This window comes from Magnolia sinica, chromosome 17 (assembly GCF_029962835.1).
Source record: "Magnolia sinica isolate HGM2019 chromosome 17, MsV1, whole genome shotgun sequence".
NCBI lineage: Eukaryota > Viridiplantae > Streptophyta > Magnoliopsida > Magnoliales > Magnoliaceae > Magnolia > Magnolia sinica.
The window spans coordinates 46,158,080-46,284,275 of record NC_080589.1 but is presented as its reverse complement, the minus strand read 5'-3'; the positions used below and the strand labels follow the sequence as shown (position 1 = coordinate 46,284,275).

Here is a 126,196-nt window from a genome sequence, read left to right as displayed (position 1 = left end):
AATAATATGAAATAAAATAAGAAGGGATGGACGACTTTGATAAAACACATGCATCACAGTTGGGACCCATGTGGATATGGCCCACAGCTCTGGAATAAGCTGATATTTGTGTCTTACCCTCTAGCAGCGCATGTTGCTGGACGGTCTGGATAACTCAATATCAGGGTGGGCCCGTGATCTGGTAAAACGGATGGACGTTTGGATGTATCACATACATCAGCAGGACCCACAGGAGGCTGACATCAATACAACATCTATATAATTGGTGTGCGGCAGGCCAGTCAATCCACTTCCCACCATCCAGTCCCTGGACGGTGCAAATACGTACATCGATATGAGGTGGGCCCCACACGCTGCCATGGTAGGGGTCCACGTCCAAATAGATGGACGGCTTGGATACAATTCAAACATCATGGGTGGGCCGTTGCTCATAGAGAAAGAGAGAGAGGGAGAGAAAAAGAAAAGGAAAGAGAGGTATCGGCGGTGATGGAGGGGCCTCGCCACTATAGGCCCCTCATTGATACAAAATATATATCAAGTGGGTCCATTACAAGTGGGCCCTAAATCAAAACCAAGACGATGAACACCCACTTAGATCTCTTCATTCTTCCGCCAATGCATGCTAGAGCTCTAAATGAACAATTTCAACGGTCGGGATCAAACTTAGATGGTGGAGATGGGAGATAGAAGTGAGCCACACAAAGCTTCTCCCATGGAGAGCCATGGACGTTGGTTGCTTGGGAGAAAAATGAGAGAGAGAGATGAGAGAGAAAGGTGTAAGAGAGAGAGAGATGAGTGTGATGGGTGAAAAGGTGAGTGATGGGTGTACTTTGTGTAAGAGGGTGTTGACTTTAAGGGTTGCTTGGGGATGGGGTGATGCGTACTTGACATGAGGTGTGATTGGTGAGATTGATGGGACATGATTTGAAATCTTTTTTTTAGGTTTGCAAATGCGCGGTGTTTTCTCAAACTGAACGCGAGCCCACATCTTGTGGCCTGGGTATCGCCTCGACGCGCGAGACGCGGCATCGGAACCGCGGCGACGGCGCGGTCGCTAGGGTATAAGTCTCAGGTTGAGCCGACTCCGGTTTGCAGGACTCAACTTACGATCGCACGCAAACGTCGGATAAGGGTCGAAGGTTGCCGGAATTCGATCGAGAGGATCGCGGGAACCTACGGAACCGTACGGAGTAGGATACGGGCCTTACATCCTCCTCCTCCTCCTCCTCTCTCTCTCTCTCTCTCTCTCTCTCTCTCTCCCTCCCTCCCTCCTCTTTCAAACCCAGCAACCACCTACCACCATCACCATCCTCCTCCTCCTCCTCCTCCTCCTCCTCCTCTCTCTCTCCTCTCCACTCCCTCCCTCCCTCATCTCTCGATCTAAATCGGTGACAACTCGAACCGACTCGGTACTTTTGACCGGGTTGGACTCAGTCCGGGTTAGTCCAGGCCAGACCCGGATTGGTTTAAGCATGCAGGACTTGGTACCAAGTCAAGTCGAGTTCAAGTCAGGCCTATTTCAAAACCGGATCGAGTCGAGTCAGCCTTAACTTGGTCTGACTCGACTCAATGCTCGGCTCTAATGATATGTTAGATATGAGGGTGCATAATTATTTTTTAAATTAAATTTAAGGAGTGGCTACCATCATATTCAGGTACGACCGGGTGATGAGTGGAAGACGACTTTTAAGACCAAGGAAGGGTTGTATGAATGGATGATCATGCCCTTCGATCTTTCGAACGCGCCTAATACATTTATGAGGTTGATGAACCAAGTTCTGAAGCCATTCATTGGGCGGTTCATTATTGTCTACTTTGATGACATCTTGATATACAGTCAGGACGAAGCAAGCCATATGGAACACCTTAGGCATGCCCTTCAAGTGCTCACTGAAAGCAAATTGTATTTCAATTTTAAAAAGTGTAGCTTTTTAACTAATAGCCTTTTGTTTTTGGGTTTTGTGGTGACGGCCACGGGCATTTGAGTGGACGATGAAAAAGTAAAAGCCATTAGGGAATGGTCGGTTCCAATAAACATCCATGAGGTATGGAGTTTTCACATATTTGTGACATTCTATCATCGGTTTGTGAAGAATTTTAGCACCATCGTGTCACCAATCACGGATTGCATAAAAAAAATGGGCCATTTCAGTAGACCAATGAGGCTGACAAGAACTTTGCTGAAATTAAGTATCGGTTGTCCATAAAACCAGTCTTGGTTTTTCCTAGCTTCGACAAGCTGTTTGAGGCTGAGTGTGATGTCTTATATGTCAGAATTTGAGGAGTATTATCACAGGAAATCAGACTGGTAGCCTTTTACAGCAAGAAGATCAGCGAAGCCCGAAAGAAGTGGTTGACATATAAGCTTGAATTGTACGTAATTACATTGACGACATTATTTAATTCAAAGAGAGTTTGTTTTGTACACTGACCATCACGCATTAAAATTTATTATTAGTTAAGTTAACGTGAATTGTACATATGCTAGATTAGTTTTATTTTTATTGGAATTCAAGTTCGTTCTGAAGTACAAGTCAGGGCAACAGAACAAGGTGACTGATGCACTTAGCCACCATGCATCACTACTTGTTACAATGAGCAATAAGGTGGTCGACTTCGCCTGTCTTAAGGAGTTGTATGCTGATGACAAAGACTTTAAAAATGCATGGTTGAAGTGCCAAGAAGGTCATCCCAATGACCTACACATGCAATACGACTTCCTCTTCAAAGGGAATTGATTGTGCATCCAAGAAAGTTTTCTAAGGGAGTAGATTATTTAAGATCTATATGGAGATGGCCTTGGCCGACACCCTATGCAAGACAAGCCGCGAGCTCTCATGAAGGAGAGGTATTACTGGCCACAATTGGTATATGATGTGGAAAAAGTAGTGCAACGTTGTCATTTTTGTTAGACCTCCAAGGGACAGTCTCAGAATACGTGCATTTATACATCATTACCTGTGCCTAACAGCCCTTGGGAGGATTTATCTATGAACTTCGTGCTTGGTCTCCTACAAACACAATGGGGCATGGATTTGGTATTCATGGTGGTAGATCGTTTTTCAAAGATGGCACACTTTATTCCATACAAGAAAACCCTCGATGCAACCCGTGATGAGTCTATTATTCAGAGATATCATGCAGTTGCATAGGGTTCTTAAGACTATCACTTTTGACTATGACACGAAGTTCATTAGCCATTTTTAGTCGACTATGTGAACTCAATTTGATACACAACTTCAGTTCAGTAATGCCTACCACCCACAGATTGATGGGCAGATCGAAATTGTAAATCGCACATTGGGAAACCTCCTTCAATAGATTTCAAATGAAAAACCGAAACAATAAGATTTAGCCTTGTCTCAAGCAGAGTTTGCATTCAACAACATGGTAAACCGCTTGATAGGGAAGTCTTCATTCTAGGTTATTTATAGTCGAGTACCTCACCACACACTTGACTTGGTCCATAAATAAAGCGGTTCACCATGTTGTTGCAGCAGAACATATGGTAGACAGGATCATGGGCATTCATGTGGAAATGTACATCAAGCTACATGCCTCGAACAAAAGTACAAGGAGCAAGCAGAGGAGCATTGATGACAAAAGGTGTTCGATGTGGGCAACCACGCTATGGTCCATCTACGCAAGGAGAGATTTCCAACCGGGACGTACAACAAATTGAAGAATATGAAGATTGGACTGGTACTGATGCTCCGAAAGATCAATGACAATGCTTACGTTATTGATCTTTCAGATGATATGGCGATCGCATGTACTTTCAATGTCATGTACCTAACCAAGTATTATGAACCAAAACAGGACGAGTTCTTTTTAAATGGAAGGGACTGATGTAGAGTGGGTTGTGGACAGTTTCATGACTAAGATGGACCAAAAAAGGCCCGATCAGAGATGGAGGTGATCCGAACCATCAGAACTTAAAATGGACGTATCTCACAAACCAGAATGAGTTATCGGACGTACCATATATGATTTTGGGGTAGGACAAGCTACTTTAGCCACCTAACCTATCATATTCAGGTTAAGATGAGCTACTTTAGCCACCTAACTTGTCATATCCGGGTTATGCACGCCAAATTTGTGAAATACCATCAGATTGATGGTTGAATTTCAGTTTTAATTTTGTTTTTACTATTTATAATAAGTTTTAGTTTGATTATAACTCTTCATCCGTTGGGCTTTATGAGTTGCCCCTAACATGAAAAGTGCTTAGAATAATTAGGATAACAGCATGGTGAAGCCAAATAGGACACCACTAGTAGGAATCACAATCGTCTGTAAGTCGTGTTTTCTAGGAGTTTTAGTTGTAGTTTAATTCTGAAACTTCTTCCATGGCTTAGTATTCCTATTTAAAGGGTTGTAAACTCGTTTAATCATTCATCAATCAATTTACAAATCTTTTAGAATATTATTTCTATTTTCTTATTTTCTTCTCGTGGATTTGAGATGTCTCTGTGAGGAGTCCAGAGAAGCTTCATGGATTCGAAGTAGTTATCCTTGAGGAAGATGATGATCAACCTCATCACGTTCATCCCTGCGTCAACTACTCAGTGATTTTTTACCGAGTATAGAGATGTTTGGCTATATACTCGATCAAAATTACAAGGTACTCGGTGAATTTCATCAGGTACAGAGATGTTTGAACGAGTACTTAGTCAAAATTTCAATGTAGTGAATTTCCACCAAGTAAAGAGATATTTTACCTAGTACTCGGTCAAATTTTCGATGTACCTGGTGAATTTTCACCAAATACAAGGATGTTTAACTGAGCACTCCGTTAAAATTTAAATGTACTCGGTGAATTTTCACCCAATACATAGATGTTTGACCAAGTTATTGGTCAAAATTTTAACGTAATTGGTGAATTTTTATCGAGTACAGAATGTTTGATCGAGTACTCAGTCAAAATTATAAGGTACTCAGTGAATTTTCACCGAACATAAAGATGTTTGACCGAGTACTTGGTCAAAATTTCAACATACTCGATGAATTTTCCCGGAGCACAAATGTTTGATTGAGTAATTGGTTAAAATTTCAATATACTCGGTGAATTAACTAAGTTCACTAATCGACATTTATAATTTAAAGACTGAGTGCTCGATGAATCGTAACCAAGTGAAGACCATTCGAAATCACCATTCCCATTCACCATCCGCCAAACCCTAATCACCATTCAACATTACAAATCACTTTCCCATTCGCCATTCGAAATTCCCATTCACCATTCACCATTTGGAAAAAAAAAAAATTTATATCTGTGCATGGCTTCTTAGGTGGAGGAGCCCTCTTCTCCCTATTCTTCCTCTTCAAAACCATTCATCATTGGAGAGATAGGTAGAGTAGAAACTCTTGAGCTTGAGCATATTTTTGTCCAAAAAAAAAAAAAAAAACGGTTTGTATGTGTGGAGTTCAGCAGTGGAAAGTAGGATATTCAAGTTTTACTTTTGGGTAGTAAGGTAAAGGTGAAGTCTTAAGTCTGAAATTCCTCCAACTTCTTTACAAGTCTCTGGGTCGAAACTTCAATATTTTGGTAAACTGTGTAGCTTCTTGCATGGACATACATTTATAAATGATTCATGAGGCACATATACAACTCAAAAACTAAACCGTCCAAATCGTGGGCTCCATCATATCCGGATGATAAGAATTAAAATTGAACTAAACTGATGTCATACCTGGCAGGTTGTTAGGCATCCAACAGACAGTTGAAATAATAAATAGTTAACAGTTCAAGTTCCATTAATAAATGTCCATTGATCGGGACAGGATCATCTAATCAGTAACCAATCACAACGTAACCCATCATTTTCAACGGTTTGATTTGAGCTACATCCCCGCCGCACTTAACTGAGAAAACCTTTGATCTCTGGCACGGTATGAAGGTTGATGTACATGCACCCAGAAATTATGTGGGGTTGGGATAGAGGCGGGAGTGGATTGCCTGTGACCCCAGGCACTGAGATATCTCTTTGCCCGGGGCTGGTGGGTCCACACATGTCTTTGATAAATTCAATACGTTCATCTGTTTTGAAAGATCACAATAGGATAAGATTCTAAAAGTCAGGAAAATCCAAAACTTAGGTGGGTCACACCAACAAAGCAGTGGGAACAACAACTATATATATAGTTGAAACATTTTCAGAGCTAAACTTTAAGAACAAATATGATCCTTATACAAAACTTTTGTCAACTATATAGGGCCCACAAAGACATCAGAGACAAATCCATTTTGCCCATATATTTTGCAAGACCATTACAGGACTAGAATCTAAAAATAGGCCCATACAAAACTCATTCAAGGTATACCACACGAAATGGTGGGGATTGAACAGCTCGGGTGTGAAAGAAGTTTTGCATAGGATGATATTTGTGCCTATAGTTGAGCTGAGGAAAAGATCCCGGACAGCTTTAGTTAAATATCAACGGTGAACGTTTCTGTTCCTGTGTGGCACACCTAAGTTTGGGATATGCGAATTTTAGATTCCTATTCTATTATTATCTTTCACGATGGAGTGATCTGTCATTGACATCTCTTTGGCCTTGGGTAGCGGATTGGCCGGTGTACTGCACACCACTGACCTGGCTGGTTAGGTTAGTGCTCCCATAAATTCCTGTGGGACAATGATCATAATGAGATCAAAGTTACATGGCCCCAAAATGATGTATTTATTATATTCACACCGTTCATCTATTTTGTGAGATCATCTTAAAGCATGATACCAAAAATGATTCGTATCCAAAGCTTAAGTGAAGCACAAGAGAAATAGCAGTGGGGAACCATGATTCTCACCGTTAAAGCATAGGCAGGGCCCACCACAGTGTTTATTTTCCATCTACTCTGTTCATAAGGTCACACAGACCTGGATGAAGAGGAAAAACAAATATTATATTTATTCAAAACTTCTGTGACCCCCAGAAGGGTTTCAGTGGTAGACGTTCAACCCCTCACAACTTTTTGCAGTGTGGTCCACTTGATATTTGGATCTGTCTAATTTTTCAGTTCAAGACTTGGACGAATTCTAAAAATGAAAGGACGGTTGGGATATAACACATACCTCATGATGGGACCCACAGAACTTGGTGACATTAACAGACCAGCCAAATCGGTGGTGTGTGGTACACCAGCCAATCCGCTTCCTTGGACCTCACACAGCCCTGACACAGGGATATCCGCTTCCGGATAGGGTATCTTAAATTAAGGGTGAGTTATATGATACTCCAGCCGCTTATGGCGCCTGATATGTATTCACTCAGAAATTGTGCATGTATTAGAAATAAACTCAAATTAAACCTATTAAATTATGTGATCCACTGTTGTTGACTCTGAGTGCCAAAATCAATTTTATTAAACAATCTCGATCTCTGTTCATGGACACTTGTTTGTAAAAATATGACCATCGGATATTCTTAATTTTAGCTATCCAATAACTGTCCACTAATTAAATGATTAACCATAGTTTAGTTCAATTTAGTAGCATGGATTTTCAAAATCTTAAATTCATAAATTGTATCTTTGGAAAACATTAATTTTAACTCTTAAATTTTTTTATATTATTTTGTGATATATTTACTAGATAATGAATGTGATGAATTAAACTTTGTCAAGTTTTCTAAACATAAGATACATATCCAACATAAGACAGTCATTACACTAAATTCATTGTAATACGGCCTTGACAAAAAAGAAAAAAAAAACTGTAATTTCAAAGTTTTGGTGGTCTATAAAAGAGTGAGCTCGCTAATTTTATGTTTGAAATTAAATATTATATTTCTTTTCATGTGGTAATCAATTTTTTTAATGATATGATTAACATAATGACTCAACAAGCTTAGTTTTGTAGCATTTCTATTATCATGCCCAGAATGATAATACTCAATGGTGTGATAAATATGAATACCTTAAGAAAGGAAGAGAGCATGGTTATGTTGGTGGAGTTATGGAAATTTTGCATTTTTCAATGTAGGAGTCTCCACGAAATTGAAAATTGGTGAAAATTCGGAATTTTAAATTACTATAGAATTAAAACCTAAGATGGCTAAGAGTGCCAAATTACCCTACTACTATAAATCCATTAATTTCATATTTGAAACAAAATGTTATACTTTTTTGGACAAGTACTATTTTTTTTTAACGATATGGCCCACGTAATGATTGCATAGGTTTGATTTTTGTAGCTGTCGTATCAATTCAATCAAACACGAGGTCACATGTATGATCGATGGCCCATATTTGGATTTTGCGTGTAATGATGATTTGCGGGCGTGTCAGAGTCTACTCGACTCAATGTTTAATTGAACTATTGGTGTCCCTCGTGTTGAGTCAAGCTGATTAGAGACTGGACGCATTATCTAGTTATCATCTCAATCACCAATTGTGATCAACAATCAGTTGATTTGTGAAAAGGGTATGGGTTCCTCATTTTGATTGGATTATTTTTTAGTCGTGTCTATGGACTTAATGACTTGTTATTTTAACAGTAATTTAGTTTTATATTTCAAAAGAAAAAGAAAAAGATGAACAAATGAATAAAAATGAAGGCTTAAATAATGCCCTTTTTATCAATATTTAAGTATATGGCCTATTACAATCGTTAAAATATCAAACAACAAAATAAATAAATAAACAAGATAATTAGCTGATCTGTTTATTGGAACAAATAATCGAAGCGAATGGTTAGTAGGATGTGACCGGATAGGTGTGATCGCCTAAGTAAGAACTCAATTGATCATGATCCAATAACTTAGGGTTTCAAATATTTAATATAATCCCACAGTATTGTAGCGGTGGCCACTAGGTAGTAGCAATTCATGCTAGAGCTAGGCTAGGCAATATTAAGATAAAAGATGATAAATGAAAGGTAAATTGAAAAGTAGATAAATGTGTTTGGCATGAGATTTCAAGCTCGTCTTTGTGTGCTCCTTTTATACCTCGTTGAGGCAGAAAAAACCCTCACTAGGTTTCCTTGCTAATCCTAGATCCCTCGTGTTTATGATTTTCATTATGAATAATAAAATTTTCTAGACAGATCCAGAATTGCTGGCTTCTAGAACATTCTTCTCATATATGATCCTTTTGATAGGAGATGTCCGTGGCCCACTAATTTAATCATGGCTACTCATCCGGCAGCTCACCTCCTGAATCTGCTCTCATTCTTTAATGGTTTGTAGTGTTGGAGGAGATAGATGGACTAGAGTCACCTAATACTGATCTGTTGCCGAATATGTCTGATTAGCTCTCTAAATCCTTTAATTTTGATTAATGTATTATTTAGGACATGATCTGGCCGATGTCCATTTTCTCCTAATTTGAGTCAAAACTATAACTGTATTTGCTCGGATAAGGGTCCAATCTTCGAATATTTAGGACTTCTTCGAACATCGCAAACCTTTTGAAAGTCTATGCGAAGATCTCTTATTTTGGAAGGACCGTGAGATATGGTCTCACTAAGTATATTATATCTAGATTGTGATAAAATATGTTTTGTTTATAAACAAGCTACGTATACTGCCTTATTAATTGTCATGTTAATCTGTAGACACAGGACATGCAACGATTTATTCTCATAAAGGTATGCATAAGGTCCATGCTTCCACATTAATAATAGAATACATAACGCCAAAAAAAGATCTATGGAAAATACTGCCCTATGCAAGTAGGATTTCTACCAATATCAAACACATATGATCAACTCATGGCAACATTTCATTAGTCCACGTCAGGTACTGAAAAATGGATATAAACATTAGCATCCCATTGTTATTGTGTGAATGCAAGTAAAAACATTCAATGATATGAATAAATGTAAATACCTAAGAAATGTAGAGACAAGTTACAAAATTTAGAAACAATCTTTAAATTTTGAATTTTACACCTTAGCCTATGTGGTTTTCCAATTACAATGGTAAATACTTATAAATAGACAATAATTATTTAATCTTATAATTGTGTCGTGACACTATTTATATTTGATTGCATTGATTATTTTGTTATATCATTTGTTTCACCCAAAACCAAGACAAAAATTAAAATTTTATAATGTAAAAAATGTAATAATTTTAATTTATTTTGCCTAATTTCTTTATAAATATATCTGACTCTTTGTTAACAAGCCATAATTCTTGCTTAAAGAAGCGCCTATGGCTCCTTCACACTGCATTCTAGGGAAGTTTAGAAAACCAAACAGAGTTTCCTTTGAAACAAAAAGAAAGTTGAAATTCAAGATTTTCAGGTCGCCAAACGACCTCGCTTTTACAAATCCTACAGTTCAATCGCCAATTGTCCTACTGCGTTACAAAACAACCACTTAGTACATCTTTAATCAATCAAAATATTGTACTATGAAATCTGTAAATGGATTCGAGAAACTGGAGCGCCTATTTTCAGCGAAGGAATGCCACGCGTAGAATCGCTATTAGTGATTGCGTATCAACCATCATTCTCCGCCAGAGCATCAACTAAATCCGCCGCATAAAATATCTGATTGCATGTGTATGGACGAGGACTCCACGAACACTCTTAAATAATAACCTCCCTTGCTTTCTGCGCAGGTTGCTTTCTAAATCACCTGCTATCTTTTTCTTTCTTTCTTTCACAGGGAGAGAGATTCTTCTAAATTGCCGAAATGTATTGCATTCAGAATCTACCAAGGTAATCAGATTCCCTTTTTGCTTTTTTTTTTTTAATTTCTTTCTTTCGTCTTCGATTGCAGGAAGAGATCTCCTTTTCATCCAGAGAACGTTCCTTTGACTTTTTTGCTTCTTTTCTTTCAGATCCTTCACTGTTTTGCCTTTACAGGGCCTTCAAAGAAGCCATGAAAGAAAGCCTTCAAGCTTTTTCCTGATGGTACTTACTCCAACAATCCCTTTTTTATTTTCTTTCTTTATTCATTTGAAGCAATTCTGTCTCTGAAACTGGTGCTTCTTCCTTGGACTTTTTTTAGATGAAGGGTGTGGTGAGAGCTGATCTCCGTCGCGATGTTGCCATGAAGGTGAGTATGTTTTCTTTCAAGGATGAATGAAATAGGAAGGTTGTGTCAGGTTGGCAGCTGGCGTCAAACTTCCATCATGAATCCGAACAATATGAATCTCCAAACAGAACATGATTCATGTAGCCGACCTCAATTGGTTGGGATTAAGGCTCAGATGACGATGGATTTATTGCAGAAAGTTTATCTATAAATAATGGGAGTGTCTGCAAACAAGAGTTGGTATAATTAGTGGCTCCTACTTGTTTTAATGGATTTTTTTTTGATGAATTCTAGCTTGTGAGTTTCAGGAGTTCTCGTAGGATTAGTTTTCTATTTATTTCTTTGAAAATGGAAGTTTCTAAAGGCAGTTTTCTCTCTTTGATTTGTAGGAATTTCACCTAGTTTATGCTTGTCATGCTTGTTTGCAATTCGGTAATGAATTTGATATATGGACTTGCAAGTGCTGGTTTCAATTAAGCCTTGCACATTATTCATTATTTAATTGTGGAATGCCAAGGAAGAATCCTATTAGTTAATTAATGCTGAAACTAAGGATAAATTCCTATTGGCTCATGCAAGCCTTCCTGTAAAGAAAGATCCTAAAAAATAACTATCAAAGAATCAAAATCCAAATAAAAAAACCATAGAAGTTGAAAGAAAGATTCCTAAACCAATCACATCTCCCTTCACATCAACTGTATGATCTCTTCAAGGGCTGCATACACCGCATAGTTTGAATAGAACTTTCAAAACAGGGAACTGGTTGACATATATGGGCTAGCATCATCATTTGGATGGTAATCACCATGCGGTTTGTTTGATCCTGTGGGCCGCATGGGTCACTTGGACTGTGGAAATGCCACCTAATTGCATCTTTGGGTCTTAAGGCCCCATTGGACTATATATCTGTCATCTGACCATGGATTGGATCCAGATCACCAATCAGACAAATGGACTATTGATCTGATTCAGAACCTAAATTTGAACAGTTGGATTCATAAGATCTTTGATTAGTACCCCATAGATGGGCCTGGTCCCAATTGGTCAGCTTGCGGGACCATTTGGGACTCAGTTGATGGATTTGTGGCATGGGCCTGGCTTGAAAAGAAATCATCAAGTTGATAGCCATTGTCAATCCATTATCCATCTGTACTGCTCCTTTGCCAACTTTGGTACGAGATGGTGGAAACTTCCTTGGACTCTGGATTAGAGTGTGTTGCTCTTGTGTCTCCTTCTTCTACCCCGTCAATGTCTCCCAATTATCCATGAACCTTCGACTTGGGTGGTATGTGAGTAACACTACTATCTCAACCTTAACACACTTACAATTTTTTTTTCCCTTGCCCATTCAGATGCTGATCACTTTCTCGTCAATCTATCCTACGACTATGGGTCATCTTCAGGTCCATCCCATTCATTTGATGTCACATCGATATGTTCATCCATAATCAATAAAAAAAGTTCATCCATGGATCTGTCAGTTGATTCATCAGGGAGTTCCTTAGTTGATCCATCTGTTGAATGATCATTCGAACCATCTGTGGATCCATCATTCAATCCATTGGTGGATTGATCTTTGATCGTGGTGCTTTGTTCAGTACTGTCTTTCTTTGGACTATTAGATAATATGTGCAGAGATCCAAAGTGGCCTGTCTTTCGATGCTGTTTTTTTGCTCTACCTAACATGATGCAGGGGAGGGTCTGCCTTTTAGTAATGTAAGACATTGATCTGATGGGCTCCATTAGGGGATCATCCGTTCCCTAACATCTCCATATCTGAATGTTGTTGGCATTTAATGAAAATGGACTCTTACAACCAATGACCACATTTAACTGGGCCTGTTAGGACGATTTGGATAATTTGATGGGGGGGATTTCATAGGTGTCTTCCATCCACCATCAGGCCTATTATATGAATGATTTGGATCACTAATATGTGGACCCACATGTACCGTTTATTAGGCTGACCAGATTCTAGCTCAGACATTGCATATTTACTCTTTTTAACTACATGGATTTTGCATTTCTTCATTGCTTCTAGACCATCTATTATTGTCATTTTTTTCCTGGTTAGTATGCTCTTTATGGAAAAACAAGAAAGCTTTGGAAGCAACCATGATGGTGGTTTTGGTAGCAAAATTGGCATTGAGCTTTCTGACTTCACTTGTAAGACTTGGTTACTCCTTAAGGGACCAAGCTCTGAGCATTGCAATATCCTGATGCAAATCAGTATGCAAAAGCTCATCACTCAATATTGCAATTTGGTTCAAGTGCCAAATAACGTCAAAACAGTAGGACTTGTGGGCTTATTATCTGGCTTGTTTCCTTTTGTTATGCATGTTTTGAGATTGGTAAGCCATATTTTTTCATGAGAAATTCATTTGGTTCCATTCATGACAAGAATGTGTTTTATGCGTGAAAAAAATGTTTTACACATGCTTTCTTGTAGTCAGCTCTTCAGAAGTGGCTAAATATGCGAAACTGGTAATTTAAGCTTTAAATTACCATATTGCTCTGATTGTTTGATTATATTTCTACAAAGATGTTAACAACTTCTTTTCCAGGCATTATCTGGTTCCTCGTCCAGCATCAAGATGGGCAGTGCTGGAGTAGAGGAGGAAAAGTCTGAGATATATAGTACTAATATGACAGAAGCTATGGGTGCTGGTAAGTTCAGTCATGTTCCATTAGCTGGGTGTTTACCGATCAACATTCTCTGATGATTATCTATTATAAGACCAACTTTCTTTGAAGGGATCTTCTTCAAGATGGTCTCTTCTTGGTTATGATTGTCATATGGTGCATAAGGTTTTCTCTAACTCTTCTTATTAATTGTTGTACAGTGTTGACATATAGGCATGAACTAGGAATGAACTACAACTTCATTCGTCCAGACTTGATTGTGGGGTCATGCCTCCAAGTGATCCTCATATCCACACTTCTAAATTGATGAATAATTTTCTCATGTTAGTTTGATCTTCTGACTTCTATGTATTCAATCCAGACCCCAGAAGATGTTGACAAGCTTCGCAACATCGGAGTGAAAACCATTTTTTGCTTACAGCAAAATTCAGACCTCGAGTATCCTAAGTGGTTATTTTTAAGCTTCATTTGATGCTCTTTAATGAATTTGCTTTTTTGCTCATTTTAAACCTTTTGTTAGATGTTATTGGTCAACATTCAATGGTAAAGCTATCATGATTAGCTTTAATAGAGAGGCAATACCGTTTTCAAACTGTAAATTCCTTTACTAGTGTTTCCAGGTATTTTGGGGTTGACATCAGTGCCATACAAGAATATGCCAACCAATGCGATGACATTGAGCACTGCCGTGCTGAGATAAGGTGAGTTACTCTTGTGGATGCCGGTTAGTTTCCAGCTTACCTATAGAACAAAAAGTAAATATGTCATATGCCAGTGCAGCAATCATTCTAAATGAACATCACTGCTTTCTTCTTGGATTCTTTCAAAATATCAAGGTATATGGGCCTTTTCTTTGAGGGGTGCATGAACTCAACAGTCCACTTTGGATTGATTCAGTAATTTGCTTTCATATGTTCAATTCTAAAAAGTTGATGATTCTTTTAAATTTTCAACCAAATGATATTGATCTCGTTTCATCTATGTTTTAAGCAATTTTAAATTTTGTATCATTGGCTGTCTTCTTTATGCATGGCTAGAGGTTACAATAGTTCCGTCACTAAACTTAATGTACAAAAACGTAAAGCTGAGTAACTTCTTTGATAGGATGGTTTCCGCAATTTTACATTTCTATGTTTCCAATTTAATCGAATAAAAACTTGATGACCTATGGTCTAACTGAAGTTATGGCTCTTGATAGAGTGGAATGGCTGAAAAGGATTCATGTAGCCAACCCCAATTACTTGGGATAAGGCATAGATGATGCCGAATTGCCGATGATTCCCGATTTAATTGAATGCCTTTACTAGTACTTGAAAAGTCACAGCCGTCTTATAGTAAATGTATGTGACCATATCATCACATTCAAACTCATGGATTTATAACTTTATTATATATATTCGATTACTAAAGGTTAAATGATCTCAATTTACTTGGACCGGTTATGCTTTGCTCGTTATAAACGTGCATTCATTTCTCTGCCATAGGATCTAACATTCGATTACAAGTTGTATCCATCATGGACACACGTATTTATAACAACTAGTTCATAACCATAGGAACTAATATTGGTTGTATGAGTGCATATTTCCGATTCATTGCATGTCTTTCATACTCCTAACGCAAAGAGATTCACACAGAATAATGGTATTCACAACTATTCACTTAACATCTATGGAGATATCTGCAAACTGATTTTTCAAAGATGCATGCATTGGCATTGTCTATTAATCAGCATTCTTAAAAATAAAATGATAATCTACATCATTATCCTTGACCCTAGCATGAAAAATGGGCTTTCCCTATGTAGAAATCCAATTTTCCTTTGTTTTTTTGTTTTTTTTTTTTGTGTTTTTTTGTGTGTTTTTTTTTTTGTTTGTTTGTTTTTGGATCAATAACATTAATATGTTGTCTTGTTATCACACCAAAGACATGCATGATGTGCCATATGGAAACCAATGTTACCAAGAAGAAATCCAGCCTAGGTAAACTTCGGTGATCGCAGTAGTTCGATAGTCAGCAGTGTTGAGCTTACTGTCCCCTGTTTCTTTTTTGTTTGAAGATTTACTGTCCTCTATTTCTTTCTACCTGAAGAGATACAATTAGGCCCCACATAAAAACACTAGGTGATGGTTGAACATCTATCGCTCTCTAGGCATTCCATAACGGCAACGGCAGCTGTAACGGCCGCCGCCGTTATCTTTAAGTTATGGGCTGTAATGGCCGTTACTTACAGTCTCCTTTTTTAAAATTTTAAATTATTAAAAATAAACCTGAAAAATTGTATCGGCCCCATAATGGACTGTTACGGCCTTTATGTGTAACAGTCAACGGCCATTATAACCCCATAATGTGTGACGGACCATTACCTTTATGTAACGGCCATTACGGCATACCATGATTGCCCGAAGATACTGCCCAATCAGCACCTATAGTTATGGGAGAGTCGAAAGTGTAACATAAACCGTTAGAAACAGTGGCTTCAATATCAAGAAGGATGTGTTTACTTGCTACGCGTATAAGTGGCAAATTTATTCATTGCAAAAGCATTGTTAGACCTATTACAGGTAATGATACTCTAAACTCCTAGCCAGTTGCCAATAAGCAAAAGGATCAAAGGGAAGTAGAGCATCATGTTTGAACAACTTACTGTTGAAGAAAAATGGTCTGGAAATTGGCTTGCAATCCTGCACTTCAAATTTCTGTAGAACATCCATAGCATGCTTATGATGCGTAATGAGCATTCACAATCTATATGAGGAAACTTCGAGGTCCAGGAGTCAGGACATAGGATAGAGCTTACTTGCACGAACCTTCTACCCTTGTGCAGTCATACTTGACAAGAAAAGAAACTCTTTCTCTCTCTCGTGAATCCATGAATATGAGCATGAGTAGGTTACTGTCCATTTCATGGTGCTTTTTTTTTAAAAAAAAAAAAGAAAAGAAAATTAAAACAACCAAGACCTCTACCATGGGCATGGCTTTGAGGAATTGATGCATTTGGGCAACAGACCACCATCAGATGTGTTCTGGATGATCCCACTACCTGGCCGATCGAGCATCCGGCCCTCAAATTGCATATCATGCTCTGATCGGTCCCATCCAATGTTCTCGATCTAGGGTGTGGACAATCCAACCTGTATTGAAGATCTATACCTTATGGAGAGTCCAGAATAATCTGATTGATGATCAGGATCAGATATATGATCTGATTGTCTCATGTCATTTCATGGTCAGTTGAGGGTTCGGATTGATAATTCTTGATCTAGTAGGTGGATTAGATTCATCCAAAAATTTCAGTTTCCTGCAATTATGTGGTTTATGGTTTTGCTGCGTCAGGGATTCATCATCTAATGCTGACTTTCAATATCTTGGGTTGATAAATTGAGGAATTTTCCCATAGAATTCAAGCTGGGTGGAAGAAATGGAGATGGGCCTTTGGGGTTTTATGTGATCACCATGTACCACTCAAATTGAAAGGAAATTTTTTTCAGGATACCTATAAGACCAGCCATGCATTATGGATAAAATGTTAGGTAGTTATGGAACAAGTTCAGAGGGTGAATGTAGCTGAAATGAGGATGTTGAGATGGATGAATGGCAAGATGAGGAGGGATAGAATTAGAAATGAATGCATTTGAGGGAACTAAGGAGTAGCACGAATAGGTAATAAGATGAGGGTGAGTAGACTTGGATTGTCTGTCATTTGCAACGGAGACCAAGAATTTTGCTGTAAGGAGTGAGTTGATATTAGTTGAAGGCTCTAAAAGGGCAAGGGGAAAGCCCAAAAGGAAGTGGGTGGAGGTAGTAAGAAAAGACTTGATGACCAATGGTCTAACTGAAGTTATGGCCTTGATAGAGTGGAATGTGGAAATGTCCAAGCCCAATTAATTGGTATAAGGGTTAGATGATGATGATGAGGGCAGTGTTTTAGATAATGAATAGCGTGTAGCATAGCGTTCACCCCTTTGAAGCGGGAGGTGTTAGTTATATAGATTTTTAATCAAGGTGCTTGGTTGCACCAATGTCATGATATTATATACGAGAGTAGACTGATTAATAATGAAATTTAACAAAATTTCATGATATTTGGTGCAACAAAATGCAACCTAAAGTAATAGGAAAGGGCAATGATTAAGTATAAAGGTAAAGAAAGTGCATTGAAATTGATTTAATATTGTTATTTATATTATTTTACTAAAAGCAATAAAAAGGTTAAATAATTTTTACTGGAAATGGAAAAATATAACAAATCATTGAAAAAAATCATGTGAACTACATATCGTGAATGCCCCTGCATTAATCACCTCCCGGTGAAGATTCTCGAACATGAGACCACCCACTCTGAGACTGCTTTGATGCAGAACAACTAACCACTTGTTCTAAAAGCTCGAACTGATAGAGCGTGGTGAGTCAATCCCTTTATCTCATAGCCCAGGCCCCACTTCCTATGGGTTAGGTCTTCGGCTGAACACCCCTCATGGGCCCCACATCAAATGGGCCGCCCACCCCAAGTATGCCCCTGCATCCCACAAGCCACCCCACTTGAGCCAGTGTGAAAATGCCCCTGCATTAGTAGGCTATATGTGACTTAAGCTATTTTCATGAGCTACGTAGCATAAGCTACACGCTACAATGTAGCTATTTAAAACAATGGATGAAGGATTCATCATCTAATAAAAGAATGTTAGGGACCCTTCGGACAAAGGCTGCTTACGTGGCAGCCCTCTCCCTTGCTCCTTCCAATTTTCTGGATTTTTTAAAAAACTTTTTCCTTTTTGATAACCGCTTCTCTCTCCTTCCTCAGCAATCGCTTCTCTCCTTCCTGATGATGTGTGAGTAACTTCTTGGTGTTTCGGTAGTTCGATGGACTACTCAAAGAATATTACTCTAGCTACATAGGCACACACTTCAACATGATACATGTGTATATCAATGCCAATGTGATGTAGCCTACTTGAGATTTTTGGGCCAGTGCATGTTAAGAGGGGGTCTGCATGTTGAACAAATTAGATATTGCACAAAATTTCAGTGGTGGCCTGTGTTGTGCACCCGTGCATTGTGCAGCTCCCTTCTGGTTGGAGATGATGATGGCACAGAGCATCATGTTGAAGAAGAAGTCTATACTAGTCAAAACTGGGAAGGGAGACCGGATATTTGTGGCAGTAATAAAAACTGAGTATCTGCTGTCACTTTTGTTTCTGTAAGGTCTTTCAAAACCGACAAACTTTTCTGTTCTCTCTGTCTTTGATCTCTTTTTTCTTTGATCTTGTCATTATTCTGTTAAAGAATCTGGTATGTTTTATGGGTGCAATAAAATAACTGTAGTTGAATATAATATATTTGGTATGCCTGCAGTTTAAAGACATTAGATCATTGCACATGATATGTTACATGAACCAGTTCACTAAATGTGTTAATACTTGTATGCATTTGCAGTAATTGCGTTTCTTCTGCACTAATTAAAATTTCTTTGCATTCTTTTGTGGCACATTTCCAGTCTGATGTTAGATGAAACAGGGACTTCGATGCATTTGATTTGCGGCTGAGGCTTCCAGCTGTCGTAAGCAAACTATACAAAGCCATAAATCGTAATGGGGGTGTCACTTATGTGCATTGTACTGCTGGTCTTGGAAGAGCTCCTGCTGTTGCGGTATGCAACTTTAAGTTTTGTTTATGAACCTTTGAGATCATTATTGGGCTGTACATTGCTTTTAGCAACTACCTACCATGTTGTATGGAAATGATGGAAGAACTATTTGGTCGTTATCAATTCTCCTCTTTTGATGCTTTTGATCTAGGGATTAGATGGTCCTGATAGATTGTAATTATGATCAATGTTTTAAATAGAGGTTGCTTGTTGCATAACGTTCAACCCTCTATAGCATGTAGCATAAGCTACATATACTTCTATTTTTTAATTTAAAAATAGGAAAAATATGATAAATAGTAAAAAAATTAAATAAAAAATATATAAAAATGCCCAAAAGATGATTCATTTTTTCGAGTGTAAGCATGTTCAAACAAGTTATTAATTATCGTTTATCAATGGCCTATCCACATATATAAACCAAATCAAATCATTATCACATCAACAACTTTCTAAGCAAACCACTTTGATTAATAATGTCTAATTCAAACCACAAGTCACGATTATGAAAAGTAATTAAAATCCCATAGGTTGAGAGTATTAAGTACAAAATACACAATACAATCATCATTTATAAAAAGACATAGCACACACTATATATGTTACGTGTACGCTACGATGCTACACACGCTATGGGTACGCTACATACACTGCGACCTCTATAGCATACACTACAGGGGATTTACGCTATTTGCTAACGGTACATAGTGTCATAGCTACGCTACTACCGTTATGCTATGGATGCTATTCAAAACGCCGATTACGATCTAAGGGTATAACAACCGGTCATGGTTTGGGTGAACGGCTTTGGTCGTGGGTTTGCTCCCCACAGACACGAGTTCGATTCCCCTCCCCGTGGATTACCCGATGCACGTGGTTGGCGGGTGATTGCGTGCATCCGCATGGAATAGTCTCGCCTTAAAGGGGCGGGGACACTCTGTGGTCATAAAAAAAAAGGAAAAAGGAAAAACGATAGGATATAAAAATTTCTAAACTACCAAAATATGAAAAATGCAGAAATGATTTATAAAGAAGTCAGCAATGAACTGAATTTTCAGCAATTCCATGCATAATTCTTAAGACTATGATTTTACAGCAACTATGATAAATCCCAACAATCCAGACAGAACTTCCAGCAAATAAAGAAGCCTCTGGCTTGTTGGTCGAGTTGGCAGAGACTGTGTGGTGTGTGTGAGTTATCCAGGGTTTGAATCTTGGCCATCTTATCTAGTAAATCTTACTATTACAAAAAAGAAAAAAAGAAAGAAAAAAAGAAGATAATTTCCAGCTACTACAGAAAATTTCCAGCAATTTCATGCAGCTGATTTCCGACAACTTCTGTAAAATTTCAGCATCAACATGAATCTTAGCAATCAAAATGATAGTTTACATGCCAGATTGAATCAACAATGCGTATAGAAGAAGATAGACTTCAACCACATTAATCTAGAGTTAAACCCTCCAAATATCTAATTGTCTGCACGTTAGTTTTAGTCTCTTAAGTAAGATAGGTAAAATTCTTATCACTCTACATTACAGAACCATATGGCTGAAAATAAAGCCCCTTTATATTACTAAAACTCTAAATCTGAATATAATGTTGGTCCATGATTAAGTTTGATCTCAACTGTTTTAACTAAACTCTAGGACTACTAAAAATGGTAAAAGATCTCTTATATAACTTTTGTTAGGTAGAAAAGAAACTCTTCAAAACTTATAAAAAGAAAATCCAAATCTGGCACACAGTACATTAATGAAAAAGGATTGGCGTCAATCTTGACATCAACTGGGCAAGGCCTTACTTACCATCGATTGTTGGAGAATTCCTCTAAGTGACTTGTTTTGTTAACTTTGTTCAATTATTCAAAAGCATGGGGAGATCGATGAGGACGTTCCTATAGAAATAGTGTTGACTAGATGAGTGGGGATTTGACTCTAGAGTTCTATGTGGTTGCTGTGTGCCTATGAAATTCAAGAGAAAATTTCATAAGACAAGTATTCAATTGACTATGCAATGTGGGTTAGAGTTTTAGGTAGATGCAAAAGGAGCTACCTGGGATGCAAGTGTTTTAGAGATGAGTAGCTTGACATGGATGTGAGGGAAGACTAGGAAGGATATAATAAGAATTAAGGGCATCCTAAGACTCCTTGGAGTAGTCTAAATAAGAGATAAAAATGATGGAGAATGATTGAGATGGTTCAGTCATGTGCGATGAAGATCGAAGATGGTTAGGAGAACCTTGATTAGGGTTGAAGGGCCTAAAAAGAGGTGAGAGGATGACCTAAAGGACTTGAATCAAAGTGGTGAGAACGGATCTAAAGTCCCATTAATGGTACATGATACCCATCTTTGTGGCTGACATGAGTCCATGCATATGTTCTATAGGTACATGGTAACCAGAAGAGGCAAGAAATATAAGGCCATTCTTTTCATTGTTTCAACACATTTTTTAAACACATCAGTGAGGCACCTTTGAGAAGAGGATGTCTTTCCAACTCAGCCACCATTTCAACATTTTTCATACACCATATCTGTGTCTAGCTGGTGTTCCTTGTTTTTGTCCGTCTATTTTTTGAATTCCACCAAAACTTAGATTATTCTTGCAACCATCAAGACTTTTCTCCTTTGCCATTTTGATTCTACTTCTAATTTAGCACATCATTTTAGGTGAATTTGAACCTATTTTGAAATTCAAAATTTGTGCTTCTACAAACCCTTCAAAATTTCATCAACCTCATTGTCATCATCATGTAAGCCTTATGGTCCTTATCCCAACTAATTGGTTCTTATTGGGATTTTGTGGACATTCATTTCTAATTTTTTAATTATCTTCTCATTTCATTTGTTCTAGTGTTTTCATAATTTTGTTTTTATTTTTTAGTTTAAAAATAATATTAATTTTCTTTTTACGGAATTTTAGATTAATATACAAGAGAAAAGAAGAAGAAAGGAGGAAGAAAAAGTGTTGTGGAGAAGAAGAATGAGGAGATTAGAGAATAGGGTAAAAATGTCCTCCCTCTCTCTTATATTTAAATGATAAAAACCAAAAATACCTAAAGTACCCCCAAATATTAAAAAATAAGACTAAACACATAAATAAGACCAAACACCAAGACTAGGTGGGCCATACAGTTCTGTATGGCCCACCCTCATCTTCGTTAACACTCGTTGGTTCCAAGCTTTGAATAAATGCGGGTTGGCTGATGCAATTGAGAGCCTTGGTGAACACATCAACAAGTTGATCTTGAGACCAAACATATGGCGTAGAGATTTCTCCATTGAAGACCTTCTCGCATATAAAGTGAAGGACGACTTAAATATGCTTGGTTCTCTCATGATAGACTGGATTGTTTGCAATACGGGAGGTTGCTTGATTATCACAAAAAACTGAATTGGCAGGTTCATTGCAAACCCTATTTTCTACAACAACTTCTTGATCCACATGTGCTCACACGTGGTATAAGCCATCGACCTAATTTTTTCTTCATCGGTTGATTGGGCTATAACACTGTTTTTTACTCTTCCACGTAACCATATTTCCTCTCGCAAATGTGTAATGCCTAGTAGTAGACCACTTATTAGTTAGAGAGCTTGCCTAATTTGCATCAGAATACCTTATAACTTGAAGATGATTATTTTTTGTGTGCAAAGCTCCTGGCCATGAACTCCCTTGAGATACCAAACAATTGAACAACTGCATCCTTCTGAGGCATCTTGGAGAGCTCAAAAACTGGCTCATCATGCTCACAACGTATAATATATTTGGTCCGGTGATGGTCAGATAGGTAATTTTTTGGTCCAATCTTATATACCTTCCTGGGTCTTCAATCAAATCTCCTTGATAACCAATTAGTTTATGGTTCGAATCCATTGGTGTATCAACTAACTTAGTATTAAGAAGGCTTGTCTTCGTGAGTAAATTCAAAACATAGTTTTGTTGGGATAGATTAATTCGTTCATTTGATTTGACAACTTCTATATCAAGAAAGTATCGAAGATGACATAGATCTTTTGTTAGAAAGTGACTTGAAGATGCTTCTTAAGTTCTTCAAATCTATGTTTTCACTTCCTGTAACCACAATATCATCAACATATGCAACTAACATAATCAGACTTGAGGCACCATAGTTCAATACAACCTCACTAATTTATCAAACCATGCACTCAGTGACTTTTTTAACCCATAAATTTCCATTCTCAGATTACACACCTTATTTAACTCCCTTTGAGTGATGAATCTTGGTCAAGGTGTTCCGTAATGGTAACGGTGGCCATAACAGCCACCACCGTTAACTTTATGATACGGGGCATAATGGCTGTTACGGCCCTGTAACGGCTGTTATGGTCTCTCTTTTTTATTTTATTTATTTATTGAAAAAACCCCCAAAAAACCTATATTTGTCTCGTAATATTGATTAAAAAGTATGAAAAACCTGTATATCCTGCAATAGATCATTACGGGGCTATTATGACCTTTATAGGGGATGTAACGTGCTGTTAATGGCAATTACATGTCATTTTTTTCCATAACGGCCGTTACAACCCTGTAACGTTTAACGGTTGCCACCGTTACCTTTACGTAACGGCCTTTTTGGCCCCGTAATGGCCTTTACGACACACCATGATGTGGGTGGTTGCTTTTTAGAGACCTCCTCTATGAGATTACCATGAAGAAAGGCATTTTTAACATTAAGCTAGCAAAGGTGCCAGCCATGATTGACAACCATTGAAAGAATAACACGAATAGAATTCAGCTTGGCAACTGGAGAGAAAGTTTCAGTATAATCAACTCTAGGTAAAGAAGAACAAGAAAAAGAGGAAGAAAAAGTGTTGTAGAGAAGAAGAATGAGAAGAGTAAAGAATAAGGTAAAAAGTCCTCCCCCCTTCTCCGTTTCTCTTATATTTAAGTGATGAAAACCAAAAATACCCAAAGTATCCCTAAACGTTAAGAAATAAGATTAAACACATAAATAAAACCAAACACAAACTAGGTGGGCCATATAGTTGCATGGTCCACACTCATTTTCGTTAACAGGAAGTGTCTCCATGCCTAGATTTTTGTAGTTTGCCATGTTGGACGCTTTGGATTCTTTAAACGTATGATAGGTGTCCAAGTAACACTACTATTGGCAGACGGAAATTGTATATGCCGCATACATCAATTCAAGTTAGACCATCCAAAATGTGGGAGTCACTATAGTGGTCAGCTTCAGAACTTTGGGATTGATTGTTCTAACCTCTGACTAATGGGTTGTTTGTTGAATTGGGGGGAACAATGTTCATTTGGACTGTTCATTACATGTCTAAATATTGGCCAATTAGAAAATTGAATGAGTATGATTTTTCATGTATGGGTAAATCGAAATTTGGTGGTTTACTTCAGAAGTTTCCTGTATGCCACATGCAATTTCCTGGTGCCTACATATCAATCATCACATTCTGGCAGAGATTCAAAGTTTTTTTCTCAGTTGATGCTCTGCCAAACTTTTGTGGTTCATGTATACACACACTTAAAAATTGTACAAGTGAAGATGGAATGCATGCAAGTCAAAGTTAAACGGTCCAAACCACTGCAAATACGCTATGACCCCAACATCAAATGGAATAAATGATCATAAATCCTATCTTTAGATCATTGGATGTTTGTTGAATTTGGAGATATCAATATTCATCATTTTATTTTTAACAATTCATTTAGGGCCTGTTTGGATTGACGGTCCGGATTGGATTGTATTGTATTAAACGTGGATTAATACATTATACAATGTTTGAATTGGAGTTCAGATCCGTGGAGTACCATGCGCGTGAATACATCAGGGAGTCAAAAATTTCAAAAGGCAGTAATGTAATGTCAGACGACATTGCATCGTGCAGTGCGGTCTATTCATTACGGAGTATTCGCGTGCGAAAGCGTTTGGGTCTGTCGCAGTGTTTTCTATCTATGGAGAATGAAAAATTCCTATTCCAGCATCGCCTTGTTGGTTTGTTGCTTGGTCTGTTAATATTATATGTAGCTGTTAGGGAGTTTATTTTATCGTTGTTTATGTGAGGATCAGGAGATTGTGATTCCTATTTGAATCATTGTCTTTTGGAGATGTATGGGTCTGTTTGAAAATAGATATGATGGATCGGAGTGAACAGTGGTTTTTTTTGGAACATACCTTTGAATGGAGTATTCGAGTGACTTTCAGATCGGATCGACAATCTGATCACATGTTCTGGCTTTAACAAGTTGTTATTTTTTCCCTATTTTTTAAAACATTTTTTCTTTATTTATCCCCCTATATTCTACGTCTTGTTTTTCTAGAGATTGTATAGATAAAAAAAAGTGGGCCAGATCATGGTGGGTCCCACAATTAGTAGATGCACACGGTTGGAATCGGATCACCTCCCAAAACTGAAAAGGTTTCTGATGTTGGATCCTATGTGTCCCAATATTTTGTTCGGATGACATCGATTGGCTACATGGCCCTAATCGAAACAAAATCTGACAACTAAAATAGATGGACGGCGTGGATGGCTCGCGGACCTCATTGAGGGACCCACATAGCCCTTGAGAATCAACTCTACTCTAGCATCCCAATGTGAATAGCCATCGTCGTGCAAGTATCCTCATTATTATATGTATATACACTACGCAGCCCTAATACATCGTATCCAAACATTGATCACTAGAAGAATTTGTATACTTGCCCAAACAAGCACTCTGATCCAAACATTGATTTATCATATGTTGATGTGGATGTATTTTGAAAATGGTCGAACGTATACATGAACAGTAGTTGGATACAATACAATACACCCTAATACGTCAATCCAAATAGGCCCTTAGATATCTACCCATCTATAAGTGAGGATGTCATGGCAATACATTTTATTGTCTATAACACATTTGGAATGAAGACCATAATTTGGACAAATTAATTTGGTCATTTTATGCTGAACTAGATCATCCTCTTAGTTTGTTGAATTAAATGAATCCAAACTGAGAATCAGGTGAGTTGAAAACTACACTAAATGAGCCTATCCCCATGAACTAAGAAAATTTGACAAAGTATCAAATTACGAACTACAAATTTGAACTTGAATCAGTCAATTGTGATTTGGGTAACTATGCTTGAAACTTGAAAGAGAATAACATTTTTGCCCATTCAAATAACAATTGTCTATTATAAAGGAGGCATTGCAAGTTTATATATTTTTCTTAGAAGGAAAAGAAACCCTAATACAATGCTAACCATCATAATACTAGCCATCTATTGCAGCAAAACATTAAAAAGGATCAAAATACTCTTAAATCTCATCACAACCATAGGTATCTTCTGAAAATTGCTCATAATTCTAACGATATTAGAAGTGTATAATCTTGGGCTCATTTGAAAGCCAACTTAATAGGCATTCAAATGTGATAAATTTGGTGTCATTCATACATTTTTTAATACCCAAAGAGTGGTCAACGAAACAAGTAAAGAAAATACTAAAGGAAACACGTCTTCACTAACTATAATTCTAACAACTGTTAAATAATAAAACTTATGGACTTGTTGATGCAGGTAGAATTTGGGCTAAGCCAATCTCCGTCATGAATTTTATTCAATCTGTGATCAAACCATTCAACGGCCCAAATTTTCAAGGAATCATGTGTGGATCATAATTTTCAACCTTGGAGGACTATGATTGTGATCGTCTGATGAGTGGGCCATCATTATGGGCCCCATGTAAAGAGTCCGTTGTTTGAGTGACTCTCATCTTAGGATTGCTTCTTTTAGAGAAAATTTCAACTACTTTTTAGTTATTTAGAGTTAAATATGTAATACTATTTTTGTCACTTTTCTTGTGGCCCACTTTTTGTTAAATGATGTCGAAACAGCATGAACCTGATGCTGTTGACCAACTTGTTAAGTTGATTTTCCAATGAACCTAAGATCATGCAATTTCGATTTTGTATGAGGAAGTTATAACTCATTTTAATTATGTGTATCGTTGTGACGGAAATAAGGGATGTTTTTGTCATTTTCATTATTTTGTTGAAATAGATAGTTAGGATTAAATTAGGAGGTGGAATGAAGGGTGTAAAATCTGTAGATTGATTAGGATTTAAACTATGCATTGGTTGTAATAGGCAGTGTTTTAAATATCGACGATATTGGCCAATATATCCCACGATATATCTTGTATCCCACCCGTGCGATACGAAACGCACAGGTAGTGTGATATATCCCACATGTTCGATCTGGTGAGCATTTTCGAATTTTAGTCCTTTTATTTTCTATAAATCATGTTAAATTAGTGTCGAATTGATACAAATCCATGACTTTTCATGTTTTGCATGACAAATCATGAATTGGGAGCTTCAGTTTTGAGATTTGGAGGAGATGGGCTGAGTTGCAGAAAATTGAAAAAAATTAAAATTTCTCAATTTCTCGCAAATCGTTTGCAATCTTTATGTCCAAACATAAAATTAAACATGTATGTAACCTAATCTAATGATTCTTATTTTTCTTTTGAATGTATTGCTTATGTTTCCACATGTCTTCTTACGTTTATAAATTATATGAATAGACATTGAATATACTTGCATAAATTCAATTAGACAATGCATAGATTAGGACTCCATACAAAGAAAACCTATTATGCGTACTTGTTTTTTGTAATGTTTTGATTTATAAGTGTGTATTGATGTTTATATATATATATATATATATATATATATAACAATCACTGAAGTTCCATTGAAAGATTTGACCAATTTCCCAATGTTTCCCCATGTTTCCGACAACAACGATACATTACACGATACAATTGATATATCCGATACATATCCGTATCCCAAGAATGCGATACGTAACGTGATACCGATATTTCGAACACTGGCAATAGGTTTTTGCTTATAAATAAATAACTTTGTGGAGAGGGATGGTTGTTTGATTTATGAAAAAAAATGTAATTTGTATGCATTTTTGTGTGTGAGATTCACATTCTAGTCACTAAGCCACTCATAGAGGTCCAATTTCTAGGTTTTTGGTTTCCCCTTTTTGGGTCGTTTGCTGGGTGCTGAAATCCGGCCCAATCATGTATCACCTAGTTATTTGTCAAATTGTGGTATCAGTTTATCCGTCGTTGGCTTTTGATCTTCTGCCATTTACTTTTCGCTGTTATCCCTGATGCCTGTCCCTGTACTATCAACAACGTGAACAATTGTCATCACATGTGAATGCATTGTCTCATTGGACCATTGATTTGGGTCAAGATTTGTCATTGGACCTTGATTTGCTGTGGATCCTCAATTAGGCCAATCTGGATGGATACAGCATTCAGATTTTCAATATGAACCGTTAGATATTTAGTCATGGCCCATAGATGTCTGATCCTGATTTGTAATCTGATGGCCTGAGTATCCATCAACCCACAATGGGGGTATCGCCTCGCATTGCATTGTCGGATCGTCCTACATTACATATCCGTATCAATTGGATAACTATGTAATAGGATAAAAAGGAATGGTTTAATGGTCGAGACTTCTTTTCTTGTATTTTCATTTCATTTATCGTGATGAAAATGAAGAATCGAACAATGTTGGTCCTATTCTCTTGCATCGGTTTATTTTATTTTATTTTTTCACACTGCTTTTCATGTCACATTATAGACCAATTGTTTCTTTATAATGTATTGAAGGTTTTCATGAATTACAGTTGGCATACATGTTCTGGGTTCAAGGCTATAAACTTAGTGAAGGACACAGGTTACTCCAGGTAACTCCATAGTTCTTCTCTACTAATGCTCCAAGTAACATTATTTGTTTTTTTACTGTATTGCTGAATGCATAGAAGATTTACCATATTTATAGATCAAAGTATAGCATAATATCGTGTGCGGACTACACACAGCACTCTTTTCTGTTCCAAGTGTTCTTTCCACTACGACCAGTTCCACTTCTGTTCTTGGTGTTATTTCCATCAGATATGCATCTTTGGGGCTCGATTCACGGCCGCTGTTAGCTGTGAATGGCAGATTCTCTTCTACAACGAAAAGTTAGCTAGCTTTTGCCAATTGATATGCATAAAGAGCTTCCTTCTGTGGTTTGTTTTAATGATATTGCTATTAGGAGATCGGTGGCATGATTTTCATAAAGCTACAGGCAGATCTTGAGATTGTTAGGGAGTTGATGATCTGATCATTGTTGGGTGCTGTTGCAGTTCTGGCAACTTGAATTTTTGGTTTTCTTCTGTTTGGATAAAATCCACAAATCCTGCAATATGGATAGTCAAAATCCCGCAAAATTCAAGGAAATTAAAAGAAAAAAAGAAAAGAAAAGAAGAAGAAGTTAAAAATTGAGAAAAAAACCTTATGGGAAAAGTTTATGCTGGAGTGTCTTGACAACTCCACTTGAGTTTTTTTTTTCCTCTTCACATCACAACATTATTTTGGTGGAAAAATTGCAATCCAAGACTGCAAACATGTTGATTCCACTCAATGACGAAAGTTAGATTAAATGTGTTTAAATTCATTTCTTTTCCATATGTTGAGAATAAAATAGTTGCAATTTCATATATGTTCATGTTTTTAATGCATTGAGATGGATTTGAGGCAAGAGATTTTGAATTTGAAGGTGGAAAAAGGATGAAATTGGAGAAATTAAAAATTCTTCCATTTTCACCCTTTTGCAGCTCATTGGGAAATGGTGAATGAAGCTTCTTTTAGAAGTTGGGCCAGATTTAGATTTTTCAAAGAAGCTCCAAATCTTGAAAGGCAAACTAAGGCTTACAATAAAGAATCTGTTGGGAGGGTTGAGGATAAGAAAGCTTTTGATCTCCAAGAGATGGATGCAGTTGAAAAATTTGAATCCTCGGGGTGGACAACTAAATCGAGACTATATGCCCATGCGCTCTTCAAGTTGGAATACTCAAATATCTTGAGATTAGAATGCTTTAGACTCAAAATCCTAGATACATGTCTCAATGGAGGTAGGAATACTGCATTCTTCCACCTATTCATCAACGTGCAAAGAAGGAGAAACTGCATTTCAAAGTTGTGTTGGAGAGTGATTTATCAAAGATCTAGGTGAAATGGAACATAAATTGGTTTTTTAAGGCTTGTACTTAAAAGAGCATGCGGCGTTTGTTGAATGGCATCACTTTTGGCTCCAACCATTGCGGAAAGCCAACTAGGTAGAAAGGGAATTTGACGTGGATGAAGTTAAAGTTGTGGACATGACCATGAAGGGGGATGAGGCTCCAGGACTTGATGTTTTTCCATTGTCCTTATATAAAAAAATATTTTGGGAGCAATTTAAGGAGATTGCATGTGAGTCTTCTCTAAGTTCTTCGGATGGAGCCACATCTATAAAAGGTCAATTTGAGATTGATTTCTCTTATTCTAAGAAAAGACGTGCTATGGAATTATCAAAATTCTCCCGATAAGTCTGGTGAGAAGAATGTGAATTGGATTTTAAAAATAGAATCCTAATTATTGACCACATTCGTGACAAAAACATGATAGTCATGAATGGGTGTTATCCGTGCCTTAAAGATGCAGAGTCTGTTAGCCATTTCATCCACTATGAGTTTATCAGGTTGATTTGGAGCAAGACGTATCTCTCCAGTATTGCATGGACTTTGCCAGGGTCGATCAAAGCCTCATTCGAGCTTTGAGAAATCAAGGCGAGAAGAAATCCGTTCTTTGATATCTTTCTCTTCTGACCACGATATTGTCAGTGTGGAAGGATCATAACTATATGAATTTTCAACAATAGGGTGGAATCTCTAAAGGTGGTTTTATTTCGGGCTTTGGATCTCCCATTTTAAGGATGTAAAAGGGAAAATTTTTAAGGCTCTTGGAATGTTTTCGCATGTTTCCCTTATTCGGTGATGGGATGATCTCTCATCATCCTCCCTCTTTTTGTGTATCCTTTTCTTCCCTCTTTTGAGTTGTGCTAATATTATCTTGTTTTACCATTCAATGAAGAAGACATTACGCGAGCCTCTGATTTTAGCTTCTCTAGCATGTTATCTTATGATACTAAAAACATGGATGGTTCCATGGATAATTTGAGGAAATATCAGTTTCTTTATTTCCTAGTATTTGACGAAATATCAGTCTTCCAAATATAGTCGACACTTAATACATAAAACTTTTAGCTAGTTGTATCATGCAATGTTTTTTCTTATTGTTATTGTGTAATGTGTTGCACCTTTGGGATATGGATACATATCTGTTATCACATGGGATATATCGGTTGTATTGCGTAATTTAGCGCTGCCGTTGTGAAACATGGGGAAACATTGGGAAATTGGTTGAATTTTTCAATGAAACTTCAGGGATTCTTAAAAAAGACACCAATACACACTTAGAAAATTTAAAAAATACAAAAAGTGCATATAATAAGTTTCCTTTGTATAGGGTCCTAATCTCCGTGCTGTCTAATTGAAATAATGCAACTATATTCAAAGTCAATTCATAAAATTTATAAATGCAAGACGGCATGGAAACACAAGCCTTACATTTAAAGGCAAAAGAAGAAGCAGAAAATTAGAAATATACCTGTGGATTTCAAAATTTTTTTTTTTTATTATTATTAAAAAAGCATTCTTTTTCCGAAAAATCCACAAATTGCCAAGAATGTATAGATTAAGTTATTATACATGTTTAATTTCATATTTAGACACTAAGATTGCAGTCGATTTGGGAAAAAATGTCGAAATTCAATTTTTTCCCAATTTTCCATTACTTGGCTTATCTCCCCCAAATCTCGAGATCGAAGCTCCACACCATAAATTTTCATGTAAAACATGAAGAATCATGGATTGCTTACCATTTGACACTATTTGCAACTATAAAAACAAAAAAAAAAAAAGAATTAAATTTAACCTTTTGGAATTCGGCCCCCAGAAGCTTCTGATCCTGATTTTGGAGAAATTTCGAAGATTTTCCTCCAACAAACTAGAGTGGATTGGTCGAAATCACCTTACAATTGTACTAGGAAGAAGGTTTTTTTTTTTTTTTTTAGTTTTTTTTTTGTTTTTGTGCAAAAAAAATCTTTTTTTTGTTAATTTTTGAGGATTTTCCAGACAAAACAGCTCTGGTTTCCTTTTATCCCTTTTGATATTCCACTCAATATTGATATATCACATGTACATTAAGAATTTATAGGGGGGAATATCGCATGATATATCGTGATATCGTGTGATATATTGCACGATACCATGAAAAATGGATATTAAAGCTGGGTTACGTATCACCCAACTAGGATAACAGATATATCGTGGAATATATCGGTGATATCACAAGATACTAAAAACAATGATTGCTGCTATCACCAATACCAGCGAACATTTATATGGGATTCTTCTCCAAACATCATTGAGTTGATACTATCACCAAATATCACCAATGGTATTGAAAATATCAGCGATATTTGGAAAAATTTAAGATACCAATAGTTTTAGTATTGCTGGCCTGGTGATACCAATAATATCAATGATATCGCTGATATTTGGGCTGTAATTTTGTAGTTGTTTGGGTGGTATTTTCTTCCCTGCCTTAGTCGTTGCTCTGATGAGTTTTCATAATAAAATTTCGTTACCTCTCAGGAAAAAAAGATATTTCAAACACTGGTGATAATGTTTGACCCCTGTAGAGTGGATGATGGCGGAATAAGTTGATCCATCCATTAGGAGGACCACACTGTAATGATGTCTTGTCCGAAGAATTGGGCAGATTCACTCCTTAGGTGGGCCCCACCTACAATTGAAGTGTCTTCCAAGTGCAACGCAACACACACTTTACTAGTATATTTTAAATGGATTCAATCCTTCAAACTAACAAGAGAGTTGTTTCACTAAATTTGTGAATTCATAAGAAACAACTTATATTATACTTTTTCCAAACGACAGCTCCTAATATTATATATTCTAACCATGAAATAGATGAGTCACAAGTTTTTATTAATTAGGTTTCACTTTCATTTGATGTGCATTTGCTGTCAAAGTCACAATTTGTGGGGTGAATTTGTTAGCTTTAATTATTTCCGCCATTGAATCTTTTATTTGCAAGAGGATTCTAATGAGTCAAGTTATTTATTTATTTATTTTTTAAAATTTTTTAATTTTTATGCAGAGTAAACGTGCATGCTTTCCAAAACTGGAAGCCATAAAGAGTGCAACAGCTGATATTGTGAGTCCCTATTGATTCTCTGGTTCTGTTTTCTACATTAGTCCATGGATCTTTGTTAGTCCATTTTTACTAGTCATATTATGACTGTGATTGATTGGCATTCATCTTGATGTTTGTTTTCAAAACATTTTATGCTCTATTTGGATGCACATGTGAATTGAATTGTGAACTGTCATGACCTCACTGTAGTGAGATTTCCTGGTATTCATATTGAGATGGAGCCCTCAAACTGAAGTCTCATTCCTTTCCAAGGCCAACTTGAAAGTACTGTAATTGTATTGGCAAGTCGGAGCTCCTTGCCTCAACATAAATGCTGAGGAAGGCAGCTTGTTGTTTCCATTTTATTGGACTTACTATTGAATTTGCATTGGCCAGTTGTAGCTCCTTAACTCAACATAAATGCTGAGGAAGGTATCTAGTTAGTTCCATATTATTGGACTTAATATTGAAATTCTATTGGACAGTGAATCCCAAAGCACAAATTTTCATTTCCACCAACTCTTGAACAACTTGTAGATTGTCTCTGTACTCATGCATTCAGGGAGGAATATCCAGGTTCATACGATTCTATTATGTTTCTCATCCTCCACAATGGCAACTTAGGAACCTGTCATTGTATGTTCGCCTTGCTGTAGCTCCAAGAAGTGTCTGTTAAGGATTGCATATGTTATGTTTTGTGTGACTCTCACCTCGCCCCAAAATTTTCTAGCTTGATCAGAAAGATTTTTATTTTATTTTATTTTGTGAGGAGTAATCAGAAGGAAGACTAGTTCTCCAATATTGAAAAATGATTCAATTGCGTTGAATATTATCCATTGTGAAATGATTGAAATATCCTTAGCCATGCTAAGTTGTTCCCTTTTTCCATTTGGCCATATTAAAATAATGCTGACAAGAAATTCTTTAAACACATTCTCTGCCAGTTATCACAAAGCCTCATTCAGGGTTTTGAGGGAACCCCAGGATCTCCATCTCTCATCTGTAGTTTGCTGGTGATAGGCTTATCATATGCGATGCGTTGTTAGAGCAGATGAAGGCTATGAAGGGTATCCTCAGAAGTTTTGAGGATATATCGTTATTAAGGTCACCGTAGCAAAAGCTCCATGGGCAGGCTATCCGCTAGTGAAGAGGATGTTCAGGTTTTTGCTGGAAGGATGGGGTGTAGAATTGCATCATTGTTGATTCTTTATACAGGCCTTCCCTTGTGAGGAACCCGAAAGCGTAGGCTTTTGGACATGGTGTTCAAGAGAGTGGAAAAAGGATTGTTCTGGTGGAAAGCAGATATCTATCTTTTTGCAGCACACATCACCCTGATCATGTCTACTCACAGACTTGCCTGTTTACTATATGTCCTTACTCAAGGTGCTGTTTGCAACTGCAAACAAGTTAGAATGCATCCAAAATGGAGAAAGGGGAAGTGAAAGTCACAAATTCTACCTTGCAGACTGGAACATGATTAAAAAAAATAAAGGTAGGTGGCATCGGCATCATCAGAATCTGGGAGAAAAACCAGGTTCTCCTTCTCAAATGGCACCAAATGCACTCTGGAGTTTAGTGAAGTGTGGTTTCTCTGAATGGAATGACAAGGAACTATCTGGAAAATGGGTAATATCATGAGGAGCAGCACTCGGTATCAGTTAGGGGATGTAAGCAAGATCCAATTTTGGGAGGACAGATGGGAGGGGGACTCATTTGACCATCAAAGTTCTAAGAGTTGCATAATATTTCCTTAACCAAGGCACAACAGTGAAGGGGTGGTTCGAGAAGACGGGGGGATCCTTCCATTTGGAAGCCAAATTTTCACGACGACGTGAGTGACAATGAAATTGAAAGGTAATATGAATTGCTTAAAAATTTGGATTGCATATGCATATATGAGTTGTTGATTGATATTATTTGGAAATGGAGCTCCACTGGCCAATTCTCCTCCAAATCCTTTTTCTTGTCCCTAGTCGAAAGCGGCAATGCCAATCTATCCTGGGCCAAGGTGTAAGACCCGTACCCTAATTAATCCTCTGTATGTTTCGTTTTCGATGCCGACATATTTCCGGCAGATCGAATCTATGAGTTTTGATCGTTACCCTATTTTTGTACCGCGATACTCTGAGATTTGTACCCTAGTGACCACTCCGGCATTACGATTCCAACGCAGCGCGGCACGCCCCATTTCGATCCGTAGATTAGAAGTTACAATTTTGGCACAATTTGACGTGGGTTGCACAATGCATGCGGGCCCCACTTGCACAAATCCCCATGTTAAATCAATCAACCCATCAACCCATCAATCAATCAAGCAACCCATCAACCTATCAATCAATCAAGCAACCATCAATCCATCACTCTCTCCTTCCCTAAAGTCAAAGCCTACACCCCTACCCTACCAAAGTAATCATTTCTCTCACCCTTTCTTTCCATTTTTACCCCTACTCTTCCCGTTATGCCCCCTGGAAAGGCTGTAATGGTCCATTATGGGCAAATACAAGTTTTTCGGGGTTTCTTTTTAAATAACATTTTCAAGAGAGAGAGAGAGAGAGAGAGAGAGAGAGAGAGAGAGAGAGAGAGAGAGAGAGAGAGATCACTTCCCTTGTGCCAATCCTCGCCATCCATCCTTGCCTAGGAGCTTGGTGGACTGTCCGATCGATGATTCAAGCCAATCCATCCGTTCATCTTTCATCGTGGGTATATGGGAGGGTCAAAACCCTCCCCTTCTTTGTGATTTCTCAATTTTGGTGGGACCCACCTTGATCATGTATTGAGTATGTGGTGGACCCCATAGTGGCGAGGGGCCACTGTGGAGTCCTTGTTCCTCCAAATCAACCCAAATCAGAGCCCATTAGACCCGCTTGAGATGGACTACGTGGTGAACGAAGTAGAAGATCCACGTGGGGCCTGCATTGATAGTGTATAAAAAAAAGAGAAACAAAGAAAAAGAAAGGTGTCACTGGGCGTTATTCCCCAGTGACATGAGGGAGGAAGCCTCCTTAGGTTGCTCCCACACGTGGGACCCTGCATGATGTATGTATCCTATCTATTCCGTTCATCCGTCTTATCAGACCATGTTGGGCCATGGGCCCAAAACTCAGGTTGATCCAGATCTCAAGTGGGATACACATGCAACAATCGACCTTAGAAAGTTCCAATAGTGGGACTTTGTTTCCCTTGGTGCGATCCACAAGGAACTCAGATTTGTCTCATTTTTCGTCTCATAGCCTAAAATGACATGGAGAAGGTGGTGGATGGCGTAGTTTAAACAAATACATCAAGGTGGGGTCCATGGTTGGGACGCCCCCACCCCACGTCCGCATGGCTGGCTGACGTGAGGGGGTGCTCCCACTCCCACTGTCGGTTCTGGTGTGGTCCACCTGATGGTTGGATCGACTAGATTTTTGGACTCCACGGTTAAAATGAGCTAGCAGATGGATGGATGGTGTGGATGATATATATACACATCATGATGTGGCTCACGAGAGAAGCCCACATGGTAGCTTTGGAAGGTAAATGGTGCCAGAAATGTCTTTGGACATTGTTGTGTCCAGCGACGACGGTGCCACTACCCCTCTTGTGTTTTAAGGGTGAAGTAGGGCCCACCTAGGAAATCCACTCCATCCATTTGAATGTCCAACTCATGGTGGGGCCAAGAAGCTTTGGATCACATTCATTTTTGGTGTATTTTCATCATCCAAATGTGCTTACACAATTAACTGGTTTAAATAGAAATTAAACATCACGGTGGGCCACACAAGGTGGTCCATGCCATGATAGCGTGCGGGACACGCCCTCCAATAGCGTGGCCCACTTGTGGGTCCAACAACACTATCAGAATAAGAAAAGAAATGGAAAGGAAGGGAAATAGATCCGGCCATCGAGGTGGCCCCCCGCCACTATGGGGTCCACCACATACTCAATGCATGATCAAGGTTTGTCCCACCAAAATAGAGAAATCAAAAGGGGAGAGTTTTAAACCTCCCATGCACTCACGATGAAAGATGAATGGATGGATTGGCTTGAATCGTCGATTGGATGGTCTACCAAGCTCCCTAGGCAAGGATGGATGGTGAGGATTGGCACAAGGGAAGTGATCTCCCTCAAATCTCCTCTCTCTCTCTCTCTCTCTTAAAAATGCTTTTTAAAAAGAAAGGGAGAATTCATACGTGTGGAGTTTTTATTGTTGGGAAATTTTCGGGTAGAGAGGGAAATAGAAAGGAAGAATAGGGGTAAAAATGGAAAGAAAGGTTGAGATAAATGATGGCTTTGGTAGGGTAGGGGTGTAGGCTTTGACTTTAGGGAAGGAGAGAAAGTGATGGATTGATGATTGCTTTATTGATTGATAGGTTAATGGGTTAGTTGATTGATTGATTTGACAACATGGGGATTTGTGCAAGTGGGGCTCGCGTGCCTTGCGCGACACACGTCGGATTATGCCAAAATTGTAACTTCTAATTTAAGGGTCGAAATGGGGCGTGCCGCGCGTCGTTAGAATCGTAACGCCCATGCGGTCGCTAGGGTACAAGTCTCGAGGTATTGCGATACAAAAATAAGGTAATGATCAAAACTCATAAATTCAGTTCGCTGGAAATATGCCGACATAAAAAATGAAACATACAGAGGGTTAATTAGGGTACGGGTCTTACAACTCTACCCTCCTAACAAAAAAATTTCGTCCTTGAAACTTCTCTACAGCCAAACGTTACACAAGACGCTCTTGCCAGGGTACTATGTTCAAAGTTTCTATGTTCACAAATAGGAATGCTAAATTTTTTACCAAGTTGCAATGGAAACCTAGGGTGTGTTTCTAAATTTTCAAGATTGGGATTTTAATCATGCTAAGTTCACAACAGTCATACAGTGAAAGATAGTTATTTTAAGACCATTAGCAGATATATGATGTTATCCTCAGGTATTCCCAAGTTATGCTCCGATACCAACTACTGTCACGCCCCAAACTCGGGAACCGGGCTCACAAAATTTTCGGTCGCCGAATTTGGTACCGATAGCTTCCGTAGTACCCCATTCTCGGCTCCCGGCTTCCATGCGCCAGGTTCTGATCCTGGGATCTTACAAGGAGGATTTTTATGATGATTTTTTTTTTTTTTTGTAAAGGAGCATAATTACAAGTATACCTAAGTCACCAAAACATCATCACCACATTACCACTAATATAATATTTGAGTACAGTGCTGAAAGGAAAATACATGATATAACAAAACTCTAAAAGATCGGTCACATGCTCCTGCTTCAATGTTGCTACAGTCTAGCATAAACTACACGTAACGGACGTGTATAAGCTTACTATGAAGCTTAGAGAGTGCGTGCGTGTGTGTACAATGCATGTGCCAAGCATACAAATGTCAGAGTAAGCGGAAAGATGGAGGCCAAACTGGCAAGTCCATAAATACCATCAGCCCTGTCCAGGCTATGCGATGCAAAGACATATTGGGCCAAATGTCATATGCTGAGGATGCAATGTAATATGCAAACCTTGACAAGTCCAGAAATACCATCAACCCTATCCAGGCTATGTGATGCGAAAAGAATGACAAAGCTGGTGTGTGTACTTAGGATGATAGTACGTGGTATCGCAAGCTGTGGGGTTCATCACAAGGGACTTCTATCTAAATCAGTCCCATACTTGATTTGGATAGCTAGACTCAATGTGGTAAACTCCTGATCTCAGGTTAGTCGCGTACCTAACCGAAATCATGGCCATTGCGAAGGTGCACATAAGGATTTAGTTGCGCACCACCAGCTCGGGTGGATAGTGAATGAATGAATGAATGAGTCAAATTTTGAACACGTAACTCCTACTCAGTAAGTCCACATTTCAGTACAATTATCATCATTGGAATCATCACTGAGGTCTAGTACATTCCACACTGGCTGCCGCCTCATCGCCCGCATGCCCAGGTGAGTGGAAGAGACTCACTATCCGCCTTGCCAGTGGTATGCCAATGCCCACCCGGCTTATCGATAGCGGACCCATTTACGAGTTGGTCAAACTCAACCTAGCTTACAACCACCCACCCTCGGGCGGATAAGGTCACACCCCTTTTCAACCAAGCACGATACAGTCGGAGACGCGACCTATTGGTATTCAATACTCGGACGCTCATGTTATCCACTCGGTCTCGACCTTGAAGCATCCTGTTAGCCCATAGGGTTTAGGGACTTTCACCCAAGGACATCCTTAGTGCCCTAATGCTAGAATAGATATTTCCGGTGTCCAATCTGGCCATCCACGATATGCCTGTGGAGGCCACAACCCTGATGTCGCTAGGGTGTAATGCCAATGCATCATACATTACGTGAATGCATTGAGTCCATCATTTGAGTCATGCAACTATGTCATGCAAGTCGTGCATACATGCAAGGCGGCCTCATCTCTTATGGGTCCCTTGGAAATGCCCAAAGTTGTAAAGTCGTCAATGAGGCCTTGCCACGCATAGGCAATGCCAAAAATCCTGAATTAGCCATCATCCAAGTCATGCACACATGATACGAATAAGATATGATAACGTACGATCATAACCACTATGCATGAGGTGTGTAATACCATACCAAGCATAAAGCAAGGCTAAATCAATGTAAAGCAATGTTAACTCAAATGTAAAAGCAATGCTACATCTAACATAAAATAGTGTCGCATCAATATAAAGAAATCATGAGCTTAAACATCGCATAAATCACTAAGGTAATACTACACAAATTATCAAGGAAGTATTGTACCAACACACATGTAAAATATCACACCACATGATAATGGAAATTCATCATTCATAACAGGTGGAACCTACTTGGAAACCAAGTTTATCAAGGCCCATAGGACTATACTTAAGTGATCTTTCAAGCTAATAGGCCCACTCAGCAAGCCCGCACTTAAGTAGCCAAAACATACAACTATCGGCATCTAAACGGGATAACAAATTGTAGGATCCACAAAAAATCATAGTGGGCCCGAAATGGTCATCAAAGTGGGCCCTACAACTATCCCTAAGCAAGGCCCAAGAGGGCAGCTTGTAACCAACCAAACACAGTCATATGATGGGCTTAATACATGCAATGTGTGGAACCTAAACGGTAGTTCAATGGTGGAAACACGACATAAACCATAGGGTTGGTCCATGGTACGACCACTACATATAAATACAGGCAGGCCTAATGGGCAACCACAACATGAACAACAAGGCAACCCATGGTGTGGGCATCATTTATTCACTAAAGAGGATTCACAATTAAGTTGGATTGCAAATAAAATCACTATGGGCTCCACAAATCTAACATAGATATGACTAGGTGGGATCCACTCAAATCTGCCCGTAATGGGCCCTGCATGCTCCCACATAGGTGGGCCTATAGTTGAAAGGTCCACTCATAGCGAGCCATGTGGGCACATAGAGAGTTCAAGATGGGTGCTAGTCGTAGCTTCTAATTATAACCCAAGCATGCTCATAATAGCCTAGAAAGGCGCAACGTGTGGGGTTCACCAACAATCATGGTGGGTCCCCTAAGTATCTCAACCCAAAGGCATATGCTATGATCAATCATCACCCCACAACATGCGTACAAATGATGCGTATGGGCATATGTCTGGGCATGATGTCATTATACTAAGCATGTTCTTAGTGTATCCTACTAGGCCAAGTACATTAGCATGTTATCAGACATATTAGGCAATAATCAGTCTTAATCGGCACATCATATACAGAGAGTGGGAACTGAACGACATGCCCCACTAGAAATATAGAAGTCTATGTGGTGTGGCCCACGTTAGATTAACATCGGCTCCTCATCTAGCTTGCAAGGCACGAATAAAATATATATAACAAGGCAGGGTCTACTGAGAGTGACCCGGATGGACACCCACATGTACAACACGTGTGTCACTAGGCTACCAATCCATTTGGGCACATGGCCCACTAATGATGTCTCGAAATAATCAGATTATCAACAACATCACTATAATTACTTTAGTAGAATGATCTGCACCGTTTGATCATTGCTAACGTAAATCGACTGTTACAGATCATTGGTTAGTCACTAGGATGTGATCCTATGCTCATGGCCCATCCGAGTCTTGGGATTTCATCAGTTCAGGCAAAGTATATGCTTAAATGGATTAATAAAACCATAGTTTCAACATTCACATACCAACTAATTTAAAGATTTGAATCCAAGATGGCAAACATAACCAAATACCTAAGGGATCTCGATTACAGGGATTCCCAAGTCCTAGGGATCCCAAAACTAAGGATTCCCAAATCCAAGGGATCCCGAAACCAAGAAATCCCAAGTCCAAGAGGTTTCTACTCCCACATTACCCTATGGTGCGACGCACCTGAGATCTGGATCAACTTGAGTTTTGGGCCCATGGCCTAACGTGGTCCGATAAGACGGATGAACGGAGTGGATAGGATACATACATCATGTAGGGTCCCACGTGTGGGGGCAGCCCAAGGAGGCTTCCTCCCTCACGTCACTGGGCAATAATGCCCAATGACACCTTTCTTTTTCTTTGTTTCTCTTTTTTTTTTGATACACTATCAGTGCATGCCCCATGTGGATCTTCTATTCCGTTCACCGCGTAGTCCATCTCGAGTGGGTCTAATGGGCTTTGATCTGGGTTGATTCGGACAAACAGGGACTCCACAGTGGGCCTTGGAAGATTTCAACAGCAATGGTTCATTTCCCTCATTGTGGCCCACTTGAGACCTGAATCTTTCTCATCTTTCGGCCCATGGCCTAAAATGATCTTGAGAAGTTGGTGGATGGTGTGGATTTAATATAAACTTCAGAACAGGGTCCCACTTGTGAGACCCAAAATTGGCCAAGAATGGGTTACCGCCCACGTGCATGGCATTCATATATATTTTTATATTATTATTATATTCGTTGTATGTTTTGCATACACTATTAAATGGGCCCCGAGTGGATGATCTAATCCCTTCACCGTCTTAACCACCTCGAATGAGGTCAAATAGACTTTGACTAGGACTGGTTTGGATGATCAGGGACTCCACAGCGGGGCCTAGAATGTTTCAACAGATGGGCATTGTTCTCCTTAGTACGACCCACTTGAGACTCAGATCTACCTCAAATTTTGGCCCATGGCCTAAAATGATCTGAAATAGATGGTGGATGGTGTGGATTAAACAAATACATCATGGTGGGGTCCAAGTGTGGGGGCAGCCCAAATAGGCTTCCACCCTCACTTCACTGGGCAATAATGCCCAGTGAAACTTCTTTTGTTTTTCTCTCTTCCTTTATTATTATTATTATTATTTGTTTTATGCTATGTGGGGTCTACTAGTGGATAATTTATTTTGACCATTATATCAGCCAACTCTCTATTGCGCAGCACGCCAACAACGCAGTGAACCGAGATCCAATCTTCGGTCTCACCCACAAACGATAAACAAAAAGAAATATAAACTAGAAAAAAAGAATCAAAGCATTCCAAACAAACCACAAGACAAGATATATGTGGAAAAACCCCAATAAGGGTAAAAAACCATGAATGTAAACTTCCACTATGAAGAAAAACGAGGATTATAAGGCAATATACTAACCTCTCCCTTGGAAGTACAGAGAAAACCCTTTGCCCACACCTTATAATTATTTCTCATACCCTAGAAAAGCCCTAAGGACACTTATTTATAGTTTAGGCAACTTCCCTTTCGCACCTCTGTGAAAACCGACTCAAAAATCCGCAGTCCGCATTAAATCCGGAAACGAATCTACGTAACCTCGACGGGTCGAGCGGACCCCTTGATTGATCGAGCATGGGCCACGACTGGTCGAGCACCTCGAAACCCAAAAACTGATGCTCGTTGGACTTTGAGTTAAGCCAATCCACGACTGGTTGAGTGGGCCACTCGACCGGTGGAGCAGGGCACTAGATTGGTCGAGCATCCCCCAGATGTGGCTCCATATCTCAACAATCTCGCACTTGGAGACACATCGCCATAAACCTTCGCCTTCTACATCCGGAGTGCATCACCTCCTTGTCGTCAAGCCTGAAGACCAATCAAAGCTGGACAGAGGTTCAGCTTCTCCCGTGTGACCGCCTTGGTTAGCAAATCCGTAGGATTCTCACTTGTATGAATCTTCTCTAGAGCAATCGATTCATCTTCCAGTAACGAACGTATAAAGTGATATCTAATGGCAATATGTTTAGTCCTTGAATGAAAGGCTGAATTCTTAGCCAAGTGTATTGCACTCTGACTGTCACTGTACAGCTTGCAATCTGCTTGCTTCTTACCCAACTCTTCCATGAAACCTTGCATCCATACCATCTCCTTGCACGCTTCTGTAGCTGCAACATATTCTGCTTCCATCGTACTGATAGATACTATCTTCTGTAATTGAGCGATTCAATTGACTGCAGCACTACCCAGAGTAAAGACATAACCTGTAGTGCTTCTTCTGCTATCGATATCTCCTGCCGGATCTGAATCTACATAGTCTTGTAGCTTGATTTCCGATCCACTGCTTAAGAAATGTCTGGCCTCATGCTCACCATAGCATACATGAGACTCCTAATAGCTGACGCGTATGGGACTTTAGCCATGTAGTCCCGTTCCTCCTGCGTCTTTGCACCTTGCTCCTTAGATAGCTTGAAGTGGTTGGCTAATGGAGTGCTAACTGGCTTAGCACTTCCCATATTGAATCGATCAAGTACCTTGGCTATGTACTCTGCCTATGACAAAACCAGTTTCTTGTTTTCCCTGTCACGTTTTATCTTCATGCCTAGGATTTGTTTTGCAACTCCTAAATCCTTTATGGCAAATTCTCTAGATAGTTGTCTTTTGAGATCTGAGATGTCCTTCATGCTCGAACCGGCCACAAGCATATCATCAACGTACAGAAGAAGGATGATGTATGACGTATCAAACTTCTTTAAATAGCAACAGTGGTCAGCATGACATCTCCTGTAACCGTTTCCCGATATGAAACTGTCGAACTTCTTGTACCACTGCCTTCGGGCTTCCTTCAGGCCATATAGACTTTTTTTTCAGTCTACATACCTTGTTCTCCTTTCCTGGTGCCACGAATCCTGTTGGCTGATGCATATATCTCTTCTTCAAGGTCCCCATGAAGAAAGGTTATCTTAACATCTAGCTGCTCTAGATGTAAGTCCTCTATAGCCACTATACTCAAGACTATGCGAATCATAGACATTTTCACCACCGGTGAAAATATTTTAGTGAAATCGATATTTGCCTTTTGTTGAAACCCTTTCACAACCAATCTAGCCTTGTATCGTTTCGAACCATCGTGCTCCTTCAGTCTGTAAACCCACTTGTTATGAAGAGCTTTCTTACCCTTGGGTAGAGTGATTAGCTCCCATGTACGATTAGACTCAAGAGAGTCCATCTCATCATCCATGGCCTGCTTCCACTTAACTCATGTATCCAACTGTAATGCCTCTTCCAAACACTTTGGTTCACCATTATCTGTTAGCAGTAGGTAATGTAAGGAGGGTGAGTATCGGACCGTGGGTCTCTTCTCCCGAGTAGACCTCCTCACAACCAGTGTATGCGGCTCTGCCTCATAATGCTCCTGTGCATGATCATCCTGTGGCGCTGTAACACCCGTGTCCGGTAACTCTTCCAACTCTACGAATTCTTTATCCTCGACCTTATTTTCCTGCACAGTCCTTATGCATCACTTTTTCATTGAAGACTACGTCCTTGCTTCTGATGATTTTCCTATTTTTTGCATCCCAAAACCTGTAGCCAAAATCATGCTGCCCGTAGCCTATAAACGTGCACCTCCTGGACTTTGCATCCAGCTTGTTTCTGTGCTCTGCATCAACGTGAACATATGAAGTGCAACCGAACACTCTGAGATGTGCAAGGTTCACTTCTTTCCCAGTTCACGCTTCTTCCGGTAATCCACCATCTAATGGTGCTGAGAGACTTCTATTGATGAGATATGCGGCAGTATTCACAGCATCTACCCAAAAGGTCTTGGGCAACCTTGCATGTAACCTCATGCTCCTGGCGTGCTCAAGGACGGTCCTGTTAATGCACCCAGCCACACCGTTCTGCTGTGGTGTCCCTGGAATCGTTTTCTAATGTTTGATTCCATTTATTGCACAATATTCAAATCTCTTATCACAGTATTCTCCCCCATTATCAGATCTGAGACATTTTATTGTTTTACCTGTCTCGTTTTCTACCATTATTTTTCGCTTCTTAAATACATCAAACACATCAGATTTGTCCTTTGAGAAATAAATTCACAGTTTTCTACTAGCATTATCAATAAAGGAAACAAAATAACGTGAACCACCAAGAGATGATACTTGTGCCGGTCCCCACACATCAGTGTGTACAAGCTCCAACAGATGCGTCTTTGGAGCGCGTCCTGTCTTCTTGAAACTTACCCTCTTCTGTTTGCCATACACGCAGTCCTCGCAGAATTCCAAGTCAATAGACTTCAGCCCTAGTAGCTTCCCTTTTGACAATAACACTTTCATCCCCTTCTCACTCATATGTCCCAACCTCTGATGTCATAACTGCCCATTCACTCCAGTTGATGCGACTGCGAGTGAACTATACGATCATGAAGTCACGTACAAAGTACCTTCCTTCTTGCCTCGAGATATCACCAAGGCACCTTTTGTGATCTTCCAGGAATCACTGGTGAATGTTGTCACATAACCGGTATCGGCCAACTGCCCCACTGAGATCAAGTTCTGTTTCAAACTTGGTACATGTCTGACATCCTTAAATTTCAAAACCGTTCCGTCTTTCTGATTTATATGAACGTCTCCCTTTCCAACGATACTGCACGGCTCATCATCACCCAGGTACACTCTCCCAAAGTCACCTGATACATAATCACGCAAAACTTCCTTACATGAAGTGACATGAAACGAGGCACCCGAGTTTATAACCCAAGACTCATTCCTCGCATCAAGAGACAAGATCAACGCCTGTGTCACTCTCCTCAGATAGATTCACTGAATCCTTCCCACCCTGAGAGCTTCCTTCTTGTTTCTTGAGCGCCCTGCAATCACGTTTCATATGTCCCTTTTTGCCGCAATGCCAACACCCGTCTGTCTTTCAGTCCCTTGGATTTCTTCCTCGACTTAGAAAGTCTGTGTTTATTGCCTCCTTTGTTCAACGATCTTCCTCTTCCTTCAACGTTTATAGCATTCCCTGAATCCCCTGAAACTCTTGATGCCTTTCTTCTAGATTCTTAGCTGAGAATTAGACTGGCTACATCATCAAATTTCAGTTTTGTCGACCTTGAAGAATTGTTTACAGCAGTCACCAAACCATCCCAACTGTCTGACAAACTGGACAAGATCAATAACGCCCTGACCTCATCCTAAAAAACAATGCCAACGGATTCCAACTGGTTCGTGACTGTATTGAACTCGTTTAGATGTTCAGCCACGCTCCCACTATCTGACATCTTCATGTTGAATAGATGTTTCATAAGATAAACCTTGTTGGACGTTGAGGGTTTTTCATACATGGTGGCTAGGACTTCCATTAATTCTTTTGTAGTTTTCATCTTGGATATATTGAAGGCGACGCTCTTAGACAAAGAGAGTCGGATCGTTCCTAAAGCCTTCCGATCCAATAAAAACCATTCATCATCTGTCATCTTTTCTGGTTTCTTCTCTTTTCCTCTTAGAGGAATATAGAGGTCCTTCTGATATAGATAATCCTCAATCTGCATTTTCCAGAAGGCAAAGTTTGAACCATCAAACTTCTCAATTCTAGTCTTCCCTTCTTCCGTCATCGCTCCCAATAGAACTAAACCAATAGCTCTGATACCAGTTGTTGCGCAGCACGCCAACAACGCAGTGAACCGAGATCCAATCTTCGGTCTCACCCACAAACAATAAACAGAAAGAAATATAAACTAGAAAAAAAGAATCAAAACATTCCAAACAAACCACAAGACAAGATATACGTGGAAAAACCCCAACAAGGGTAAAAAACCACGGATGTAAATTTCCACTATGAAGAAAAATGAGGATTACAAGGCAATATACTAACCTCTCATTTGGAAGTACAGAGAAAATCCTTTGCCCACACCTTAGAATTATTTCTCATACCTTAGAAAAGCCCTAGGGACACTTATTTATAGTTTAGGCAACTTCCCTTTCGCACCTCTGCGAAAACCGACTCAAAAATCCGCAGTCCGCATCAAATTCGGAAACGAATCTGCGTAACCTCGACGAGTCAAGCGGACCCCTCAACCGGTCGAGCATGGGCCACGACCGGTCGAGCATGGGCCACGAGCGGCCCCCAGATGTGACTCCATATCTCAACACTCTCTATGGACTAATGGAGTCCAATGATGGGTAGGTCCACCACCTACACACACAACAGTCGGCCTTAGAAAGTTCCAACAGTGGGACTTTGTTTCCCTCGGTGCCGTCCACTAAGAACTCAGATTTGTCTCATTTTTCGTCTCATAGCCTAAAATGACATGGAGGTGGTGGATGGTGTAGATTAAACAAATACATCAAGGTGGGGTCCATGGTTGGGACGCCTCCAACTTTCTAAGGCTGACTACACACACTAGCTTTGTCATTCCTTTTGGATCACATAGCCTGGATAGGGCTGATGGTATTTATGAACTTGTCAAGATTTGCATATTACGTTGCATCCTCAGCATATGATATTTGGCCCAGTATGTCTTTGCATCGCATAGCCTGGACAGGGCTGATGGTATTTATGGACTCGCCAGTTTAACCTCCATCTTTCCGCTTACTTTGACATTTGTATGCTTGGTACATGCATTGCGCACACATCCATGCACTCTCTAAGCTTCGTAGTAAGCTTATGCACGTTCGTTACGTGCAGGTTATGCTAGACCGTAACAGCATTGATGCAGGAGCATGTGCCCGATCTTTTGGAGTTTTGTTATATCATGCATTTTCCTTTCGGCACTGTACTCAAATATTATATTAGTGGATATGTGGTGATGATGTTTTGGTGACTTGGGTACACTTGTGATCATGCTCCTTTAAAAAAAAAAGTTCACCTTGAAAATCTTCCTTGTAGGATCCCAGGATCGGAACCTGGCGCATGGGAGTTGAGAGTCGAGAATGGGGTACTACGGAGGCTGTCGGTACCAGATTTGGCGGCTGAGAATTTTGTGAGCGCAGTTCCCGAGTTTGGGGCGTGACACAAGGTTTGGGACAATTAGGTGCCTATGAGAGTGGAAGTGTCCACATGGACGGGTAGGAAATAAATTTTTTTACTATGGAAAACATATACAAGAGGCATATGGCTCTTCCAAGCACATCTTTCCTCTGTTAGAAGTTAAAACAACACGGTAATGGTCAATCATATTGTTTTCCACTACGACATCACATCAACTTTGTGGAACCATTTCTTTCCTTCGTTTGATATCTCGTGTGATAAGGAGCTCTGTTGGGGGAGTCATAGAGGGATGGTCAATGGACCCATTCTACCTAAGGGAAAAGTCTGAAAAGTGGTCTTGTATGCAATTTTTTGGGGCTTATGGAAAGAAACAAATCAGAGAATCTTTGAACGAAAGGTCACTTTAGTGGAAAGTGTCACAAGGAGTATTTTCAGTTCAATAATTGCATGGTCAGTTCAATAATTGAATGGAGCTTGAATATGTCCTAGATGCGTGCCATTTCTAGAGAGGACATGATTTGTGACTAGAAAGCTTCAATTATTTTGGTGGAGAAAATCCCACATCATAAGGTGAAACGGAAGGCTTGAAGCCACCTCTTTCTAGTGAAGTTGAGCTCAACTTTGATGGATCATCATATGGCAATCTAGGTGTGAGAAGTATAGACGGAGATTTGATGGATAACAAGGGGGAGATCTTCATGGCCTTTTTGGCCCTTCTGGCATGATGGGTTCCAATGAGGCGATGTTATAGGTGATGGGAGAAGGGTTGCTTTTATTTATGACAATTATTGCGGTTTGGTCATCGGGGATGATTCTAACAATGACTAAGAGGGTATCTTTGGGTGATTCTAGCAACACAATTAGATGGGCATCTTCATGTAATCCCAGTCCTCGGAAACTCACATTTTTTTTTTTTTTGAAATTAGATCCTTTTTTGTCAATAGGAGGATTGTATTCTCACATATTTGAAGAGAAGCTAACGATATTTCCAGCTCTATTGCCAAAGAGGGACACAATATTAAAAAATTGGCCATGTTATAGTTGTAATGGCCGTTACGTAGCGGTAATGGTGGTGACCATTGCGTGATACATGGCCGTAATGCTCAATTGTTAAAAAAGGGCTCGTAATGAGGCAATACAATTTTTTTTTTCCCTCCATTTAAAAAGAGTTCTAGCCGTTACAAGGCTGTAATGACCATTACAGGGTAGGGGTAATTGCCATAAGGTTGGCCATTACCATCATTAAATACCTTGAAGACGGACTACCAAGAGTGTGATGCAGGTTATGAAATTGAAATATAATATGCAAGATTTCAGGCTTTGATCATACTAATTCAGAAACAATAACATATAAATTCCACATCCCACACAAAAATTCAAACATTCAAGCTAGGGGAATCTGTGCGGGTCCAGGCCTACATAGGCTAGGACTGGTGCAATAAAATTATGGACCAAACAATACTCAAAGGGAAATAGAAATTATCCACACATGCATGACAATCAATCCATAATCCAATGAATTCACCAATTTCAAATCAAGGAACCCTAGGGTGAGAAACGAGATAGAAATTAAGGATTTAGGACAATCTAGGGTTAGAGTTTATACAATTAGGGATGAAAAGAGGGAAACAAGAGAAAAACCTGATCCAAAAGACTGTTCCCGAGTGTGGACAACGGGCCTGGGGCGCTCGCACATGCGCAGGTACCTGGTTGCATGTGTGAGGGGCGTCGATTGCGGAAAAGCTCTCATTGGCCCTGGTCGGCCAGGGGTGTGCTCCAAAACCTTGAAGTTTCGGTTCGATCCGAGCTACGGCTTGTGCGTGGTGCTCCGCTGAAGTTTCAGTCCTCTTGCGGGGCCAAAATCTAGAATTCTGCTGTAAAGAAGAAAACTACTGCAACAAAGGACGAATTCGAAGCACGAATAGTGGTAGAAAATGAAAAAAAGAGATGATGGAGGATGGGGGTCAATCGGGATCGATGTGGCTTCGCACCACGGTAGTTAGCCCTTCGAAAAGGGAGGGCTTCGCACCTACTTTTGAATTCTTCCACAACTCACGAAGAAAGCAGAAAAATAAAGCAGGAATTTTTATTGAACTTGAATGAATCAAAAGAACTACAAGGGGTGCCTATTTATAGGGAAAATCCTATACCCCTAAACTCGCGCCGTGTGCGCAAGCTATTACTCGGCGATGAAGTAAAATAAAATAAAAACCAAACAAAGAAATCTAAAGCGTTCATGATATTCTAAATAATAACAATAAGCAAAACCTAAAATATGAAATCAATCCGACTAGTGGGCCACGATCATGAGATCCCATGATGGGCTTTTCTTGACTAACGGGCCCACTCTTTTGAATCAAAATTTCGTCTTATAGCTAGGAGGCCCTCCCTGGACGTCGTTATCGATCCAGATCGATGGTGGGGCCCTCCTTCTTTTGGCGTACGAGCGTAGGGGGGTGGTGTGCGTGCACGTGTGGACGGCGTGCGCGGGATGCCCCTATCAGAGTGTCACTCAAAATTGGCTCCTTGCTTTGATGTTGTGCTTTCTTTTTTTATTTTATTTTTATTTTTATTTTTATTTTTATAAACAACAACTACTATAAAAAAAAAACCTTGAAACATAATCCTTTATCAATAATTGACTTCAACCAAAAGTTAGAATATTCTTAAACAAATATTTTTGAAGAATTTTGACCTTTAATTGTTCAAACTTGAAACATAATCCTTTATCAGTAATTGACTTCAACATGTATTAGCATATGCATATGACCTAGTCTTTTATGATATTCAAGGCGTACTTCATTAAACTTGTGTGATAATTCTCCATGAATCTATGAATCCCCAGATACCCTCTTCTTTTCATCAACAAATGGATTCTGATGCCTACTTTAAAGTACTGTTCCTAGTATCTCTATCAATAATATCGGCAATAGCCAAAAGACTGTATAATCTATATCCCTGTTTAGTGACACAGGTACAGGGTGTTAATATAAAATAAAAAAAATAGATTGTTTCGATTGATATTATTGATAATATCACCAATATCCAAGGTACTCCAAAACGGTTATGTACTGGCTGTTACGTACTGGTAATGGTGGTAAATGTTACATGTTACGAGGTTGGAAAAATTGATCCATAATGGCCTCATAATGGCAAAATTGACTTTTAACGGCCCTATAATGGTCTTTATAATGGCCGTAATGCCTCCATAATGGTTTGTTACAATAAAAATCCTTAACAGTGGTTGCCCATATTGTAATGGTAACAGTGGTGGCCATTATAGGCTTATGACCACCATTGCCATTATGGAATACCTTGCCAATATCACACGAAAATTTCACTATCGAGAGGTATTAGTGACTGCCCTTTGAAATAAATACATTGTATTGTCAATAACTGCAATAATATTATCAATGATACCGTTGTTAATACTCACAAAATCTTTGGTCTAACAACGCATATTTTGTGCCCCTATACAATGGAAACCTATTATGTATAGTTTTTTTCTTTTTGGTAATATTTCGAGTCCTGAGTATGTAATCACGTCTTCTAACTTCTCCTAAAGTTTCACTAAAAATCCTACCTTTTTCCTAACGGTTCCCAATGTTTCCCTTAGATGGCGATACATTCCTTTGTATTTACGATATTATCAACGATATCGATACATGTTTTCATATCTGGGTCTATAGTGCATATAACAATAACAATATTTTGAATACTTCTCTGAAGAAGCTTCATTTCGGATGTGAGGAGTGCTATTGAAAGCTTTGTGAGGCTTTATTAGACTTCAACCACACCATTTGTACTCTCCTGGTGATGTGGTTATGGGTTGAAATGCTGTGATGAACTCTATGGATGAGATGAAGATGCTTGGAATGTTTCTTTCCTAGCCCACAGCTTAGTTTTTGATTTGGCTGAGGGGATTTATGGAAACTTCAAGCTTTCTGTTGGTGAGGTGCTGCTTGTGTGAATTAGTACGGGGATCCATGTAACCATATTAAGATGTAATGGTATCTAGAAACAAAGAGTCCTGGACAGCCATTGGGATCTTTGTTGTGGCTAGGTCTACAATTTACTTGAGAGGCTTCTGTGTAAATTGCAAGGTTACGTATGAGTTCTTAGTGAAGAAGCCTAGGCCCCTACCAATGTTGTCAAAGTTGTTATGGTATCGCAAATCATAATAGGGGTTGAATCGTATTGAATCGCAAATCGTATCGTAAATCATAAGATTTTTCATATTTTCTTAGAAATATGAAAAATATAAATAAATCAGAAAAATTAAAAACTTCAACACTATCATGAGATGGGATTACTTAAAAATTAAATGATTCTTATCTTTCCTTCCCTTTTTTTAGAGTCTTTCAAGAAATTTTCCTTAAAAAACACATAAGGATCCTTTAATAATTTATGTTCTTGTTACCTTTCTTGAATGTAGAATCACATTGGAAAAGTGACATTTGATTCTGTAGACCGACGAAAAAAGATATTTTGATTTCTAACTATCATTCCACAATACATGATCGTAACCATCCATAAAAAAAAACATTCTAGATAAATCATACAGCAATTTGGTGTTTCGATCAGTTAAGAAGTAAGAAATCATTTAAAAATAGCTCTAGGATTTAACATTGAAGAGAATATATATTGTTTAAAACAAAGACCTAGGATATAACATCAAAGAGAATATATATAATTTAATCTCTTATAAAGAACAAAATAAAATAATTTACCTTCTCTAAACGATTCCTTTTTCTTGAAAGGTTTTTTCTAAATGATTCTTAAAGCCCCACCAATTTACAAACATAAAATGAAAGCCAAGTGACTGTTAAAATAGAAGAAACCAAGTATAATTTGAATCGTAAATCGTAGGATTCAAATAATAGAATTGTAGGATTCATATGAAAAGGGATTCAAAGGTGGGGTTACTTAAAATTCGATTCAAGAATTGTAAATCATAAGATTTTGACAACACTAGCCCCTATAAACAAAAGGGCTTAGTTGAAGTAAAAGATGAGTGATAAGGAGAATCATATGATACATCTGTATGAAATACTTAAATCTTAAAAAGTTAAACAAGACATTACATAAATACCTTCACTAAGAAACTAAGACAAAACACCTGTGTACATGTATTAACTATGTGCATTCCCTGGGAGGATGTAAATCATACCTAGCTTATTTAGTGATAGCTGCTAGCATGCCTTTTCCAAGTACCTTGTTGAGGACATCAACCAGTTGAGAATCTAAATTAAAGATCCCTTTGGCTGCTGTATGCTTCAACGTGTAGCCTGTTGGCATCCAACATTTGTGTTCCTTTAGTTACTCGATCAAGCTTCAAGTTGTATACTAATAGGAGCCCCATTTCCGTCATGGTATCGGTATCTTCAACTTGGTGGTGCCTTTTGGCTACAACTAGTGTTTTAAATATTGGTTTCGGTGCTCATATCCCAACCTTGGTATAGGAAACATATTAGTGGGATATACCATTCAATATTTATATCATTTAACATCATTTCATAAATTTCGCATTTTTTAAACTAATTATAAAAACATTCAATTAATAGATATTAGTGATCTTCTGAAAATATACAATATATTAACAGATTGTATTTTATTGCATTTTATAGAAAATAATTCTCTATAAAAATAATTTTATGTCCAACAAAAAAGCCTGTGGTGAATGTACAGATCAGCCTACACTCATCAAAAGACATTTAGGTCAGCTGATTTTTGTTTCATCATTTTTTTGAAAAAAATAATTTTTATTACTTTTCACTATTTTTAATTTTTATATATATATATATATATATATATATATATATATATATATATATATATAGTTTTAATTTTGAGAAAGTTTTGCCAATCTGTAGATGGCCTATAAGTAATGTGATATACTTTTTTGACACTCTACTTGCAATTTAAATTGGTGAAAACAGAAGATTTTCCCCAAATTCTTTCGTTTTTCCTAAATTCGAAAATAAAAGCATAAAATTCATGCAAAACATGCATAGAAATGGATTTCTAAGTTTGTTTGTATTTTTTTTATTTTTTATTTTTTTTAAAAAACCCCAAAAGGTAATGAAACTAAAGAAAACTCGCCAAAGCAAAAGCTAGGGTGGAGAAAGAAATATATAGCCCCCAAAAAATACAAAATATTACAAACGTCCACGGCTTCCGAGCCAGAAGCCCATTCCTTGACGTGAACCTTGACCTTTCCTACCACCTCTTGCACTAAACAACTCCTATTTCAAAAGCAATGGCTGTTTTGTTCCCCCAAATAGTCTAAAAGATTGCCATTAAAACTAGCCACCAAATCACATTACCATCCTTTTGATCCCTTCACCATGCCAAGCCAAGCCAAAAGGAAATCTTCAATGGATTCCAACATCACCCAGGAGATGTTGAAGACATCAAGGAAATGTACTCATGGCCTTCGAACAAAAGGGCAATGAATGAAGAGGTGATTTATCAGCTCAACATCATTCATGCCTATCACACAAATGTTGGAGAGTACTGTGGACCTTCTTTATAGGTTATCAATGGTGAACACCCTCTTTCTTACCACCAACCATACAAAAGCCGCTACCTTAGGAGGGGTGCCATAATGCAAATAGCATCCATGAACCTTGTTCTCTTTTGACGATGACTTTTGAAGCAGCTTGTGGAGCGGACCGAGAGCCAATCCATGCCATACCATTGTAAACCCCTCACCCAAGGAGGGATGACAACAATGCAAATGATCCATAAGCCTTACAAAGTCGTCCACTTCTTCTTCAAAAAGATCCCCATGGCACCCACAAGGGGGAGGCTACTATAATTCCTTTCTGAAAATAGATGAGTTAAACTTGGGTACTCCACCTAAAGCGGTCTTCCTCCATATGTCCTCCCAAAAGCTTGTATGCCTACTGTCTCCAAGGGAGAAGGACACCCCCTCTTTGAACCTAGGAGCCACCATGGTAAATGCTTTTCATAGACCTGATGCCCTATATTGAGAAGATTCCCTAACCCATCACCACCCATCCCGGACCCCATACTTGCTAGCAGTTACCTTTCTCCACATTCTCCCTTTTTTGAGCTTGGATTTTTAAGTTGTTTCTATCGAATATACACAAAAAGATCGACTATAAACTGCCAAAAAAAAAAAAAAAAATCTCATTCAGGCCCTTTTTTGCTCTTTGGATCACAATTTCTCCACCCAAACTTTGATTTTTTTTCTGAAACGACTTAAATGGAGTTGCCTAAAGTCTCCCATGAAGTTATTTTCTCAAAAACTGCAAAAGTAATGGCATTTTTTTTTTTGGTTTTTCTCCCCTCACCCTTGCTGTCGTGATATTGTCAATAGTTGTGCCTGTGATGGCTTGTGGTCTATTGAAATAATTCGTGATATTGCTGATATTTTGCGATATTATTGTTGATTAGGAGTATTTATACAAATCCGACAATATTGTGTACTGTTGAGGTGAAATAATACTATCGATATTTAAGACATTGGCCACATCTAAGTGGGAAAAGTTGAATGCATATCTATCCAAGATGAACTAGGCTCTTTTTTAGTCCTGCAAGTGGGAAATATCAATGTTGGCCCACAGGAGAGGATTCCTGACTTGATTAGAATTTATAAATGGCCCCCCCCCCCCCCCTTTTTTTTTTGAACTCCACGGGAAGGTTTGATGGGGATGTTGGTTTGAATATGATCTCTATGGTTTTGACTATTCATTGGAGATAGTAAACTTATTTGGGCACCATGCAGTGGTGTTCAAGTCAAGAAAATTGTGATAGTTTCTTTTGTTGATAATCTCCTCTTCTATGATAACTCCTGAATTTCAAAAAACAGAACGACAACTCAAGGAAATGATGCTCATCCCAATTCTGAATTGATTGTGACATTCAATGTTATTCATTGGCTCTTCCATTTCTTAGATGCACATATGTTATTCATTCACTGTCTTCAATTTCTTTTAAGATAAAAACATGCTAGCCTCTCACTAGAAAAAAGAAGAAAAAAAGGACATGTTAGCCAAATGTTTTTTCTTCTCTAGAATGAAGTTTGAAATTCATTGCATGTTCCTCCTTTTCAAGGTTAAATGGGAAAAGTCCTAAAATATTTGAAGCAGTGATTTGAATATCAGTATCAATGCATGTATTGCTCCCTTGGGATGTGGAAATATATTGGTACCACATGGGAGATATTGCATGTATTGGTGAATCTATTGATGTTTGAGGGAAACATTGGGGAATGATGGAAATTTTCAATAGAACTATAGCATATGTTGAAAGAGACATGATTATGCACTTAGAACTCAAAAAATCACAAAAAACAAGTATGCACAACAAATTTCCCTTGTACAGGTTCCTAAACTATGTGCTGTTTGACAGAATAGATGCAATTATATAAAAAATGAGTTCATAATTCATAAAGCATACAATACAAGTCTAAAAGCAGATTCCCCTAAATAAATTTGTGAAAAAAATGGATTTTTAGGAGTTTTTTTTGCTAACTTTTTTGAATTTCCAATGGGGGAATGTATCGCAATGTGTTGTATGACATGTATCGATGATACGGGGGAATTTTGTAACGAACTTTTGGAAAAATATCATTATGTATCGATATATTGTGATAAATTGGCGATACATATTGATATTTTGTGTGATGCAGGGGAATTTAATTACTCTAATCCCCCCTATATATCATATCGGCCACATGCAATATAGATTGGCCAATACTATCGATATTTAAATCACTGGTTTGAAGGATGATATAACTATGTTAGTTTCTCAGTTATCTATCCCTTCTTCCTGCTTCTGGGTATGAATTATGTTATAGGCCGTTAATTAAGCCAGTCTTTAGACCTTTTCAACTAGCCCTTGCGTAAGTCATTCACCTTACTTGAATATATTCTTATTTTAGCTTATAGGCATGGCCAAGAGCCTTGTTACTTTGACGTGGAAAGATGGTAATTGCTCCTCAGTGGAAATCTCTGGACTTGATATCGGATGGGGCCAGGTAATAACTTTAATGTGGTATACTCGACAAATTGTGTTGTACTTGCTTTTTGGAATAATCATGAATGCCTTTTTACATTTCAAAATATGGTCTATTCTAGCTAGCTTGCATGTCATTTGTCCTTGTTTATTTATGTCCCAATTACCTGGGACAAGGCAATGATGATGATGATATGGATAAATTCATAAGCTGATCACATCATTGACTATTAGATCCCTCTGGTTTCAACCATTTCAATTGATGAGATGGTAAGGTCAGTGGCGGTAATGGGAATAGATAGTGTTTGTCCACCTTGTGCTGCTCCAAACAAATCTACTAAGAAATATGCTAATAATAGAAAGACTTCTTTTCAACTTGCGGATTATCTTGTTGATTGTAATTAAACTATGTAATAGACTATTAGATGGCGCTTGATTGTAATTAACCTATGTAATAGTCTATTACATTGTGCCTGTGGCAGTTTTATGCTCTCATTACCGTTCCTCAGCCCGGATAAAGGAGGGTTGCATCAGGTTGGTACCTGGCGTATGATAGCCTACCACAATTTGTTGGGATACGGCTTAGATGATGATGATGAATAGAAAGACTTGTTTTTATTCAGGGGGTAACTCAAGGTGTTTAAGTTCATTCTTTATTTTGGATCCTAATTACTCATTTTGGTTTCTACTTTCTTATAGAGAATGCCTTTGAAATATGACGAAGAACGAGGATTTTGGATTCTCGAGAGGGAATTGGCAGTAAGTATATTGAATTGGAATTGCTGAAAATATTCACACCTTCCTCGAACTTTTGATCTGAATGAGCTGCTACATTTCTATCTTTACTCACCGTTCTAAATTTGCCTTTTGAGATAATCTCTGTCCTTGGCATGTCTATGTTTTATGTATTGGTATTGCACCATGTATCTCATCTTTGAGATATGGAAACATCACAGGAAACATTGGAAAGTAGCCATGTATCACAGTCGCAGGAAAATGTTGGGAAACTTTAGGAAAAATAGTGAACTTAAAAAAAAAAAAACTTCAGGAGATGTTAAATGACGCATGGTGAAACAGAACTCAAAAAATTATAAAAATTAACTGTGCATAGTAATTTTCCATTGTTTGGGGCAAAAACACGCACTGTTGTATATAATTAATGAGTATGGGGAGAGCTTTTATCTTTCGTGTGAGAGTCCGGCCCAAGGACAGTTTTGATATGCCCCGGATCTGCGTACGAGGCAGCTCACTTAATGTAACCATATGTGGCAACTTGGCTTATAGCTAGTAGTTCCAATCCATCCATCCATAAGGGGATATAGATCATGATGCCCTAGCCCAAGAATCAAATCAGTTCACTAATCAAGTGGGCCCCCATTTATGAAACAAATTTTCATGTGTAGATGATTTGGCTCAGTCTTTCTTAGTGTGCACTATTTTCTAACATAATGACCCACATGTCCACTATTTTCTAACATAATAGCCATCCACTATTTTGCAACAAAATGGTCCATTAATCAGGCAGGCCACTATTTATGATAAAAAATGTACATTTGTAGACAATTTGGTCGAATCTTTCCAGGCTCTCCGCTATTTTCTAACATAATGGCCCACCTGTTGCATGGACCAATTAGTTTTTGGGCCAGAACGTCTTTGAGGTCAGACCTGCCTGTTAGACGGCTTGGATATCGCACCCTTGGCAGGTGGCATTTTCACACATTTGGTGGTGTGGGAGATTCACCACCATGGCGGTGACTCTTCAACTGTACACAAAGCATAGTTACAGTAATCTAGACTGTCCAATCCCTAACCCAACTATGGATGGAGGATAACTGATGTAGGCCCACTATAGGGCCCAACAATGATGTGGGGCTCAACATGTGCTGATTTTTAGACTGTTTATTTATAAATTTGGGGGCCTAAATCAAGGATAGAATTTACTATTTTCGGGAGATACGTGGGCTAATTTAAAGATATGATTAGTGTGATTGATTTGATTGAAAATATGAAAGGGATGTGATTGAAGATGTGGGGCTGATGCAATTAGGATTACTTTCTATGTCTGCTTTTACTATCATGTCAGGTATATTAGATTGGTTTGAAATGAATTATGATTGATTTGAAATTAATCTCTTTGTTTTTTTGTTTTTTTTTGGGGGCAAGTGTTGTAGAAGTTAGTCATTCCAATATTTTCCATTTTCGAGTTTTTGTGGTGTTGTAAGAGTAGAAAGCTTGATATCAATAAAGTTATCTCGGTTCCATTAAAGATTCATTTAGGTTCTATAAAGGGGGAAGTGTTGTAGAAGTTAGTCATTCCAATATTTTCCATTTTCGAGTTTTTGTGAGGTGTTGTAAGAGTAGAAAGCTTGATATCAATAAAGTTTTCTCCCTCTCTACTCTAACATTCTTGTGGGTGTATTCTTGCAATTTCTTTCTGATTTGGGTTTTGAGATCTCATTAACTCGATAACTAGGTTGGACCATTTTGGTACCAGAGCGGGTGATATTGGGGAACACTACCGAGTCTATATCATCTCCTAATGGCTTCGAAGCAAGTGACACAAGAAGAGTCTGTGCAACTAATCCAATTGATTCACGCACTCACAGAGCGGGTAGATCAACTCATACATGTGGTAGGTAATTTCACTAATGAAGTGGGGGAGCTCCAACATGGAGGGAATTTGGAAACTGAAGTTGGAGCATGTGGACACGTAGGGGAAGGTCCCCACCAGGGTCTTAACCAACAATGGGCAGCCCTGACTTCTGAAGATACCAATGACCAATTCCTTCGATTGTTGGAATGCGACAGAGAACCCGAAATTAAAGTAGAAATTCCATGAACGACAAGGAGATCCATGGAGTCAAAAGGAAAAATTGATATCTGAAGTGATCTATTAATAATCCTCCTTAGACCCTTACTTGAATTCACTAATGGATCAATTGATGATTCACTAATAGTGGCAGTCACGTTGATAGACATGCAAATGGGTTTCAATACTCAAATTGAACACCTTTGCAAAAGATGATTGTGGCACGAAAAATAGAGCAAATATTTTTGGACCCATGAATAACTTAAGAGTTACAATGACAAGTTGGCATCTACAAAAGCGCAAGCGAAAGAGATATCATCTACAACGGAGTCCAACAAAGGTTGTGCCAAGCCGATGCGTAGGGTTCTGCCACCAACTTCCACCAAAGGAGAAGATTTGTTATAGAGGTAGTAGAAGTCCAACTCGAGGACAAGTTCTTTCAAAGCGGGGGAGAAGTGATGCAGGCCCATCAACCTAGGCGAACTTAGGCCCACTATAGGGCCCAACAATGATGTAGGCCCACAGCCCCTGTAAAAGGAGAGGTGGTGTAGGAGTTAGTCATTCCAATGTTTTCGAAGTTTGAGTTTTTCTGAAGTATTGTAAGAGAAAAAGTTCTATATCACTTAAGTTCTCTCCCTTTTTACTCTAATATTCTTGTGGATGTACTCAATGTTTTGCGTATTGTTATCACGTAATGTGTCGCACCCTTGGGATATAGATACATATCAGTTATTGCATGAGATAATATTAGTTATATCATGTAATTTATTGTTATTGTTGGGAAACATGGGTAAACATTAGCAAATTGGTCGAATTTTTCAATGGAACTTCAGGGATTGTTAAAAAAAGACATGAATACACACTTAGGAAAAAAAAAAAAAAACCAAAAAGCAAGTGCACATAATAGGTTTTCTTTGTATAGGATCCTAATCTACCGCTGTCTAATTGAATTGATGCAACTATATTCAAAGTCAATTCATAAAATTTATAAATTTAAGAAGATATGTATGAAAACACGAGCATTATATTCAAAAGTAAAAGAAGTAAAAAACTAGAAATATACATGTGGATTTCAAAATTTTTTAACAAAATTTAATTAAAAGATTATTTTTTCCAAAAAAAATCCCCAAATTGCTAAGAATGTGTAGATCAGGTTATATTCATGTTTGATTTTGTGTTTGGACACTACAATTGCAACTTATTTGGTAAATATTGGGGAAATTTTAATTTTTTCTCAATTTTCCGTATTTCTACCCATCTCCCCCAAATCTTGAAATCAAAGCTCCAAATCCATAATTTTTCGTGCTAAACATGAAGAACCATGGATTTCTTACCATTTGACACTATTTTTTTTTAATGATGTCAGGGTGTCCCCACCCCTTTTGAGGCGAGAATATTCCCTGCGGATGCACGCAATCACCCGCCAACCACGTGCATCATGTAATCCACGGGGAGGGGAATCAAATGGGCAAGACTATTCCCCCATTTGACATTATTCTCAACATATAAAAACGAAAAATAAAAAATAAAACTAAAACATATGCACCTTTTAGAATTCGGACTTAAGAAGCTTCTAATCACGATTTCAGAGAAATTTCAAAGATTTTCTGCCAACAAAATAGAGTGGACTGGTTGAAATCACCTTAAAATGTATTAGGAAGTTTTTATTTTTTGTGAAATTTTGAGGATTTTGCAGACAACAATGTCAGTTTCCTTCTGTCCCTTTTGATATCGCACTCGATATTGTTATATCGCACGTACATTGAGTGTTGGAGTAAACCGGCTCTATATCACACCACATTGTGTAAACCCGAACCACAACAAACCTGGATCAAACCCTATGTGTTAGAAATTCAGATCTAACACCACCGCCAATTTGTGTGCTTTGCAGAAGCACGATAAGATAAAACAATATAATAATGTAGGATAACCAAACCAAAAGCAATCAACTACAAACAATGATTTTTAACATAGAAAACCCTTGTGGGAAAAAAATCATGGCATAAAGCGACCAAGATCCAATATAATCAAAACCTTAGAGTCGAACAGACTCACCTCCTTCGATTACAGAATCGCTCGATCTCCCCTTGCAATGTGCATCCATAGAAACCCCTAGATCCCTTGAGAGATCATTCCCAAGCCCTTTACAAGTGTAGAAAACCCTCTCCCTTGGCAAATCCTATCCCCTTGAGAGAAAACACGTATCTTACAAAGCCCTATTCTAAAAATGGGCTTAAATACCCTGGTTAGTGTAAAATCGCGAATCCCAATGGTCGCATCATGGTTGATCGACGGTCGACCGTGAACTACAGAGCGAGTCAAGGCCGACCGTGGATTCTCACGGTTGACCGTGGACTACATAGTGAGTCACAATCAACCGTACCCTGCAGAATGTAAGGCATCTGCACAACAATCTCCACCTTGATTTGTATTCTGCCAAGTCACCTTGAAGACCTCCCATGCAACCTCCACCTTGAGCGTAGACCGCTCCCTGCATCCCTCCACTTGGAACTCATCTCCATCTGCACCCCTGTGTAAGGGTGCCCAATCTCATCAATGACTAGTGAGATTGATCAAGCCCAAGCAGTTGAACTTCTTTGTGGTCATTGGCTTTGTTAACATATCTGCGACATTCTCGTCTGTTTGAATATTATGAAACATAATCTTCCTTGAAGCAATGAACTCCCGCATCTTGTGGAACCTCATGTTGATGTGCTTAGTTCGCGCGTGATACACCTGATTCATCGCCAGATGGATAACACTCTGACTATTACAATGCAATTGAATCGCCTCCTGCTTCAACCTGAGTTCTACTATCAGACCTTTCAACACATTGCCTCCTTTGATGCCTCTGTCGTAGCCATATATTCCGCTTTAGTTGTAGACAACGCTATCGTAGACTGTAGCGTAGATCTCCAATATACCGGTCCACTTACTAATGTGAAAACATATCTCGTGGTGGACGTCTCGTTGTCCAGATCACCTGCATAATCCGAATCCACGTATCCTACAACTTCACCTGAAGCTCCATATCCCTCGAACATGATTCCAACATCGACTGTGCGCTTGAGATACTTGAGAATCCATTTAACAACATTCAAATGCTCATTCCTTGGATTTTCCATGTACTTGCTAACCACACTGATTGCTTGTGAGATGTCCGGCCCCGTGCAAACCATTGCATACATCAGACTTCCCACTGCACTAGCGTACGACACCCGTGACATTTCTGAAATCTCTTCCTCTGTATTTGGACACGATTTGGCTGACAACTTAGAGTGACCTGCTAGAGGTGTGCCAACTGGCTTAACACCTTCCATGTGGAACCTCTCTAACACCTTTTGCATATAACCCATCTGAGAAAGCCACAACTTCCCAGATCGTCTGTCTCTGTTTATCTCCATGCCTAGGATTTTTTTCGCAATGCGTAGATCTTTCATGTTCAACTCCTTAACAGAGATTTAAGCAAGTATATCTCCGTCTTGTCCTTAGCAGCAATCGGCATATCATCTATATAAAGCATTAGTAGAATGTAGGACCTGTCCTCAAGTACCATGTAGTATATGCAGCAATCATACCTGCATCTGTTATACCCAATATCCACCATGTAGGATTTGAACTACTTGTACCACTGCCTTGGAGACTGCTTAAGCCATACAACGACTTCCTCAGCCTGCACACGTGGCCTTCCTTACCAAGCTCCTCGAAATCTTTAGGTTGCCTCATGTAAATGACTTCCTCCAAGTTTCCATAAAGGAATGCTATCTTCACTTCAAGCTACTCAAATTTCAAATTGGATTCCACTACCGTCGCCAGTAGCACCTTGATTGAGGTATGTTTCACGTTCGGAGAGAAAACTTCATTGTAATTCACTCTGCTCTGTGAGTACCCTTTCGCTACGAGCCTTGCCTTGTACTTTTCACCCTCCTTTTCTATTAACGCTTCTTTTTTCCTGTAGACCCATTTTCACCCTATAGCCCGCTAACCTTTAGGAAATTCCACCAACTCCCATATTTGATTCCTGTGTAGAGAATCCATCTCCTCCACCATGGTCGATATCAACCCGTACCGAACTGGGCCTCTAATGGTTCTCTTCTCTCTGTTCCTGGCTATAATTTCCTGGGTTTTTTTGTTGATTATTTTGCTTAGTATCTTGCCCATGCTGATTTTCACATTCAATAACTAGCTCAACTGGCTCCACATGCAGTGACAATTTCTTGGTCTCACCTTATGTTTCTGACTTTCTATTGCTGTGTCCTTGTTGGTCTTCAACATTGATGCCTCATCAAAGAAGACATCTTTGCAAATAACCACTTTCTGAGCAACTGGATACCAAAGCTTGTACCCCTTGACACCTTTTTCATCCACGATAAAGATTCACTTCCTAGACTTTGGATCCAACTTCAACCTCCGTCCACTCTGCACTTGAACATATCTGGACACCCGAAGATTCTCAATCCTAAGTAATAGACATCCTCGCATGTCTAGACTTCCTCTGCAACCTTGGAGTCTAGCGCTATAGATGGTGATCGATTTTCTATGTAGCATGCCATATGCATTGCTTCAGCCTAGAAGCTTTTAGGCAGCCCCACATGCAACCACATACTTCTCACCTTCCCCAATAGATTTTATCCATCCTCTTTGCTACCCCGTTCTAGTGTGAGGTCCTTGGAGTTGAGAAGTTCCTTGTGACACCTTAATCTTTGCAGAATTCCATGAATTCCTCTTGTCTGTACTCCATACCATTGTTTGACCTGAGACACTTAACCTGTCTCCTAGTTTGTTTTTGTACTTCCACCTTTAATTTCTTTTAACCTAGCGAACACATCAGACTTGTGCTTCATGAAGTAGAGCCAAACCTTCATTGAGTAGCCGTTTACGAAGGTCACGAAGTATCGTGTTCCTCCCTTAGACGACACTGTCAGTGGCCCCTAGACATCGGAATGAATATAGTTGAGCACCCTGCTGCTAGTGTGTGTAGCAGTCTTGAACCTTACCCCGTACTGCTTACCTAGGATGCAATGTTCATAGAAATCCACCTTGTATGCCTCAACTCCCTTTAACAGTTTTCGTGGGAGTTACATCATGCCTTTCTCGCTCATATGTCTTAACCGCATATGCCATAGATTAGTGTCATTTGTGCTGGATTCTGCGTGTGAGGTGGTAGCGGTCTCACCTATAACCGTGCTTCCTATCAACTTGTACAAATTTCTGTCTTCTGTCCATTCATCAACACCATTGCACCTTTGGTGACCTTTAATACACCGCCAAATGCGGCAAACGTGCAACCGTTTGTATCTAAAACCCCCAAAAATATTAAGTTTTTCTTCAGATCTAGGACATGCTTGACATCACCTAGAGTCTGTATGACTCTTTCAAGCATCCTTACCTTGATGGTCCCTATTCCGATGGCCTTATATGATGATTCATTCCCCATCAGAACACTTCCACCATCATAGGACTTGTAGGAATCAAACTAAGTCCTATCCGGGTAGATGTGATATGGACATTCTGAATTTAGAATCCAAGTGTCTAAAGAGACGACTTGTACCTGAAGAGACCGAGAGGAGGTCTCCTTCTGAGTTCTCTTCTGCTACATTGGCCGGTTTACTTGTGTTTCCTTTTCCTTTTCTTTCTAGGTCAATTATTCCATTTTTGGCAGTCTCTCTTGAAGTGCCCCTTAATGACGCAATAGAAGCATCCGTCCTTTGCCTTTAATTTCGATCTGGACTTTTTCTTCTTGTCAAACCGAGATCGATCCATGGATCGCCTACGTCCCTGACCCCCTTTCGCGACTAGCCCTTCCGCTTGAGTCCTCATCACTCAACTTTTTCATCATCTCGTTGGAAATGAGTGCCGCAGAGATTTCTTCAAGCTTCACTGTATTCTTCCCATACATCAGAGTAGTGATGACATGGTCGTATGAAGAAGGAAGCGATGTTAGAAGTAGCACCACTTTATCTTCTTTCTTGATCGTCTCTCCAAGCCTTACCAACTTGGTATAGACCTTTGTAAACGTGTTCATGTGTTCTAAGAGATCCGATCCTAACTTCAATTTCAGCCCGAAAAGTTGTTTATTCATAAATAACTTATTTGTTAAGGACTTCGACATGTACAGGTCTTTTAGCTTCTTCCGCATCTCCTAGGGAGATTCCTCATCCAGGACATTGTACATAACCTCATCCAATAGACACAAATGGATGATGCTCATAGCTTTCTCTCCGAGATCGCTCCAGTCATCATCTGACATATTCTCAGGTTTTGTTTCTAATAATGCCTTGCTCAACCCTTGTGAAACTAGAATATCCTTGACCTTCCGCTGCCACAAACTAAATTGTTCTTCTTATCGAATTTTGAACCTGGTATCGTTGCTGAATCCCGAACATCCAACTTGTCACTCTGATACCACTTTGTTGGAGTAAACTGACTCAATATCACACCACAATGATGTAAACCCGAGCCACAATAAACCCGAATCAAACCCTAGGTGTTAGAAATTCGAATCTAACACCACCACCAATCCATGTGCTTTGAGGAAGCTTGATAAACGAAAATAGAACAATATAATAATGCGGGATAACCAAACCAAAAGCAATCAACAACAAACACAACGAATTTTAATATGAAAAACCCTTACGGGAAAAATCCACGACACAAAGCTACAGAGATCCACTATAATTAAAACCTTAGAGTTGTACAGACTCGCCTTTTTCAATTACAAAATCACCCGATCTCCCCTTGTGATGCACACCTCTAGTAAACCCCTAGATTGCTTGAGAAATCCTTCTCAAGCACTTTACAAGTGTAGAAAACCCTCTCCTTTGGCAAATCGTAGCCTCTTAAGAGAAAAAACTCGTATCTTACCATGCCCTATTCTAAAAATGGGCCTTTGATTATAGAATTGCCCGATCTCCCATTGCGATGTGCTCCTCTAGGAAACCCCTAGATCTCTTGAGAAATCCTTCTCAAGCCCTTTAAAAACCCTCTCCCTTGGCAAACCCTAGCCCCTTGAGAGAAAACACTCATATTTTACCAAGCCCCATTCTAAAAAGGGTCTTAAAAAACACTGGTTCGCGCAAAATTGCGAAACCCGATGGCCGCACCACAATCGACTGTGAACTATGCAGTGAGTTACGATCGACTGTACCCTGCAGAATGCAAGGCATCTACACAACATTAAGAATTTATTGGGTGGGCCGTGGGTGGGGTGATATATCGTACAATATCATCATATCCACGATATTGTACGATATGATGAAAAATGGATATTAAAGTTGGGTTTCATATCGTCCAGCTGGGATAACAGATATATCATTGGATATATTGGTGATATCACTAGATACTGAAAACATTGGGTGTACTGTTGTCCATTTCTTTGCAATTCACGTGTCGAAATCTCGTTGACTTGATAACCGAGTTGTACCAATAACCAAAAGATTGCATAGAAAGATAATATTGACCATATGATTTTTCTTATTTTTCTGATCTTTTTGTATTTTTATGTCTTCTTTATGTTAATATAGAAAAATATACACTATATTGATATCCATTAAGGATATGCATGAGGGAGCAGTGACAGAGGTTAGGATCACGAGCATTGAGTTTGCACTGGGGGTCAGCATTGAGTTTGTATCTTTTTCTAATTATTTTAGGCTTGCACGAGCATTTATAGGAAGAGGTTCCCTGTTATTTATTGTTTATAGATGACAGTCTTGATTGACAGGTCGAGGGAGTGAGTAAAAGCAAAGTTAGAACTATGGAAGGATGCCTCGGAATCTAAAGGTTTCAAAAATTAGTCGGACTAAAAAAGTATATGGAATGCAATTTTAGTAACAACAGATTGGAAACGAGGAATTATTGAGATTGTGTTCGAAGAAAGTACCCCAAAATGACCATTTTCAATATCTTGGGTCAATAATTCAGTGAGTGTGGAGAGACTGAGAAGGATGTTGTTCATAGAATTGGAGCTAGGTGGATGAAATGGTGATGTGCCTTTCGATTTTTATGTGATCGAGGCCTACCAATGAGACTGAAGGAGAATTTTATATGATATCTATGAGACTGACCATGCTTCATGGGACATAATGTTGGGCAGTTAAGGAACAACATGTTCATGGGATGAGCATGGCTGAAATGAGAATGTTGAGATGGATGAGTGGCAAGAAAAGGAAGGATAGAATTAGAAGTGAATGCATTTGAGAGAACTTAAAGAGTAGCACAAAAGACTTCGATTGTTTGACCATGTGCAATAGAGACCCAGAACTGCGCCGGTTAGGAGTGAGTTGGTTCAAGTTGAAGGCTCCATAAGGGCAACAGAAACCCAAAAGGACGTGGGTGGAGGTAGTAAGATATGACTTGTGGACCCGTGGTTTAATTGAGGATATGATCCATGATAGAGTGGAATGGCAGAGCAAGATTCGTATAGCTGACCCAAATTCATTGTGATATGGCTTATGATGACGATGACAATGATGATTTCTTATATTAACCATCATATGTTCATTGTGTATCAGTCGATGCTAGTGATATCACATGATACATTGTTAATATTTAAGTAGCTTTGTGCTGATATATTGCAACATTATCGATATTGCGATATATCGGCTGGTATCAACGATATTATGGTCGAGATCAGGTATTTTTTGAGAATTCCTCGGGGTTTCATATTGCAGGTGTGCTATATCAAAGGTATTGGCCAATATGATCAATACATTGAACATTGGGTGCAGACACTCAACAATAGATCTGGAGATGAGGGCCCATGATACAACTTTTAATTCTCTTAAACAGAAAATTGCCTTTTATATGACCTAGATACCTATAGTGCTGTTGAGGCACAACTATAAATCAACTTCTAAGAGGTGCTTCTGTGCAATTGTATAGTCATGTCTTGGGTTTGTGCATTAACAAATTTATTTGTGGTGTTCACTGTACCCTCATTTTGGTTACCTGCAAAATGTATGACAAGTTTTAATCTTTCATTTTAAAAAAATGACAGGAGTTTTAAGTTAATTTTAGTTGTTTGAGCAAGAATCTACTGCATGCAAACTGCACAATTTTCAGTGTAAGAGCAGCCAGCGAGCTCTTCCTGCCCTTGCATGCATTCTTGCACATGCTATGTGCATGTGGTGGATTGCTGAATGTTGTGGATTGCACCCTTGAATGCATGTTCACATGCATAATTAACTTTTTCTTTTTTCTTTTTTCTTTTAATAGTAAACAGGGAATTTTATCGTGTTCTTGAAATCTTGTTCAATCAAATAAATCTGTATAATTCAGCTTTATTATGTACTTCTCGTATCAAAATCGTCTTGCATTAATGGAGTAAAAGGGGAAATGATCTGGGGCGGTGCTAAATGCATATTTCTAGTTAGTAATCAATCACTCTACTCAATACACATGGCACATGTGGCAGTGCTGAATGCTTATATCTATTCAGTAATCAAGTACTCTACTCCATACACGTAGCACACATGTACTAGGTCGGGACTGTTCATCTGTTGGGGCCTTCGGTGGAGAGTCACACCCCCCAAAACTGCAATGTTCCAATTATCCTAGTTGCCAAGTTTACCCATTGAATGTCAACCACTGGTGGAATAAACTCTGTTTGTAACCATCAAATTTCCTCCAATGGCAACCAACTTGGATTTCCTAGGTAATCCATGGTGGGCCCCACCTGACAACCCGTTTGGATCCTTTACATGAGTTCCACATATTTAGAGATGGAGTACTAGAGAACTAACTTAGATAAGCGATTAAAGGATTCCACATATTTAGAGATGGAGTACTTGAGAACTGACTTAGATAAGCAATAAGATCGATACTGTTCCTAATAGAACTCACTAGTCACTATGCTTGAAAATTTTGGCAGATATGTTAAATGTCTGAACAGAGTGTGTGCAACTCTGATGAATTGCTAGGAGGACAAATCTTCTCCTTGTTCTCAAATGAAAGGCTGTCTTTGAAGTTATTTCTGAGTCATTGTTGCTTGATTCTGCTTTCTAGAACTTGATGCACAGATAGAAATATAGAGAAAGCAAAACAGACAGGTTTTCACTAAGCAGATTCTCACAGGAAGGACGCTATGAGTACAAGTATATTGTAGATGGTGAATGGACATGCAGCAAATATGAACTATTTACGCTTCCCAACAATGACGGCCATGTCAACAACTACATCAATGTAAGAGTTCCTTTAGAGGTTTGTTGAATACCTCCCAACGTATTGCAATACAATCTGTTGGGACGTCATCCTTTGTATCTGGGCCATCTTCCATGTTCCTAACCATTCATACCACACATCTGACTTCGTGTGCTGGGAAGACAGCAAAGAAATGCTCTCAATTGGATTATTTCAACCCTTGGATAATTTGGCTCTTTTGCTCTTTTGCTTTGAACATGAACGGCCACCATAATCTTTGTATAATCATTGGGTTGATATTTTCATCTGAGAAGTGCCTATCCAAGGATAGCCCTATGTAATAAATGGTTTCTATCATTGAAAAGGGCCTAAATCTAATGACAAGAGTCCCAGCTTATTTTATGGGAATATGTTGGGATGTATTTGAGCAAACCTCTTTCCTTTATAAGGCTCTTTTACATCTTTTGTTAACAGGACACTTCCAATCCGTCTTACTTTGGAAGTCATTTAGAAGTCGTGGTTTGTTGCTGTTCCACGGTACATGGTTGTGCATTTGTCATCAGGGACTATCCATCTGATTGATTAATACTGTGATGAGTCATGGCAGCACAACATTGGACACTACATGCCCTTGATTTTTGTGGCCTTCAAATGGATGGTGAAAATAAAGAAGTGTCAACAAGGTCCATATTCGAAAGGGAAAATGTTTGTTAATCAGATGATGGTATTATTCCATTAAAGTTGGTTATTTTGATGCGTAGTGGGCCATCCCATAGTATGACCCACTAGTTGGACTGTTCAGATTTACTTCTGCAGCCATGTGTACAGTTTTGTGGCAGTGAACAATGACTTGTGCAAGAAACTGGAAACTAACAGCACATCTTCTTTATCCTTTGTGGCTGCAGGTTGATGGCAATGATCCTGATAACTCGAACAGGGAACTGCGGAAGCGTTTGATGGATGATGATGTTGATCTTACAAAGGAGGATAGAGTAGTGATCAGACGTATTTTAGAATCATATCCGGATGATGAGTAGCAATCGTAAATGGGATTGCTCATTGAGCATCGTTCAATAAAATGGTGTGTCATTGACAATGACCCTTCTATATTAGGCCCTTCTATTTGCGGCGTTGAGTAAAGCATGAAGCAGGTCCATCCACGGCTGCAATAAACCTGTCTAAAGTCTGGTGGATCACTGTTCTGTGGGACGCACTTGTATATACTAGAAACGGATGGCAAATGTCGGTGCCTATTAAGCAATATAACGAGACGATGGCTTTTTCTGCATATTGATAGTAGGCCTCACTAAAATTCTACCACTAAGATCCAAAAACGTGGCCATTGTTTTTTTGGTACTGCCGCCACTCGTTTTCTAGAGTGGAAAATCATTTAAGTACAAGAGTCCATCTTTTGTTCGTTGGAAGTAACTCTCCTTGCATCAATTGCCCGAGCACCTCTCACCATGGGAAAATGGCATATGACAAAAAAGGGGGGGATGGAAATGTTCGTGTTTATTTTTTTGATTTTGATTTTTATTTTTAGGTAGTGATCATAAAAATGCAGTAAAAACTCACTAAAAAACATGGAGAGTCAAAAATTAAGTGAATGAAAGCCTACGGTTAATATGGTTTGGAATATTTTTTTAAAAAATGAAGTGAGAAAAATGGTTGTATTTGTGCACGTGTATACATGATATATATAAACTAGGGGAATTGGCACGTCTGATGCACAGAGAGAGGTCACCAATGTTGGGAGGCACGTCCATAGGCCTATTGTATTTATAAGGAAAAAATGATGTGAAATTACATAAAATACCCCCACATAAAAGAACAAAATTGAAAACAAGAAGAACCTAGGAAATAATTAACCTAAAACTCGTAAGCCCAAGGGCTACGTCAGGCTCATATATACTTATAACAACTATAAGAAAGAAGTTTTGATCATTGACCTAAACTTTCCATCACATGGACCCACCTTTGTTTGCCCATCCTTCTCAAGAGTAACTTTTATCTAATGATGTAACCAACCGATTAATGGCTGTGAAAATGGAAGGTCCATACTGATTATACCAAAAAAGGTATAACCATTGATTTGGATTGTCCATCATAGGTGCCCCACATTTGATTGCACCTCTCCAAAAATCAACTGTGATATGATGAACATGACCATCTAATCAATGGATAAGAACTCTAAGATTCATATTTACTCTGCTAGAAAGGGTACGATTAGTGATCTAATCCATCTATCACATGGGGCTTACTGTTGGTTGCCAATCCCTCTCGAGAGATCACTTTTGTCGTACGATCATACCCATCCAAATGATGAGGATGAAATGGATGGTTCATATTTATTGTACTGGAAAAGTTCTTATCACTGCTAATCATGTGGTGCCTGCCTTTTAAGTAGGCATTCCTATTGTTCATCCCCATCATCGCCATACCCTATTACAACCAACGAGAGGGAGTTACGTGTGATCTGTACGGATATGCATAGTACGTTCAGAGATTTGCATATATGTACATAGAAAATTTCTGGATAAGTGTAGTTAGGATGTATCAGGTGGTGTTGTGTGCTGCCGAAGCGGCCGATAGAGAAACGATCGTGCTCAAACAGTTATATGACAGGTGACAAGAGAAGGAGCAAAGGGAGCAAGAACGCGGGAAGCATCTAGAAGGTAGTAGTGCTGAATGATTATGATAACTGTCGGAATGTAAGAAGGATCCAGAATAACTGGATCAAAGCAAATCAAGAAGGAAAATCGTCTCATACCAACCCAAACAAACCAATTATCATAGTGTAATGTTTCACTTACCTTGTTGAGCAAGTTACATTTCATAGTGCAATATTTACTTTCCAAGGTTATTGTTTTACATTTCATAGTGTAATTCGTGACAGTAACTGAGTAATTGATAATCTTTAGCTGTAATTCGAATTTATGCTTGCACGCTGGACTCAGTTCATCTATCAGGAAGGTGTTCTTCATGACCGACTGTAAGGATCTCTTTTACATTTAATTCTGATATGTATTGAAAAATCCTTTAGTACAGAAGGCAAATGAGTAACCCATCATGAGAGGACGAACCCCACCCTTTGAATATCGCCTGATCCGATTGTACACACTGAGTGAGTGGCTGAATAGGCGATTGGTCTCTTTAGATTTCGGTCATACATTATGTGTTTGCCTATCTTGGCGCTTGAGGTCATTGTTGTTCGGTTTGAATTGAAGCCGTAATTTCAATTATGGCACGCCCCCACATCTAGTGCAGAAAACAGCAACAACAATTTTTTGGCACACTTGGTGGGACATTGTATCTGACTTATCGGTGTGGAATTGCCAATAATGAATAAGAGTGCTCGTATCGTCGGGGATGAACCCTCTACACGCCAATTGCACTACCTCCAGTTGAGGACGTGTAAGTTCCCGTATCCCCTAAGGCGATGAATTTAAACAATAGCCCGACTACTACCACTGGAGATCCGAGAGGACCATCTACATCCTGGACTGTTCTTTCGGACAAGTGGCATTGTGCTTCGGGAATTTCAGATGACTATCCAGCTCGTACAAGAATATGGAAGAGCCCAAGGGGAGCAATTCTGCATTTAAGCCAAGAGCACCAATCGATACATGGCCAACCAAACCGAAACCATGCAGCGATTAATAGATTTGATAACTGAACGAACACCATCGGCAACACAATACAATGCCGAGGGGAGTTCGATTGGTAATGCAACTCCATTGCCATCCATGCACCTCCGCAACATAATCCACCCCCGGTCCCTATCTTGGAAGTGAGAAATGCGCCACCTCCTATGGAAGTTAGGCGAACGGAGCATGAGATTATGAATTTTATACTTGAAAATAGGGATTGAGGGCCTCAAGGAGGATTTCATCCCCAACAGTTCCCTAGATTCCAGAAAAATGAAAATTGATTTGGTCTGAATCACCCGCCAGCCTTAGAGCCTCAATGGATCGACCATGACCAGATGTACAAATGGTCCAGGAGGTTGTTGGCCAAGTGCTCGTCCGCAATAATATCCCAGTTTATTACAAGCCGTACCCCAAATGTATAGATCGACAACATTCATTGCTGAGAAACTATCGACCGGATTTCGCTTTATTTTTAAGCGAGCCCCGTCAGTCGACCATCGAGCATGTTGGCTTCACAATGCAGTGTGGAGAACTGGCCAACAACAACTATTATAAGATATAGTTGTTCAACCATTCACCGACCGTTGCGGCCATCACTTAATACTTAAATTTACTGCCAGACTCAATACATAATTGGCAAGAAATGGAAGAGAAATTCTATGCTCAATTCTTTTCTAAGAACAGAGAAATTACTATGGCCGACCTAGTGTGGTTTCAATGTTATTGCCTAGGGAATCATGAGAGAGTTATATTACGCAGTTCAAGTGGGCGAAGAGTCATTATAAAGTAGTAATGATAGAGGCCGAGTTTGTTCAACTAACATAAAACGGGCTTGAATATAAGCTCCGTATGAAATTTATAGTTTTGAAATTTGTTGATTTGTATGACCTGACTAAAAAGGTCTCTCATTATGAAGAACTTATGCAAGAAGGATCTAGGCAGAAGAACTCGTCATTAGGGACATATTACAACGACCCCAATTACGAGATTGCAATTGCCAAAGTAGTGGCCAAGAAGCCATTAGCATGTTCTGCATTGGTCAAAGTAGAGTCAACTCCTTCAACCGCACTAAAGGCTTAGAAGGTCTACACATTTGACATTACCAGAGCTGAAGAAGTGTTTGATATTTTGCTGGCCAAAAAATTCATTAAGATTCCTATGAATCATAAGATACCTTCGCCCAGAGAATTGCAGAAGACTGAGTACTACAAATGGCACGGAACTCAGTCACATTCAACTAACAAGTGTGTCGTGTTCAGGAACATCATCCATGACCACATTGATCGAGGACTTGAAATGTCCAGAAAAGGGTGAGGAGGTGATGCTGATTGACACCGACCCGTTCTCGTCCAATATTGAAGTGAACTTGGTCATCGCCAACCTGAGAAATCAACCACTACTGAGGGTCGATCTCGGCCCCGGCAAGTAGCGAAAGGCACCATATCGACCCACGCAAGGGCACCGAGGGTCCCCTCATCCTAGCAATGGTCGGTCGGATATTGTTAGGAGGACTCATTGACTACCCCAGCTATAACATCCTGAATTTTCGCGGCCCAAGTACATACTCATGCCCGAGAATTTTGGGTGTTAATAATGTATAAATTGGATACTTTAAAAAATCGTACCTTATTTATTATTTTTTTCCTTTTCATTTAGATCACATCCAGTTACATTCACGAAGGTAACCATTCATGAAAATAAATATATTGTATTTATTATTAGAATAAAAAGTTTAACTAATTTTCTAGTGCCCTCTCAATGGGAGTTTATTACATTATTCAAAGTGTGCAGTGAAAAATAAATAAAACTAAACATAAAACAATCTTCTTATTCATTTAGTATAATCTTCTATAGGGAGATGGTCCTCTAAGTCTTTAATTTGTACATCACCTGCATCATCTGTATAGTTTGAGAGGGTCAATGCCCTACTTATAGTGATGGTTATCCTTTAATATTAACAATAATTCAAGAAATTTATAAAAGTAATGTAAGGGTTCTGATATGCCTCGTACTCCACCACTATGAGGGGTATTAGTATGCGCAACCAATATATATGAATGCATGCCAAGGAAAGTATGTGCTGCTCTTCATACGTAGTGATCATTATCACAATATGGAAAGTAGTTCAAAATATCAGACTCGCCTCGCATTTTCACACTACGGAGATTCGTCGGCATGTCCAACATTAACGTGGATTTATGCGAACATCTCAAGGCAACAAAGCAACGTGGTTGAGGGATTTACGTAACACGATATATTCATGAATCAACTATTTGCGACATCTAATCCTAAGAAGTGATGTGACTCACATGATGATTTACTTACATTGATTGTGCACCACGCCAACCAACTCAAGGAATTACGTGTCGACAAAGAGGGCCGCTACTCGTAACGCATTACGTCCACAATAAATATTTGAATCAGTAGTTGTGATACATCTAACATACCACTTGCATTGATAGAAAAATAATTTAAATCATGTGAGTTTTGAAATTCCAAGGTATATACCCAAGCCATAAAGGTAAATAGCACAAGGCTAAAAGAATAAGGAGGAGAGTAGCAATGACTGACTCGCTCTACATCAGTAGGCGAGGAGATCTAGCAATCTGCGATAAGCTACAAGTGAGAACTTAATCCGACAAGTAAATATCATTATAAGAGTTCAAAAGTTTAGTCTCTTTCCTCTTATAGGATTGAGGCTACGAGTTTGTTATCAACAAACTCGTCTAGGTTCCTTGTGTGGGACCTTGGCCTGTGGGCCTAAACGTAAGGTGTCTTAAGTGGGACCTTGGCTGGTGAGCTTAAATGTGGGTTATAGGACTAGGACTTTTGCTCTTGAGGAGAGCATAAATTGTGTCCTTAGTGTAGGACTGTAAAGGTTAATGGTGAACCTGTTTTAAAACCATTATAGTGAAATCCGGTGCACTCTGGGATTGAGTGTGGATGCCGGGAGTGGAGTAGGCACGTAGCCAAACTACTATAAATGCTTGTGTTTAGAATGATCATTTGTGCATCTATTTAATTATGCTTATATATGCTTGAATGTTTAATTTTGTATACATGATTGAATGAATGCTATTCGTTGATAGAAAGAACATTCCATACACACAAGCACACAACACTAGGCTAGTTATTATATTTACATTACTTTAATAGTTTTTGTGATTGGATCCTCTAACTGGCTTATAAGCCATTAGAGTTATATTGCCGTATCTGCCTTAAATTGAATAATTATTTAAATAAGGCAATCAAGTTTTTGAATAGGTAGAAATAATTGAAAAAGTCCTATTCACCCCCCTCTAAGACATTGCCTCATATTCACTCTTCAGTATCAGCAGTATAAACTGCAATTTCAACCTATACCTACATCAGACTAAGAGGTCAATCCTAATACACAGGATCAATCAGATGTATGGGCATAACCTCTAAATCAAATATATCAATAAATGGCTTTAGACGATGTCCGTTCACTTTGAAAATATTGCCATTTGTTGGATTCTTTATCTCGACGACCCCATGAGGATAAACATTCATGACTGTGAGAGGGCCGGTCCAACGAGATCAAAGTTTTTCTGAAAATAGATGTAATCGAGAATTGTACCAAAGGACTTTTTGACCGATTATGAATGATTTTCAAAGGATGTTCCGGTAATGCCCCGTGTTTTTGGAACTTGAGTATATGACTTGTTTCCAAAAACTCGAGTGTTAACCTCTAAATATACAAATTCCACGTATATATTTCTTTTTCCCTTCTTTTCAGAGCGAGTATTTAGCCAGAATGGGAACAAATCGAGCATAAATGGAATCTTCATACATATTTAAATATACAAGCGGTTGCCCATAATGACTTATACAAACTAATGTCTCTATGTTAATAAATACAAGAATTACACAAATTAACACATGAGAAATAATAAATTGCATATAAACTTGAGCCGCAAGATCGTACAGCTTCTCTCGGCAGATACAGCCATGACAATCGTGCCCTGCACCTCATCAATCTGATCATGAATATTATCTAGGCCACCTGTGCTACCTGTATGGTTATATATTCGATGAATGAGTGGCCAGCTCAGTGTGAATTCCCCTCAAGATTACATACTGCCGAATTAGGTAAGCATAGTTATAAACAAAAAACATTCAAAATAATACACAATGCAGTCTTATTAAATAAAAAGATGCGTGAGTGTACATTAACTGGGGATGCTCATCCAGTTGACTTTTGGGCAAAACCCATGCATATGGCTGATCACCAGCGAAGTACATCGTACATGCATAGTGCCAAGCTCACCGAAAGTGGGCCGATAGTCGGTGGTCTGGGAGCTAGCAAAACGATATCCCAACTAAATCCTATTAGGCATGTGCTACAGTATCCGGAATTAGCCACCCGTCATCGCCTGTATGCTATGAATGCATGATTAGCCTAACCATTATTATTCCATTTATAATTAGCTAATTTAAGAAAGCTCAAAGGTCACTCAGGGGGTTCATCACCCAGCGTAGGCCGACAGCTCGAACATAGTGTCCCATAACCACCATCCCCAGCTCATGAGGCTACCACCTTGGGATGTTTAATGGGAGCCCATTGACTAGTGGACAATCAAATTTAATATATGAGACTTACCATCGCATGGTTATGTAGAAATAAATCATCGAAGCCACATGAGACAAATACTAAGTCGAAGCCACATATGAGAAATAACAAATCGAAATCATATAGGGCAAATATCAAATCGAAGCTGCATAGGGCAAATATCAAATCGATGCGATAAAAAGACCATCCTTAAAAGCCGTGTAGACACAATAATCTATGGATGGTAGGCCCACTGAAATATTCACATCATTCAAAGTAACCACTATATCAAGAGCCCATTATAAACACAATCAATCAAGTTACATCCCAGTATGGGTGTACATTTATAAGTGGGGTTTTCCACTGATTGATGTATCAATTTAAGTTCCATAAGCAATCCACAAGTAATCCACAAGTATAAGGAAATATGCAGGATATATATTGAGCATGTAATCTAGCATTCAATTCCAACAACTAGAACATGTAATTATAAGGTAAAGATATCGATCATCAATCGAAATTAAAATAAAAACTATCACTTAAGATAATGGAAAAATGGAAAGCTCAAGGGGAAGAAATCATCACCTTATATTTTGAACCACCTACATTGTCGCTAGAAAGTGCACACACCCTTGGAGTCGAATCCTATAAAAAATTATGAACTTGTACCTAATCCATCTTGGCCATGTAACTGTCCGCGACCCGCTCTACATCAGTCTCCTCCACTTCAAAAGAACTCGTCCTCGAGTTCTCGTCATGCTCTAGTTCATGATACTCGGTCAGGTCCTCGACATTGAAAGTCTGTGAGATTGCCATGTCATTTTTAAGATCAACAATATAAGCGTTGTCATTGATCTTTCGGATGATTGGGACGGGTCCAATCTTCTTATTTTTCAACTTATTGTACGTCCCGGTCAGAAATCTCTCTTTGCGCAGATGGACCATAACGCGGTCGCCCACCTCAAACACTTTTTGTCGCCGATGCTTGTCCGCTTGTTCCTTGTACTTCTCGTTCGAGGCATGTAACTTGGTCTGCACTTCTACATGGATGCCCATGATCTTGTCTACCATATGTTCTGCTGCAATGCTCGTGCCTAGGTGCTTGGGTAGAGGGACCAAGTCAAGTATGTGGCGAGACACTCATCCGTAGATAATCTGGAACGATGATCTCCCTGTCGAGCGGTTCACCATGTTGTTTAATGCAAACTCTGCTTGGGACAAGGACAAATCCCACTACTTCAGTTTTTCTCTTGAAATACAATGAAGGAGGTTTTCCAATGTGCGATTCACAACTTCGGTTTACCCATCAGTCTGTGGGTGGTAAGCACTGCTGAATTGAAGTCGTGTATCGAATCGATTCCATAAAGTCCGTCAAAAGTGGCTAATAAACTTCGTATCACAATCAGAAGTAATGGTCTTGGAGACCCCGTGTAGCCAAATGACCTCCTTGAAAAATAAATTCGCCACGTATGTTGCATCGAGAGTCTTCTTGCATGGGATAAAGTACGTCATCTTTGAGAAACGATCTACCACCACGAACACCGAATCCATGCCGTATTGTGTTCATAAGAGACCAAGCACGAAGTCCATTGATAAATCCTCCCAAGGACCGTCAGGCACAGATAACGGGGTGTAGAGGCTCGTATTCTGAGGTTGCCCCTTAGAGGTCTGACAAATATGACAACGTTGTATAGCTTTTCTCACATCGCGTACTAATTGCGGCCAGTAAAACTGCTCTTCCACAAGAGCTCGGGTCTTGTCTCGCCCCAGGTGTCCACCAAGGCCACCTCCATGTAGCTCCTGAATAATCTGCTCCCTCAGAGAACTTTGGGGGGATGCACAATCGATTCCCTTTGAAGAGAAAATCGTCCTGTATATGAAGGTCACTGGGGTGACCTTCTTGACACTTCATCCAAGAATCTTTGAAGTCCTCATTCTCAGCATACAGCTCCTTGAGACAGTCGAAGCAGACTACCTCATTGCTCATTGTAACTAGTAGTGATGCACGACAGCTAAGTGCATCAGCCACCTTATTCTGCTGCCCTGACTTGTGCTTCAGAACGAACGTAAATTCCTATAAAAACGTAACCCATCTAGCATGCACACGATTCACGTTAGTTTGACTATCAATAAACTTTAATGCTTGATGGTCAGTGTACAAAACAAACTCTCTTTGAATCAGATAATGCCACCAATGTCGCAGTGCCTGAACAACTGCGTACAACTCAAGCTCATAAGTCGACCACTTCTCTCAGGCTTCGCTGAGCTTCTCACTATAGAAGGCTACCGGCCTGCCTTACTGTGATAATATTCCTCCAATTCTGACGTATGAAGCGTCACACTCAACCTCAAATAATTTATCAAAATTAGGAAGCACCAAGACCGGTGTTGTAGACAAACGATGCTTGATCTCATGAAAGCTCTTATCAGCTTTATCAGTCCACTGGAACGGTCCTTTTTTCATGCAATTTGTTATAGGCGCGACTATGGTGCTAAAATCTCGCACAAATCGACGATAGAAAGTCGCCAACCCGTGAAAACGCCTCACCTCATGAATGTTTGTTGGGATCGGCCATTCCCTAATAGCTCGCACCTTTTCATCGTTCACACAAATGCCTGTAAACGTTATAACAAATCCTAGAAACAATAGGCTGTCAGTTAAAAAACTACACTTCTTCAAGTTAAGGTACAACTTGTTAAGTTGTAGGACCTGTAGCACCTGCTTGAGATGTTTCTTGTGCTCCGCCTCATCCTGGCTATATATCAATATGTCATCAAAATATACTACCACAAATCGGCCAGTGAACGGTTTTAGAACTTGATTCATCAAACACATAAAAGTACTTGGTGCGTTTGATAGGCCAAAGGGCATGACTAGCCACTCATACAACCCTTCCTTGGTCTTGAATGCCGTTTTCCACTCATCACCGGGTCGAATACGAATCTGATGGTACCCACTCCTTAGATCTAGTTTAGAGAACACCTTGGACCCTTCTAACATATCGAGCATGTCGTCTAACCGTGGTATTGGGAACCGATATTTGATGGTAATTTTGTTGATTGCTCGGCTGTCGACAAACATGCGTTAGCTTCCATCTTTTTTTGGCGTTAATAATGTTGGTACGGCACATGGGCTCATGCTCTCTCTCAAGAGACCCTTAAGGATCAATTCCTCTACTTGCCCCTGAAGTATCTCACACTCTTTCGGACTTATCCGATAATGAGGGCGATTGGGCAGGCTAGCCCCAGGGACAAAGTCTATGTGATGTTAGATGTCCCTCATGGGGGGCAATCCATCAGGTAAATTCTCAGGCCAGACTTCTTTGAATTTGTTTAGCAACAGTCTTAAACTTGGAGGGATGTTTAAGGGTTCCTCTTCCTCGCCCTTCACTACTACGGCGTATACCTCGCCAGTTTCCTTGGATTCCTCCATGAAATTCTTAATGGTCAAGAGGAAACTCCCTTCCACTTTAGAGGCTTCAGGGTGGTTCTCTGGTGTCATAGGGGTAAGGATTATTTTTTGACTATCCTTGACGAATACGTAGACATTATCTCGTCCTCGATGGGTCGCATCACGGTCCGACTGCCAGGGTCGACCGAGTAATATATGACAAGCTTCCATATCGACTACATCACAAAGTATTTGATTCTTATAATTTTTACCAATTAAAAATGAGATAGTGCATTGTTCAGTTACCTTGGTCTCATTCACCTTTTTTATCCAACCAATTGAGTATGGAGAAGGATGTTTCATCGTTGGTAGCCGCAACTTGTCCACCATTACTCTTGAGATGATGTTTTCGCTACTACCACTGTCTATGATCACATCATAGACCTTTCCGTTGACGGTGCACCGAGTACGAAATATATTGTGTCGCTGTGGATGTAATTCCTTTCATAGGGTATACAGTAATTGCCTCACAACTAGAAATTCACCACGATCCTCGCCCGTCACTTCATCGCCACCTGCTATTTCTTCAGTGATTTGTTCATGTTCATCAAAGAGATGGTCTTCTTCTACGGCCTCATCTTCAGTGCTCCCTTTGTTTATAGTCAAGTGCGCTGCGGGACGTTGAGGACAAGTTTTGATAAGTGGCCTGGTTGGCCACAGCGGTAACAATTGTTCGACCTTGGCCGAGTATAAGGATTTGGAATCCTACTCAGACCTACTGTTGTGGGTGCTGCACATTAAGGTCTGGATGAGCTGCTCCCTGTATCACGGTTTACGGTTGTAGGAAGTTGAGGTACTGGATCTTTTCCTCGTGGCACCACTGGATCTTGCGTGGGACCCATCATGGGGGGTCGATTTGAAGGATATGGATGAGCAGGAGCTCTTGTAAGTTGTGTTTCTGCCCTACCTGCCAATTGAATTGCTTCATCCACGGTCTCGACTGGGTACATCTGAACTCGGTCCTGAATTATCGGTCACAACCCACCTATAAATCGTGCCACCTTCTGTGACTCAGATTCTGACAGATCGTTTCATGTAACCAACCGTTGAAATTCTTTAGTGTAATCTGTGACAGTTCGATTTCCTTGTTTGTAATTTTGATATTACTAGAATAATATCTGCTCATAATCACTTGGGAGAAATCGTGATCGAAGAAGACGTCTTATTCGTGGCCATGATGAGATGGGCGCCTTGTTCTGGTGGGCTCATGAGAGTTGTAATTGTTCCCACCATGTAGAAGCACCAGATTTTAATTTAAACGCTACCAATTTTATCCTTTTATGATCTGGCATGTCCATGTAATCAAAATATCTCTCTACTTCGGCTAGCCAATCGAGAAAATCTTTTATACGTAATAAACCGTTAAAACGAGGAAGTTCAGCCTTACCTTGATAGTCTCTTTCAGCATGATCTAGATGATCACCTCCATGGATTGGTCGTCGAGCAAAACCCTCATTAAGGTCCTCGTCGCTAGAACTTGAATCATTTGGTGTAGCCCTATGGTTTGCCACTGGTAGTGCTCTACGAAAATCGGAGTTGTGTCGTACAGCAACCATGGGTAGTGGAGCACCGCTTATGGCTCGGGTGGAAGTAGCGCATCCGCAAGATGGTCGAGAGTTGCCTGCAGCCCTTGCATGTTCAACTGACTCTCCTGGTGGAAAGCTTCCATTCTTTCCGAAAGATAACGAATCCCTGGATCACCGTTCACAGGATTTTGATTCATACCTTCGTTGTTTGCCATCGGCCCGAGGGCAATCCTCGCTTTGATACCAATTGACGCAGGGATAATGTGATGAGAATAACTACTCCGAATCCACGGAGCTTCTTTGGACTCCTCACAGAGACTTCTCGAATCCATGAGGAAAGAAAGCAGAAAATAGAAATAAATTCTAATAAATTCGAAATTGATTAATTAATTAATGAAAATGAGTTCACAACCCTTTAAATAGGGGTACCAAGCAATGAGAAAGAAATTAGAATCAAACTACAACTCAAACTCTTAGAATCCACGACTTACTATAAATAGTAAACTTACTATTTATAGACGGTCGTGATGTCTACTAGTGCGCAAGGTTTTCGGCCAAAAATAGTAAGTGTCCTATTTGGCTTCACCAAACCGTTCTCCTAATTATCCTAAGCTCTTTTCACGTTGGGCGCAACTCCTAAAGCCCGACGGATGAAGAGTTATAATCAAACTAAAACTTACTATTTATAGTAAAAATGAAATTAAAACAGGGAAACGACCATCAATCCAGGGGTTTTTTCGCAATTCCGAGCTGCGCAACCCGGCATAACTGGTTAGTTGGCTTCAGTAGGTCGTTCTACCCCAAAATCATATATTTTACGTCAGATAACTCATTTCGGATTGCAAGATACACCCGATTTAAGGTTCAATGGTCTGGATCACTTCTGTCGTCGACCTGGCCTTTCCTGATCCATCTTGGCCATGTAACTGTCCGTGACTCGCTCTACATCAGTAGGCGAGGAGATCTAGCAATCTGCGATAAGCTACAAGTGAGAACTTAATCCGACAAGTAAATATCATTATAAGAGTTCAAAAGTTTAGTCTCTTTCCTCTTATAGGATTGAGGCTACGAGTTTGTTATCAACAAACTCGTCTAGGTTCCTTGTGTGGGACCTTGGCCTGTGGGCCTAAACGTAAGGTGTCTTAAGTGGGACCTTGGCTGGTGAGCTTAAATGTGGGTTATAGGACTAGGTTTGAATTGGAGTCGTTGTGGCCCACAGAATCTTTTACTCCGCCGTCTGTCCTGCATTTGACGGTGGAAATTGTGTGTGCCCGTGCATTGGAGGATAAGGTCTCCATGGGTACGGTCGAACCCACCTCCTTGACTCATTGGACAGTTTTGATCATCGAACCGGTGTGATGGTGGCCCATTACACGTCCTAGCGGGACCCCGTGCGAGCGTTGGCCTCCCTCTCTCTCTGCTTTCTAATTTCGTCGGGTTAAACAGAGTTTGACCCGACGACTCGCTCGGTGCATGGCTGGTGTGCGTGCGCTATGTGCACACCTAGCCCCATGTGAGGTCCATTGTGATGTTTATGAGAAATCCGTTTCGTCCATCGATTCTTTCACCCTGTTTAAGGGGTTGAGACCGAATTTGAAGCATCTCCAGATATCAAGCGGGCCCTAAATCAGGATTTTGGTAGCTGATTAGTCTATTGGGCTACTTCCTCAGGGATCCAATGTCTGAAATTTGACATATACAGTTAATTTATGGTCCTTAGGATATAAAGTTTTGAGCCGAATAGATTGTGGGAACCTTGTGATCTTGCATTCTGAATGATTTTTAGGCCTCTTTAGCGTGAATGGCTTGATTTTCTCGGATCTCTGGTGTGTAAATTCTTCGATCTCGGTCCCCTGGGGCCCGTCCCTTGCCTTGGTGATTTATGAGCGTTAAATTCATGCTTTTAGTACCTTTTTTCAGTCCAGGCTCCTAAATTCATCTTGCATCATAAACACGATTAAAATATGCCGTTAAATAGTATTATATTTGTAAAATTAGGTACTAACTAAGGTCTAATATGCAATATTTGACCCTCAACAGAAAATCACGGTCGGGATTCGATCTAGGGTTTCCACTCTCTCTCTCTCTCTATGAAAATATCCTGCTGTCTGGTTGAATAGCTGGCAATAGCACATGCTGTCTTCAACGGTCAAGATTGACTCCCCATGGATGGCTAAGATCATACGAAGGTGGTTCTCAAGGATCTCTAGCTTAGCAGCGAGGATAATTTCCACTTTTGAAAAGATCCACCGCTCATCCTCACTTACGTTGAAGTTTGTGCGCACTCAGGTGTGTTTCATCAAGCAAGGTAAGTTGGGTTTTTGTTAGCTCCACCTGCAGGATTAGTTGGATAGTTCGGATCACACATGTGATCGCTTATGGTGGGCCACTGATCAAAACAAATGAAAGTTGTCCATTTTAAGAGTTGGCGGAAAGGAAGAAAGATTTTTCCTTCTTTCGAACTAATCGGGTCAAACCTGCTTTGACCAGGGTTGGTGGTCTAGTGCACCACGGGTGTATGCCCTAGTTGTCCATACACACTTCAAGGTGGGGCCCATAGAGATGTCCCTACAAAATCCATTCCGTTCCTTCATCTTAAATAGAACCATTAGGCCATCAGACCGAAGATCAGGCAGATCCAAAGCTTAGGTAGGCCATTCTCCTATATTTTAAGTCTTTACCCATGGGATTTCATTGATCTAATAGTCAGATCACTCTATCTTTGAACATCAACGGTTAAAAAGGGTCTTAAGGCCGATTTAAGTGGGTTTCAACGGTACATTTAATTACTAGAAGCTGGGATAAGGACGATCAATTAGTGGGCTATGAACTTGAGTGTTTTCTGAACTTTATTTACGTGTAGTCTCTGATTCACCATGGGATACTAACGTTGAAACTTCTTCTGTCACAGGTGAATCATATATAGTCTGGATACCTCAAGTAATTCAATGGAAAATTTCTTATGAGGTACATAAGTCTCTCTGGAAAGTCATGCTCCGGGCGCCCAAGCCTATTGCAAAATGGGCTTTTGGATGATCTGTTGAGGAACTTATTGAGAAACTTATCAAGATATTGGAAGAGGAATCTTGTGGCATGATCGAGTAGTTTTTCCTTGCTTTCATAGGACTAGGGTAGTTTGTTTTATCTGCTTTAGGATAGATGGTAAACTTAGCACTCTTGGCAGGTAACCTAGCTTTTCATTCCATTTTATTTTCTTAGTTCAATGTTTGTGGGTAACATCGCTGCAAACCCTCATGAGACTACAACTCGTCCACTAGGGGCAACCTAGGGGTTTAAAGGCTTGTTGCATATGCTAAATGCAATCGAGAGCACCTGCGAAAGTGATATAGGTAGGATTTTATTTTTGTTGGTTTCTCTCTTGTGCTGACCCGCTCTTACGTAGATATCTATGAAAAGCCTCTTGATTCTTTCGTTCAGGTATTATCTTCCCATCACTTCTCATTTACTTTCGTTGTCCCATGTGCATTGCATGTTTATTCTTTTACATTGAGGACAATGTAGATTTTAGGTTGGGGGTGGGAGACTAGGTTACCTAATCAGTATTTTCTTGGTCTTGAGTAAGAATTGTGAAAATTTGTAAATTTTTCTAGAATTTCTTGTGAATTTGAAGTGATAATTTATGACTTTTGGATTCAACCGTCTGTTAGATTTCACAGTTAAGTTTAAATTGTTAATCCATGATTAAAAGTTGTAAACATTGATTAAGTCATTATTTCACATATCACATCTCGCTTACACATTAAGGTTCCGATTCGATAATTAAATGATTAACTTAGTAATCACTAAACATGAAAGGACCCAGCTTGAATTTTTTTTTTTTTTTTTAACATCAGTTCAGTAAGAAGAATTGAAAGGGTAAGTCACATAATCTTCACCATAGGTTTGCTCCCTATAGGTGTAGATTTGATCCCCCATGGTTGACATTTAGAAAAAAGTTAGGTGACAAGTTTTCACCATTGGTTTACTCCCTATATGTGAGGATTTGATTCCCTTCCTTAGTGTTACTGTTCATAAAAAAAATCAAAGGCTAATAGACTGAAAAGTTTATCTGTAAGGCAAGTGTTGGTTTCAGTTTTCATGAATTCTGTTGTTAATTACCAATGATATCATGTAATTGATGATTAGATCTTTTAATGATCATAAGCCGAGATTACACTATACACTCATGAAACTTAATGTTTAGAACATTCTAATTAATGGATTAATAGTTTCCACTTGATTATGAAGTTTACTGTAAGCTTGATTCCAGAAAAAATTCCACTCACCATTCATGAATCTTAGAATTTTCACATCTCGACTATTTGTTCACAAGTCACTCGGGTTTACAGGAATTGTCTCTTATTTCTGAAAGTATTTTTCGCATGTTTTGTTTGGGACTAGCAAAATGCTAGTTGGGGGTTGTGTTGAGGGTCAAATATTGCATATCAGACCCCATTTATTGCTTGGATTTATGAACATGATATTGTTTAATAGCTTGATTTAATCGTGTTTATGCTGCAGGTTGAATTTATGAGCTTGGACTGAAAAAGGTGCTAAAAGCATGAATTTGACGCTACAAAGTCACCGACCCAGGAAGAACCACAGGGGACCGGGATTGAAGAATTTACACGCCAGAGATTCGAGGAAATCAAGCAGTTCACGTTAAAGAGGCCCGAAAATGGTCCAAAATACAAGATCACATGGTTTCTTCCATCCAATTGACACGAGACTTTGTACATGGGATGAGGACCATAAATTAACCGTACACGTAAAATTTCATCCATTTGATCCTTGTGAAAGTGGCTTAACGGACAAATTAGCCCCTAAAATCCAGATTATGGGCCCACCTGCAATCTGGATATGCCTCAAATTTAGTCCCAACGGTTAAAAAGATATAAGAAAAAAGATAGACGGAACGGATTGTGCATATACATCACGATGGATCCCACATGGCCAGTGCGTGCACACCATGTGCACGGCACTGGCCGTGCATAAAAACCAAAAAAACGGGTCAGCGTGCGCTGACCCGTCTTCTTTGCGTAACCAGCTTCAGCGGACGGGCATTCGTCTGTCGATTTTCACCAGTGGGCCCCACTCATCATCCGTTTACAAGATCTGGACCATCCATCGCGTCCAGAGGGGAGGCTGGACCCTCGCCTAGGTGTCCTTCTATTCCCATGCGTGCACACACGTGTAAATAGCGATCAAACGCAAGATGGACGGTGAAAGAAAAGATTCAATGGACCGAGCTAAAAGACATATAGAAAAACCCTTTTCCAGCTAGTTTTTCGAGAGGAACGCAATGAACGGATTGGATTTTCCTTCTGAGGTCAATCTGGGACCCACCAGCCATCACAGCGCTGAATGCGCAGGCTCTGTTTTGCAACAGAGCTTGCGGACGAATCTTGTGGGTCACCACCGTACACCAATGATCTAATGTGGACCGTTTATCAGGAGCCTACATGCCCTCTCATCCAAGCCTAGGTGACCGAATTTCAGAAGACAATGAAGATCAGTTTTCAAACCGTTTAAAAGAAGACGAACGGTGCAAGAAAAATCTCTGTGGGCCACACCGAATACAAGCCATACCACGTCATTTCTAACTAATGTTTCATTCTTCATCTAATGGACGACTTGGATTCTTCCGCCGATATCAGGAATGGGCCCCACCAAACAACTAGCGTAGGTTCTCTTACGCACGTTGCTTTGCGTAAGGAAAACGCACGCCTACTGCGTTGCGTAAAAAAAACGCATGTAGGAAGTTCTCCGACTCTAGCAGGATCTACATGCAGCTACTGCCTTCATTGCCTATAAAAGTAAGAGAGAGAGAGCAAATTATTCTGGATCTAAGCTTTGGACGAGCAGCGTGGAGGCCGTTGAAGAAGAGTATTTCTTTCTTATTTTTGTTTATTTCCTTTTCTTTTTTGAGATTTAGTTAATCATGTCTATGAGTGGCTAAACCTCTTAGATAGGGCTAAGAGGTGAATCTTGTAGTGAGATGGGAGACTCTATTTTATGCTTTTAATTTAATTTTAATTTATGAACTGAATTGATTTTAGTTTGATTATTAAGGGAATGTTTTTAACCTTTAATGATCTATTGTGACTGAAATTACAATAGATCTGCGATGGCTTTGAGTATTTCTTTCTCCTTTATTATGTTTATGACGTCAAAAAGCCCTATTGTTCACCATCGTCTCCTGGGCATGGTTGGATGACAGTACCCTTCTTAACCTTCATATCATTTTGATTGGTTTTTAATTAGTTTAATTCCTTTGTTTACTTTGTCTCCTGGGCATAGTTTGGTGATGGAATCCATTCTAATTCATATACCTTTCATCTCTTGAAAACTATATCAAAGGAAGTTCAGTTGATTTTCATGGTTACATCCTTCAACTGGATGAAGATGGACTCTAAGTCCAGTTGAGTTCTTGAAACAGGCATAAGATCTCCCTGATCTCTACAAGTGGATCCTCTGAGTCCCTAGTTTCCTACCTCTAGATTTCTTAAGTTTTACATCAATATTTCACCATTATTCATCAAATTATAATCAATTTAGATTTCATCTTAGTCTAATTTTAATTCTACCTAATTTTAGATAACGTACAGGTATCAGTCCCTTGGGATTCGACCTCAGTCTCACCGAGTTTATTACTACATCACAACCCTATACTTGGGGAGTGAACACTATCCCTATAGCCCCGGTGGCGTCATCTTCAAAAAACGGAAAATTTTCTTCTTTCGCCAGCGTCGGCACGGACGATTTCTCTAGTGGACCCCAACCATCATCCAAATGTATGATCTGGACCGTTTATTGGAATCTAACAGACCCTCTTACCGAAGTCTAGGTGACGGAATTTTGGGAGACAACGTGTATCGGAATTCAACCGTTCAAATGGATGATCGACAGTAGCACAGAAGATCTTGCGTGCCACACCGAATCCAATCTGAAACCATCCATTTCTTACTGATTTTTCGAGAGGATTACAATGAACGGAGTGGATTTATCATTCGAAGCCGACAAAGGGGCCCACCGTCGTCACAGCGTCAACTACGCTACTCTGTTTCGCAGTCCGAAAAAACCGGACGTTCCGAATCGTCCTGGCCCACCAGCGATGATCGGATGTCCGATTTGAACCGTCCATCATGGACGCCGTCTAAAAAAGTCCTAAGGGACATTGGTTATGTGGAAAAGAAGAAAGGAAAGTGAGGAGTTAGTGCCGCCTCAGTTGTTGCGTAAACAGGACCTACGCAAACCGGTTGTTGCTGCGAAATCTCTCCATGTACGCTGACTCCAGCACTCCACCCACCATATCTGCTATAAAAGGAGAAGGAGAGATGATGTGTGGAGGATCCTATCTTGGCTTGGGCTGGACGTGGAGCAGAGAGATAGAGAGAGAGTAGAGTTGTTTGTTTTTCTTTTTCTTTTTGTTTATTTTGGATTTAGCCTAATCATATTGCTAGGCTAAACCTCTTAGCTAGGGCTAAGAGGTAAAGCTTGTAGCGAGATGGGTCCTGTATTTTATGCTTTTAATTTAATTTAAAGTTATAAACCGAATTTGATTTTAGTTTGATTATTAAGGGAATGTTTTTAGTCTTTAATGGTCTGTTGTTTCTGAAATTACAATGGGTCTGAAATCTTAAAAAAGAAAAGGAAATAAACAAAAATAGGAAAGAAATACTCTTCTTCAACGGCCTCCACACTGCTCGTCCAAAGCTTCGATCCAGAATAATCTGCTCTCTCTCTTTCTCTTACTTTTATAGGCAATGAAGGCAGTAGCTGCATGTAGATCCTGCTAGAGTCGGAGAACTTCCTACATGCGTTTTTTTTACGCAACGCAGTAGGCGTGCGTTTTCCTTACGCAAAGCAACGTGCGTAAGAGAACCTACGCTAGTTGTTTGGTGGGGCCCATTCCTGATATCAGTGTGGAAATCCAATCCGTTCATTGCGTTCCTCTCGAAAAACTAGCTGGAAAAGGGTATTTCTATATGTCTTTTAGCTCGGTCCATTGAATCTTTTCTTTCACCGTCCATCTTGCGTTTGATCGCTATTTACACGTGTGTGCACGCATGGGAATAGAAGGACACCTAGGCGAGGGTCCAGCCTCCCCTCTGGACGCGATGGATGGTCCAGATCTTGTAAACGGATGATGAGTGGGGCCCACTGGTGAAAATCGACAGACGAATGCCCGTCCGCTGAAGCTGGTTACGCAAAGAAGACGGGTCAGCGCACGCTGACCCGTTTTTTTGGTTTTTATGCACGGCCAGTGCCGTGCACATGGTGTGCACGCACTGGCCATGTGGGATCCATCGTGATGTATATGCACAATCCGTTCCGTCTATCTTTTTTCTTATATCTTTTTAACCGTTGGGACTAAATTTGAGGCATATCCAGATTGCAGGTGGGCCCATAATCTGGATTTTAGGGGCTAATTTGTCCGTTAAGCCACTTTCACAGGGATCGAACGGCTGAAATTCGACGTGTACAGTTAATTCATGATCCTCAGGCCATGTATGAAGTTTCGATCTGAGCAGATGGTGGGAACCCTGTGATCTTGCATTCTGGACCAAATTCGGGCCACTTGAGTTTACACGGTGGTGTTTCTCCAGTAAATCTGCTCTGTTCAACCCATTCTATGAGTTGTAATAGGATGTCTATCTAGAGACAAGGTGGACCCGAGTTTAGGTGGGCCATCCTTCTGCATTTTTAGTCTTTAGTTGTGGAATTTCGTTGATCTGATAGTCAGATCACTCTATCTTTGAACATCAACGGTTAAAAAGGGTCTTAAGGCCGATTTAAGTGGGTTTCAACGGTACATTTAATTACTAGAAGCTGGGATAAGGACGATCAATTAGTGGGCTATGAACTTGAGTGTTATAGACTTGTTAATGGTGTGGATCTGACGAGATTGGATTCAAATTTTAAGGTAGTCCACATTCAACGATTTCAATGGTTTATAAGGCTATCTAGTTGTGTCCTAAAAGTTGATTTTTATAACTTAGTTGTTGAACTAGGGAAATCAAGTGTTGGAGTGGTCGACGAAACATTGTGGATCTTTTTGTTTAGACTCCTAAATCTAAGATGGCTGATTTGATGGTCGAGCTTGTGATTAAATAAGTTCCTAATCTAAATTGGTGATTGGTCTTATAATTGTAGGGTAGGATTTGTACGAATTTGAATAAATTGTTAATGACCACGATATAAGCTGGACAAATAGTGGACCATGTGATCTAATGCCCATGATAGACACTGTGCGGTTCAATCGCCTAACAGGGTGGTTAAAATTATAAATTGGGTCTCTTTGATGATTTGATGATCTCTCCTGAAGATCAATGGATGGATGGCTTAATATATGGATGGGGACTGCTTTCAAGGTCAGATTTACAATGGAATGTAAGTGGATTTTCGCTTAAGCTACATTTCTATTTATACTAAGTTATGTTACATGGTAATACCCAAGTACTGAAAAGTACGGGGTGTTACAGTTCCTGTCATGGAATACCTTCATTCTATCCTTGTAAAATCTCAAGTTCTTATAAGTGTCGTTCCGGATTTTCTCAAGTTCGTTCAATTGAAGCTTGTGCAACGAGCTAGCATTGTCTAAGTTAAAATTCAGATTTTTGATAGCCTAGTAGGCTCTATGCTCCAGCTCTACGGCAAGTGACAAGCTTTCCCATAGACGAGTCTAAAAGAAGACATTCAAATGAGGATTTTAAAAGCTATATGGTAAGCCCGTAAAGCATTGATTAAGCGGATTGACCAATCCTTTTAGTCAAGGTTAACCATTTTTTCCAGAATTTGTTTAATTTTCTTGTTGGAAATCTCAGCTTGTCTGCTGGTCTGTGGATGGTATGGAGTGCTCACTTCATAAGAGATGCCATATTTCTTTTTCGCAAATGGCCTATTACAAAAGTGTGATCCTCCATCACTAATGATGGCTCAAGACGTTTTAAATGGGGAAATGATATTTTCTTTTAAGAATTGAATGACCATTTTATGATCATTATTCTGGCACGGGATCACTTCGACTCACTTAGTGACATAGTCTGTTGCCAATAAAATATAAATATTCCCAAAGGATTGGGGGAATGGTCCTATAAAATTGATGCCCTAGCAATCAAATGATTCAATGATAAGAATAAAGTTCAGTGGCATCATATTTCAATGGGACAATCCTCCCAATTTTTGACAGCACTCACAAGCTTTGTAAAACTCATGAGTATCTCTAAACATAGTGGACCAGTAAAAGTCACACTGCAGAATTTTGGCCGTGGTCTTTTTAGCAGAAAAGTGACCACCACAGGCCTGAGAGTGACAAAAGAATATTACGCTTTGATGTTCATCGTATAGCACACATCTCCTTAGAATTTAGTCTGGGCAATATTTGAACAAATAAGGATCATCCCAGAAAAACTTACGTACCTCGACGAAGAATTTTTTTTCTTATCTTGCTTAGTCCAATATGGTGGCGTGAAACCCGTGGCAAGATAATTCACAATGTAAGCAGACCAAGGTAATTAGGAGATTTTAAACAATTGTTCATCAGGGAACAAATCATTTATTGGTGTTTACTCAAGGGAATCGGGAAGATAAAGTCTTGAAAGATGGTTAGCCACTATGTTCTCTACTCTCTTTTTATTTCTTATTTTCAAATCAAATTTTTGGAGTAGAAGGATCCAACTTATCAGGCGGGGCTTAGAATCCGTCTTAGAAAGGAGATACTTTAGCATCGCATGATCAGTATAGATGATGATCTTGGATATGATCGGGTAGGACCTAAATTTGTCCAAAGCGAACACTACAGCTAAGAGCTCCTTCTCTATAGTAAAGTAGTTCACTTGGGAAGAATTTAAAGTTCTACTTGCATAGTGAATAACATAGTCAGACGCATCACATAATAACATAGTCAGACACATCACACATAATCTCAAAATGAATGTTTCAATCGGGTGACTGCATGATGGGGGCGGTAGTCAACATGTCTTTGAGCTTAGTGAAAGCTTTTTGGCATTGCTCAGTCCACTTGTATGGTATATCCTTTTGAAGAAGATTGCATAAAGGACGAGAGAGTTGACTAAAGTTCTTTATGAATCATGTATAAAATTTGGCGTGTCCTAAGAAGGATCGCACGTCGTGTATGCTCTTAGGTGGAGGTAGGTTAGAGATAAGGTCAATTTTCGCCTTCTCCACCTCAATTCCCTTGGACGAAATTATATGTCCAAGTACTATTTCCTTGGGAACCATGAAATGACACTTCTCCCAATTCAGGACCAAATTCTTTTCTTTGCATTACTTCAGCACATTTTTAAGATTTCCTAAACACTCGCTGAAGGATGGATCAAAAAAAGAGAAGTCGTCCATAAAGATCTCTAAATATTACCCCACCATGTTAGAAAAAATACTCAACATGCATCGCTGAAAAGTGGTGGGGGCATTACATAGTACGAATGACATCCTTTGGTAAGCAAATGTGCCAAAGGGACATTTGAATGTTGTCTCTTCTTGATCTTCAATGGCTATCTTTATCTGATTGTAGCCCAAATACCCGTCAAGGAAACAGTAGTAAGAGTGACCAATTAGCCTTTTCAAGATTTGATCAATTTTCTATAGTCAATGCATATTCTCCAACTAGTAGTGACTCTAGTTGACACGAGTTTATTGTCGGCATTGGTAACGATGGTGATTCCGGACTTCTTAAGGACCACCTAAGTTGGACTCACCCATTGACTGTCGGATATAGGGTATATGATACCCACATCTAATAACTTAAGTACCTCAGCCTTAACTACTTCCTTCATATTTGGATTTAATCGACATTGTGGTTGTTGGGAGGTCTTCGCATTATCTTCAAGATGAATGCGGTGAGTACAAATCAAATGATCAATTCCTTTAAGGTCTACAATCGACCATCCAAGGGCTCCTTTATGTTTAATGAGAGAGAAAATAAGCACACTCTCATGTTCTTTCTCAAGGTGAGAAAAAATCACCACTGGGTATGTCTCTTCTTGACCTAAATAGACATATTTAAGATCAGCCGGCAAAGGTTTTAGGTCAAGCTTCGGTTCTTTGAGGTTAGACGGTAGAGGCACTACATAGGTTTGGGGCAATTTCTCAAATTGTGGCCTCCACCGATTAACTTCAAGTACTGGCGTAGCATCGAGTAAGGCATCCATCTCCCTAATCATGTCATCATCTAAATCAGGAGAGTTGGTCAAGCACGTCTCTAGAAGGTCATAGTATATAGTCAAAAGTGGTCTATCTTCCACGAAAGAGTAAACCAAGTTAATGTCATAGATATCATCAACATCCTCTAACTGTTTGCTCATGTTGAAAAAGATATTAAGCTCTAATGTCATATTTTTGAAAGATAAATTCATAATTCCATTTCTATAATTAATGATTGCATTTGATGTAGCAAGGAATGGACGACCAAGAATGACAAAAATTTGAGTGCTCATATCTATGATGGGTTGAGTATTCAAGATAATAAAATCTACTGGATAGTAGAATTTATCAACTTGGACCAGCACATCCTCAATTATCACTCTCGGTACACGAACTGAGCGATCAACAAGTTATAATGTGGTTCAAGTGAATTTTAATTTACTTAGACCCAATTACTCATAAACCGAGCAAGGGATCATATTTACACTCGCCCCCAAGTCAAGAAGTGCATGCTCAAAATGGTGATTCACAATTATACAAGTGATAGTTAGGATACTAGGATCTTTATATATTTGTGGCACATCTTGCTTGAGGATAACACTCACTTTTTCTATCAGAAAAATTTTCTTTTATATGTTTTACAGTCTTTTAGTTGTGCATAGATGTAACATCTTGAAAAAAATCCATACACAGACCCAAGTACCACCTCAGGCAGAAATCACTACGGATCGAACCCTTTAGAAATTAGACGAAAATTATTAAGTGATAAACTAGATTACCTGTGAAATTAGCAGTAATCACTTTAAATATGATCTGTAAGACCCAAAACTAATAGAATTGCTAACGCTACATTACATAAAAACTTAGAATCAATCTCAAAACTCAATTGCTCGTGGGAACACACCGAAACTCCGTATCATACCTGTACCACACGTCGAAAGTCCGAATACTATGAACCCATACGGTTATGACTACCTTACTGGGCTTGACCACCACCTCAAAAATCAAATTTAGATAATGTCCAGAAACGTACAACTTGAGCCCAGAGCGAAGTGTGTGAGAAACGAGAATATCTTTAGGATATGAACTGAAACTTAAGTGAATTGAGCCGTTTGCTTGCAGGCCAATTTTAAGGTTTTAGACTGTCAGATTCTGACCCAATTACACCCTCCGATCAGGGAAAATTTTCAACACATGTCAGTATACTTGTGGCCCTGATCGAGTACCGGTGACAGTTGAACTGAAACAGGTCCTCCACGGTCAACCCACTGATCTGATCGGACCGAGATCTTAACCTGGTGTAGATCCATCGTCAGGGGGCTTACTCCCAACTGTATGCAAAAAAGGGGCCTCCAGATTAGCTCTGTTGGACCGAAATGGCCAATCTTTGGCTATAACCTAAGTATACCCGTAACGACCTTGGAATTTCTCGTGTTAATTTTTCCTTAAGTAGTTGTTTTGGGGTAATTAGCGCTTTACTCGATTGCTTGTGAAATCTGCATCAATCACTTTAAATTGTATCTGCATGGCTCTAAACGTGTAGATTAGTGAGCGCTACGTTACTCAGATCCGGGATCCATCGCTAAATCCAGTTGTTCGGGAGAATTTTTGGAAGTGGATCGGACCTGGACCGCGTCGAAAGTCCGATAGCGATGATCTTAGGCTTGGTCACCGAGTTGGGCTTGATCTTCACCTCGAAAATCAAGTCGATCCGATGTTCGGTCGATTTGCTTGAGCTCGGAGTAAAGAGTGTGAGAACGGTTGGAATTTATTAAGCTTTTATTGAAATCTGAGTTGTGTCGCTTGCGCGACAATTTTAAGCTATCTGACCGTTGGATTCTGACCCAATTTCACCCTCTGATCAGGATGGTTGGCTCAGGCATATCCTAGTGCTTGTGAACCTGATCGAGTTTCCGTGACCGTTGAATTGTGTGTGGTCCGCCACGGCCGATCTGAAGAGCCGGTCGGTATGAAAACTCAGCTTGACCTAGATCCATGGTCAAGGAGCTTAAGTTCGACCTTTTGTGGTTATAGGCCCACCAGAAGTGCTTCGTTGGATCGAGGAAGGCTTACTTTGGTTATAACCTAAGTATACCTTGACCCTGGGGTTATTTCCATCATTTTAAGGCCTATATATAGTCCTTAAACCCTAGCTCTCATTTCCATACGAATTTTCTCTAACCCTAGCTTGGAAAGAGAGTGGATTTGAGATAGTTAGTGAGATAGATTTGTTGGTGAATCATCTTGATTCTTGCTTGTTCTTCTTCACCTTTGAACCTTCACTTTGAATCGTTCTTCCGACGGTTCCTGAGTTCCTTTGGGGTAAGTTAACCTAACCCTAACCCGTGTTAGAGCTTAGACTAGACTTGGTGTTGTTGTATCTCATTTCTATCCTTATTTTAGGGTATTCTAGCGCCGTTGACGAAGACAACTCGTCTAAATCAGCTCGGCGGTTCTTTCTTCGCTTAAGGTGCGGACTTTAAGTGTATAGGTTATGGTTTTCAAGGCTTTCAATCCCGATTAGTGATTTATTCTTGTTATGGATGAGATTTCACATGCCAAATGTTGTGTTTACATTGCTTTCCGATATGCATGTGCTATATTGAGATTTGCGTATTCTATGTGTATTTATAAAGTACCGTATACGTATAAAATATGCACTTATGTTTGCCATGATTAATTGTCATGTATGTATGCTAGATGCATGTATGACAACTCCTTGATAAAAGGAATTGTCTAAGTGCATGTATTTCAACATGCGTCATGTATGTTGTTCCACGTATGCTAAGTGTTTGTAGAAATGCATGAATGATCTAAAGTGTAACTCTGATTACACTAAATGCGGGCGTTGAGAAGTGATTCTCAATACTCCTATTGATGCGCATGATTTCCTTTATGCAATTACATTCCAAGTTATTTAAATTCAAGCATCTCCTATGCTTACATTTATGTTAAGTTGATATTCTTCAAGTGCGCTGGTGTACCATGATTCGAGTTGTTGTTCCATTATTGTCTTACGTTCCATATGAATATCTGTAGTAGTGTAAAGTGTTTGGGACTATGCCTTAGTCCAGAAATCGGTAATGACCCTGTATGCGTGGTTGAGATTCTGTCGCCACGTAGGACGTATTAGACGAACCCGAGCCGTATTAGAGTTGTCGGCGGTGGTTTGGCCACGCGAGTGTTTGCGCACTCTATGTCGTTCAATTCAACTTGCGCTCGTGCTAGTCGAGTTCCAAATAACCCGATTGTCCGATGTATGTTAACCATGTATGGACGCTCTCGCTTGAATCTAGGGTACCGAACTTACCAGTGAAATCCTAATAACCATGGTACGATCCGCTAAGACTCATGAGCCGGACATGGTGGTATGGGACACCGTGGTCGAGCCGTCGGCCTACGCTGGGGTGACGAGCCTCCCCGTAGTGACCAGTGAGCAACTAAACTAGTGAGCCGATTATGGTGGTATGGGACACTATATTCGTGTTGTCGGCCTACATTGATTGGTGACGAGCCCTTTGTAGTGACCTCGAGCATACCCGGATACCGCAAGGAGGTGACGAGCCGATCCTGTGGTAGTAAGGGCATGAAAGGCGTACATTGATTGGTGACGAGCCCTTTGCTACGACCTCAAATATAAAATCGTATAAGATGTCTAGGATTGACGACCCTAGTATGGATCATTGTTTGGATAGTGACATGAGGAAGGTATCTTAGCTTCCCAATCTGTTGTGTGAAATGGACTAATAACAACTTGGTAATCATATCCATGCACCGCATTTGCATGTGCTTTGTAGATGTGGCGCACTTTGAGGCGATGTCATGCGTAACGTAAGATGAAGACGGCGAGGGTGTACGCGTGAGGGCACGCATCATATTGCATTCATACTTGCATTAACAAGAGTACTTAGGATTTAATTACTTATCCTGCTTTATCATTCCTGTTTGATTGAACTGATAATATGTTAACCAATGTGCCTTATTGTTCCACCGAGTTGATCACTCACTCCCACGTTTCGGGGCGGTGTTACACACCCACCGGACTCTGTCTTAGGCCCTGATGTTGCGGATGTGGATGCGACGTCCGAGGCAGAGCGGAGCCGGATGACGACGAGGCCGCCTTCTCCTATATGCAGTTTTTGACGGGTTCTAGCGAGCCTCGGTCGGATGTGCGGGATTTCTGGGATATTTTTGGGGACTGAAATGATGTAATTTGATACTTATAATTTTGTTGAATAACACTTTTACACGATCGGTTGTATATGTAATTCAAGGATTTACACTTGTACACTTTTACTATAAGTCTTCCGCTTGCTTTATTCACTTGTCCCTGAATCATATCTGTGTTTTGGCTTAATCTATTCCATGTTTTATGCACTATTACAGTCAACATACATTCATCATTAAATATGTTGCATAAGTGATGTTTTGGAACTCGGGAGCGGGGTTATGCTCGACCCCCGAATTTCAGGGCGTTACATTAAGGCCTTGGGGCCATTCCCATAAGTTCTGGGCCTATATAAGTGCCTTAAACCCTCTTTCTCCTTTCACATATAAATTTGCAACCCTAGGAGAGAGAAGAGAGTAAAGAGAGAAGGAAAGAGAGAAAGTGAGAGAGAAAGTGGGAGAAAGTTCCTGGGATTCGATCCCATCACTACACGTGCTTAACCACCCTATCTGTATCGCTATTCCGGTGATTCCGACTCTGTTATTAGGTAAGAAATCCTAACCTTAATCTATTTTAGGGATTTTAGTAAAGTAAATGGTGAAGTAGCTAACCTATTTCATGCTATAGGTTGCCGTTGTGTCATAGGCGAGGACTTGGTGTTTAAACTAAGTTCGAAAGGTGCGGACCATAAATGTTTAGGTTATGGTTTTCAAGGCTTTCAATGTTAGTAATGGTTTATGATTGATTTGATTGTTGTCACATGTTCTTAGATACGATGTTTTCCATATATTACATATAGATATAAACTATGTTGAGTATAATGCATTCTATGTGTTTGTTGAAATGTCTGAACGACTATGAAAATATGATTTGTGCTTGCCATGCTTGTAAATTGAGAATATATGATCATTGTATGAGTGGCAGCTCCTTTGTAAAGGATTTGCCCTAATGTCTGTTGGAACTAGTATATTACATGTATGTGTAATATGTAGTTTAAGTGTTTGACAAAATGCCTGTATGAGTAATTGGTTGATGCTTTGTATTTACGAGGGTTGTTGAGATAGCATTCTCAACTGCCTCAGCTATATGTGTACTTTTCTTCATTTAGCTTTAATTTCAAGTGCATGTTTGTGTAACAAATGTATATATAGAATATCATGTTATATGTGTTGAATAATATGCTCAAATGATATGTACGCTGGAATTGGTTGTTAAATGCCGTATGACTATCATGTATGCTTACTCTTGCATTTGACTGTGATTGGGACTACGACATAGTCCAGGCAATTAGTAACAATTTCTGTTTGAATGGCCGATCTAGTCTCACCACATTTGAGGCATTCGGAGAATCCGAGTTGTACGATAATTGTCGACAGTGGTTAGCGCTCCATGTCGATTAATTCAGCGTACGCTCGTACCAATCGAACTTGTCAAGTAATCCGATTTGCCCACTGTGTGTTTACCATGTCTAAACACTACTGCTTGAACCTAAGGTACCCCTTACCAATGTAAAGACTTGTCTCAACCATGTTACCACGATCCACTAAGACTCATGAGTCAAGCATGATGGTATGAGACACCGTGGTCGAGCTGTTAGCCTACGTTGGGGCGACGAGCCTCCCCGTAGTGACCAATGAGCAACCCAAACTCGTGAGCCGAATACGGTGGTATGAGAAATTATATTCGAGCTGTGGGCCTACACTGGCGCAGCTTGGCTATGGTCCTTAGTCGGGTTGGTGACGAGCCTTTGAAAATAGACTGCCATTTGGTAGGGCGTTGGTGGAGTAACCTCAAGTATGAATAGGCTTACCCCGGCGCAGCCTGGCTGTGGTCCCCAGTCGAGTTGGTGACGAGCCTTCGAAAATAGACTGTCAGTTGGTAGGGCGTTGGTGGTTGTGATTTGAACTTGCCTAATGTATGTGATTAACTAGGATTGACGACCCTAGATGGATCATTATTTGGGTAAATGATATAAGGGAGGTACCTTAGCTTCCCAAACCTGCTGTATGAATAAGTCTAATTAAGAACTTGGCTAATTACGTACATGCACCGCAATTGCATGTGCCTTTGGCGTTAGAGTTGAGCACAAAGGAAGGGGTGCATGTCGCGATCGTGAGATGATGTTGCAGAAGGAGTGTAGGTGAGGGCATGCATCATTAACTCATATCATCCTTGCATTAACCAGAGTACCTAGGAATGCTTGTTGTATTACTTTATTGTTACTGCTTGACTGAATTGATAACATGTTAACCTTTGCCTTATAGCTGCACTGAGTTGATCACTCACTCCCACGTTCTGGGACGGTGTTTTAAAACACCAAGTAGACCCTGTTTTAGTTTCAGATGACGGCGATGCTTATGGGATGGAGCCTGACTTTTATGATGACGATGAGGAGTTCTCCTACATGCAACTCTCTGGTGGGTCTATGTAAACCTAGAGTTGCGCATCGGGGCTATAGGGATATAGATAGATGATGTTACACTTTGTCATTTTTTTGTATATTTTGGAATTATACATGTAACTATTTGACCTGGTGGCATGTTCATACTCTGGGGACTTACAACTACTTATATACTTTATATATTTATCACAGTCTTCCACCTGCGTAATCTAACTATCTTTAGAGTATGATATACTGATTTGGTATAATCCCACTCATGTTTAATGCACTAATACGGACAATATTTAATCATCTTTATCTATGTTGCATAAGTGATGTGTTGGAACTCGGGAGTTGGGCTCCTGCTCGATCCTCGATTTTTAGGGCATTACAAGTAGGTATCAGAGCATGATTTAGATTAAACTGGACCTGGGTTATGGTCACACGGTGCACACTGACATACTTTGACTTAGGAGGGTTTGATGAATGTAGAAATAGCCCTAGGATTTTCCAGGTTTCGCCTAACGGCGAAACTGATCATTCAAAGGTAAAATTGACTGTTGAAATTGGGGCCCATATGCATCTGTGATCATGCGTGGTGACCCCAGATCCTTTCTAGACCGTTAATCGATGAGTTTAAATGAAGATTTAACCAGTCCCACACTCACATAACCCAAAACATGTGAATATACACGAGATGGGGCCCGAAACGACTCAAAATGGAGTCGGGGGCAAAATCGGTGCAATTTGGGGGGACTCAAAGTGGACCTTGCATGTTTTTGGCACCCCAGGGGGTTGTGTGAGAATATAATCAACGAGTTTATATTCTCCAGGGACCGGCGATGGCATCGCCGGATCGGCGAGGCCTAGCCGGTTGGGTGAGCCGATGCCTGTAGGACGCTATGGGGCCCACGAAATCACGTGGGACCCCCTCCATTTCTTTCATTTGCTCCCCTCTCCCCTCTTACACATGCCCAAGCTCTCCCTTTTCTCTAAAAACCTTTTTCCCCCTCTCAAATCTCCCTTTCATTCTCGAAATTTCTCTTTTTCCTTCATTTCATACACCCCTCCACCATTTTTATCAAAACCCCTCTCCTATCTCCCTCATTTCCTTTCATTTGAGTGCACAACCCTTCCTTTGTCTCTCAAAAACCTTAAGTCCAACAATCCCTTTTATCTCCCCTTTCCATTTCACTCTCATGGCACTTTTTGAGCTTGTGGTGGCGATTTTCTCAATTTCTACACTTCTTTCTCTCAAGAGGACTTCCACGGATGAAGTCGGGCCTAGCCGCCCTACTTATTCAAGGAGACTGAAAAGTGCCGCTGCGGGTACAAGCATCAATCGAGAGATAAAGACAAAGCGGGACCTCGATCCCCAGGCTCCCCTCGAGAGAGCTCTACTGGCGGATTTATCCCATGGAAGATTCGAGGACCGTAGGGTCCTTTTTGAAGCACACGTGGACGAGAAGCTCTTTGAAAAAATCTGGTGATAGACCTCTTGGTGGATGCCAGGTGGGGTCCCATATTTGAGGGCAAGTCTCGTTTAAATGTGGGCACTGTCCGAGCCTTCTATGCCCATATTCGAGAGCCAAGACTAGAGCCCTTGCAATTTAGAATTCCCGTGGGAAGGCGGGAAGCCACAGTTGATGTTGGCTTAATAGCCCGACTCATGGGGATGCCGCTTGGTGAAGTCCATGCTAGTGAGAAGAGTCTTCAGAGTGCACGTGAAAGAGATCGTCCCACACGATTCCTTTGTGGCCAACTGGCCCATTGGAATCTAAACAATAGCCTCCTAGCGTCCAATATGACCGACGACTTCTGCCTACTCTACCACATCTTCACGTACAACGTGTACCCCAGGTGAAGCAATCGCAGCGAGTGCACGTGCCTGATGGTAGAATTTCTATACTGTGTTAGGCAGGGCGAGAAGCTGTACGTGCCTACGTATATACTATGACAGATAGTTCTGACCGAACGCTCTACTACGACGACCGTTTCACTCCCATTCGGCCGACTCATATGCAAGCTTGCACGTGAATTCGGCTACAGACTTGGCGCAGAAGTTCCTGTGTCGATCCATTTCATCAACGACACTACTCTCAACAATATGGAGATTAGGCCACGACAGCGTCAAGCCCGACTCGACGAGAGTGAGGATGAGACGGAGAGCAAAGAAGAGGAGAGTGATGAAGAAGGAGATGAGATAAGGGAAGAAGGAGAGCAGGAAGAAGAAGAGGAGGCCTAGGACACTGATGAGGGCTCTCCTCCTACTATGCAGGTGTGTGACAATGATTGGGCTGCCATGAAAGCCCGCTTGGCTCAACTCGAGGAGGGCCAAGTCGCCCTGAGACAGGAGATCCAGGAGACCCGGGCCGAAGTGAAGCAGAAGCTTGAAGAGAATGAGGTCTTCATGAAATGAAAATTTAAGAAAGTGTCTCGCACCCTGAGGGCTATCCTGTGCTGTGTGCAGGACAAAGATGCACCTCCACCATCGCCAGTTTCGGACGACTAGCCATACATGCGGTCGTCTTTTAGTTTGCTTTGTTGCCTGTTTACTTGTTTCCATCTATAGTCTTGATAGGCTTAGTAAGGTGGTAGAGCGGTTTGTAGGTTTTAATGTGAGGAACCTTGCTTAGATTAGCTCCCATGCATCTTCTGTCATGATTCATGTAATGTTGTATCTCATGTACTGTGACAATTTTGTTAAATGAAATGCATGGAGTTTCTTTGAGCTGAAAGGTGAATGCTATGTAGTTGAGTTTGTGAGTATGCTGAATCTGACCTGGGTTGCACCCTATGTTCTATATAGGGAATGCCACCTAAGGCCACACGGAGTACGGCATGTCTCACACTTGGCAATTCGATTGACGGGGCACCTCCCCTAAGTGATAGCCAGACGGACCCCATTTCTGGCCCGACTCACGATACTATGCCAGATTTTCAGCCTGCCACTGGTCCCACTAATGGGCTGACACCTATTGCACCACCAGTTCCTGAGAAGAACCGTGCATCTACTTCGACGACGTACGTGCCTCAGTCAGCTCCCCCTATTGATAGGTTGGAGTAGATGATGCTCTTAATGCAGCAGCAACAACAGTTTTTAACCACCATCCCAGAGCATGGGTGTGATTCCACCTGTACCTCTTGTGCAGCCTGTGGACAATATAACCGCTAGCGGCCTATTTGAGCTATTCCAGCGCTTTTGACCTCCTACTTTTGCGGGTACTCACGAACGACGAGGCTGAGTATTGGCTCGACTGTATCTTTAAGATGCTGAAGCCGCTGCACTGCACTGAGGCAGAGTAGGTGGAGTTGGTCACCCACATGTTTAAGAAGGAGGCCAGCCTCTGGTGGGATAGCATTCTTTGGACCATTGCTGTCGGTTACGTATGGATGTGGGAGGCCTTCGAGACACGCTTCCACGAGAAGTATTTCCCCTCACGTACCACCATGAGAAAGAGGGAGAGTTTCTTCGCCTCTGACAGGAAGGAATGACCGTGTCGGAATATGAGAACAAATTCACGGAGCTAACCAGATACACTCCTTTGATCCTAGTAGATGAGCCGATGAAAATGCGGTGTTTTTCAGATGGTCTGCGGCCTGCAATCCATGCTAAGATGTGTTGCGCTAGCATTTCTAACTATGCTGAGCTAGTCAACATATCTCTTTAAGCAAACAAGATGGAGACAGAGATTCTCAGACACGTATACCAATGGGCCCGAGGCCTCAGTCCGAATTGCGGCACCAGCTAGTCCTAGGTAAGAGGCCACCTGTAGACTCATCTCCCAAGCTCGTGGCTCCGCTGACCCAGCAAAGGTGAACAAAACGTTGGTGTACATATTGAAATAAAGGGGGACACACTGACCCCTTCTATTTTACCAAGATGAAAGATAATGGTATCATGCTGCCTTAGAAGATCGACCGTCAGCCACCACGTGGTATAACGACTCCACCTTTACGATCTGCACCACCAGCGTAGCCATATTACCGATCGCCTATACCTCAGAATAGGCCACCTTAACGACTTATGGCAGCGCAACCAAATCATCCTCAACAAGCCCATGTGCATGCACTTGCAGATGAAATACTTGAGTCAGCAACTGCAGTGCCTTTGACCTTTGAGGTCACTGCCCATGGTCAAGGTACGCCTGTATTCCTATTAGTAGACATTGGGTGAACTATTTTGAGAGTGTCATGCTTTATAGTCAAGCGTTTGGGGTTGAACACTACCCCTATGGGTGTGTTGAGAGTCTTTATCACGACAGAGACCTTCTCTAACACTACCAAACCTTGTAAGGATTGCCCGATAGACTTAGGAAACAGAACAATGCACATTGACCTAATAGTCTAACCGCTCATAGGCTCGACGGGAGCTTGGTGGGCTAATAGCCCACTAGCCCAGGATCGAAGGAAATTGATCTAAGTTATACTTAAGGTTAGGTCACTAAGCAGGAGTTGGATCTTCCTTAGAAGGTCAATAATGAAGTCATCGAAGGAAAGCAATTAGGATCCAAGTATTAAACCAATTCATGTGAAAAAATAGGCCTAACAATGGATTACTATAAAAATTATAAAAATAATATGGTAACTAGAGGTGACAAATATGTTATAAATAATAGAAGGGTTGAAATGGAAAAATTTTTACAACTTCGAGTTACCAATAGACTGGTCATATCTTTTCATATTAAAGTTTAGTATATGGTGTCTATTTATGAATTATTTGTAATCATACTAGGAATTATCCTGTGATTAAATTTGATTACGTAAAGATATATATATTTTTAGTTATTTTTGTACAATTAAATTAGGATCCTCGGGTAGGATTGAGTTTTATAGTTTGATACTCCGTAAGCTCATGTTAGAGGCGGACTACAGTAAAATATTATAAGTTTCTTATTCCCTTATAAAGTCAAGGTTCATACTGCGTCAAGGAGATGTCCCTCTTCTTTCCTTTCTCGTGGCCTTATGTTGCTAACACCCCAAACTCCTGAAATATTTTAGAACTCTTGACTCTTCCTTCCCTCACGAAGTTAATGAAACTGAAGTGCAATCTGCTCATAACCCCCTAGCTGCATGATCGAAATAGTGACATACAAATATAATTTTAGGAGATTAAGAACCCTTCTAGTATAGTCTTTTGACTATGAGCACCATGGAAGAACTTATTATCCACTAAGTTAAAACATAGGTTAAACAAGAACTCTCGTTGAATAAGACCCAAAGGACAACCTTATTAACATGAGGCTTGAACCTTCTAATGAATTATAATACTCCTTAAATACTTAGGATGATCACATTTCAGAATTTCAGAACCATATCCCTATGGGGCATTCGCGGCTTAAACTCAATTCTCAATCCTGGGTGATTACCAAAGGACTCATTGCTTTGACCGAGAAGAAAACCAAGATCTATCAGGATTATGAAGGGATACAATGTTGTCTGCCCTGGTCAGGCGGACAATTGACGTATCAGATTTGAGCCTACCACAACTGTCCTTCCGTATTAGCCCAATCATAAAGAGTAGATTATACCACCCTTAGGTAAACTTTATCATCAAACATTTAGCACGATAATGATGATTTGGACATTTGTTTTCAAGCCTCAAAGGTAGAAACTCTTTAAGGGGGGTAGACCATTATGAGCTAGGTTAGTGTAGTTATTGTATGCCCTAACACGTATATAAACCTGAAACTAATAGAGCTAAGCAAATGAAATAATAAAGCCCACTTATTACCCTCAGGCAATTTTGGAGACGAAATTTTTCTTTAAGGGGGGTAGATTGTAACGTCCCTGAAAAATCCATATAAAGACCACCTTAGGTAGAAATCACTAAGGACCGAACCCTTTAGAAATTAGACGAAAATTATTAAGTGCTAAACTAGATTACCTGTGAAATTAGCACTAATTACTTTAAATACGATATGTAAGACCCACAATGAGTAGAACCGTTAACTCTATATCACATAAAAACTTAGGATCAATCTCAAAATCCAGTTGCTCTTGGGAGCGTGTTGAAACTCCGTATTGGACCTAGACCGCGCGTCGAAAGTCTAATGACCGCGAAACTATACGGTTATGACTGCCTTACTGGGCTTGACTACCACTTCGAAAATCAAATCTAGATAGTATTCAGAAACGCACAACTAAAGCCTGGAGCAAAGTGTGTAAGAAACGAGAATATCTTTAGGATATGAACTGAAACTTAAGTGAATTGAGCCGTTCGCTTGTAGGCCAATTTTAAGGTTTTAGACCGTCAGATTCTTACCTAATTACACCCTCGTATCAGGAAAAATTTCCAACACATGTCAGTATACTTGTGGCCCTAATCGAGTAGCGGTGATCGTTGAACTGAAACAGGTCCTCCACGGTCGATCCACTGATCCGATTGGACCGAGATCTTAACCTGGCATAGATCCATCATCAGCGGGCTTACTCCCAATCGTATGTAGAAAAGGGGCCTCCAGATCAGCTCCGTTGGACCGAAACGGCCAGTCTTTGGCTATAACCTAAGTATACCATGGCAATGGGGCCATTCCCATCAGTTCTGGGCTTATATAAGTGCTTTAAACCCTCTCTCTCCCTTTACATACGAATTTACAACCCTAAGAGAGAGAAGAGAGCAAAGAGAGAAGGAAAGAGAGAGAAAGTGAGAGAGAGTTCCTGGAATTCGATCCCATCGCTCCACGTGCTTAACCACCCTATCTGTATCGCTATTCCGGTGATATCGAATCTATTCTTAGGTAAGAAATCCTAACCCTAATCTGTTTTAGGGATTCTAGTAGAGTAAATGGTGAACTAGTTAACCTATTTCATGCTATAGGTTGTCGTTGTGCCGTAGGCGAGGACTTAGTGTTTAAACTAAGTTCGTTACGAGTCTACCGGCGAAAGGTGCAGACTATAAACATTTAGGTTATGGTTTTTAAGGCTTTCAATATTAGTAATAGTTTATAACTGACTTGATTGCTGTCACATGTGCTTAGATACGATGTTTTCCATATATTACATATAGATATAAACTATGTTGAGTATAATGAGTTCTAGGTGTTTGTTAAAATGTCTGAACGACTATGGAAATATGATTTGTGCTTGTCATGCTTGTAAATTGAGAATATATGATTGTTGTATGAGTGACAGCTCCTTTGTGAAAGGATTTGCCCTTATGTCTATTGGAACTAGTATATTACACGTATGTATAATATGTAGTCTAAGTGTTTGACAAAATGCCTGTATGAGTAATTGGTTGATGCTTTGTATTTACGAGGGTCGTTGAGATAGCATTCTCAACTGCCTTAGCTATATGTGTACTTTTCTTCATGTAGCTTTAATTTCAAGTGCATGTTTGTGTAGTAAATGTGTAAGTAGAATATCATATTATATGTGTTGAATAATATGCTCAAATGATATGTACGTTGGAATTGGATGTTAAATGCTGTATGACTATCATGTATGCTTACTCTTGCATTTGACTGTGATTGGGACTACGACGTAGTCCAAGCAATCGGTAACAATTCCTGTTTGAGTGGCCAAGCTAGTCTCACCACAATTGATGTGTTCGGGGAATCCGAGTTGTACGATGATTGTCAACAGTGGTTAGCGCTCCATGTCGATTAATTCACCGTACGCTCGTACTAATCGAACTTGTCAAGTAACCTGATTTGTCCACTGTGTGTTTACCATGTATGAACACTACTGCTTGAACCTGAGGTACCCCTTACCAATGTAAAGACCCGTCTCAACCATAGTACCATGATCCAATAAGACTCATGAGCCGGGCATGGTGGTATGGGACACCGTGGTCGAGCTGTCGGCCTACATTGGGGCGACGAGCCTCCCTGTAATGACCAGTGAGCAACCCAAACTCGTGAGCCAAATACGGTGGTATGGGACACTGTATTCGAGCTGTCAGCCTACACTGGTGCAGCCTAGCTATGGTCCCCAGTTGGGTTGGTGACGAGCCTTCTAAAATAGACTGCAAATTGGTAGGGCATTGGTGGAGTGACCTTGAGTATGAAATAAGCCTACCCCGATTGACTGTGGTCCCCAGTTGGGTTGGTGACGAGCCTTCTAAAATAGACTGCAAATTGGTAGGGCATTGGTGGAGTGACCTTGAGTATGAAATAAGCCTACCCAAGTGCAGCCTGGCTGTGGTCCCCAATTGAGTTGGTGACGAGCCTTCGAAAGGAGGTACCTTAGCTTCCCAAACATGCTGTATAAATGAGTCTAATTATGAACTTGGCTAATCACGTACATACACCGCATTTGCATGTGCCTTTGGCGTTGGAGTTGAGCACAGAGGAAGGGGTGCATGCCGCGATCGTGAGATAATGTTGCAGAGGGAGTGTAGGTGAGGGTATGCATCATTAACTCATATCATCCTTGTATTAACTAGAGTACCTAGGAATGCTTGTGGTATTGCTTTATCGTTACTGCTTGACTGAATTGATAACATGTTAACCTTTGCCTTATAGCTGCACTAAGTTGATCACTCACTCCCACGTTCTGGGACCGTATTTTAAAACACCAATCAGACCTTGTTTTAGTTTCAAATGATGGGATGCTTATGGGACGGAGCTTGACTTTTATGATGACGATGAGGAGTTTTCCTACATGCAACTCTCTGGCGAGTCTATGTAGACCTAGAGTTGTGCATTGGGGCTATAGGGATATGGATAGATGATGTTACACTTTATCATTTTTTTTGTATATTTTGAAATTATACATGTAACTATTTGACCTGGTGGCATGTTCATACTCTGGGGACTTACAACTACTTATATGCTTTATATATCTATCACAGTCTTCCGCCTGCATAATCTAACTGTCTCTGGAGTATGATATGCTGATTTGGTATAATCTCACTCATATTTAGTACACTAATACGGACAACATTTAATCATCTTTATCTATGTTGCATAAGTGATGTGTTGGAACTTGGGAGTTGGGCTCCTGCTCGACCTTCGATTTTCAGGGCGTTACAATAGATCTTTCAAAAATTTAGCATATGAAGGGATTTGTTTAATGACATCCAATAGAGGGATATTGACCTTCACTTGCTTAAGCACCTCTAGAATATCTTGAGAATTAGATAGAGGTTTTGATGTAATCAAGCGTTGGGGGAATAACACAATCGGCTTACTTCGAGGTTCTGATTCTAACCTATGTGGAGCATTGCTAGGTCTATCACTCTCTGCTTCTTCCGAGTCCTTAGGTTTTTCAGCCCTCGCTGAAATAGTTTTATTGACAATCTTCCCACTCCACAGAGTGGGTATAGACTTAGCCTGATCCATCTGATTTGAAGAGCTTGGGTCACTTATTTCATATTGTGGTTTTGGATTGGAGAGAGGTTGGGCCGAAAGGATCCCTTTCTCCCCAATTGAATTTTTTGTCTCAAGCCCTTGTATGGCCTTTGTAAGGTCTTGTAAGGCCTGCAGCATCCCCTGATTAAAAAGGTCTTGATTTTAAATATGTTTTAAGGTCGAATCCTCTTGAGGTTTCCTTTGATTTAGAAATTGGTTAAGGATCCCTTGAGGAGTAGCAGTTTCTCCATTCCTCCAACTGAAATTTGGATGATTCCTTTAATTTGAGTTATATGTATTTGAGGTGGGTCCACTGAAATGTCTTTGATAGTTGTTTACAACATTTGATTGCTCATTCAATATCTCTTGAAAAGCAGGAATTGTTGGACAATTCTCAATTATATGTATGTTACAAGCACAAATACCACAAACGACTTCTAAGTCTTTTTGGATTCAACCTTCTTAAGTTCCATGGCCTTGACTTTTCTTGTGAGTTTGGATAATCTTGCATTTACATCATCTTCCTCTTTTAAGACATAAATTTCTCTTATTTCCTTTGATGAGTAGGCTTAGAAATGGTAGTTCTTGAGGAAGTGTCCCATGATTGCGTGTTTTTAGCGAGTTTATTAAAATAATCTCACGCATCATCGGCCTCCCTATTCATGAATTCCCCATTACACATCATCTCCACAAATTGGTGCATGGATGAGGTCAATCCCTAGTAGAAAAAGCTTGTTATCATCCATGTTTCATAGCCATGTTGTGGACATGAATTTATGAGATCCTTAAATCGCTCCCAACATTAGAAGAAGATCTCATCTTATTTTTGCGCAAAATTCATGATTGCTTTCCTTAAGGTATTTGTTTTATGATATGGGAAGAACTTTTTAAGGAACTCCTTTGTCATCTCAGCTCATGTGCCAATGGACCGTAGTCTTAAGGAATGTAACCATAACTTAACCTTTTTCATTCAAAGAGAAAGGAAACAATTTTAGTCTTACCATGTCCCCAAACACGTTTAGGAAGTATAATGTAGATATTATCTCATCAAACTCTTTCATATGCAATTATGGACTTTCGTATTCAAGTCCATAAAACTTAGGGAGGAGTTGAATCACCTTCGGTTTAACATCTATAGTTCCTACATTCAATAAAAATGTCATGCAGGAAGGGGTACTCACCCCCACCTATTGTAAATAATCTCGTAGAGTACGAGGCGGGGATGCATTATGCACCTCGTTTTCACCCTAAACTTCCTCAACTGGTGGTTGAGGTTAAGATTGAGGTTAATTTGTAGCCATTACTTCTACTGACTCAGAGGATCTCAGGTAGTATCTAATCCGGTAATGGATAGGAAACCCTTCAACTAATCCTCCTTCACTTAAGAGACATCGAGTGTTGTCACAAACCCACTTGGACATGAAACACTCGCAACCTTCAAGTAAATAAACACTAAACCTAAAAAAGAAAACCAGAACAACTAAGACAAATAAGAGATCTAGAAAAGGTACGAGAAAGGGTTGGAACAAAATTACCAAATAAGAATTGCGATGTTAGGATCCTTCAAAACAGAAAATAATGTTAGTTAAAAACAGAAAATCCTAACTTAAAAACAAAGCAGAAAAATAAACCCTAATATTAACCTAATTCCAAAACTAATTAATCTCAAAAAAACGCAGTCATAGTCCCCAGCAACGGCACCAAAAACTTGTTCGCAACCCCAAGTGTAAGATCGCGATGTAGTAATAATCTCGATGAGACCGAGGTCGAATCCTCAGGGACTAAACTTGTACGTATTCTAAAAGTAACTAGAACTAGAACTAGAAGAAGATCTAAATCTGAATTCTGGAATAATTGAGAGTAATGATGAATAATGTTGATTAAAACTTATGAATTTAAAGGTAGGAACTAGGGTGTCAAGGATCCACTTGTAGCTATCAAGATGTTACCTTACTTGATTTAGGAAATACAATTGGAATCAAAGTTTTATCTTATTTAATTGGTAGATGAGATAATCAAATCTCTAAACTTTTCATTGATCTAATCCTTAATAAAGGAGTATTGTGATGATTGGAAGGTATTTCATCACCCTATCATACTCAGTAGACGATGGTGAACAACAGGATTTACCAATCTAATAACCTTATAATTGAAAAAGAAGATATCCAAAGCTATCGCAACATCTATTGTAATTTGGGTCACTTATGATTGCCTATCCCTCTTAAAAAACACTTTCATTGGTTGATCAATGGCTAGAAAAATGGACAGAAAATGGACGGTGAGTGTAACATTTCTTAGTCTAGCCTAACTTTCGGAAACTATACGCCAAGTTTTTAATGGGTTATGGGGGACTGCTAAAATCAAGACTCTATACTGATCCACCCAAACACTTCTTTCGGTTTTTGTGGAAAATCCGTCCCTGGTTAGACCAAACCCAGCAAACAAACGCCACTCAGTGCCCACGAAAGGCATTAATGTGGAATTGTATATGAAAGAGTATATGACTTCGGCCACATTCACGCATGTATGGAATTAATTAACAAAGAAAATGTTTAATACTCAGGCATAGTGTAATGGATGATACACAGGCACTTAGAAATTGCATATGTTCCATGCAAGTATTTCAAAAGATATATCATGAACCAAAACATACCTTATTTGACTATCTGATTTTTTGGTTGGTGGACGCTTGTTGGTTATTTGTTTAATGAGAATGTGACTCAGCTACAGTGGGTTCCCCGGTTTAGTAGGTTTACACATGTACAATGTCCTAGTGCCGGTATATCAAGACTCTATACTGATCCACCCAAACACTTCTTTCGGTTTTTGTGGAAAATCCGTCCCTGGTTAGACCAAACCCAGCAAACAAACGCCACTCAGTGCCCACGAAAGGCATTAATGTGGAATTGTATATGAAAGAGTATATGACTTCGGCCACATTCACGCATGTATGGAATTAATTAACAAAGAAAATGTTTAATACTCAGGCATAGTGTGCATGTATGGAATTAATTAACAAAGAAAATGTTTAATACTCAGGCATAGTGTAACGGATGATACACAGGCACTTAGAAATTGCACATGTTCCATGCAAGTATTTCAAAAGATATATCATGAACCAAAACTTACTGATTTGACTATCTGATTTTTTGGTTGGTGGACGCTTGTTGGTTATTTGTTTAATGAGAATGCGACTCAGCTACAGTGGGTTCCCCGGTTTAGTAGGTTTACACGTGTACAATGTCCTAGTGCGGGTATATCAAGGCTGGCACTCTGCCAGAGTATCAAATACTCCCCAAATCTGCTTCGTTTTTGGGATAATGCCCTAAAATGATCTGGAAACACGAATGGACAGCGTGGATACATAATACATACATCAAGGTGGACCCCACGGTAAGTGCCTGACCGTCTTGGGTGAGGCCGGGGTCTCACCTAATCCGCTCTCTAAATTAATATAGTAGACAGTTGGGAAAGCATACAGCGAAATGGACAGCATGTCGCATGTAGTCCCCTTCACGTCGCCACCTATAGTCCTCAACACCCACTTACTAATTATGTATAAAAAGATTTCATTCATGAGAGAGAGAGAGAGAGAGAGAGAGAGAGAGAGAGAGATATGGGAAGGGCATTGGCGTTGGTGATAGCCGCTTGTCTATTGATTGGGTGCAATGCCATGGAAGCTTGGAAAAAAGATGCAAAAGTCATCCGAGTGGGTGGGAAGGTCATGTGCCAAGACTGCAACCAGAGCTGGAATGAATGGGTACATGCGGCCACTCCTCTCAAGGGTACTCTCTACTTCTTACCTTTTATTTTCCTCGTGAAATTAACTAAGAGGGAGCGTTTGGTTGTACAAAATATCATGATACTTCATGATATTGGGTGCAACCAAACACACCCCTAAAATAAAAAGTTGAAAAAAAGAAAAGAAAAGAAAAAAAGATAGGGCCACAAAATTCCTTTTGTAATAAACGAATGTCCATTAGTTGATGCCCATTAACATTTCTAACCAGAGTAATTACCAGTCTTTTATGGTCGTCTCAGATTGAGGTTATCATTTGCGCCATTGCATTATAAGTGTGCAAGTGTATGGATAATCATACTCATACGGATAATCAACGTTCCAGATGAAAGGTTGTACATAGCTCCTATTTAATAGATTGTTAAAATCATCTAACAAAAAAAGATCTTTATAGCAATGGGCAATTAAGGGGGTGACTTACATGATGGACGGTTCAGATCAATTATCAGAACATTTGTAATATGATAGATATTGACCATTTATTTCCCAAGCCATTGAGTACCGTTTGACAAAAATGATTTCTAAGAGGGATGGGAACGAAGTGTGAAACCGATATGATGGATGTTCTATAACATAATTGGATTATTCTGCAAAATTATCAATACCACCATTAATTTCCAACCTATAATTAAACAAACATAGGTATTTAAGTTCAGAGGATCACAATCACCTGCTCCAAAATGTTATCTTAAATAAAGATAATGATTCATAGCAGTTACAATATTTGAATATTGCAATACCTAGTAATTGAAATATTCAGGTCATTAATACCTAATAACTGAAATATCCTCATCAACCTAGTTGTAAACCATGTAAATGCAAATTGACTAGAGTTATTTGAGCAGGCTGCAGGGTTGCCATAACTTGCATGGAGCGAGGAAGAGTGGTCTACTACACAAGCGATGAGACTGATGAAGAGGGTGAATTTGAGATGCATGTCAACAAATACATCAATGGGAAGGAACTGAACTGTGAGGAATGTCGGGTGAGGCTAATGTCATCGCCTGACCCGCAATGCAACGTTCTCACCAATTTCGGCGGGGGCCAGACTGGCGTGAAGCTCGCTCAACCCTCTCATGTCCATCGTGATTTGATTAAGTACACACTCACCCCATTCTACTTCACATCTCTGATGTGCGATGAACCCGACACGACTATATCACAGGACCAAGGAAGCAACTACTGATTGATTTTTTCTTCCTTTTATCATGTTTGCTTTAAATGGAATTACGGAAGAGCTATTTTCTTATTTGTCTATTTATTGTGTTAATAATGGTTAGGGGATATATTTGAGGCATCTTGAATAATTAAAACAGGTTTGTAGCATCTATTAACTTTGGAAGTATGTGAAAGTGAAATTATTGAGTAATAATCTAGTGGGCTAGGTGCATGGAAAGCTTTCCATGCATATTGTTGCATTCGGATTTTTTGGCGTTCATATCACTTCAGTGTCCATTAGGTCCACTGGCATCGGTTCATGAATGTCACTTACAAGGTTGTCCCCTTTAAACATTTTTTAAAACTCTACCTATCATCTACAAACAATCTTCTGCATCCATTTTTGCATGGCATTGGCTTATCTTTTTAGATATTCTGATCAGCCATCCACATGTGTGTTTGGTATTCACCGATGCATTAGTGCAGCATCGCAGCCCTACCCTGAAACACTGGCATGAGCTCTTACACTCCCTCATCCAGGATAGATCGAAGAGACCTCCTACGTTGGAGGGGCAGCATAAGAAAATTGAAAAAATTTACATCGTGATCACATCACGCTAAGCTATGATAATTTAGATCATTCATCATATAGGTTTAAATGTTTAGAAATCTGATTATCAAGATGAGGGTTAATTAATTGAATTAGATGTTTGAAAAACCGTTAAATTCTACTACCGGATGCTTAAAGAGTCCTAATCTATGATCTTTTATCTTCAAAGTATCTTCATCATCAATTAAATTTAGGCACAAGTGATACCCTTCAGTATTTGGGCATCTTTCATTTATAGCCAGCTGGGTGTCAGAATACAAGAAAATGTTATGTATCATGTATCTTGAGAAGCATTGGCTTGAGATAGTTATGTAACCTTTTCACTTACATAAGCATGAATTATTTTAGCATTGTCAAGGGTCTTGCATGCCAAAATGATAAAGAATTTATAGAAACTGCATATTAATTAAGCTAGGATTGTCATGACTCCTCCAAGGGGAGCAGTGCCGCCTGGAAAGGTGGAGCATGACACATCATGTCTCAACGTATGGGGCACAACTAAGATATGCTAGGAGTGTGACTCCTCTTAGGGGGAGCGTGACCTGGAAAGGTGAAGCATGACGGATCATGTCTCAGCGTATGAGGCACAACTAAGACTAGCCTCAACTAGCGTAGAGGGTGGTATATATGAACTAAGGTGTGTGACCCGGAGCAATGGAGTGTGACCTGCAATGCCTTGGCACAGACTCTACTTAATTATTTAGGGGTGTGAGGCCTCTTGAAGGATCTAGGAAGTGTGTGTGATATCCCTAGAGACAACCTAATCAAGGGCACTGGACCATTGGAAGGGCCCCATGGAAGGTGTGCAAGACCACTCAGATATATTCATATATATAGGTGCGTGAAGGGCCTACTGAGAAGAGATTGAGTTATTAGGCTTGTCATTAGGCTCGTCCATGCTTATCTTATCTTAATTGCACTTGGCGAGGAGAAGGAAGCAAGACTTCTGGAGCCAGGAGTAGAAATTCCTTGAGAGGGAGTCAAATATTTTATATGAGGACCCCAAAGAGGAATTTGTAGGCTTGTTTTGGAGGGGGAACATTTTCCTCCAAAAGTTTGTTACTCCCCACCAAGGAAGCTCATAGGCGGTTATTTCTGTAAACGGATTGGCTACTCCCCCTTCCACCAGCCCGGTGGCTGGTGGTCGGTGCTTTAGGGGCCCACCATGATGTATGTGTTTCATCCATTCCGTTCATCCATTTTGCAGATCATTTTAGGGATTTAACCCAGAAATGAGAGGGATATAAATCGCAGGTGGACCACACCACAGGAAAACAATATCCACCATTAAAATCCTCCTAAGGCCCACGGTATTGTTTATTTGAAATCCAATCCGTTGATTAGGTCATACAGGCGCAGATGAAGGATAAAAAAAAACAAAGATCAGCTTGATCCAAAACTTTTATGGCCCCCAAAATGTTTTTAATGGTCGATGTTCATTCAACACTGTTTCCAATAATGTGGTCCACTTGAGATTGGCATATACCTTATTTTTTTTTATCTCATACAATAAAATGATTTAGAAAAATAGATGGACAGCATGGATGAAACATATACATCATGATGGGGCCCACAGAGTACCGACCACCAGCCATTGGCTGGTGGCAGGGGAGTAGCCCAACCATTTCCGTTATTTCTCGCTGAAGTAATGGTTTTGACCACATGTCGCGAGCTAATTGGACAAGTCATAACTTTCTATCTGTCCAGAAGTCAGTGAGTACTGCACTTTCTAGAGAGCATTCACGCTCCTTGAAGCATACCTCGCAATCCCCATTAGCTAGGTGTGCAAGCTATAATCTTAAAAATGCCAATTAGAGTGATGAAGGGTGTCCCATTCAATGTTGGATGTGGTCTGAAGTGTTGGAATATTTAGTTGAATTAAATAGACTATTAAAAATCGAGAACCAAAAAAGGAAAATAAATTTTGAGAAAGAAGAACTTATTGAATGAGTCGAGGCGTGATCGAGTCACTCGGCTTGAAATCGAATTTGCTCCCCTTGATAGCGTCCCAGTGCAACAAGTTCCCAGAGCAATCGACCTCCGTGATACAACGACTATGACCCGGTCCCGGTGCACTCACCGTACACGGGCTCGAACCACTTGCGCTTTAATCCGAAAGTGCCGAGTTGACTCGGCGATGAACTCTAGAAAATTGCTTAAAACCGAATATCCGAGAGCGTTTTATAAGAGAAGAATTTTTCGTATATTAAAACCGAATCGGATGTCTTTTTATAGACTCCAAAGTGGTGCATAAGCACCCTTTACAAAGGGTTAGGTCTGTTTGGTATAAACCCAACAGATACAACCAACCGGAACGAACAAACCTCTCTGGTTTAAAATGAAAAGGCGCAAGTGCGAGTACACTCTCGTAAGTACCCATACACACACACCCACCTGAGTACACTCACATCGCACCTGCACCCGCGCCTGCGCCCACGCCTAGCTCCGCCCGTCCCGTCCCGTCGTGTCGCATTGTGCACGCACACGCGGACACGGACACGGACAGGGATAGGGACTCGGACTCGGCTCGGCTCGGTGCGTGCGTGCGTGTGTGGTCAATGTCATAGATTAGAGCTATTGGCATAGCCCACTACAGGACCAAATTCACATGCCCCCTGAATAGGGCTCAAGCTCAATGCAAAAAGCTTATCTTATATACAAGATATTATCCTTTGTCAAATCCGATGTAGGACAAAACCCATACCTCAAAAACATCAAAATTTCAAATGTAGAAGGGAAACCGTCAAAAATTTGAAAATCAAATTTTAATGTTTATTTTGAAATAAAATATAACAAGCCCCCACATATTTTAAAATAAAAAAAAATTTCGGGTTAAAATGTAATAGTTGTGCAATGGTGCCGGTGTCACTATAGACTTGAACCGACATTAGAGTAAGCAAGTCAAGTCTACAGGAATCAGGTGACACCATAGTCTTAAACCTGAATCCTTTTAATGTAAATCGCAAGTACATGCCACTCACACAACTCTTTCTCTGCAAGTGATTCTGCAGTTCGGTGCGTTTCGACCATACATTATTACTTAAATTTCATGAATGCTCTAGAGAATTCGCCTAGATTCTCATAGGAAGCGACCTCCACCTCCACACCCATATAGGTGAATTCCATCAAGTGTATACAGCAACTATATACACCACCAAATATATGGCTATGGATCCATTAATAGTTCTAAAAAACTCATCCTTCTGCGTTGCTACTCGCACTGTACACCATATAAGGGGCTCATATAACTCAGTGCAATCGTCTACCTCGTATCTTGTTGTTTATCCATTGAACATATCTCATGGGATCTCCAATTGTATAGGTTAGGTTGCCGACACTGGTAGCTCATATATTAGGCTCAGCTTTATTCCCTTCGATGTATCATTGACTAACCTTTTAGATAGTCATTTGGTTAGAGGATCTGTCAAATTTATTTTGACCTTATAGAGTCAATAGATATGACTCAATCACGCAACATGTGTTTCATTATATTGTGTCTGAATCTAATATGCTTACTATTTCTACTATATATTTTACTATTTGCTTTTGCTATAGTTGTTTGACAATCACAATGAATAGACACGGCTGATACAGGCTTTGACCACAATGGTATATCAGCTAAGAGATTTTTAAGCCACTCAGTTTCTGATCCAGCCTTTTCTAAAGCAATAGACTCGGATTTCATAGTTGACTGAGCGATACATGTATGCTTAGTAAACTTCCAAGAGATTGGTCCTCCACCTAAAGTGAATACATATCCGCTAGTAGATTTTATCTCATCTGAATCACTAATCCAGTTGGCATCATTGTATCCTTCCAATACAGAAGAAAAACTATTATAATGTAAACCATAGGTCATACTGCCTTTTAGGTATCTCAAAATCCTAGACAAAGTATTTTGATGCTCTTTTTCAGGGTTATGTGTATATCTACTTAGCCCTCCAACTGCAAATGTTATGTCTGGTCTAGTGCAGTTTATTAGATACACGAAGCTATCAATTATTCTGAAATATTCTAATTGGGACATACTATTTCCTGTATTATTCATGAGAGTCACACTATAATCATAAGGAGTATCGACAGTAAACAGTTAAAATGATTAAACTTTCTCAATATCTTCTCAATGTACTGAGATCGAGATAATCTAATAACACCCTTTTTCCAGGTTACTTCAATACCCAAGATTACACTAGCCTCTCCTAAGTCTTTCATGTCAAACTTAGATGACAAGAATTTCTTAGTTGTATTAACTAATTTAATATTAGTTCCAAAAATAAGCATGTCATCAACATAAATGCTTATAATAACATATTCATTTCCAAAAATTTTACTATATACACATCTATCTACATCATTTATATGATAACCATTTGATTTTAAAACACCATCAAATTTTTCATGCCATTGTTTAGAAGCTTGTTTTAAACCATGTAATGATTTAATTAGTCTATATACTTTATTTTCTTTTCCTGATATCTTATAACCCTCAGGTTGTTCCATATATATTTCTTCTTCTAAGTCTCCATTTAGGAAAGCTGTCTTAACGTCCATCTGGTGTACCACCAGTTTATATATGGAGGCTATTGCTATTAAGACCATGATAGTTTTAATTCTAGTTGCAGGAGAGTATGTATCAAAGTAATTTATTCCTTCTTTTTGTTTAAAGCCTTTCGCTACCAACCCAGCCTTAAACTTATCAATAGTCTCATCTGGTTTTAGTTTCTTTCTAAACACTCATTTACAACCTATTGGTTTATTTCCAAGTGGTAGGTCTACAATTTCCCAAGTGTTATTAGATATAATAGATTCTAATTCATCATTTATTGCTTCCTTCCAAAAGGTTGCATCTGTAGAGTTAATTGCTTCTATATAGGTTATAGGATCATCTTCTACTAAGAAAGTGAAAACCATCTCCTAGGTTAGTTTCTCTTCTAACCCTAGTACTTTTTCTTGGTTGTATCTCTTCTACTACTTTCTCGTATGCATTTTTACTAGTAGATGCAATATCTGATTCATTGACTTCCTCTATTCCTATAGATTTAGATTTCATAGGGAATATGTTCTCAAAGAACTCTGCATCCCTAGCTTCTATAATTGTATTAGGATCTAGAATATTATCCTTAGTTTTTAAAACTAGAAACCTATAGGCCGCACTGTTTTGTGCGTAACCTATAAATACACAGTCGGTCGTTTTAGGACCTAACTTTCTTTTCTTAGTTTCAGGTAATCCTACTTTAGCAAGACACCCCCACACTTTAATATATTTGTAACTAGGAACATGATTCTTCCATAGTTCATATGGTGTTTGTTCAGAAGATTTAGAAGGAATCCTATTTAGAATATAACAAGCAGATAGAATTGCTTCTCCCCACATATTTGAGGATAAGCCTGAACTATTTAACATAGCATTCATCATCTCTTTTAGAGTTCTATTCTTACGTTCTGCTATTCCATTCTGTTCTGGTGTATAAGGAGCTGTAGTTTCGTGAACTATTCCATTCTTTTCACATAATTCTCTAAATTGAGAAGATTCATATTCACCTCCTCTATCTGTTCTAAGTCTTTTAATTTTTATATTTAACTGATTTTCAACTTCAATTTTGTATTTAGAAAAAGCATCTAAAGCTTTATCTTTGTTCCTTAACAGATAGACTCTAGTGAACCTAGAGTAATCATCTACAAAAGTTATATAATATCTTTTTCCACCTCTAGACATATGATTTCTAAAATCACCTAAGTCACTGTGTATTAACTCTAATAGAACAGATGATCTTTCTATTTATTTAAAGAGTTTTCTAATGAATTTTAATTCGACACATGTTTCACATTTGTCAAATTCTTCATTAGATATATTAGGTAATAAACCTAATCTTTTCATTTTTTTCAAAGATGCTATATTCACATGACCTAATCTACTATGCCATAGATAAAAAGGTTCAACGATATAAACAGAATGTCTTATTATTATTATCATTGGATACATTTATAATGAATAAACCATCGCTACAGTACCCCTTACCAACAAAGGTTCCATTCTTAGTCATTATAAGCTTATCTGAATCAAATACTAACTTAACACCAGCCTTATTGAGGAGTGAACCAGAGACCAAGTTTCTTCTAATGTCGAGCACATGTAGGACATCATTCAATATCAGAGTCCTTCCAGAAGTGAGTTTCAGAAGTACTTTCCCTTTCCCTACAACTGGAGACGTTCTAGTATTACCCATGAACACTTGTTCATCATCTCTTGATACTTGGTAGGAGGTAAACATGCTACGATCCTTGCACACGTGCCTAGTTGCACCAGTGTCTAGCACCCACTCCAAGTTGTTTACAAGGAAGACTTCTGACACCACGGCTACTATCATGTCAGACTCATTGCCTGTTTCTGTAAGATTAGCTTGCGGCTTATCTTTATTTTTCTTAAGCCTACAGGTTTTGATATGATGCCCAGGCTTTCCACAGTTGTAGCAGTTTCCTTTTTTCTTGAATTGACTGTTTGCATTCTTCTTTTTGAGCCTACATTCATTTGCATATTGTCCAGGTTTGCCACAGTTATGACAGTTGCCCTTTTTCTTATTATTTGCCCGACTTGATTCCACAAGATTTGCCTTTGAATCTATCTCATTTTTATTTTCTTTTTGGTCCCTGATTCTATTGGCCTCCTCTATTCGTATGTGTACGATAGTGGTTTCCAAAGAAACACCGTTCTTTTTATGTTTCATTCTATTCTTATATTCTTTCCAGGAGGGCGGTAACTTTTCTATTAGTGCTCTTGAAAGAAACACTTCATCCAACTTAATTCCTTCTGTCGATAGTTCATGAACTAGACTTTGAAAATCGTGAATCTGATTTGTAATAGGTATATCGTTTGTCATTTCATAATGAAGGAAATTAGCAATTGCATGTTTCTTAGCGCCTGCATCTTCTAATATGTATTTCTTTTCCAAAGCAGTCCATATGTCTTTAGCAGACACGTAAGAAGCATACACGTCATAAAGTTCGTTGGATAAAGAGTTTAGAATATAATTTTTACAATTATTTTCATCTGTTACTTCAGTTTGATTTGCTGGATCTATAGTAAATGATTCAGATAAAATGTATGAAACTTTCAGGGTGGTCAGAGCGAACATCAGTTTCTGTTTCCACCGTTTAAATGATTGTCCAGTGAACGGTTCGATTTTGGCTAACTCAGTAGAAGCATTTACTGTTACTGTAGCCATAGTCTATGTAATTCAACAATTTCGATTTCAAGATTGTTGGAATATTTAGTTGAATTAAATAGACTATTAAAAATCGAGAACCAAAAAAGGAAAATAAATTTTGAGAAAGAAGAACTTATTGAATGAGTCGAGGCGTGACTGAGTCACTCGGCTTGAAATCGAATTTGCTCCCCTTGGACTGCGTCCCAAGTGCAACAGGTTTCCAGAGCAATCGACCTCCAGGATACAACGACTATGACCCGGTCCCAGCGGTGCACTCACTGTACACGGGCTCGAACCACTTGCAGTTTAATCCGAAAGTGCTGAGTTGACTCAGCGATGAACTCAGTAGAAAATTGCTTAAAACCGAATATCAGAGAGCGTTTTATAAGAGAAGAATTTTTCGTATATTAAAACTGGAATCGGATGTCTTTTTATAGACTCCGAAGTGGTGCATAAGCACCTTTTTCAAAAGGTTAGGTCCGTTGGGTTTAAACCCAACCGAGGCGACCAACCGGAAGGGACGCATCTCTCTGGTTTAAAACGAAAAGGCGCAAGTGCGAGTACACTCCCGCATATACAGTCCTGCGAGTACCCAAACACACACCCACGCGAGTATACACACACCGCACCCGCACCCGCGCCCGCGCCCACGCCCAGCCCAGCCCAGCCCAGCCCAGCCCGTCCCGTCGCTCACGCGCACGCGCACACGGACACGGACTAGGACTCAGACTCGGCTCGGCTCGGCGCGCGCGCGCGTGTGTGGTTAATGGCATAGATTAGAGCTATTGGCATAGCCCCCCCACAGGACCAAATTCACATGCCCCCTGAAAGGGGCTCAAGCCCTAAGCAAAAATACTATCTTATATACAAGATAGTTAACTTTGTGAAATCCGATGTGGGACAAAACCCCAAACTCAAAAGTACTACAATTTCAAAATTGGAGGGAAATTACCGAAAATTTGAAAATTCAAATTTTACTACTATTTTAAAACAAAATATAACATAACAACCTGGCGTTTCACTTGAAAAACAAATTATATTATATGCCTGATGCATGACCTAAAAGGCTTGGGCAACATGGAGCTCAAGACAGACCAAATAAAATTTCAGACCCAATGGGTTCCCGCACTCACTTTGTGAGGAGCTTAGAGTGTAACATGCCTAGACAAGGTAAGTGAGTTTGGAGCAAAGGCTAATGTCCGAAGTTTTCGTAAAGGAAAGATGCATAGCATACGTGCCATGTGGCGTGATCCTTTGGGTGTCTGACTATGTCTATAAATACTAATTCCTATAAAGGACTTAGTAGGAGGACAAAAGGGAATAAATATTTGAATAGATAGGCACTGGAAAATGTCCATTTTCTTGTGTAATAAACCAGCCACCCTGCTGACATAAAGATTGTAGCTGTCAATGACCAATTCAGAAATGAAAAATGAGCAACAATGTTTTGATAATTTTAAGCATGGGCAGAATAAATTTCAGTTGAGTCAAAGACAACACAAATAACTGGAGGTCAGTTATTGGTAAAGACACAAGGCAGGAGGCCGAAATAAATTAAGTCAAACTGAATTGACGAGTTAACAAGTTAGGAGAATAGAACTTAGCCCCAATTTTCTTGTTCAGTCCTCTGACATCAAGGGCCCCACCGTATGGAAGATCTTTAGTCATTAGAAAACTGGTTTAGCCATGATTCACCAAGGCT

General features: G+C 39.6%; 2 protein-coding genes and 1 non-coding gene across 6 annotated transcripts; all 3 read left to right on the top strand.

The window, feature by feature from the left end:
* The first annotated feature begins 10,510 nt into the window (after positions 1 to 10,510).
* Positions 10,511 to 71,801, top strand: LOC131231912 (phosphoglucan phosphatase DSP4, amyloplastic). 4 transcript variants are annotated; one of them, XM_058228280.1, is made up of 15 exons: positions 10,511 to 10,666; positions 10,789 to 10,861; positions 10,959 to 11,006; positions 13,550 to 13,652; positions 13,829 to 13,905; positions 13,990 to 14,066; positions 14,249 to 14,329; positions 19,146 to 19,278; positions 28,969 to 29,028; positions 33,392 to 33,448; positions 57,491 to 57,586; positions 58,264 to 58,323; positions 70,448 to 70,555; positions 70,988 to 71,050; positions 71,419 to 71,801. In XM_058228280.1, exons 1-15 carry the CDS (start codon positions 10,641 to 10,643, stop codon positions 71,548 to 71,550), a joined length of 1,194 nt encoding a protein of 397 aa, XP_058084263.1. In that variant the 5' UTR covers positions 10,511 to 10,640; the 3' UTR covers positions 71,551 to 71,801. The 4 variants fall into 4 exon arrangements, with proteins under 4 accessions (XP_058084263.1, XP_058084264.1, XP_058084265.1 ...); XM_058228281.1 differs by lacking the exon at positions 33,392 to 33,448; XM_058228282.1 differs by lacking the exon at positions 70,988 to 71,050 and having other exon boundaries at positions 10,512 to 10,666.
* Positions 71,802 to 112,474: 40,673 nt separating this feature from the next.
* Positions 112,475 to 112,582, top strand: LOC131232073 (small nucleolar RNA R71). The gene has a single exon (XR_009164677.1). It is a non-coding gene; the product is annotated as a small nucleolar RNA R71 (small nucleolar RNA).
* Positions 112,583 to 115,200: 2,618 nt separating this feature from the next.
* Positions 115,201 to 116,971, top strand: LOC131231611 (pistil-specific extensin-like protein). The gene is made up of 2 exons (XM_058227871.1): positions 115,201 to 115,507; positions 116,367 to 116,971. Exons 1-2 carry the CDS (start codon positions 115,339 to 115,341, stop codon positions 116,705 to 116,707), a joined length of 510 nt encoding a protein of 169 aa, XP_058083854.1. The 5' UTR covers positions 115,201 to 115,338; the 3' UTR covers positions 116,708 to 116,971.
* Positions 116,972 to 126,196: the final 9,225 nt, after the last annotated feature.

Excerpts from the sequence above, each read along its gene's own strand:
- LOC131231912 (XM_058228280.1), top strand. The coding sequence starts at position 10,641 with ATGTATTGCATTCAGAATCTACCAAG. Across the intron at positions 11,007-13,549 it reads GTCGCGATGTTGCCATGAAG|GCATTATCTGGTTCCTCGTC; the intron begins GTGAGTATGTTT and ends CTTCTTTTCCAG. Across the intron at positions 33,449-57,490 it reads AGAGTGCAACAGCTGATATT|CTTATAGGCATGGCCAAGAG; the intron begins GTGAGTCCCTAT and ends TTCTTATTTTAG.
- LOC131231611 (XM_058227871.1), top strand. The coding sequence starts at position 115,339 with ATGGGAAGGGCATTGGCGTTGGTGATAGCCGCTTGTCTATTGATTGGG. Across the intron at positions 115,508-116,366 it reads TGCGGCCACTCCTCTCAAGG|GCTGCAGGGTTGCCATAACT; the intron begins GTACTCTCTACT and ends TTATTTGAGCAG.